At 38.8% G+C, this 142,382-nt stretch overlaps 5 protein-coding genes across 7 annotated transcripts; 3 read left to right on the forward strand and 2 right to left on the reverse strand.

Moving 5' to 3' along the window:
* The first annotated feature begins 2,711 nt into the window (after window positions 1-2,711).
* On the forward strand, window positions 2,712-54,321 carry LOC149302895 (ataxin-7-like protein 1). 2 transcript variants are annotated; one of them, XM_089482123.1, is made up of 12 exons: window positions 2,712-2,823; window positions 3,320-3,388; window positions 19,596-19,700; window positions 35,375-35,597; window positions 44,182-44,438; window positions 48,136-48,218; window positions 48,368-48,624; window positions 49,149-49,341; window positions 50,214-50,335; window positions 51,289-52,234; window positions 53,586-53,660; window positions 54,280-54,321. In XM_089482123.1, the coding sequence occupies exons 1-12, from the start codon at window positions 2,727-2,729 to the stop codon at window positions 54,319-54,321; spliced, it is 2,469 nt and encodes an 822-aa protein (XP_089338249.1). In that variant the 5' UTR covers window positions 2,712-2,726. The 2 variants fall into 2 exon arrangements, with proteins under 2 accessions (XP_089338249.1, XP_089338250.1); XM_089482124.1 differs by having other exon boundaries at window positions 54,283-54,321.
* Window positions 54,322-62,156: 7,835 nt separating this feature from the next.
* Window positions 62,157-65,107, forward strand: LOC149302896 (EF-hand calcium-binding domain-containing protein 10-like). The gene is made up of 3 exons (XM_089482095.1): window positions 62,157-62,259; window positions 63,003-63,167; window positions 65,022-65,107. Exons 1-3 carry the CDS (start codon window positions 62,157-62,159, stop codon window positions 65,105-65,107), a joined length of 354 nt encoding a protein of 117 aa, XP_089338221.1.
* Window positions 65,108-68,728: 3,621 nt separating this feature from the next.
* On the reverse strand, window positions 68,729-74,852 carry LOC149302897 (RAD50-interacting protein 1-like). Its single transcript, XM_089482096.1, has 13 exons — window positions 74,631-74,852; window positions 74,181-74,422; window positions 73,881-74,054; window positions 73,645-73,794; window positions 73,279-73,435; window positions 73,081-73,191; window positions 72,251-72,476; window positions 71,894-72,031; window positions 71,084-71,283; window positions 70,642-70,856; window positions 69,722-69,902; window positions 69,515-69,633; window positions 68,729-68,951 (listed from the first exon to the last, which is right to left on the reverse strand). The coding sequence occupies exons 1-13, from the start codon at window positions 74,850-74,852 to the stop codon at window positions 68,729-68,731; spliced, it is 2,358 nt and encodes a 785-aa protein (XP_089338222.1).
* Window positions 74,853-79,730: 4,878 nt separating this feature from the next.
* Window positions 79,731-92,124, reverse strand: LOC149302898 (pseudouridylate synthase 7 homolog). Its single transcript, XM_089482097.1, has 17 exons — window positions 92,055-92,124; window positions 90,718-91,129; window positions 90,160-90,244; window positions 89,975-90,076; window positions 89,369-89,513; window positions 86,559-86,576; window positions 85,965-86,076; window positions 85,492-85,569; window positions 85,172-85,300; window positions 83,532-83,657; window positions 83,389-83,450; window positions 82,812-82,972; window positions 81,907-82,033; window positions 81,521-81,622; window positions 80,972-81,101; window positions 80,256-80,347; window positions 79,731-79,867 (listed from the first exon to the last, which is right to left on the reverse strand). Exons 1-17 carry the CDS (start codon window positions 92,122-92,124, stop codon window positions 79,731-79,733), a joined length of 2,088 nt encoding a protein of 695 aa, XP_089338223.1.
* Window positions 92,125-105,927: 13,803 nt separating this feature from the next.
* On the forward strand, window positions 105,928-133,645 carry LOC149302899 (SRSF protein kinase 2-like). 2 transcript variants are annotated; one of them, XM_089482024.1, is made up of 16 exons: window positions 105,928-105,986; window positions 116,542-116,687; window positions 122,566-122,674; window positions 122,896-122,983; window positions 123,184-123,271; window positions 125,004-125,110; window positions 125,887-126,052; window positions 126,200-126,225; window positions 126,364-126,610; window positions 127,226-127,720; window positions 129,324-129,424; window positions 129,511-129,618; window positions 129,755-129,824; window positions 131,281-131,373; window positions 131,786-131,878; window positions 133,461-133,645. In XM_089482024.1, exons 1-16 carry the CDS (start codon window positions 105,949-105,951, stop codon window positions 133,643-133,645), a joined length of 2,160 nt encoding a protein of 719 aa, XP_089338150.1. In that variant the 5' UTR covers window positions 105,928-105,948. The 2 variants fall into 2 exon arrangements, with proteins under 2 accessions (XP_089338150.1, XP_089338151.1); XM_089482025.1 differs by lacking the exon at window positions 131,786-131,878.
* The last annotated feature ends 8,737 nt before the right edge of the window (window positions 133,646-142,382 follow it).

Consider the following 142,382-nt stretch of genomic DNA (forward strand, 5'->3'; position numbering starts at 1 on the left):
TAATCTAAACGGCCGCTGGGTGCTGATGCCGACGTCCGGCGCTACTATAATTCTTTTTTTTTTTATTATTATTAAAGTAGCGCCGGCCGCATCAGCACCCAGCAGCCATGTGATGGGAGCAGCGCCAGCGTGAGGGGTGAAAGCTCCGTGCGAGAGGGCAAGCCGATCCGGCATATTAAATAATATTAAAAAAAAAAGTGTTAAAGTAGCTCCGGCCGGCGTCATCAGCACACCGTGGCCGTTTAGATTAGATTTCCAGCAATCTTATGGCCGCATAGTGATGGGAGCAGCGTGAGGGGTGAAAGCTTCGCCCCCTCGGACTCAGACTGCTGGAGCGCCGGATGTCGTGTCACTGACATCCTGTTAGCATAGAAAACGGCAGTCTGCAGCTACCAGAGGACGGAGGTCAAGATTAAAAAGCCCCAAAGTGGAAGAAGTAGAAGGTCAGTAAACAGTAAGCATTTATTTTTCTAAAAACTGTATGATATGTTTTTGTATTTGTTAAAAACAAAAAAAAATTGGTGTGTGTGTATGTAAGTGTGTCTGTGGGGGACAAACAACATAATGCTTTTTTAAATTATTAAACAAAAACAAAATCTCTGTATCTGTATGTGTTCACAAGTTCAGCTCCCCAGTGTCACCTCTGTCCCCAATCAAACCCTCCCAGTGTCACCTCTGCCCCCTTTCAGCCCCCCATGTCATCTCTGTCCCCAATCAGACCCTCCCAGTGTCACCTCTATTCCCTTTCATCCCCCCATGTCATTGCTGCCCCCATTCAGCCCCTCCCAGTGTCACCTCTGTCCCCAATCAGCCCCTCCCAGTGTCACCTCTGTCCTCTTTCAGCCCCCCCCATGCCATTGCTGTCCCCATTCAGCTCCCCAGTGTCACCTCTTTCCCCAATCTTACCCCTCCCAGTGTCACCTCTATTCCCTATCATCCCCCCATGTCATTGCTGTCCCCATTCAGCCTGTCCCAGTGACACCTCTGTCCCCAATCAGCCCCTCCCACCGTCACCTCTGTCCCCAATCAGCCCCTCCAAGTGTCACCTCTATCCCCTTTCATCCCCCCATGTCATTGCTGTCCCCATTCAGCGCCCCAGTGTCACCTCTTTCCCCAATCAGCCCCCCCCCAGTGTCACCTTTGTCCTCTTTCAGCCCCCCATGTCATTGTTGTCCCCATTCAGCTCCCCAGTGTCACCTCTTTCCCCAATCAGCCCCTCCCAGTGTCACCTCTGTCCTCTTTCAGCCCCCCATGTCATTGCTGTCCTAATTCAGCTCTTCAGTGTGAGCTCTGTCCCCAATCAGCCCACTTTAGGGTATGCTCCTGTTAGGGTACTCATATTAGCCTTTACAATTTCCCTGCTGCTGTGTACTATACTTCCCATAATCCTCAGCCAGTATCATGGGGGGCATTTAACTTGGTGAGCATCAAGGAGTCATTAGGTCTTGCTTTTTTTACCATCCGTTGTTGCCAATACATTTAATTATGTTAAACCACATTTGAATCATATTTGTCTTGCTTTATTACATCAATATGCATTCGAAAATCAGGAAAAGATGGGCATGTATGGTGGGCTGATTCTGTGGCACAATGGGCCACTTGACTTGACTTGCCCCCAGGCCTTAGGCTGCCAGCCCTCCCCTGGTGCCTAAGCAGTTGACAGAGGAGCATAAGCACGAGTGCTTAGACGTTTGTTCCCGACACATGGTCTGTTAGGGTGATGATTTTCTGCAGAAGATGGTCACTGGTGATAAAAAAAACTGCATCGCAAAGGAAGGTGACTATGTAGAAAAGCCATTTTATGCCATTTGCTTTTATGTAATTTGTTTTGAAATAGAGTTAAAAAACGTTTTGAACGTCCCTTGTATTTGTCTGAACGTAAGCCAAGATTGGCTCTAGGTTTTCATAGGCCCATCATGTCTGCAATAGAAGCCTCTGATGTCTTGAAATTTTATTAACCATGGGGGCTGGCAAGGTGGGCAAAGGACCCTGGGCTGATATAATTTAAATATTGTAGACAATTACCTGAAGCCAGAGTGCTTTATGTATATTCTACATATAGCCATCAGGGTATAAGAAGACTGAAGATGCCATTTCCCTGCTGACTGGATCCTTCTGTATTTTTTTTAAAGGTTTTGCCTTTGCAGTAAATGTGTTTCGGCCAGGGGTATAGTATCTAGGGAGCATTTTCTCCACCAGATGTGTACTGGCTTTATTATTTCCAGGCCACTGGCAGGACTTATTACCACCTCTGTCATTAAACTTAACGTCACAGCTAAAATGTAGCATAAAGGTATGGTTCTTAGGAGCGAATAAACGGTGTACATTGAACGTAATGCAGTCCTTTGATCGAAAGGAGCATTTCAATTAAAGAGGGTAACAGTGACAACACTTCCTTGACGGCGAACCTCCGTAACCGCTTCATCCGCTTAAATGGTGGCGCCACCTACGATTATAGAGTTTGTTATGTCTCAGCGTAGTCAACCTTCATCAGATCGGCCCACTTTACTATGAATGAGAAGTCGCGCCCCCTCTGGTCGCCCGGCGTCATAGCCTCCCCACAGGCGGCCAAAGCATGAGCAAGGAGGATCACAGGCTGCCGCTCGGCTTCCCCCACCCCTTCGCTCAGCTCGATGTCGGAACGTTCCGAAGATGACGTCACCGAGCCTCGAATCCCGTGTCGCTCCGCTTCCGAAGGAAAGGAAAAGCAACAAGAAGGAAGAGCAATGGCGACACTGGATCGCAAAGTGCCCAGTCCGGAGGCGTTCCTGGGCAAGCCGTGGTCCTCCTGGATCGACGCCGCCAAAATACACTGCTCCGACAGTAAGAACACTGCCCTGCCCGCCTGCCCGTATGCCCTAAAAGCGAGCATTGAGCCCGCACACCCTGCTTTGCCCCAGCCATCTAGATTGATCTATGTAAAATAAAAGTGAGAGAGTGTCCCCTGTGCTACCCAATGTAGAAATAGACCTGAAGGCAGTCACCACATACAAGGGAAGACCTCCAGGAAGAGGGAGAGACAGCACATCCAGACTGAGAGAGAGTGTGTGGATTTAGTGTGTGTCTATGAGAGAGGCCCATCCTTTAGTGCTGTCTGTGCTGTTTTATCCACTGGGACTCCCTGATGCACGCCTGTGTATTTTCATAAATCCATTGTATATGAAATAAACTGTGTGTGAAGCCTGTCACCTATCCCTTTCTTATCGCGCCCGGGCACTTTGCCTTCCTTATACGACACTTGCGTCGGACATCGCATGTACTCTGCTGTTTACGTTCACTGAAATGCACATCCTGACTTTGGGTTTGCTTTCTTCCCCAGACGTAGATTTAGAAGAGACTGGAAAAGAGGGCGCAAAAAGCAGGGAGGTTATGAGGCTTAATCGAGAAGGTAAGTGACGGCGTGTCATTGTTTAAGTGTAATGTTCTTGTGACAAGGGCGTCTTGTGTAAGGGGAACTGATGCACAACATTCATGATGCTAATGGGTGGTTTTGATATCCATCAATTATTATCATTTTTGAAATATACTGATCCTAGATACAATGAAAACAAGGAAATGCTTATTTACAACACTTTATTGCCTTTGGCTAATTTACGCCAAATGGAAATAATATCATAAAAAATGTCCAGTATAGCACAACATCAGAATCCGGAGGTAATCTATATGTTACTGTTTTCTTTTTTAGTGATCGCCCGTAAAATTCATTGTACGTTCACAATAATAATCTCTGAACGGATTATGGATGTCTGTCCGACTAAACATAGGAAGGGTAGCGTTGTGTAAAAAAAAAAAAAAAATCAATAATATTCTTTATTGAACATTACATGCAAAATGCCATGTAACCAGCATAAATAAATCATGGTCAGTAACTGTGTCGATAAAAGTTAAAGGGACAGTCTGCTGCTCCAACAATAAATGCTTATTAAAATACTTAGAAAGTACTTTAATGTGCATTCTTTATCTGCGTAGAAAAAAACAATGAAGCTCGGGAGCTGCGTAAAGTACCCCCCCCCCCAGCGCTCCGTGCTTCGCGCCGTTTGTGGTTGCTAGTAGCACTGGCAAGAAAGCCCTCTCATTGAAATTGGTGAGAGCACTTTCTGAGTGTGCGTGGTGTTGGAGAGAACCCCTGGAAAGCTCACAGTGCTAGAGGTGAGTACTGAGCAAAGCATGCATTCAGCCAAACAAAGGAGCCAGGGTGCAGGAAAAAACGCTTGGATGAGTGCCTGAATGTGTGTTTGGAAACAAAATGTCTTAAATATAATGTAACATTCGGCTATCACATGCAAGGGCATATTGTGGCTGGGGTATACCTCTTACAGATGCAAGTTGAAGATTGTTTTTAAGCAGGCCCAGACTGCCCATTTAGCACACCTGGCAAATGCCCTGTGAGCCGCTTTGCATTGGAGCCCCATGCTCACCCGGTGACCTGCAACGCAACGGGTGCTGCAGCGTATGACCAGCAGCTGGATAAGCCCAGCCGTTTTAAAACGTTTTTGTGTGAGCATAAAACCATTGCATGCCGATGTGCATATCCAGCCGTCGGCAGCACTTACATCACCAGACGACCACTGGCCTCAAGGTACCAGGGCCACCTTGTGATCACCAGTCTGGCCCCAACATAGTATCGGGGTGCATAATCCGATCTGATACCTTGTCTATATATTGAAATGGTCACTCACCATCATGTCGTACCGAGACTCGCCAAATGCCATATTCACAATGATTGGTAACTGGCCATCACAACACTGTCAATAGCCAAGACCAGCTTTCCAAATGAGCACTAAAGCTAAGTAAGAGCTAACATTTATTCCCAGTCAGATGGCAGAAAATACACTGTGAGTCATGGATTCACTTTTATTTGTAAGCTATTTATTTGATGGCCTGATATATACTCCCTTTCGCTGGTTCCCATACTGACGAGCGAAAGCTATTTCTCTAAAATTATTTTTCATATGTAAAGGCAGTGGGAGCAGGGGTTTTACTGTCAATCCCGCTTACTGGGATCGCCTGGTGTAAACATGTCAGGAACACCTTAAACTCTAATAATTGGAAACGCGGCCTTTTAGAGTGACGCGCTAATGCAGTCGTATAATAGACCCCTAGTCGTACCCAGCTGCTATTGAGTCACCTACCTTGGATCTATAAATACCCATTAAATAAAATATTTGTGCCTTACATATTTATTTGAGAATTGATTGTTTTGGATCAACTGAAACTGATATAACGTGTAAGTATTTCAAAACTGTCTTAACCTTTACCGCCGAGCATTGGATGCAAATCTACTTTACAGACTTTGCAATCATTATTTTATATTTTACATATTTTTATGCTTTCCCCAAATCAATTGCTTAATTCAATGACCCGTCTAAAATAGACACACATAACTGGCCTATGCAAGCGGATCTTATAACTTCAGCCCAGTGTGTGTGTTAAACCACCGTACACCTAGTATCATCGAAAGAAAACTAATAATTGAAGGCTTTACCTCACCGAGAGGGTGGTAGATAAATAGAACAGCAGACGTAGTAAAGGGTAATACAGTGAGGGAATTTAATCATGTGTGAGATAGGCTTATAGCTATCCTGAATCTAAGACGAGACCAAGAACTGATTCAGGACTTAAATCAGGAAAAATAGACAGACTAGATGGGCCGAATGGTTTTTTTTATCTGCTGTCAAATTCTGTGTTTCTATGATGTTATTACATGCTGTTGCCACAGCTGAAGCTCATTACAGCCAGCTGTATGAGTACATTTTAAGTTTGCTAATGTTTATTTTCTTGTCTGTATTAATAGTTTTTTTTTCTTTTGTGGCTAATAATATTGTGCTTATTTTAGCTTTTTATTGTTATTTACATTTCCTAAGTCATGTATTTTTGTTTGTAGTATATTTTAAAATGTATGTGTGAAAATGTATCCATTGATGTTTTACATGTAGTCTGTAAACCCCATTGAATCAGTTGGTAGAAACTTTTTTTTTTGCTAGCAGTCGCAGGATAGAATCCATCATATCTATTTTGAATTTAGCTTGCATTTTAAATCACTGATAATACCAGTAAAGGTTTAGTCAGATCATCAAATTGAGACCAAGTTTGTACTTCGCACACTAGGGACTATAGGAAGTGATTTTGCTTCCTGGTTCCATATCTAGGATAGGAGAAGCAAGCTTCTTTTCTCCGCAGGGTATTTACCGGATGTGTTGTCGTTTCCTATCTGCAGATTTAGTAGGATCACATCTTCCTCAGAATTGGCTGTGGCTTCAACCACTAATACACATACAACCCCTGTTGCAAAAGTAGGAAAATTATCTTTATAGTTGAATGAAATTACCTTTTTTGGTTACTTGAATCTTTTTTTGTTGTTGTAGGAAACGTTAGAATTTTAATAGGCAAACTCATCTGGAATTCCTGCTTTAGTGTCAAGTGAAACTTCATGGGAATGTGTTGAGTAGGGCTTATCAATATAGTGCAAAAAAAGTAAAAGTTTATTGTAGGATTATAACCAGGGGTTTTACAATCTTGTCTGAGACTTTTGGGTCTATTCACTAAAAGGATGTTCAACTCCCTCATTTCACAATTCATTATGAGGCCCAACACTGGTAGGTTTATGCAGTAAGAAGGGCTGAGCCAGCCTTCATAATTAACCATGCATTGGACAGGGTCAGGGAAACTGTTCCTGCAGCAAAAGCTTATTGAAGATTGACCTTCATAATGTATGGTGAAGTCAAGGAGTTGGAACCACAACTCTCCTACCAACTTTTTCTTTATTGAATAAACCCCTTTGGACTAATGGCTGTTGTAGCAGTACTTCTACCACCTATTATGGTGTCATTAATACTGGAGTCTAAATTGTACTTTCAAGCCACTCTTTTTCTGAAAGTTACCATGTAAATGTAAATTTCATAGATTTAATAACATGTTTAATATCGTGGAGATGATTCTTCATTAAAACAAAGTAATGTGTTAAAATAACATCGTTAACATGCCAAAAAATGGCGTGATGTCCCTTTGAAGGTTATGTCACCTACATTACATTTGAAGAATTTTATTTAAGTTAAAAAAGTTACTTGTGCTTTTTGGGTTTATCTGTGCTAATGTAAAGGCTACATCAGGCTAATAGTATCTAACTTTCCACATGTGAATATATGTGGCTATGGCCTATAGCTTGGAACAAATTGCTTTTCAAACCATACTGTTGTTTTTGAAGATATTTATTATGAAAGTAACATATGCCGAGAAGCAGAGATCTATAGCAAAATGTGTTAAAACTAGGATATTTAATCAATTTTCTCTGCTGAAGTTATTTCCCTTATTTCCATTACCCTTACTGTCTTACCTAATCAGCAATTTAAAAGTGAAGGAATAACCTCACGGGGAGCACAATCATACAGAACCTAAACAATGTGTATTACGATGGCTCTACTACCCCATTGTATACATGTAAGGTGGGCTTCTAATACATGCAACCATTTTTTGCTTAGATTTTATTAGCACTTTTAACAAGTAGATTTTAATCCCATCTTAAACGTATGAGGGGCTGTAGTGGTTCATTTAGTTATTTTTTAATTTATATTTACATACCCCTAGCAGAGGTGAATTTGGTCAATCTGATTTCCGATCTTTGCCTCCTGCTCCTGATCAAACTAGCCCTCAGTGTACACAGGCTGCTGTAAATCCTGCCATCACAGCTCTCCGGTGTTGCATTTTCCACCCGGACTTTAGACTGATTACTGTGCACGGCTGACACCAAGTCCTCCTCTACGTGAAGCAGCATATTGCTGCTTCTCTTTGACAATGTGAGGCTTGCTTATGGACACTGGATGTCATTCACAGCATCCACATTACATGTAATGTTGCGTGTGACCGATCCAGTTTCTGATCCGATCTCCAGCAGTCTTCCAAGTTCTCATGGAAAAGCTTTGTAAATCCAAGAGTGTCATGACAATGTGAATCTTTTAGGTAAGTGAAAATGTATCACTGAAATATTTAATGTCTTTAGACATTGTTCTCGATCGCTGGAGTTCCCCATCGAAAATGTATAGATCAAGAGCTGGCATTCCCTTAGTAATCTCCCTCAGATTTGAGTGCTGTAGCCTCTAGGTTGTATGCTGTTTTTATTTGTGAAGTTTTTAAGCATGGCAACTTACTTGGAAAATGTCAGATGTGCAGGCATTGACCAAACTTCAGGCTAAAAGGAACATATACCAGTATTATAATTGTAGGCTTCATTGAGTAGCTGACAAAAATACTTCTTAATAACAAGTATATTGTAATGAGCTAGTCAGCAACCAAAAGCTGTTTGTTTTTTTATTGTTTTGGAAATGTTTTGTTGATTTTGTTTTAATGTTTCAAGCAGCCTTTACATTTTTCACCACAATATATAAGACTAGCTGCACCTCCATTTGGAGGGAGCAGCAGCCAAGCTTCTTCTCCTCGTCGACGTCTGCACGGCTTCAAAAGGTGCTGTGCGTCCTTTAAGATACAGATCGGCCGGATATGACAACATATCCCGGAACAACCTGCCTTTAATGGACTGGTTGGGACCAACCCATTGAGTACAGGGATGCCAGGAGACTGATCACCTAAGAGGGCGATGTGTCCACCGGTTTGGCAACAGTTAATAGCCGAAGCTCGTCTGTGGTTTGTCAAGCTTTGTTTTGTAGATGAATACTGATGCATGATTTATCTCTTAACTGCTAATTAGGAAAATTGGATTAATATTAAAGAAATGGGAAACATGTTTACAAATCTCACTAAAGTGACAATTCATTATTGACATCAACTTTAGAGCAAAAAAAAAAAAAGGCGATTCCTACAGCCAGTTTAAGTATTAGGCATAGTTTTCCACCCCCCCCCCCCCCCCCCCGTTACTCCAGCGCTCCAATGAAAAATGCCTGCTTCGGGATATATGTTTATCCATTGCGGGTTTGCTACTGAGAAAGGGATCAGTTGGTGTAGAAATAAGCCTTCTTGAGGGTACCCATGGCATCATTACAGCTTTTAGCATAACTTTATTCAATTATTAAAATAGGCTTTGGATGTTTGTTTGGGAGAAATTTGGTTTAAACATAAAGCATTATATATTTGTAGCAACTGAACAAAATAGGAGAATTAACTTAATGTGGATGAGTTACCATTACATTTGTGAGGACAGGAAGATATCTATTCCCACTGTATATACATAAAGTGTGTTTCTATAATTACATTTCCATTATTGCTTTCCTTATCAATAAATATCAGTTAAGGCAAAGTACCACTTGTGGCAAAAAGTAAATTATTTATGCTCCCTATAAATTTTTAACAGCATTTCAGCCCATTTTTATATTTTAAGTCTTTTCTCTTTCCCATCTGGCAAATGCCCATCCTTGCTTTGTTTAAAGTTTCCTGCACTTATCTACGTGAACGTTTGGTAAACTGGTATTATGTTAGCTGGCCCTCTCTAGTAGCCAGTAATGGTATATCGAAATCGGAAGACTTAAAGAATGTCCTCTTAGCTAAGTGTGGCGATTGATTAGAAAGGACCTTTAGTTTTGGATTATTTCGTACAAGAAAATGCCTTTGGTTAATTCGCTGCGGTGCTGGCTGAACGGTTTAAGACTAACAGACATCTAGGATGAATTAAAGCTAAAATGAATGCTTAAGACATGTCAGTAGCGCTAATGAGCATCATGGAAGTCATAGAAGTCCGGGTTGCTTACTCCAGGAACTGAGTGATCCTAATTAAATCAATGAAGCTGCAGCCACCATGTAGGAGTAGCGATGTATAGAAAGAGCAGACCGATTTGCAGTTTGACGATTTCTGTTGCGCACTCAGGTATTTAGCTAGTCTGGCCGTCAGTTTGGTAGACTTCTGCCTTTTGGTAAAAAGGAAATGAAAAATGTTAATGAAAAGTTAATTTTCACAGTCTAAACTCATGGGGAGTCCTAAACATGCCACATTACTGGAGGTTTAGATTTTTCTTTTTATCTAATTTTACAAGAAACTCCCTTTACCCATCAAGTATTAAAGCAAAATAGTCAATAAAAGCCGAGGGTACTATTGGTGGGGCTGTTGTCTCTTAGGTCTCATTTCACCAAGCGTTCTTCTTCTTATATGTGTATAGATGCGTGAAATTGATTTATTTCATTTTTAAATCAAATACCGTATTTGCTCGATTATAAGACGACCCTGATAATAAGACGACCCCCCAAAATCTAAATATTAATTTAGTAAAAAAACAAAAAGCCTGAACATAAGACTTCCCTATAGGAAAAAAAGTTTTACTAGTAAAAATTCATGTAAACAATTTTTTCATATTTAATAAAAGCTATGATTGAGAAAAATATATATTTTTTTATTTCCTTTTATTTGCCAACCTGCCCCCCCAGTTATGCACATCTGCCCCCAGAAATGCCTTATACCCCCTATTTGCCACTCTGCCCCATGATGTGCCTTTTAACCCTCTATATGCCACTCTGCCTCCAGAAATGTCTTATACCCTCCTATATGCCACTCTGCCCCATGATATGCCTTTTAACCCCCTATATGCCAGAGTGGTGGGTTAAAATGCATTTCTGGAGGTATATATATATATATATATATATATATATATATAACTGCTAACAGCAATCACACTCCTATCAAGCCAAGGCAGCCAGTACATGCTGGAACCTGGGGATGATAGGAGTGTGAGTACAGCCTCCCTATGCCATGCTACCACCACCACCCCCTTACACATCCATGCTATCATACACACACTCATTCACAAACATTTACTCATTCATTCCATTAATCACACATACTTCACACATTAATCACAAAAACCCTCCCCCACCCCCTTACCTGAACTGCAGATCTCTCACTCGAAGACTTCTGCAGGGGCTCGGCTGTGCGAGCAACTTCTCTGGCCCCACCCCCAGAGGAAGGAGGGGGGAGGCAGAATTATGTGACACTCTGCTAGCTTCCTGTTCTCCTGCTGCTAGAAGAAGAGACGCTGCTCGCGACCAAAGCACCGGTAAGCAGCCTGGCCCAACGGACATTTTTTTGAGGTCTGATTTAGAAGACGACCTCGATTATAAGACGAGGGGTATTTTTCAGAGCATTTGCTCTGAAAAAAACCTCGTCTTATAATCGAGCAAATACGGTACTTTATAATTATTGTACAAGAGATTTTAAGATCTAAAATTATTGCATTAGATAAATATGCCAAAATGAAAATGTGGAATCATTAGAAGTCTGCAGTGTTTGACGAGAGCAGCCACCTTACCCTAAGTCCCAGCTGAGTACCAAAATTTGCTGGTCCGTATTTATGTGATTCTGTAGATTTTAACATAGTTTACTTGTGAGTAAATATAACACCCAATGCTAGATAAATGGAATTGACAAAGCTTTATACATATAAAAAATCTAATTAATTAAAAAACACTTTAGTGTTTTGTTTTTATTTATTAAATTATTTTGGTAATTGTTTAATTGTTTTCTGGTCTTGTTGATACGGTAGCATGATCTGTTATTTGGATTCTAATTAAACATTACATTTTACAGGGTGAGCGCTAAAAGGTTTTTCAAGTTTAATGAAAGATTGAAGTGCGTGGTTAGAGAACATGGATCTGATAGAGTGCGGTATCCTTCATTGTTTAGAAAGTAATATAAGCTGATGGACATAGCTGTTTTATCAATAAAATAGATGTTTATAAAAGAGCATCGCTGCCGAATGTAAATGCTCTGTTTATTTAGAGTTTGAGGGGGAAATATCAAACGCACGGCTCTATAGTTCAGAATTATCATACTTCTTTATTACTTTAAGGGAAGCGACACTTTTCTGACCCTTGTATGTCAGCCGTCTGGGTATCAGGATGGATTGAAATCCATTATTTTTGTTTACCACTATGGAATGCAAAGTACCCAAGTGAAAATTAAAATTGAGTGATTATTCAAACATGCAAAACTGATTATTGAAGATTTTGTACAAGTTAATACTTAAAAGGGCTAGGCATGATATTTAACAACTTTGAATTTTCATACATCCGTGGCATCTTCAAGCACAAAAGTAGCATTATTGTGCTTTTAAATGTGTATATGCATGTGTTTTAATATATATTTAGAACATTAGAAAACTATGCTCATAATTTGACTTCAGTGGAATGTTTTTTTTTTTTAATCTACAAAAACAATGATCGCTTTTATAATTATAGTCTGAGACCAGTTGTCCAAAGAAGAAGATACATCTCCGGATTTACTTGCGCAAACACCCAAGTAGTTGTTCTGCAGGAACCTATTCGTCTGACCTAGCAACTAGTTGACTCTGCACGGCAGGTATCTTAGACCGGCAATCTGTATGTTCCTTCTTCCATCACGTTCCGAGATTATGCCAGTTCTTCAAAAACTATACTGTGCATTAAAGTTGCTGTTAATCATGGCTGGTTGTGACTGATGGGAGTTGGCTGATTAGTACTTGGGAATGATCAGTCTCTCAGGGTTATAGTAACATAGTAACATAGTTCATAAGGTTGAAAAAAGACCAAAGTCCATCAAGTTCAACCTATATACATATTGTGTCCCTACTGTGTTGATCCAGAGGAAGGCAAAAAACCCTTATGAAGCAGATGCCAATTGCCCCATACCAGGGGGAAAATTCCTTCCCGACTCCAAATATGGCAATCAGAATAAATCCCTGGATCAACGTTCTGTCCCTATTAATCTAATATCCATAACTTGTAATATTATTGCTTTCAAGAAACACGTCCAGGCTCCTTTTGAACTCTTTTATTGAGTTTGCCATAACCACTTCCTCTGGCAGAGAGTTCCATAATCTCACCGCTCTTACTGTAAAGAACCCCCGTCTGTGCTGGTGTAGAAACCTTCTTTCCTCCAACCGTAGAGGATGTCCCCTTGTTATAGATACAGTCCTGGGTATAAATAGGTCCTGGGAGTGATCTCTGTACTGTCCCCTTATATATTTATACATAGTTATTAAATCCCCCCTAAGCCGTCTTTTTTCCAAACTAAATAACCCTAATTCTGATAATCTTTCTGGGTACTGTAGTCCTCCCATTCCCCTTATTACTCTGGTTGCCCGTCTTTGAACCCTCTCCAGCTCCACTATATCTTTCTTGTACACTGGTGCCCAGTACTGTACACAGTATTCCATGTGTGGTCTGACTAGTGATTTGTACAGTGGTAGAATTATTTCCTTGTGGTGGGAATCTATGCCCCTTTTGATGCACCCCATGATTTTATTTGCCTTAGCAGCAGCTGCCTGACACTGGTCGCTACAGGTAAATTTACTGTTAACTAAAACTCCTAAGTCCTTTTCCATGTCAGTCGTCCCCAGTGTTTTCCCATTTAATACATATTCCCAGCCTGGATTTTTCTTCCCCATGTGCATAACCTTACATTTATCTGTGTTGAACCTCATCTGCCACATCCCAGCCCAAGCCTCCAACCTATGCAGATCCATTTGTAATCGTGCACTGTCCTCTATTGTGTTAACCACGTTACAGAGCTTAGTATCGTCTGCAAAGATTGATACTTTACTATACAATCCCTCTACAAGGTCATTAATAAATATATTAAAAAGAATAGGACCCAAAACTGACCCCTGTGGTACCCCACTAGCAACAGTAACCCACTCAGAGTATGTACCATTAATAACCACCCTCTGTTTCCTATCACTGAGCCAGTTACTTACCCACATACACACATTCTCCCCCAGCCCAAGCATTCTCATTTTATGTACCAGCCTTTTATGTGGCACCGTATCAAATGCTTTGGAAAAATCAAGATATACGACATCCAGCGATTCACCCCGATCCAGTCTTGAGCTCACCTCCTCATAAAAGCTGATCAGGTTAGTTTGACAGGACCGATCCCTTGTAAACCCATGCTGATATGGAGTCATACACTTATTTTCATTGAGATACTCCAAAATAGCATCTCTTAGGAAACCCTCAAACAGTTTACACACAACAGAAGTTAAACTAACAGGCCTATAATTCCCCGGGTCACTTTTTGTCCCCTTTTTGAATATTGGCACAACATTTGCTATGCGCCAGTCCTGGGGAACAGACCCTGTCACTATAGAGTCCTTGAATATTAGAAATAGGGGTCTGTCTATTACATTACTTAACTCCCTTAGAACGCGGGGGTGAATGCCATCTGGACCTGGTGATTTGTCTATTTTGATTTTTTTAGGCGGCACTGCACTTCTTCCTGGGTTAGACAGGCGACATGTACTGGGGCAGTTATCTCATCCTGCTGTATATTACCTGGCATTTCATTTTCCTCTGTGAATACAGCAGAGAAAAATATATTTAATAGATTAGCTTTTTCCTGATCCCCGTCTATAACTTCTCCCTCATTACTTTTTAAGGGGCCAACGCTTTCATTTTTAACCTTTTTACTATTTATATAGTTAAAGAACATTTTGGGGTTTGTCTTACTCTCTTTGGCAATGAGTCTTTCTGTCTCCACTTTTGCTGCTTTTATCTGATTTTTACATATTTTATTTTTTTCCCGATAGCTTTTTAGTGCTTCTTCACTGCCTTCCTGTTTTAGTAGCTTAAATGCCTTTTTTTTGCCATTTATTACCCCCTTTACATTTTTATTTATCCACATTGGTTTTCTCTTGTTCCTGACTCTTTTATTCCCATACGGTATGTACCTTTCACAGTGAGAATTTAAGATATCCTTAAAAATCTCCCATTGAGTGTCTGTACTCTTGTTTTTGAGGACATTTTCCCAATTTACAGTGTTAAGGGCTTCTCTTAGTTGTGCTACGGTACAATGCTGGAAGAGCCCCTGAACCATCTGCTGCCTTGGATATATTCACTAAATAATACATTGAAATATATCCCCATTTTTTGTTCTTCTATAGCACCACATGGGTGCAACGTATGACCATGTCTTTAGGGAAAACAAGCCTATTATTCCCTTGATGTTCTAAAAGATGTAAACGCAATATGATGCAAGGCCACGACTTGTCTGTGAAATCCAGAATTACGCTGAAGGAAAAACATGTTTTAATACAAAAAAATTATATACTTGCTTGTTTAAACTTATAGTTTTATCCAGTAATTATTAACGGAAGTTTTACTCACTAAAGGGAAGGTTTGCAGGAGAATTGCGGTTTTAACACCCTCAATCCTTTATAAAGGGAAAAACACTAGAAGGTTTCGCCAGCAAGTATGGCCAAGCTGGCCCTGTATAATGCGTAATTCGATTGGTGAAAATACTTTGCAAGAATCTCTCTCTGATTTAACTATACATTGTACGGGCCAACCAAGTTCTTACTACAGCAGAAGCTCATTGGGTTGAACCTTCATAATGTATAAAGCTGGAAGACAACTCGCCCTTTAGTGAATAAACACTAGAATCCTTTTAGTGAGTTAAAGTTGCAAAAAATAAAATATATACGCTGTGCTGTTATTACTGCCTGACTAAAGGATTGACTTGCTAAATAGTGATCTTTAGCTGCTATATATTATGTTTCTCTAGGTTAGCCTTTAAAGAGGAGATATTTAAGTCTGTAATTGGTGAGTATTTAAGGAGTTCATTATGCATACTCCCGTATCCCATAAGAGTGTTTGCAAACCAAGGTGCTTATAGATGGTTTAAATGTTTGATGTTACTAAAAGGCCAACCCCAGTGAGCTTCTCCTCCAGGAGCAGCTGATTCAGTCCTGCGTAATGCCGGTGATAATTAAGCATTTGAGACTCCCACCTCTTCCGCAAACTCCTAGCTTGGGGAAATATACCCCTCTACTTTCCATTGCTTCTGAGCCTTCCCACAAGGCTTATAAGGATTATTGGGTGCGTTAGCAATGCTATATAGTCTCCGTATTGCCTGTATCCATAATGCTTGTTGCATGTATTCATCAAATGATTTGCTTTAAGGCAACTGATATCTTTTTTTTAATGCGGCTTCCTAGTGCTATGGGTTGGAATGCCTTAATGTACTCCTTGTTAAATTTGGTTATTTACCAACAGATCCAGTTATTTCACGTCACAGGCTATGCATATTTTGTGTAGTCCAATCGTTGGAACTACTAGTTCTAAAATAAAAGTAAAAAAAAATCATCAATGACGATCACCCATCAGCAGCGCAAAGTGTTGGACCAAGGAGGAACTGCAGTTTTTTGGATTTATATATATATATATATATATATATGTATATATATATTGAAGAATACATATCAAACTACCCACAAAGTACTTTAATATGCATACTTCGTCAATGAGGCTGCATAAGATATTAGACTGTGCCTTTAACTTGCTGTCCTTATTGGCTGACGTAGAATGGAGTGCAAGCTTTCGAGACTATCTAGGTCTCTTCTTCGGGCATATTATGCTATAATATACATATTATATAATATGCCTGAAGAAGAGACCTAGATAGTTAAATAAAGGTATCATTGTCTTTACCAACTTTGCTTTCTATGGCTAACATGGTACAACTCTATACCTTAATTGATAAGTCAGCTTAATTTAAATAATCTTGCTATGTGACTGTGTCAGAATTGGAAATTACATATTTTCTCTCATTCTTGAAAGCTATTCTAAGTAATGTTTGCTGCTAAGGGTAGGGTGTGCACTTATGGCCTGCAGATGCCCAGTTGCATTTGTATACACCAGAAAATAAGAGATTTGGTTCTATAGAAAAAAGATATGTCTATAGTTTATACAACACACTTTTAGACCGTGCCATTAATTAGCATCTTCTTACCTCAGCCTTGCATGTCTATCTGTCAAGAAGAACCATACCTATGCAGATTTCCTTAATTTGAATTATAAGTAGGCTAAGTATATGTAAATGAAATGCAGGCATCTGCAGTTGGCCTGCTTGTGACTCTTCAGGCCTGAAGTGTGCATCCCTTGCCTACAGCATTAATAAGGCCTGTGCTATTGACTGGGACTAAGCTGATATAAAGAAGCTCCTTGTGTTTTTTAACCAAATGTGCCAGGCTTCTTTAGTACTTTGGGATTTGAACTGAGAGTAAATGCGCTAAATGTTGTTGCCTCTTTCTTGAACTTTAGTTTGCAATTGGAACAGTTATTGGCAATAAAGTAACTAAAAAGATAGCTTTGCCGTTCTAGACATATCAATTCCACCATATGTATAATGTTCGGTACATGCACGTCCAAGAATGCTGTGTGCCTCATTCGTTCCTTTCTAGAAACCAAAAACCTTGTCGCTACATCGTTGGATTGGAACCACACCAGGTCCACCTATACAATCCATACCGGTTTGCCCTCTTACCAAGATAGACCGTCTACTTTAAATGAAAAACATCGAGGAGAGAAAAAGAGAACTAAAGATGTGTAATCATTTTATAACCGATTTACGGTTAAACATGTTCATTATCTCTAGTGAGACTCTTTAAATGTGCAGATTAGTTTGCAGAGACCCTTCTGTGTATTTCAGTATTTAGTTTACCTTTTTGTTCTGCCCCCGAGTCATATTGTCGACAGAGCTCTAGAAAGCATGTCAAATTGAAGCCGTCGGCCTGAAGGGGCCTGGATAGAAGCAATGAAGTGAAAACCACATTTTATCACACGCTCAAGGGTGTATTATATATTGTATCTGGTTTTTAAGATTTTTATTCAGAACATCTGCAGAGTTTTGGACAAAGGTGAAAATACCAAATATTAAATGCCTCATTATTTATGGTATTTTGGTTAGGTAAACCAGTCGTCTTAAGGAGAAAAAACCTTTTATTAAGGGAGTTGACAGGGGAGTTTTGGTTTAAGCTCCTTGTCTACGCTACACATAATGAATATCCAACTTCAGTGAACTTCTGCTGCATGACGAACTTGTCTTGGTCTGGTATAATGCATAGGTAAAGAAACAAGATTTCTTCAAGATATTCTGACCTGTAGAATTATACATTATACAGGGCCAGCTCAGCCCTTTCTTGTTGTCAGAACTTGATGGTGTTTTTCCTTTATAATGAGTTGAGACGTGATGGAGCTAAAAGCTCAACTCTCCTGGAAACGCTCCCTTTAGTGAATAAACCCCAGTGTCCTTAAACCTGGCTTTAGCAGCACTTTAATTTGACATAACACATACTGACATTGCATGACGAGTCTCCTTAGAGTAATGCAAAAGATGTTGTTACATGAAGAAGAAAAAAACTTTAAAGGTGCTACTCCACTTTGTTAAGAGTGATTAAGCTCTGTTGCATGTGAAGCATTTCTGCCTTTTATTCTTTACTGTAAAGAAAGAAGAATAACCTATCACTGCCTGCTGTTGTGTCTTATGACCACATGTCAATTGTAAAAATGATCGATAACATTTTACATAATGCCTTACTTCGGGAAAGGCTTTGGGCATTTCACAGTAGTAGGAGTGGGTTTTTTTAATACTATATTAAGTAATGTTTAGTGTTAAATTCATGAATGTTGTATTAACATTTTTAAACCCCTTAATGACTGTGGATTTAGGGGATATGTCAAAAGGAACCGGTCCTTGAGGAGCAAAGACGTATCGCCTACATCATGGTCTTTCTGTAGCAGTGGAGATTTAGCCAAATGACGGCCTGGTCTTCCCTCATCATCTGTGCCCAAGAGCTGTCAGATGACCACAGTGCTATGAGTGCAGATGCGTTCAATAGGGATTTAAAAGCCAGATCGGAAGTCACTGGGAATCCCCTTCATGTGGCAGGGACTCGTGGGGTCTGTAGAGACCTCAGTCGGGTCTCCTGCTATAATATCTCCCAATGCGCAAACTGTCATTGTGCGTGCTGGTATGCTGCAGCTCTATCACAGGGCTATCAAGGGCTGCGAACGGCAATTAGAGGGCTTCCCATAGTATTCCCCTGTTGTGTACAGGGGAACCCGTAACATGTAATGGGGGGGGGATTATGTTTAGGAGAAGCTTCAGTACACCGTACCTAACTTGGTCCTGTTTTTGTGCCAAATTTGGCTGCTTGAAGCAGCCAATCAGTGACAGAAATGCAGATGTGTTTTGCTGAAAGAGGGAAATGCATAGAAGGGATTCTACTGAATCCCCCCCCATGCATTACTAAGAGGGAGAAAGCAATAATTTAAAGGGGGGCACTCCACTACAATATACAGTAAAGATCATATGAGGGCTGCTTTAAAGGAGAACTCCAACCATTATACTCATGTTAAAAGTATACGGAAGTCCTCCTCATCAGACTGCCTCTAGTGAAAAAAGGAAACATTTGTATGTATACTTCTTGCACTAGTGGGAGTAGCAGCAGCCAATCACATGTATGCTTTCTGAACACTGATGTTAGCATGGCCTGTGATTGGCTCCCTGCTACTCCCCACTGATTTCAGTGGCAGCTTCGCCTCTTTTTGACTTCGGATGGAGTGCTAATGAGAATGTGCATGTATTATGCTTGGGTGTGTATGTATCATTTCTAGTATGTTTTGAAAGAACATAATGTGGCAAAATCAGCTGTGGTCTAAATCTGTGTTGGTGGCTCCTGCATTCTGTGTAAATTTGTGAAACCTTGTTGCTTATTTTTAAATGTCCAATGGAGTCCAAAGCACTGTGGAAACCTTTTGACTTTTATCCCACCAAGTTTTGTATGACCAGCAACACTTTATATAAAATGTACTAATTGTTTTGTTTTTTTTCATTATTTCCACAGATATGCACTTATTTGGGCATTACCCTGCTCATGACGACTTCTACTTAGTGGTGTGTAACGTGTGCAATCAGGTAGTCAAGCCCCAGGTTTTCCAGTCCCATTGTGGTGAGTAATCAGGAGCATTTATACAGTACAGCCATCTTGGTACCTCCTTGTTGCTTTTTATAAATATATATAATGGGGTGTAATGTGAACCATGCTGAAATATTTATTCCTCCCAGTGGAAATATATGTACCCAAGCATCACTGTTTTCTATGGAACATTTGGACATGGTGAATCTTCATGAAGTTTGGAAACATTGTCTTCCTTTGTGAGCTCTGACAAGGGATGTAAATGTGTGTCATATGTCTGTGGTTAAACAAGGCAGTCCACAGGGTGAGCTAAGGATAACATTGCTCTTTAAAGTCAGAGACTGATGCATTTTTGGCAATAATTCTTCATAGTATTCACAATTTTAGCAAAAACTGTTTTCTCTTGTATTAAAAAAAAATACTCAGGGGCCAAAAAATATACTAATAATACTAATATGAACAATGAATGTAGGAGAATCTTAGGCGTGGCTGCTGGGATTCTGGAATTGTTCTACTCCTGACTTATTATTGCTCTATACAACATCTCAAAGCTTTTAAAAATGTATTATAATGGCTTTGTAATGTCTGTTTAAAATATAGTATAATAGACTAAAATAGACTATTTTTGTTCTGTCTGTTTTCTTGTCTCGTTTTGATTCACATTTTTTAATCCTATTTGTGTGTTCTACCTGGTAAACACATTCAAAACACTCAAACTTTTAAGGCAAAACAAAGCTGGTTTGTAAAATGAGCTTTTCCTGATCATGAGCACAATATTTGGTAAGCTGTTGCATTCAAATGGTATTGCAGCTCAGTAAATGCAATCAAATGCAGCCATTCCATTCTGACATTGGAGTCTCTTTACTAAATAAATAGTTGTGTTTTTATGCTGTTACTTCACTATTCATTATCAAGGTCCAACGCTGGCAAGTTTTTCTCCAGCTAGTTGGTCTGAGTTGGACCAAGGAAATGGGCCAAGGTTTGCGGGGAGGACAGTAAAGTACTAGTAGTAAGGGGTAGGAAAGCAAAGTGTCGGGCGCATCACACCTACACATTACTTTTCTTTTGTAGAATGCCAGCAGATTCCATGTAAATTCATACCAGCTGAGCGATGACACCATATATGCAACCATCTGATCTTATGCTGCCTTGATCAATTTTTCAGCTGCCTTTCTTCTTTAGAAAACCATTCTGTGTAACAGGGTACAGGTAATAGAGGAGAATCTTCAGTACATTAAGTAAAGGTTTGGTGAGACAGCTTGCAAGTAGACAGAGAGCCGACTGGATGATTGCTTATGGCTTTTAATATTCGGTGAAGTTGGCGAGTTTTAATGACCATTGACGAGTACTGAATAAACAGTGACCCCTAAATTTGAACTTTTCGAAGGATGCTGTGAAAGCTGCCTGCATGTGTTATGTGCGTTGGCCTTTTAAGCACTTAAAGGGATAATCAACAACCTTTAAAGGCTCACCTTACTCATTTTAAATAAGTGAAATAACGCACAGTTAAGGAAAATATTTGAGGAGCGCCCTGTTTTAACATTCTATGTTTCCTGCTGGACTCAGAAATAAGGTGTGGAGTCTCCAGTCCACAGGTTCTCTGCTGATGTCCAGGATAATGCTCTCTAGCACATGGCTGGCACATTGGCAGATCGATTGTGTTCAGTCTGCATCAGCTTGAAGGCCCTGTCTGGAATACGTGAGTGTATTTTGTCTGCCATAAGTCTTGCTTTTGTTTCTGTGCCAAGATGCCTCATTGTGGCATGTTCCTGTCCCTTTCTGAAGATATAAACAATCACTTCTGTGATAATTACATGGCCTTTTGTCTGAGCCACGCAGAAGTACTAATTAGGTTCTTCATTGCCAAACAATAATGAAAACAATTGTCTGTTATACCTTTTACAGTTTATTTTGTCCATCACTGGTTATGTTATTTTTTTTTTTTGTTGAAGCAAGGGGCGAAAGCATGGGCTATTAATCTTTCTGAGAGATGAAATAATCCTGCACTCCACTGAGTCGGGCCTCGGAAAAAGCCTTTAGGTTTTAATATGCATTTTACATGCAGCCACAAGTACATAGACTATTAGTCATTGTCAGCCTTGACATAAAGCAGAAATATGGAGGAATTATGGTAGTACACAAACCTGAAGTAGATTTCATGTACAGGTATTCTATTTTAAATTTTTCATAACAAAAGTTATGGTGGGGTAAAAGTGATGGGGAAACCCTTCCACAACGGAAAAGGTAGGTAGTCATGTAGTTTAGGTATGTGTGCCTAGCAAAGGTTTGTGTCCACGTTTTAGCTGTATCAAGAAATAGGAATTGTAAAGACTACAAGATTTGATGCCCAGCATGTCTAAATAACCTAATATGATGCTGTTTATGTCTGAGGCTAATGGGCAAAATTGTAGACTAGCGAGTTGAGGCAAAGGGGTGAAATCATAGGTTTAAAAAAAAAAAAAAAATAGATTTACCAAGTAATTTGTACTTTAAACCTGTATTTTATATACAAGTTGAGATATCATCTTCATTTTATTCTACTTTGCTTTTTTTTGTGACACCATTAATATTATACAAGAGTTTTCTTGTGAAATTACTTTTTTAGGCATATAGAAAATTTACTAAAAATAAGAAAGTACTAATTAAATACTATTAGATGTTAATAGAAGTCCCTATTTTGCCCAGCAGGTGGCTCCTTGTAAGCAGAATTTGATGTTTCACAAATAGGGATGTTGGTCAGATCTGTCCAATACGCACCTAACTGTGCACTTAAATAAAGCAAAAAATATATTTGCAATTTAACAACAAATTTATATGATTCATCTTCGGTGTGAATAAATGAATGAACAGTAACTTTAATATTTTGTATATGGGTATTTTAAATTTACATTGTTGTAATTGTTCCCTATTCAGCTGTAAGGGCCTCAGTGTTGCTAAACAATTGCCCAATCTGTATGCCTTTCATGTATTCCTTCGGGGATTCCTGCCTTAGTATAGCCAAGGCGGCATAGTACATGTACTGTATAGTTGTAGTAAAACACCAGCTGGAAATTCATTATTGTTCAGCCTGGGCAAGTCTGCTGATGTCAGGCACATGTTCAAAAACATTTAAAGAGACAACTAAAACTCTGCTACTAGATCGCTGAGTACTCCTATATCATAAGAAAGAAAAAGACCTCCTCTCGTGACGTGACCAGTGTTCAATGTGACATGAGGGAGCTCTCTTATGTCAAAAACAATCCTCACAGCAAGACAAGTATCCCATTTATTGATTCAAGTTTATTCACTTAACTAAGTTATATTTTTTAAGTTATTGTGAGCAATACGTACCGTTCTTGAAAATCTTTTTTTGGGCATTATTCTAATATTTACAGATAAGCAACATTTGTGTAGTTAGGAAAGGACCTGATAATAACTTCACTGTCTAAACACATTCCCAATACTTTTAAGAGATGCATCTTCTGATGGCAAGGGTGTGTATATAGGTTAACATGTAGATTGTCATAATTGAATTGGTTGCTAAGTAGTTCTGTTGATTGTAACTACACAGTGAAATCCCCTCCCTGGTTCACAGAGGAATACTATCCGTCTGATCAGGCAGCCAAAAATGATCTAGGAGCTTCTGTATACTCTCTGTGATTGCTTCTGAGCTCTGTGCTCTCCCTGCACACTCATGTATTCCTTTCAGCAACAGCTAATTATAGCATTTAACAATGTACCCAAAAATACTACCATGGTGTTTACCCATTCAAAGGGGAAGGTTTTTGAAAGTTTGGATCAGGATTCATTATGATCTTATTATCTCAGTCCAGATTAATGCCGCAGGGTTGGAGGATGAAGTGATTAAAATTTTATGTAAGTATCTTGTTTTTGAAAGTATTTTGTGTGTGTATATATACACTACCGTTCAAAAATCTAGCATCTCAACCAGGGGCGGGCTGGCCGCCCTGAATCAACGTTAAACGGCCGCGTGGCCGCCCATTTAAGTGGTCGATTCGCTTTAGTGCATGGCAAAAGCCCGCAGCATCCGCAGTGGGCCGGCCAGTTCGTGGGCTGCCACACCGAGAATCCATTGCAGCCCATGTGGCTGCGAGTCTTAAAGCGCCGGTAAGACACGCCAGCCACTTTAAAATCAGACAACCCCCGCTGCTAATGGCACCTCCTTCCGTCTGCAGCAGAAGTTGCCTACGCGAATCGCGTAGACGTCTACCCGCTGCTCCGACTAAATACCGGGGAGTCAGATGCACCGGTAAGTTTGGGGGGAGGTTTCCAGACAGGAGGATCCAGGTCCCCTGCAGCACTGCGGGGGATCTGGATCTTAGTCTCATATTCAGACCTCTATTGGAGATCTGATTATAAGACGAGGGGTTTTTTTCAGAGCATTTGCTCTGAAAAAAACATTGTCTTATAATCGAGCAAATACGGTAATTGTGAGTGCAATACTTGTCATTGGCTACACTATTGTTAACTTTCTTTTTCTCCCCTGAATAACACAAGCTCCCCTAAGTGGAAGAGGGTTACAAATCTCAAAGAAACTACATATCCATCAGTCCACAGTTAGGCAAATGAATTATAAATGGAGATGGCTTAGTACTTTGGCTACTCTCCCTAGAATTGAGCACTCAGCCAATTTAACTCCAGAAGCAAAATACAGTATACTCAATGAAGTAAAAAACGAACCCTAGAGTGACAGCTGGAGGCTTGAATGAATCATTGGGACTGATTTAACATCTCTATTCATGAGTCTACCATATGCAAAACATTGAACAGGCATAAGAGTCCATGTCAGGACACCACAGAGAAAGCTACTGCTCTCCATTTTAACATCCCTGTTCGCCTGAAGTTTCCCATATAGCACCATTACACTTCACAACGCCACTGTGAAAATGTTTTGTAGACTGATGAACCTAAGGCTTATTGTTAAGGAAGAACACGCAGCACTAAGTATAGTGTAAAAATGGCACTACATACCCACGTGAAAACATCATCCCAATAGTGAAGTATGAGGACAGCTTGCCATGATCAAGGGGTCAATGAATTCCCAAGTTTATCAAGGTATTATACAGGATAATGTCGGAGTGGCTGTCTTCCAGCTGAAGCTCAGTAGAAGTTGTGTAATACAGTAGGACAATGACCCTAAACAGAATGGTTGAGAGGGAAAAAAAAGAAATTCCGCCTTTTGAAGTGGCCTATCCAGAGCCCTAGACCTTAACTTATTAGAGATGCTCTGGAATGACCTCAAGAGAGCCGTTAACACCAGACATAGGAATATGGCTGAGATTAAACAGTTCTGTAACAAACAATGGTTGAAAATCCCTCCTGAATGTTGTACAGATCTGATCCACAGCTACAAGAAATGTTTGTTTGAGGTCATTGCAGCCAAGGGTTCACTTACTTGTTCCACCAGCACTGTGAATGTTTAATGGATCTATTCAATAAAGACATGAAAGATAATCATTATTAGCTTAAGCACATTAATATATAATTATATGGTCCTATGCAACAACTTTAAGCTGGTGTGAAAAAATGCTGTACAGTAAGAATACTTTCAAAAATAGACCTGTGAATAGTTTATTTTTATAATTAAAAAAAAAAACTCAAAGCAAGTGAACAGAAGAAAAGTATTAATTAGATCAATATGTGACATGACCACTCCTCGCCTTTGAAACAGCTTCGGAGTATTGTTCACACACCTATCTAAACAGATTCTAATGATCATCAATTTAACTTGTAGGCTGAAACACAATTGTTTTTTTTACTATTTTTTTTACTAATTACTATTAATTTTATTTTATTTTTAATTTATTTTTTCTAATCACACTGTGATTAGAAAGCTGAGCTCCATTGACTTGCATGGTTGAATGCAGTACCTATATTCAACCTGCAAGTGGAGCCAGAGTTCTCTAGAGGGTCTGGAGACCGTCTAGCGAACTTTTTAGACTTTATTGTTTCTTTATTGAATTTTCCCAGACCGCCGCCATCTTGCAGATGGCGAAGATCACCGGCAGCTGCGGCTGTGACCGCTCTCCGGAGCGGTCACAGTCCATCCCCAGGTAAGTGTTTGGTGTCGCTGGATGTCGTTGATCGCCTCCTAAACGCTTTTAAAACGGGCGTCCGCCGCCATACAAAGTAAAGCCCCTTTGTGCCGATAATGGCGTTGCTGAATGCCTCGAGGTCGATCGAGGCATTACAGCAACGCCGTTTCGGTGCAGAAAGCGAAAATAGATCGCTTTCTGCACCCGTTTAATGACGTGCCGGTCCTGGCACGTCATTTGTCGTTATCGACATGAATTTCCGTGACGTGCCCGGACCGGCAATTGTCATCAAGGGGTTAAAAACTGTGTGCAAGTGTACTGAGAAGAACTGATGCTGTTTTGAAGGCAAAGGGTGGTCACACCAAATATTGATTTGATGTAGATTTTTCTTTTATTCACTCACTTTTCATTTTGTTAATTGATAAAAATAAACTTTTAACATATATATATATATATATATATATATATATATATATATATATATATATATATATATATATATATATATATATTGTGGTAAAGTGTATGAGTGGTTGATGGGATATATATCTCACCTGGTTTCCTCAGCCAGGCACGGTAGCAAACCCAGGAGCCCTCAGGTGAGGCTTCCTAAGCTCATTACTGGGGAGGAAGCCTTAAAAGAGAGGGTTGTTAGGTTTGAAGGGGGAAGGAGAAACTGAGTGAAGGAGCAGCTACAGCCAGCGCTGCAGCCCACCAGGTATGAAGCTTTACCTATGGAAAACCTTTTACTTTGCTTTGTTCCAGACCTTAAGCTTGTAGAGAGGTATCTGGATGTTTAGTTAGAGCCGGACAGGCTTAGAGTTTGTTTTGCTTACAAGGTGCTCTGTGCCTACAGCATCCAAATAAACACACTTTACGTTTGAAACCTGTGTGAATACGGTCATTGCCGCCCCATGCGTGAGCTGTTCCCTACAATATATACCGTATTTGCTCGATTATAAGACGACCCCCCAAAATCTGAATATTAATTTAGGAAAAAAACAAAAAGCCTGAATATAAGACTACCCTATAGGAAAAAAAGTTTTACTTGTAAATATTAATTCATGTAAACAATATTTTCATATTTAATAAAAGCTATGATTGAGAAAAATCTATAAATTTTTTTATTTCCTTTTATTTGCCAACCTCCCCCCCCAGTTATGCACATCTGCCCCCAGGGTTGCCACTCTGCCCCCAGAAATGCCTTATACCCCCTATTTGCCACTCTGCCCCATGATGTGCCTTTTAACCCTCTATATGCCACTCTGCCTCCAGAAATGTCTTATACCCTCCTATATGCCACTCTGCCCCATGAGATGCCTTTTAATCCCCTATATGCCAGAGTGGCATATAGGGGGTTAAAAGGCATATCATGGGGCAGAGTGGCATATAGGGCGTTAAAAGGCATTTCTGGAGATATATAATATATATATATATATATATATATATATATATATATATATATATACTGCTAACAGCAATCACACTCCTATCAAGCCAAGGCAGCCAGTACATGCTGGAACCTGGGGATGACAGGAGTGTGAGTACAGCCTCCCTATGCCATGCTACCACCACCACCCCCCTTAAACATCCATACTAACACACACTCATTCAGAAAACATTTAAATAGTCATTCATTCCATTAATCACACATACTCAGAAACCCTCCCCCTCCCCCTTACCTGAACTGCAGATCTCTCACTCGCAGACTTCTGCAGGGGTCTGGCTGTGCGAGCAACTTCTCTGGCCCCACCCCCAGAGGAAGGAGGGGGGAGGCAGAGTTATGTGACACTCTACTAGCTTCCTGTTCTCCTGCTGCTCGCGACCAAAGCCCAGTAAGCAGCATGGCCCCAGCGGACATTTTGAGGTCTGATTATAAGACGACCTCGATTATAAGACGAGGGGTATTTTTCAGAGCATTTGCTCTGAAAAAAACCTCGTTTTATAATCGAGCAAATACGGTGTGTGTATAATATATATATATATATATATATATACATACATACATACATACATACACACACACACACACACACACACACACTACCTCTTCTCAGTGCCTTATGTTTGTCCTCACCCCATTCCCTCAAGATTGTAGGCTTGTGAGCAGGGCCCTCTCCACCTAATGTATCGCTTTGTCTTAGTCTGTCAATTCTCGTCTTGTCATACCCCTCAAATATATGTACAGTGTGTGTGTATGTATGTATGTATATAGCCATACATTTCATATTTTTACTTTCATTTAACAAGTAAAAGTTAAAATGTATGTATCGTTCTATGTTTACATGACAAACAGAACTGTTATTCCAAAATATAATGTGCAAAGCACAACTTGATGCTTAAAAGAATTAGGTCTACATATACCATTTTTGACCTAACCACCAATCAGACAGATGCTGGAACTAGATATTTATTATTTTCTTTGTATATTTGTTAAGGGCAGGACTGCATACATACTTAGATAGTATATTAATACTGGAAAAAGCCGTGAACAAGCAGTCGAAGTTTCCCCAATTTCTGGCTACTCCTGGTATATAGGTTTTATTTTATAAATGTATTTACTGATATGTCCAGTAGGGCCAAATGAAATTAATGAGAGTTCTGGCTTTTAAGAGTATAGAAAAGTCATAATTTTTATTGCTGCTTCTCAATGTTTAGTAATAAAGTGGTGAGACATTTTTATAGGTAAAACAAGATTTTGAAATTGTTTATAGTACACAAGACAAAAAAATTAGCAAGGGGGGATCATCCCAGACCAAATCACTCTTCAGGAAGAGTAGTATTGATGTCTGATATGTACAGCGATCGTGGCGTAATAGAACATTTTTTGTAATCTAGGGATTTTCATCCATTCTCTTGTCCCTTTCATATGCAGAATCCTTTCTTCACACATCAACCTTTCAATGTAGAAAGTCACTATTTGCAGTGTTTCATCACTCCCAGTTTTCTGGCCGATTTTCCGTTTCTGGCAGTAGATGTTAAAACTTGAGAAGAGTGGAGCTTGTGTTAGGACAGGATCTATAAATAGAGCAATGAAGTCTTAATCTTTAAGAGGAACATAGATTGTCTTGGGATGACATCCTCTCTGCTCTGGTGCCAGTTTTCTTTTTCTGTTTAAAACATATCTAAAAGAAATTATGTTAGATAATTTTATTAATCTAAATGGCAAAAAAGCGTTTCGCCATATTACGTAGTTCTCCTATTGTCCCTAAAGGAAAACAGTTTTTCCGTAAAAGGGGCCAAGTTGTCAACCAGTAATGAACCCTCTGAAAATCACCCTGGTGCCCACGTTGTCTTTGTGGGATATAAACACTTTGTAGGACTAAAAACATAATACATTCTTAAACACCAGGTGCTTTTTCTAAAGACTGTGTATTTCTACTGTTTGTATTGAATTTAACTGCTCATAGTACAAGTAACGTCCAATTTGTACTTTAAACTAACATGGTTTTTAAATAGCCGCTGTTGAAGAACCCTTCTATCGTCTACTGTTGCTAATCCACTCTTGCTTTTACATAGATTAATTATTTAATCTTTGCTTTTTTTTGTTTTGTTTTTGGAATTTGCATGTTTGATCAGAACAAGGTGGCCTAAATGAATAAACGTCCAACATCTGGCGTGTGTGCTGGGAAAGCCATGCAAATGTTAGTGTGTGTGTTGTGTTCTTTGCCCTGCTGAAAGGACTTAACTTTCACGCAGAGCTTTACAGTGTTCATTACTGCCTTGTTCCATCAATGGGCAATCCGTAGGTAAATGTAACACATTTCTGTTACACTGTAATTAAAAGCAGTGGTCCTAAAGAAAAAAAAAGGCAACTTTCTAAATACATTTTCATGTTTGTAAGCAGCTGTTTGATGGTTACATTGTTTTGTTTTGCTTGTATAGAAACAGATGTTGTAGCGGCATTTCTCCACAGTCGTGTTAATGTACCTGTTGCTGTATCATGTAATTATGTGCGTTTGTGGTAATTGGGAACGTTGTTCTTTGGTCACCTCCTTAACTGTCATGGATCTGTCATATCTTTAAAGTTGGCTGCCTGCCATTCTCTTGTTTGTAGAGTGGTTGCAGCTTGGCTTGTGCAAATACCCTACTGGGAAACACACTTCCTATGATGAGAAATCATTGTATTCCGTTGGAAGCCAAACTTAAACGTTCCATATAGTTATAGTGTCCTGTGTGCTGTATATATGATTTTGTAATGAACATGGAATATTGCACCCACTTTATTTAATGTCTTTACCGGGGAACTCTTGCTATTTCAGCTATGAACTACCATCCCCATTATGGATATGTATTTCCCCATACAGTCTATACCGGGCAGCCTTACCCACTCTAGTAGCTTTGAATTAGGACCCCTATGATGCTTCGCTAAAACTTGAGCTACTGCCAATTACAACTCCTATGGCATTCACCTGATATTATTTGTCCGTTAATTTTGTGTTTTTATGTAAGTAATGTAAACACCTACTATCCTACTGGAATTTTCATTCCAAATGCAATTAAGCAGGTAGCCTACTATAGCCTAGTTAAACAGTTCATATCCTTTACTTCTTGTTTTGAAGAAGATCACCATGTTTTATGACTTGCGGTGTTTTGATTATTCCTATGGATTTTCAAATATTTTTTATAAGTTTTTATTTTGCTTGGTGACAAATGAATTGTTAGCTTGCAAGGACAGGGACCCCCTTTTCTGTATCACTTATAGCATGCTGTAATGTTTTTGCCCATTTTATGTATTGTCAATTTTAAGGTGATTGTTTTCGCTTTTTGTAACAGCGTGACAGAATCTGCTGGCGCTCTATAAATAAAATGTAATCTAGAAACCAAGAGCTATAGCTGTATACCACAATTCTAGCATTGAGAAAAGTAAATATCCTGTGGTGCAAAACACAAAGGATGTCCTTTCCCTACCAGTGGTATTTGATAGAAAGCAAAAGGCCAGATGCACTTTCATAGCAAGTGTGTGTTGAATGGAAGATCCTGCTAAGGGTAAATTTAAAAAATCAGGGTGTCCTGATGAAAGTCAAATAAAGACTGAAACGTTGACCTGCAAAAGAGGAAGCTGTATTTATTGGAAAAAGACCTAGAGTGCTGGTAACTATCCATAGACTGTGTGTGTGTGTGTGTATATATATATAATATATATATATATATATATATATATATATATATATATATATATATATATATATATTGCCTTCTTTGTAGGCATATTATGTAGAAGTGAAAAATATATATTGTGTTTAATGAGTGTTCCGGAGTTTGATTTTTTTTAATTATATTAATTTATATGGCTCCCATTCCCCTTTGAAAGGGGATTTTGGACTTCCAGAAGCAACTTTGTGACTAACAGAGTTCACCACCTGCACGCTACTATAGCAGCAATAAAGCTCTGTGTGATAAGCCTTGTTTTTGTCTCTCTTTCTCTCACACAGTGTAAACACCAAATATTATCTTATCAATACTGTTCTAAATGGTACAGTACTGCCATGGGGTCTGTGAGCAACACTTTATTATCCAGCGATAACATGCTAGATTATGTCTAGCATTCCATGGAAATCTTCAAAAGTCCATACACTTTAAGGTCCATTCACTTGGCTTAAAAAACCCACAACAGCTCTCCTGTCACTACTCTACAAGCATGCAGGTTGTATGCATGTGAATCCAACTTGATTATACATGTGTGCTTGTATATGTGTATGTACAGTATAACATATATATATGTGTACTGATGAATAGGGGGTCGCTGCACATGATTTAAAATGTTTGATCTTTGATAAACTCAGTTTAGTTAGAGTTTGTCCTTTAGACCATGTCTGTTTAAAGAGGCACCCAAATCATGAAAGGAGAAGCACAATACCTGCTCTGGTGGAGGTACCCAATGACCAGTGCTGAGAAACTCCGCTATAAATGTATAGCGAGAAGTCACCGACCTGAATGTTTGTTTGATATAGATCTCGGCATTTCATGAATAGCTTTCTGTGACAAATGTCCCTTTATTAAATATTGTCCAGTTACATCCTATTAAGCAATTTGTGGGTGATTACCCAACAAACCTCTTATACAGCTGTGTTCTCCTATTCTGGGGTCCTGTGTTTATACGGCTGTTATCTTTCGGTCATATATTCTATATTCATAAATGCTCCTTCTGGTAGTATATGTAGGCTATATTCTATAATACATAATAATGGTACTAGTATGTATACTAAGCTACTGGTAAGTTTAATGTCTTCAAAAACTGACCCCACAATACATTTTCTATTATTATATTTACATTCATGCATTGAATCTATTGTACTATGTGCTATGGCTGTAAAAGTACAACATATTTAATGTAACGCTTTCGAACGATACATTGATTCAATATTCTTGAACAGATATTGGAAAGACCCAGCGGAGAAGTGCCAGGGCAATTGCTTGGGTTTATTTGGGAAAGGCTTTATGTGGAGGTCCGCAGCGCTGTACAGTGGGCACGTAGGATGTAACCTGAAGTACATCACAACAATCTGGATTTAGGAAAACAAAAGATGATAGGTTTTCTTAAGAATTGTGCTAAAGAAATGCTGCTGTTTTTCTGTAAGGCAAAACCCTTTTTAAGGGGTTAAAACGCTTACATATTTTTTCTGAGAAAGCAAATTTCCCTGTGTGTGTTTTTTTTTTTTTTATGAAGCCACCTGGCATTTAAAGGGTTTAACACCATCCAGTGAAAGATTTCTATCATCCACATGACACGGCCCTGTCTGTGAGCATTCATGTATTTCAACGTGTGAACCTGCAGTCCTTCTTTAATTCATCATACATTTGCAAACATAAAGAGCCAGTAATTTCGCTGCATTAACAAAACAGCCCTGTGGGTGGAGAAAGCTGCAGAACCCCCCCCCCCCCTTCTGCTTGTGTTGTTCTTGGCATCTGTCCAGTTCTCTGAACTTCTGGTACCCGACTGGTAGGACCTGAAACTTGCTGTTTAACAAGTGCCTGTCGCCAGCACACTCGGTACGGACAATCAACATTGCTACGTCTTCATCGGGAGCAGGTCAGTGTCTCGCACTGCAAAAGCAATCCGAATTCTTAATCTCACACACACACACACACACACACAACACTGAGCTTGTCTGACGGCAGCTGTGTCAATGCTCGACACTCTGGCTCCCAAAAGTACAGCGTGTTTACAACCGTTGTACAATCAGATTAAGTTGCCTGCGTCTTCCTTCCTCTCTCCCTGTAAGTGGCTTTCATTTTGCTTTGCGGATCTCCCCGGTCCTTGCCATGTTTCTTAGGGCTGAATGCACGCGGCCTTTATTTTTATTGTTGCTATCGCAGTTTGCTTCCAGCAGTGCGAGGCGAGCTGTGTAATAGTGCGTGCGGAGGGAAGCCTCTCTTGTCATTTGCTGATTTCCTCCCTAAGCTACTGCACACAATACCCAGCCCGGGGCTGGCCTGCGTTCGCTAATCTTTGTCTATGTACTGACTCGCAGCATTAACCAGTGAAGGTCAATTCTTTTTTTGGCCCGAAACTCTACTGTGTCAGTGTGCAGGAGAGCCGCGTGCGGAATTGGTTAACTCTTTCCATGTGGCCTTCTATGTTTAGCAAATAGCAGATGCATCTGTGTACTGCTGCCTGTAAGCAGTGCCAGATCTAGTAGGCCTTGAGTCTCGTACAGGCTGAAGGGGATCTGCAAGGCGTTCTTCGGTTTGTAGGTTAAATCCGTTTTCTCTCCGTTCCGAATGTATTCGCTTGTAATGTTATGTAAAGCTGTGCCCAGTCCATGACGAACAATTCGCTAAATGCAAGCCGAATGTGTGCTTTCTTGCTTAGATGTACCGTTGCTTTATACATGTTCTTTTTGTTAAAGAAAAAAGTTACTTTATATATAACGTTTACAAATATGCTTATTTTATAGAGTTTTTGTTTTTAACCACGTCTAGCAGAAACAATGTTGAAGAGATAACACAGGGACACAGCTGGCTTTGTTAACGTCCTATTGACAGGACTGATACAACCATTATGTTCAATCGGGACCACCATGGGATCTGCTGGTTTTGCAGACCTTACCAAAGTAACCAGATTCTTGCACATATTAAAGCAGAATAACTATTACCTACTTATAACCCCATAAAAGAGAATTTTTTGAAATATTTTCCGTGCCTTTAAAGCACTTGACATTCTGTATAACTGTAATCATTTCTCACACCGAATTTGCTGAAGAAGAAACCCAGATATTCTCAAAAGCTTAGAATCCGTTATACGCCAGTTAGCCAATAAAAGTATCATCTTTACCAACTTTGCTTTCCCGCACCAGGGAGGGAAGATATAAAACCGATGCATCTGTCTCAGATTTTCTGACGTCCAGAAAAAGAAATATGTATACATACAGATACGCATAGATTCTTTCTTTCTTTCTTAACGGAATTCTTTTCATAGACATAGTTAGTGGAATAAATATTTTACTGCTCCCATTTTTATGTTTGCTCTAGCTCCAAGAGGAGACATCATATGATTTTGGTTTCCTTTGTCTTATGTTAGGGAGGAATCGGACCTTACGTTTAATAAGAATAATGGACTTAAAGGTGCCGTTCCACTTAGACAAATTATTAATTGCAGGCTCTTGTATGCTAAGCTAATAAACCTTATCAGATTTGTCAATTTATTCTTTCCTCTGAAGGTTTCAACATCAGAAGCATTTTCAGTTTCTGTGGCAATGGCCTGCCGGTGCTTACTTTTGTACCACATGACAAGTGTTCCTGGCAAAAAATATGAATAAGGCAAATTTGTTCATGGCAAAAATGGATTTGGCAAGAACACTTGGAATGGGAATGATGTTCCTAATGCTGCATTTAGTAATGTTGTTTTTATTACTGCTTCTAAATTTGGCAGTTTATTAATAAACCAAAAACGCAAAAAAATACCATAACCAGGTTTGCCTGTAAAGCCTGATGATGAATCATCTATGAATGCTTTTTCAATCTGTTAATGATACGTTCATCAAAAATATAATGAGGGTCACTTTAAGCCTAATCTATAATCTAGATCAATATGTGTAAATTATGTAATGTTTTAACATTTAGACTTTAAAAATGTAGACTTTAAAATGTGACCATACATTGTTGAGTTATTGTTAGAAAATGAAACTTTTGTCTCATTCCCCCCCTGGCTGCCTTTACTAAAACTAAGATGCATTCTTTTTTTCATAATTCTTGCGCATGTAGCAGTAGCTCTCCCTTTGTAGTCACTGAAACCGCAGCCAATCACATGTACGCTATCCGGACACTGATTTTTGCTTGCAGACATGTGATTGGTTGCAGCTTCTGTTGATCAGATTTCCAGTTTTAGAGAGCATATGCTAGAAATGTACTGATGTATGCTCATGCTTTCAGTAGAGGCAGCTGGAGGAGGGATTAAATACATTATTTTTTTTTACCTTTTGGTTCTGGCAAATTTTGCGAACGTAGGACATGATAACATAAGGGAATACTTTTCTGCTCTGAGGTTAAGGGATAAAATAATATTTCCTTTTAAACCAAATATCTCCAAAACAATTACTTTGGTTGACAAAAAAAAAAAAAAAAAAAGGTTTACTCTGTGGTTAGTCTTAATAAATTTAGTTACGATAACAGTCTCATTTTTACTAATGAGAGATAATTTTATGTGTTCAATTGTTTTCTTTTCTTCAGAAAGAAGACACGGTTCAATGTGCAAACCTTCTCCATCCCCGGCTTCTCCTCCCTCCAACAGCAGAACATCCCTCACACAAATGAAGCAGAAAACGTGTATCAGCAGCCATAACCCTGTCAACAGCAATTCAAAGCCATTCAAAACGCCCAAAGACAATCTACTTACCTCCAGCAACAAGCAGCACACAGTGTTTACCCCTAAAGTGTCAAGAGATAAACCATGGTAAGTAGTCCGAGTGAAGGCTTTGTTGTATGTTGGTGCCTCTATACATTGGTGACATAGTATGGCATGTATAGCAGGACTGGAGCAGGATATCCATGGCTCCTAGATTTTTTGATTTGGTTCCATGTTTGTGCTATTTCATATATTTGTTTGTCTCTAACCTCTACACAAATGTATCCAGCACCATAGTAGACTGTTTCATATGACTTTGTTTAGGTCAACGCGTTCTGCTTTGCCTCTTATGTGGCTCAAGAGATATTTTCACGTTTGATTGTAGTTTTCTGAATTATGTTGCAACAATAAAGTCTTTAGTATAGCAGAGCTTCTCCTTGCATCACATCGCTACAGGCTATAATTATAATATATTAATGGATCACATGTTTTCCACAGGATTGCATATTCAAAAGTAATTATGCGTTATATATTTAGTCATAAAATGTTGTATGTTTGTTTTAGATTCTCTTTCTACTAAAATGAAAAGATGTTATATTACAATGGTTCTTTAGTGAAGGTATTTCAGCCCATTTCTCTCCTGGGCTTTGTGTATGGTTTATATGTACACACCAAACATGTGTAGACATGTGTAGACTACCACACTACATAAAGTCCTTTGAATGAAATATAAAATCTTGTACCTGCATAACAGTATTGTGCCATACTTTAGTAAATATTCATGAAGATTGATTTTACTATAAATTTTTATATTGTCAAATCTATTTACTTATTTTTAGTTTATTATTGTTTTTTCACATGCACATTTTTGTAATATTTGAAATCTGTCCCGAACTTACCAATTTTCAAACATGCTCCCAGCGCTTGGCATCCAGTGGCTGTATAATGGTGACAGGGAGAACTTTGCCAGATAAACAGGAACAACCCAGCCCCCACTCAGCCACCATAGGTACCTATAAGCTAAAAGGAGGTTGAGGGTGCAGAATGGTCCTGGGCCTGTTATTTTATCTATATTCTTTAATTTAAATATCTTGTTTAACTTCACAACCACACACAATGTAAGTAAAAAGGTGTGCTGTGCTTCTGGCATTGTTAAGTTAATTAACTGTGTGACACAGCAAAATGGGGAACAAATTAACAGGACCGAGCCAATCCATTACATGCTTAAAAACATAAGCGGGTCAATGTGGCATGATAGGATGTGATTTACTTTTGTGATTAAACATTGAAATTCTTGCATGTGCCAGAGAACAAAAAAGGATTACCGCACGCACTCTTGTTAAGAAAATAACAATATTTTTTTTTTATGCCAATGTTTCGGACAAAAAGTGGCCTTCTTTAGAATGCAGACCTAAACATTGGCATAATAAAGATTATTAACACTTAATTAGTTATGCAGATGGGTAGAACATCTCCTTAACCGCTACCACCTCCAATGTGCACCAACCAAATTATACTCATTTGCCAGAAAGAAAGAAAGAAAGAAAAAAAAGAGTCAAAAGTACTTGATCTCATTAATGAATTAAGGAATACAAATTGTCTGTAGACCGGATAATCTTACATACGTTATGTTATGTATGTTAGAGATTGTCCAAGACCAGAAATCTGGCATAGCTCTGAGTCTCATTTAAACTAAGGTATTGTTGAGTGTGAGGGTATTGCGTAGTTGCCTTAGAAGCCATTATAATGTGTATAGAAACAAGTGTACCTTAAAATATATTATTTTCCAAATCATTTACTCATAACTAGTATTTTATATATATGTGTATGTATGTATGTATATGTTTCGGGGGTGGAAAAGTCCTCTCAAATACTTGTTTTACCTATAGTTGACATATCATGTCATATTCTGGAGTCCTTCATTAACATTATCAGGAGCGCTACCGTGTGATGATATCACCCACCATATCTTGTTTTGTGGTTCTTGGACTTACTCAGTTGTCCCTCTGCTATCTGCATTTGACTCCAGTTTTGGCTACTTGAAGCAGACAGTGATTGGCAGAAAAGCACTCTAATTGAAATCAATGGTAACACTTTCTGGTGAATACCTCACTGCATTTGGGTTAAAAAAACTATAACAGATATAAGGTAATATTAGCTATCAAATGCTTAAAGATTACAAAAGAAAAACATTGTGGAATGTGTGGTGGATTTAGAAAGTGTGGTTTTGTGTGTGTTTTGTCTTTAAAGGCCAGCAAGGTTTATTTTCGGATTTCATTTGACTGTGACCATTAGGCGAAAAATCCAGAAAAGAAAGTTGTTCTGGTATTTATTTTCATAATAACAGGGGTAACACTAATACAGTAGTTTTTATTAAATCTTTTTTTATCAATTTATGAAATACAAATGCCTTTTTTTTAGTTTTGAAATGTTTAGCAAAATATCGCCAAATATGCAATATGTTCCATATCTTGGAGAGGTGTTCGTATTTGTGTCTTCTTATGATTAGTGTGTATGTTAAGAATTGGTTATGAAATCTCTGCCCTTACGGATCACTTCCAGTTATTAATAATAATCATCAGATTACATTGGTGTTTATTGCGAAATGGAATAAATAGAGCAAAAGTGTTTCCAAAAATGACTTGGAGATGTTGGAGAAGGTGATGGGTGCTAGACCCATAGATCTTGAGTTGCCGTACATTATTAAGGAGCAAACCCACTAAGTTTCCCTACATTGATGGCACAAATGTTTTGTCGAATGTTCCCCAGTGCAATATTTGATGGTTGACCCAGCCCTCCTGGTGATTCAGCTATACTCGCCACCTACAAACCCACGGTTTGCTTTAGAAAACCTTTTTATTTTCTGCTGTTTATAGGAGAGGTTGTTCAGCAGGGTAAATGTGTTAAATTGGCTCAACTTGGATATGGTGAGGCCACCGTTCATTGCATCATATGAACAGCATTCTGGCTTTTGCCATAGTGTGTCCATAAATCCATAATTGTTCTGTAAAACTCTGTCTTCGCCAGCTAATTTTATCCATTACTGAACTAAAAATGTTTTAGCTGATTTGTATAAAATATGAACGGTGTGATTTCTCCATCAACTGTTCTCTTGTGTTGTTACTTCTTAACACAGGACCGGCTAAATAGTATATTGGGGTTATGTCTAAAAAGTTACCAATTCCAGTGGTTGCTATGGTGATAAGAGCACTTTTTAAATGCTGCGCCATGATCACTTTTTATACATAACCGCCATTAAACAAAAAATTTGCTGAGGCACATCTTATATGATCATGAGAGATAAAGGGAAACATTAGCTGGAGATCTGCCATTTGACCTGGCCTAAATTACGTGTTGGGGGAAAAAAATAAAACTTGCATATTTTTCTTCCCTCATAGGGCTATAGTTATTAGTTGTTCATTTTGTATATCTCTTTGCTAGGCCCAGATTCTCTAAACAAAGTGAAGTAAGGGCAAATATTGGGACATCTGACAAAGCAAGGACTGGCATTGTTTGATGTGAGTTTAACCCCGTATTTATGAAGGTAGGTAGGCAAAAAAGTGATCTGTAATGGAGATCAGAAGACTTGTTAAAATTACTTTTTTCATCTGCTTTCATATAAGCTCATGTGTAGTTGTAGGCAGTCCAACTTGTGAAACCCACTCATGGCGGGGTGGAAGTGCTCCTAGACAGATCCTGTTCATATAGTTAGTGCCCATATATATATACATACATACATACATACATACATATGATCTAACTATCTTGTCGAACGCTTCTTTCACTAAAACGTTGGCACGTAGGACTACTATGCATAGGAGTAGCATTGGTATTGTGCGTTTCGTGCATTGCATGATGATACTGCTGCGTACAAATTGTATTTTTTTTTTCTTGCAGGTGTGTCACGCTATTATTAGAGGGACACTCCAGTGTCCCAGACAGCCCTTTCAACAAATATTGCATATTAAAGTACTTTTTACTTTAAAATGCATTATTTGAAAAACACTTCTGTGGGCTGTTTGAAGCAGCCAGCCAGTCAGTGGCAAGAAAGCTTACAGGGTAGTCACATTACATGACGGCTGCCCAGCCAGTGGTGGAACTGACTACTGGTAAGTATATCACATTGCAGGAGATGTATTTGACCAAACTCATCTCCTGCACGGTAATTAACCGGGACCGTGGAAAGGGACAAGTGCGTATACTCTTGAAAAAGAGACAAAGTGATTGCTTGAGTTTGCGTAAAATATACACAGTAACTATATGCTCACTATGTAGTGTGCACACCCTTACAAACCATAGTACGGGTTGAAGTATTCCTTATCCAAAATCCTTGGGGCCAGAAGTATTTTGGATGACAGATCTAGTGTGCTGTTGTCAGAGTACGGTGGTCGTTCTCCCACTCTCTGGAAAAGGCTCTACGTTCTACAGGAGAGATCAGACACCAACAACAGGAGCTTCCGGTCCTCCCTCTTCATCTGAACTGCCCTTTTTATTTTTATTTTTTATTTATTTTTTATATTCCTATCATTTCAGATAAGGGATTTTCAGATGAGGGATACTCAACTTCTAGCTGATACATTTTGCTTCTTTAGCGCTTACCTCAGTTTTATTAAATAGTTTATTTATCTTCTTTTTACGCTACAGACTTTTGACTGTTCTAAGAAAGCATGTGTGGATCTGCTGCTCTGCATGCTTTGTTAAATGCGCTGGAGTCCAGGCTCACAGACACAATTAAATGCATTATTATTTTAGGCTCTGGCATGGTCCTTTGACACCTTTCATGTTTATCACGTTGGATGTGAACATAGAATGCTGTCCATGTGGCCTGCGCACGCAGGGTATTAATGCATTTATTAAATCTGTTTTGATCTGCTCAGATAAACTGATGCTAGGAAGCGGTATTTTCTGGCAAAAGAAAGGTGTGTTCAGGGGTTTTCTTCTGGTGACGTACCTGTTTAAGCTAACGCCATTTTTTTTCTTGTATTTTTTTTTATACCTCCCTGAAGTTAAATCTTTTTTAAATTCTTTATTTTATTGTTTCTGGATTTGGTCCCCAGGACATCAGATTGAATTTAAAAAAAACCCCAAAAAACATATTATGCTTTTTTCTTCTTCTTCTAGTGTTTGTATAATATTTTTAGGCAGCCATATATGAACTCATTTGTATGTGTTATTGCTCTGTTATCTTGGCCCGATCTACTAGATACAACAGATTGTTGTAATTTTCTAAACGCATAGGTCTGTTAAGTGTATAGAACATTTACTTACATCATATATAAAGGTCAATGCCATTCTAGTCTCTTATTGTATATATCTACGTTTTAATGTTAAATGATCAATTGTGCAATGCTAGCACAAGCCAAGCTATGCAACTCTTCAGATCTCATTCTGGAGTTAATTGCTTGATTTGATTTAGCCTTCTGTGTGCATCTGGAAAGAATCACAAATGGTGCCGGCTGGGTGAAGAATACCTTTACTATGTTTGTATCTGTGTCAGGTACCTGTTGATACATAAAACTAGACACAAGTTCCACTGTGAAGATTATTAAAAAGTGGTTAGACAAGATAGGAGATTTCAATGTAGAGCATGACTCCAGCCAACCCTGGGTATATCAGATCTAGAAGGTAGTGTCACTATATATGCTCAATGTTGATATTAAGGGCTTCACATGTGTTATGGTTTACTTTGTATCTTAAAATCTGAGAGAATTTTGTATGAAATATTGTCTGCAAAGAACCCTGACTCTCTAACATTGATTCCCCTTATGTCCTTACTAAGCCTGATTGCAATCGTTAATGGCTCAAAGCACGATGCACACAATACAGTGTATAGGGGACACCCTTGCCAGTTCCTATTGAGAACAGAGTCTCACGGATTCATGGGCCATTAAAACTATGCTGGCTGTAGGGTTACTATAAAGAGTGTATTCCATGCAAAAAAGCCCTTCTGTTCCACATCTGCGCAAAATGCCCCACATATATTTCCAGTCAACCAGGTCAAAGGCCTTCTCTGCATCCAAGGCAAGTAATAAGGCCGAGTACCTCCACATTTGACAACTTCGACCAGGTCAACAGTCCTATATATGTTGTCCAGAGCCTCCTCCTGGACAAGCTTGGTCGCCATAAACAAGCTTGTTTTTTTACCAGGCCTAATCTCTATTTTCTCTTTGTATATTGCCATATCAAAAGAGCTCTACAAATATTACTAATAAGAAAAAAGGAAATAAATATAGCATATATCATTGTATTAATAACTTATTCATACATTTAGTAGTAGAGGAATAATATTTAAAATGGGGAGAATTCTCACACACTTCATATACTCTTTACATTCTGCTGGGATGGACCCTTAACAGTAGACAGATCTATTAATCCACTCAGAACAAATTTCCTCTTACTTATCTGAGGTGCATTATTATTATAATGGCATTTCTTCATCTTGCATTGCAAGTATATCTGATCCACAATTTTTGCCCAGTAAAGGAGAGCACCAGTTCTTAATTATAATCCACATGACCGCCACTCATATGCGAGTCTCCTGCCTTTTTTTTTTACCCATTTTTAGATCAGCAGTTTATAATAAAGATCAACTATATCTTCAATATGAGGGGCTATTTTAATCCCCAGTTATTTCATTTAAATTCATACTATGACCTTCTATATTTCCTAGAATTCTAATCTTCTGAGCAAGGGGTTCAAAAAAGAGAATGTGTAGCAGGGCAGGCAGGGGACACCCCTGGTGAGTCTCATTTGATATATTAAATCATGGGGATTTTATCCCTCATCCCCCAATTCTAGTCACTGGGAATTTTTATAGAGCCCAGATAGCCCCCCCAAAAAGGCCAAAAGATGCCAAACCCTGTCAAAGGCTTTTTCTGCATCCAAGGACAGCGTTGATGTCCCATTACCCTAGCTGTTGCTCAATAACTCCAAGGGTTTCCTAATGTTCCCCAAGGCGGATCTGGCACAGATGAAGCCTGACTGATCTATATGAACTAACTGCTTCATGACTTTTTTAAGCCTGTTTGCCAAAATAGAGGGATAGACCTAGGTGTCCACATTAATTAGTGAAAGGATTGCATTCTTTTGCAATTTTTTTTTTTTTATAAAACATATTTGAGTAGCCCAGGTGACTTTAGTGACTTGATTATTTTATTCTACAGAGATTGGCGTGTTTTAGGAGATATTATCTCTGTCCAAGTATTTTAACTTGATATACATCTGTATAGTTGTCCCTTTTTAAATTTTTATTTGGGTTTAGTGTATGGTAAAGGACTGTTTCTCCCTTTATTACAACTTTATGTATTTTTTGGGGGGGTTGTCTCTTAGATAGAAATGTATCTGCCCTATTTTTATTGTACCAACTTTGTTTTAGATGTATTATGTTTTTGTTTTATTTCCTCCTTTATAGCTTGTGTTTCTCTTTGGTTTATCTCCTGGGGATTTAGACCTTTCTATGATATTAGCAAGTTTCAGGTAAAGTTGTTGAAGAGGCAATCCTTTTTTTGTTGTTCAATGGAGCCATATTTAATTAGGATCCCTCTCATCACTCCCTTAAAGACACACCAAAGTCCAGAGCCACTATATTTTCTTTACCATTTTCTTTGGAATAATTTTTAATATCAATTGAAGTTTACTTTTTTAAATTTATTTTATTTATTAGAGCTTCATTCAGTCTCCAAGAGGATCTGCTACTTCCCATTTGTTTTTACAAGGCCAGACCACATGGCCTCTAAAATTTTGTAGTTTACTTTGTATTGAAAGAGATTTACTTTTGTTACAAAGAAATTGATCGAGAAATAAGATTTTCAATTTATATTTTTGCTATGTCCTTGGGTTTCAGCATGGTGAATTGTTTAATATCAAAAGGATGAACCTTGATGGTACTCATGATTGTTTTCCTCATAAAAACCTCATGCCTATAAATTTGTCTGATAATAATAATCCATGCTAATCTCCAGCAGGCAACATGAAGCCATCGCAAAAAAACATCCATGCCTGTTTTGTTCTATTCTTATTTAAAGCACCACAGATACGAATTGTAATATTCCGGGGTCAATTGAATGCGTAGCTGTTTCTTTTGAAAGTAAAAAAAAAAAGCTGAAAGACACTAAAAACAAGATTTGCTGTTGTATTGGCTACCATTTGGCATGTTTGGTTTACAACTGATATTCTAGTCAGATAACAATATTCACACATGACTAGCGGAATTCTTTAAAGTGAATATATGCGCAGGTGTTGAGAATTCTTGTTTCTGAACGTTTATCACAATGTGTGGTTTTGCCTCATAAATTATGCTACTTTTAGTAGTTAAAACTTTTTTTTTTTTAAGACCAAACGGATATATGTTCAATATTAACTAAGTGAATTAATTTTGTTTTCCATGTTATAATATACTCTTCAATATTTATTATGATGATCTTATTTATTGGAAAGAAGAAAATAACATAGGAATGCACCAGTTATGGTTTGCATACATATATAAAGATGGGAAGATACTATCTCCATGTTTTGTATCTAATTTAAAACATACAGTTGCCAGTTTAAAGTTGTCTTCTTCATTACTGATCCTGTATGTGTGTACTGCACATATCCTCGCACACATGTGGACGAGTCGTTGTTTAAATATCAGATTTTGGTACTATTACGCAGTTGAGTTATTTACAGCATATACTTTATTTGTGTTTTGTAGTGTCCCTGTTCCAGTAGTCAGCCTCGAGAAAATCCCAAACCTTGTCAAAGCAGATGGTGCCAACGTTAAAATGAATTCAGCCACCAACACCTCCTCCGCAGCGGCTTCTTCAGCTTCCTCTTTGACAAAGCCAACTGTGCCACCCAAGCTTGTGCAACAGTCTCCAGAGAAGATCCTAAACGGGAAGGGAATCTCTCTAGACAAAAAGCATCAAAATGGCACCAAAAACAGTAATAAGCCTTACAAAAGACTTTCTGGCAAGTACTCTTCCCCTGAATCATTTGTGAATTCAGTGCTTTGCATTTTAGCCGTCAGATTGAAAAGTCTATGCGCCCCTTTTTCAGAAGAAAGTTATTGTTTTTTTCACAGACACTTGCTTACTTTTTATATTTGCTACTATATAGTTACATAGGCTGAAAAAAGACATGCGTCCATCAAGTTCAGCCTTTCCTATATCTGTTAATTTGTTGCTGTTGATCCAAAAGAAGCCAAAAAAAACCCCGGTTTCGCTCTTTCCAATTTTGCACTAACCAGGGAAAAAAATTCCTTCTTGACCCCAAAATGGCAGTCAGATTTCTCCTTGGATCAATAAGCTGTTTCCCTATAATTAAAGATTATATGCCTGAATATTATGTTTTTCCAGGTATCCATCCAGTTGCAGTTTAAACTTCTGTACAGACTCCGATAAAACTACCTCTGCAGGCAGAGAATTCCACATCCTTATTGTCCTTACTGTAAAAAACCCTTTCCTCTGCTTTAGTCTAAATTTCCTTTCTACCAATCTGAACGCGTGACCACGTGCCCTATGCATAGTCCTGTTTATGAACAGATTTCCACACAATGGTTTGTATTGGCCCCGAATATATTTATATAATGTTATCATATCCCCTTTGAGGCGACGTTTCTCTAAACTAAACAGATTTAAATTAGTTAACCTTTCTTCATAACTATGGTGCTCAATCCCTTTTATTAATTTTGTAGCCTGCCTCTGCACCCTTTCTAGTGCTATGATATCCTTCTTTAGAATAGGTGCCCAAAATTGCACAGCATATTCAAGGTGCGGCCTTACCATTGATTTATACAGAGGCAAAAAAAAGTTAAGCTCAAAGGTCTATAATTTCCGGGCACAGAGTTTGAACCCTTTTTGAAAATAGGAACCACGTCTGCCTTCCTCCAATCCTCTGGTACAATTCCTGAAAGAAAAGAATCCCGAAAGATTAGAAACAGGGGTTCACTTATTTCCTGACTCAGCTCCTTAAGTACTCGTGGGTGAATACCGTCAGGCCCCGGAGCTTTGTTAACATTAATTTTCTTTGGTTGCTGCAGCACCTTGTCCTGAGCCATCCACTCAACAGTTTGACTGAAAATTTTTCTCAGTGGTCCTATGTATATCCATTGCCATAGGTTCCTCCTTAATATATACTGAGGAAAAATAGTCATTTAAAGTTTCTGCTTTTTCCTGGTCCTCCTTAACCAACACTCCCCTCTCTGTTTTTAATGAACCTACGTTTTCATTTTTTGTTTTTTTAGAATTGATGTACTTAAATAATTTTTTGGGGTTAGTTTTGCTCTCTTTGGCAATTACCCTCTCATTTTCTAGTTTAGCCCATCTAATCACCTTTTTTGCATGCTTTATTGGCTTCCTTATATCTTATATAGGATGTCTCTGATTCGTCTGATTTAAATGCTGTAAAAGCCATTTTCTTATTTTTATTTTCTGCTTAACGTCCCCACTAAGCCACATCGGTTTCAATTTGTTTCTTTTATATTTGTTTCCTAGTGGTACATACTGAGAAGTGTACCCTGCTAATATTTGTTTGAAAATACTCAGTATTTTTATCCCTGAAGAGTTTTTGCCGGTCAATAAGTTGTAAAGCTGCCCTTATCTTATTGAAATTGGCCTTCTTAAAATTATACGTTTTAGTATTCCCCATGGGCAATTTCTTTTTTGAGTTTATTTCAAAAGAGACCATATTGTGATCACTATTACCCAAGTGCTCCCCCACTTGAATGTTAGACACAAGATCAACATTGTTATCACCAGATCCAAACAAGTATCCTTTCTAGTTGGTGGTTGTACCATTTGAATGTGTCATTTAACAGGTTCAAAAACCTGAATCCCCTTGCAGAACTACTAGTCCCTCTATCCCAATTTATGTCCGGGTAATTAAAATCTCCAATAATTAACGTGTTACCCAGATGTGTAGCTTTCTCAATTTGCTCTAACAGCTGCTCTTCCTCATCATTATTAACATTATGTGGTTTATAACATATCCCAACCAGTAGTTCTTTTCCTTTTTTTTTTGCCCCAAGTTGATATCTACCCATAAAGCTTCCACAAATCCCTTGTCGCCTTCAAGATGCTTAATATTTGACTTAAGCTCGTTTTTAACAGTTAACTGCCCAGTCATGGGTCTCATCCCACCATGTTTCTGTTATGCCTATTATATCATATTGCTTAGTATATGCTATTGCCTCTAGTTCTCCCATTTTGTTATTTAGGCTCCTTGCATTAGCAAGCATACATTTAATATTATCCTGATTCTCTTGAATTGTATGAGAATTTTTATTAATACATACCTCCTCTGTTCTGATCTTGCCCCTCCCCCCATCTGCACCCCCTTGTTCTGATCTGAAGCCCCTCTCCTTCCTGCGCTATCTCCATTTTCAAGATCTCTGTGTCCCTCCCCCCCTACCACTAGTTTTAAAAACCCCTCCAGCCTTCTAGCCATCGTCTCCCCTAAGTTAACATTATTATTATTTTTTTAATTCCGTCTAATGCAGATTAATATCTTTCCTCAATACAGACCGTTTGGAAAGTGTGTAGGTCAGTGCAATGATCTTAATGAGTGTTGCACAGGGTCAATAAAATATAGGTTGCATTCTCATCTTACACATATGGAGACCTTGCATTTCTAAACACAACCCATATTAAGCATATATGGGTTTATTCACTAAAAGGAGAGGTGGCAGGAGCGTTTCCAGGAGAGTTGTGGTTTTAACTCTCTATGCCAGGCATCTCCAAACTTTTTTCAAAGAGTGCCAGACTTGATGAAGTGAACATGTGCGAGGGCCGACCATTTTGCCTGACATTCTTTGAACCATTAAAATTAAATGCAAATTAACTATTTTATGCAAAGTTTATTGAAAACGGCATACTTTTCATTTTGTGACTTGGATGACAAATCTAAACAGGTGTTAAATCACTCTGCCTTTAATATCAAAAAAACGGATCTATATTTGGGCAACTTATCTGTGGGTCCGGAACGTGGGCCGCAATTAGCCCTCGGGCCGGACTTTGGACATGCCTGCTCTAAGCTAATTGTGAAGGGCTGAGCTGCCCATTTACAAAGTATAATTCAAATGCAGGTAATGAAAATGCCATCCTTTTTAGTTTTAAGAAATATAAATCCATTTTATGTTTTATTATCAGTTATATTAAGATACTGTGTGTACTGTGAATATATTGGTATTTTTAGTATGTATTTTTCCTTCGGCTGCCACTTTAGTTAACTGGCCAGTCAAATATGACAAAGGAAGAGCCACGTTGAGAGATTTATTCCCCAGACCTTGTGTATAGGTAATTGAAACCAATGAGATTTAGTATTTACCAAAGTGACCTCCGCTCCCTTCCTTCTGGCCTGAGCAGCCTAAGAATTAGGTACCAAGTTTACTAGAATGGTTCTGCTTTGTTCAGCGTGAAAACATGACTTCATGATCGGATATTTATAAAACTGAATTGTATTTACCTGGTGTTTGTACTCATCTTTGAGTAGGGTAGCTTTTATTGCTGGCAATTTTATTGGTAGTTACACGCAAAGATCCCATCTATTTACTGTGCATGGTCTTTAATAGCTTTGCTTGCGGTTTATTTTTCTGTGTTTGTTCTTGACTTTCAAATTCCAGGGTAAAATTGCTTAAATCTTGCACTTAATGTCTTGTATCATCCAATAGAGAGAGAATTTGACCCAAATAAACACTGCGGCGTATTGGATCCAGAGACGAAGAAACCATGCACAAGATCCCTCACTTGCAAGGTTATTATCTGCATGTGTACAGACACTATTAATAAATCACCATAGCAGGACATTTTTCTTAAAAAAACAAAACAAAGAAATTATTTTTATATAAGAAATATGGAAACAAATATTTTTCGTTGAAAAAATATTTTAAAACTCTTTTCCAGACTCACTCTCTCAACCACCGGCGTGCAGTTCCGGGTCGGAAAAAACAGTTTGACATTCTTCTGGCTGAACATAAAGCTCGATCGAGGGAAAAAGAAGTAACAAAAGACAAAGAGCATCCACAGTCCTCACGAGAAACACACCCAAACCAACCCACACCAGCACAAGACCAGTCATCTGGGCAGCCGGCAAATTCTGTTCAGGAGCCCAAAGTGACATCTCCGGCAAAATCCAGACCTCCAAACTCTGTCCTACCAAGGTGAGCAGCTGTGTGACAGTTCCGCATGTTAACTTTAATAAAGTCTATTTCATGAAGAGACAAGTGTGATTCAAACTAATAGTACTAGGAGAACATACGCACTGGCCCAGTCCTCAATTGGTGCGGTGGGTACCAGTATCTAAGCATTAGTAGCCATAGCAGAGATTTACGACGTCTGCCTTTGTTTTTTGGGTTTTTTTTGTTACCATACTGAACAGTGCCTTGAATGCAATCACGAGAGCAAATGAAAATTGTATTTAATAATGTAAATAAATAATATATATTTACATACGGGGGTTGTTTTTAGCAGTGTCACCGCAGTCTGGTTATGTTTCCTTGCTACTTTCATGCATATGGAAAGTCTCACACGCATCTCGACATAATACAACAAACATCTTTTTAATCAGCTTTCTTAAGGGCCAGTTCTTTTTAACGAAATATGAATTGGCATTTCCCTTGCAATCTGTACCATAGTATGGGAGAGATTTGTTGATTAATTATTTCTATATTTTTTATTTTCTAAGACCATCTCCTGCAAACAGCATAAACAGCACAAATTCATCAAACCACAGTGCTTTTGTGTCCGAGCCCCCGTCTAATCCTGCAGTAGGGGATCTGGCATCTCGGCTCTCCAGCGATGAGGGGGAAATTGAAGGTGTAGAAGAAGCAGAGAAGCTAGACTGTTACTATTCTGGACATCATCCTAAACCACTTGCGGTATGTAAGTCCTGCTGCTTGTCAGGTAACAGGGAATTCTCTATGAAATTTAACAGGAAATGACCCTGGATAAGTAATTTTTCAATATTTTTGAAAATAGTATTAGGCTATTGTGACCAAAACAGCTCTGGTTGATTGTTTTATTAAACCAGTTGTTGACGTTGTGAAAACAAAATTGTCGCATAAACTCTGCTAGTTCTGTAAATTTGAAATTTACAGCATATGTTCATAATCTTTACTTCGCAGTAAGATGTTGTTTGTTGCTTCCATTTTCTACATCCCTGCTTGTCTAGACAACAGATATCGCCTATCAGAAAGCAGATGGGGAACTGAGTGGGGTAATGCAAATAGATTGTCTGCCTATGTCCTGCACTTGGGGATGTAGGGTTATTTTAGTCGTCTTCTTGCAGCAGTTGCTATAGTGACAAGGAAATTCTGCCAAATCAAATAAGAAATAGATATTTTGAGTTCTAAATACAGTTTCCTTCCAGTTTTGTTTATGTAATACGTGCAGTTAATTGTATAAAGGTGTCTTTCCAGTAAAAAAAATAAAATAATAATAATAATAAAAACCTTGATATAGCATGATTTTACTGCACTCTCACAATTAAATCTTACCAACTCTGCGAAGGTTGTATAAAACTGCACATTCTTAAATTTTGTGTGGTTTTCTCAATACAACGTACATTTAAAAAAAAACAAAACAAAAAAAAACCTGTTTACTCTCTTCTAAGTTATGCTGTGTATGCTTTACCCATTTCGCTTCTTTTTCTCGCGTATGAAACCTGCTGATATTGTTCTAGAAGCAGTGCATTAATGCCTAGAGTCATGTGTCCCCTTATTTGTAAGCATTTTCTCTGTTTTATTTACAGTTTTGCTCATTTGGCAGTCGACTGATGGGAAGAGGTTACTATGTTTTTGACAGACGATGGGACCGGTTTCGTTTTGCATTAAATTCTATGGTGGAGAAACACTTGAACTCACAGATGTGGAAGTAAGTACATGCTTAAGTGCTTTGACAGTGTATTTGTATTCTGGTTTAGTTAAAGTTATGTCGATATTTTTGTTTATACTCTGTTATGTGATGTATCAGGAATCAGACCGGATCAAGGACTGGTTCAGGCCTTAGTTACTTCAGGTTTCCATGGATCAAAACTTGCTGGTCCCTCCTTGTCCCCTTAAATGTGATCCCTGAAGAAACAACTGACTGGGGTTTTCCAATCCTAGGTTGAATTGTGATGGATGCTGTGTCTGTCTTTTATACGAACAAAAAAAAAAAGTCTCTAATTGTAGAAAAATATGGTTATCATACTGAACCATCAAGGGCTTACGAATCCTCTGTCACTATAGTGTGTTTATAAACTTATGGGGGCTCCTTATAATATGGATACAAGCTTCTTACATTTGGAGCTACCATGGGCAGACCTCAAATGATACATGTATTTTGTTCTACAAAGTAGATGGGATGTCATGCCACCTTGTTGTTAACAATGGTAAATACAGTAGAGGAAATTAAACATTCATGAGATAAGCATATGGCTATCCTGAATCCTGAATGGACTGGTTAAGACATGAGTCTTTACATCAGAAAACATGGGAAGACTAGATGGGCGGCTGAAAGGTTCCTATCTATTCTATGTTTCAATGCATTTTTCTTCCAGAGGTTTAACGAGTGTGTCGCTTTCCTGGATCCTATGTTTTTCAGCGTACCAGATATTAAAATATGCAATGTAAATATGCTTTGTGTGTATACCATGGAACCCACCCCTTTTTTCCAGTCCTCAGAATTTGCATTTGAGAATAGGTTCCTTCATACTGGTAGAAGCTGGTTGCTTTTTGTAACCTTTGTAAGGGTGGGGTGTGAAGGATAGGTTGTATAGGCTGTTTTTGTGATTGAACTATGCCAAGAGTTGTGAAGCTAATTGTTTCTCTCTCTCGCTCTCTAAGGAAAATTCCACCGGCCGCGGATAGTCCAATGCCATCGCCATCAGCACATACTGGCAGTCCTTTCCCTGCTTCTGTTTTGCAACCATTCAGCAACCCTAATTCAGTCTACATTTCCTCCGCTCCCACAAACTCAAGAAGCAACTCTTCTTACATGGTGACGCCTGGCATATTGTCAAGTACACCATATGTTACATCCTCTGACACGAACTCTGTGGCATCACACTCCACAGCTTTCCCCCATGCTGCTGCCACACTAAATATTATGGATTCTACCTTCAAAGCTCCTTCAGCTGTGTCCCCTGCACCGACCACGACCCCTTCGCCGTCCCATAAGCCATCAAAACCCAAGCCCAGCAAGTCTTCAAAGGCAAAAGACCTGTCTTCAAGAAGTGACGAACCCTCGAGTAACAAAAAGAAAAAGCCTCAGCCTCCACCTTCTTCTTTGTCCTCTTCGTTACCTTTGCAAACTTCCTCCTCGTCTTCGTTTTCAGGGTCCCACAAAAAAAACTGTGTTTTGAACTCTAGTACAACAGCGAACTCCTATCAGGCATCTTCTTCCTATAACAGTGTGTCTGTGCACAGTGCAAACAATGGAACAAGCCCAATTAGTGCCAAACTAGAATCCCCAGGAAGGACTTCTTTATCTGGTAGCTCAACAGACTCCATAAAACACATGAGCATGGTAGTTAGCAGTATTGATTCCAGCCTGTCTGTGTCTTCCCTTGTGCACCACCCAGGGGAGCACACGCTGGCAGCACACAATGCAGTGTCCTCGTTGCCCCTTCCGTTTGACAAATCGGAAGGCAAAAAACGAAAAAACTCTAGTGCGAGCAGCAAGGCCTGCAAAATCACTAAAATGCCTGGTATGAACAGTGTTCACAAAAAGAGCACCACCAACCTTATATCTTCTGTGCCAGAGCCCCCAAATAGCTCCATCCCCAGACCGGTGAGTTATTGAAGTGGTCCGTGACCACTTACCTAGCCCTGTCTCTGCTTTTGTATGGATCTCAAATGCTGTTACTTGTGTTAATTGTATGTGTATGTATGACCTGCAAGTTTTAAGCATATACAATTAGTGAAGCTGGATTATTCAATTTCTTTATGACAAATCAGCATGTCCTGTTGGTGGAACCTGAGGGTTGTGCACATCTTCACAGTAGCTAACTACCAGAAATTAAAATAATACCAAACATATTTATGCTGGGGAAAAAAACCCCTTTAAAATAAACTGAGGTTGTTTTCACGTTGCCTGGACACTGGGCTGCATAGTATTTTGATCATTAGGTTGCACGCGGTGGTGGGTTTTCATGCAAGAAAACCCAGTGTAAAGGACACTTGGCACTAGATGAGGTATGTCTGTCACATGTATCTTGATTTCACATTCCGACTACTGCATTCACAAAAAAGTTATTTTATTTCCAAAACCCAAAAATCTGTGTACATACGTGTACACTTGTCATTTTCATTGTTTTAGTTGCTTCTGTGTCAAATCATTGAGCCCAATCCATCCTGAGCACACGTACAACACGTACAATGTAGACTCAAAATGCTGAGAATAAGTCATGTGAATCTTGCTTTTCTATTGTATTAAAATATGTTCAGCTATATTTAATCCAGGGTGATCTGTCTAGCGCGGCTCCCTAACTAGGGTTCTAACATGAACCTCTATGTATTTTACCCACATCTGGGACTGAAGAAAATATGCCTACTGGCAAGATTACAGAGGGGAAGAAGGGCCTGATCTAAGATTTCAATTTGCAGCAGTAACATGGGCCTCATGGCTCCTTGTTTGACAGTCATTATAATTAATGTACTTAAAAGGTAGAAAAACCTATTGTACATTCTAGCTATAAATAAATTGCTGTTTCATTGGGAGTAACTGCATTATAAAAACACGTTTTCTATCTCCAAGCTCCTGACTGTTTTTATACTAGTAGCAGCTGCATTTCAGATTTGATATAAAACAATCACGCATAGCTGTGTGTTTAAAACTGGGAGGGTATTTTTCGGGGTGCCATAGGGGCAGCTGCCGTGTCTCAGCTTACCAGTTGTGATGTTTGTAGTTAAGAAAAGAAACACGCAAACTACTTAAATGTGTCCATTACACAAATGTTACTCCTGACACCCACTTTAACTTATTATGTCTAATATTTCCTATTTCGATGATCTGAGCAGGTGTGGGTGAGTATAATTATATGTAATGGTAATAATTATGACACAAGGCAACACATTGTCAAGAGAGAGCTCAGGAACGGGTGCTTTGTATAAATACATGTACTTTTATGTCTTTTCAACAGATGGGCAAAAGCAGCAGTGTAGCTTTGTCACAGACTACTGCTTCGAGTACATCCACTCCTGCACATAACAAACAGGTTAGTACCTATATGATAAAGTGGAATTGTGGTGTGGGTGTCACATAGGGTAGTTCTGAATATTTCCAAGGGTTCATAAAATAAAACCTTTGCTGATAAGTCTCCAGCCACATAATCCAATTGTTGGCGCTATAGCTGAACCACAGTTTGTGAGCCACCTGTTGGGAGAACCAGTTGGCTCCGCACTGAGCCATGCTACCAGTTCTTAAATACCGCATTACTGGTTCTCTCAGAGGTAGATGTCATACACATACACATTTTGTTCTTTAAGCAGTACTTTTTGCATATTTGTTACAGGCCTATGAAGTGTGTGTGTGTGTGTGTGTGTGTGTGTGTGTATATATATATGTATATATATATATATATATATATATATATATATATATTAGCTTTTTTATGTTTGTTTTTTTTGTTTGTTTGTTTTGGGTTTTGTAGTTTAGAAAGTTGCAAGGAAATAAGATACTTTATTGAGAGGCTTTAATATAATTTAAGCACTGCTTTTGCTACAAGCGATGCCCTAGCCATAGCCTGGGAAAGTACAATAGTATCCAGAAATGCCTGTGGCATGTGTATTGAGTTTCTTATGCGCATTTACATACCTATTTGTTTTTTCTTTAAGAAGACTACAAACCGCACTGGCAGGATAAGGACGCTTCCGTGACATTGGGAGAGAAAAGCCGATTCCCCATAAATCTCAGCAGTCCTGCCCTGCACAGGGACATTGTCGCCTTTTAGACATGTTAGTCTAAAGTTTACAGAACCAAACTGGGTGTTGTTGCTTTGCCACTTCCGGTTACCATTGGTTGGTGTATTCCTTTTCTTCTGTAGAATACTGTCTTCATAGCCTCAAAGGTGGTGGGAAAATGAAAATCAGAAATGTCAATATGCCTATAAGCCCTTGTTGCAAGTGGAATCTGCTGACTGCGCCAAGGTTGCATCTGCTGTTTTTGTATTTTGCTTTGTTTTATCACCGGTAGGTGCTGAAGCCTCATTTCAGTCACTGTGGATGTTGCTGCGGCAGAAAAATGTAATCACAAAACTTGAGTGACAAAAAACTGAAATAAATTGTGGTTGTTGACTGATGTAAACGTTGCTTACAACTTGTAATACAGTGTTTAAAGTGCAGAACCTAGGAGTGCTACATAGATGCCGTAACAAGGTTTTATGTACAGTTGACTCTTATAATGAATGCCAGTATTCTGCTATTTTCTTTGGAACTGGTGGGACAGAAGCGAACTCTACTAGAATTCCCTTGCTTCGTTGTTTTCTGTAAAACTAAAACGTGCCCCTGGTTTATCGGGCAAGTCCATGTGTTTTTTTCACATTTATGATGTCCGGTCATCTTTAAAAATATATATAGAACAAAGGAAACACAATTAAATACGAGGGCACATGTCCAGTAAGAAAAATGCATGTACCCCATTCTTAACACCATGTTCCACACACTCTAAACAAGCTGTGAACAAAAGTTTGGAAAAGCATTTTTTATTTTATTTTTTGAAGCATGGTTAAGATCACTTCTGCACCGCTCCTCCTAAGAGACTGACAGAATCTGAGCAGAAAAGTGGCATGACACATTTCCCATAAAATAATTGCTGAAAATGTTAGTGTTGATCAAAATTTCCCTAAGCCAACATGATTGCTTAATTTCTAAGGGCCCGAGATTGGCCAACCTGTAGTCCAAAGTCAGAGGAGAAAATGCACTTGTTTTATAAGTACTTCAACTCTGGGGAAACTTGCTATGATCCCATTTGGGGCTCAGATTAGGGAAGGTGAAGAGTGCAGGGAGACTAGTGAATTTTCCAAGTGCTCTCATCTGAGTTACAGGTGACCACCCACAAGATGCACCTGATTCAAACAAATTTTGATCCTGAAGTTCTGGTTTAGTCCGTATATACCTTACCCCCTGCCAAATTTGCTGCCTTTAGTAATGATGAATTAAAAGGTGAAGGAGATTTATTTTTGCCTATATATATCTGCAAATGAGAAGGAGTTTTGTTAGTGTGCAATTATATGCCCTTTATTTAACAAAAAAAACCCTGTTCAAATAATGTATTTCACTAGAAATTACATAGAATTTTTTGTTGATGAAATGGCCACATGGGGAAGAATTGCAATTCATGACACTCTGATTTACTACCCTGTTTCTACTCGAAACCCATTGCCCAAATTTATTTTAATGTTTGCCTGTTTCTAGTTAGATGCATTAGAATGCTCTGGAATTGAAGCTTTTCTCCTTAGGATTGAAGATTCATTCTGGTGCAAACCGGTAAATGCAGAGCAAACACTAGGAACATTCCATTCGTTTCCATGGAGATTGCCTCACATTTATAATTTTGTCCCAGAATTACTTCTTATAGAGGGGCTTATTCATTGAAGGGAGAGTTGTGATTTTAACTCCCTCGCCTCACTGCTCATTACGAAGGGCCAACACTGGCATGTTTCTCCAGCAAGAAGGGCTATGATTGCACTGCATAATGGATCATTTGGTGGTTTGCATTATACAGGGCCAGCCAAGTTCTTCCTGGGGTTGGTCCTTAATAATGGATGGTGACGTCAAAAACTCTCCTCCAAACTCTTCTGTTTTTAATGAATAGACCCCAATAATTGTGCCCCCATGATCCATTTTACCCCTATAAACTCATACAAAGGAAAACTTATCAAAAATATTAGCATAGACTTCTTTTTATGAAAGGCCTCCACTTTGTGGTAACCTCATGCATAAGACATTGATGGGGTGCAACCAGCTTATCTCTGAACTAAACTTACACAAAGCATACACCTTTTTTCAACAGCAAGAGTAAATGCATTGAGACTTAATCTTCCATTGGCTGACAGGCACCTCTAGGAATATTTGACAAATAGCGTGTATACCCTAGTTACTTTTGGGGGCCAAGGTGCATACCTTAGTTATGGTCTGTTGCCTTCTTCTGAAGAGGTTTAAGCTGTTTCTCTGTTTTGGGATTTTTTGTGCAGTGCAGACTAGTAGGAAAAGCAGATGTATTAAGCTCCTTCACGGCCAGTCATTGCTAAGTTAGTGATATAGTAACAAGGGGCAAGTTGTATTTTTCCTTTGTAGTTGTAAAACCTGTTTTGAGGGGTATGACTGCATAAGACCCACCAACCACATTTATTTTTCCATTTCTTTATCTACAGTGTTAAAAGTGCACTTAATATGCAGGCTTATTTTACATCGTGAGCAAAGTAGAACGCGCAGCTCAAACTAAGGCTAACGCTCCTTTTTTTTCTACGCCGCTTCATACAATGCCGAAAACATGCAAAAGCATTGCAAATCACAGCTATGATTGTTCAGGGGAAAATAGCAACACTTTGAGTGACAAATGGGTGAAAAATTGTGTTGTCTGGCACTCAAATGGTTAAAGGCCATTTTGTTTATTGTTAATTTTGTGCTAATTTATGTTTTACTCTTTATTGACCGGAATAGTGTCTGCTACATTAAAAAGGAAACCTAGGCAACTCAAAGCAATGTTTATTATATATATTTTTTTTTATAATTCTCAAATTATGTTGTATATTCAGGCGGAAAATAATCTGTACATATCTTGGTTATTTTTGCACAGTTTTATCTTTTTTTTTTTTATCGAGGATGTTAGAATTTTATGTACATTAATTTCCTTATTTATTTAAAATTGTGTTTTGTTTCTGGCATATTGAAAATGAGGAGTTGAATTGAAAACCCTGCCTCTTCACTTGCTGCTGTACATTCCTTTTTTTATTTTTTTTATTATAAATGCCCTATTCTTCCTAAAAGCTGGAGAGAAAAATGCTCAGAATTTCTATTTCAATATGAGCCTTTATTGCTTAAGAGAGCAAAGAACAGAGGGTTAAACCCCCACCCCCTTGCCCCTAGGCCAGACAGGGTAACTGGAAATATGGCTTGATACTTCCATATGGTACCAATGCCTCAAATACATTTACAGAACTAAGAAGGAATAGCCACTTTGACCTCTGTCGCTGAATACCTAATCTGGAAAACAATATGGTGCCTTGAAGCTGGGTATCGCAGTACACTTGACCTCACTGGGTGTAGGCAGAAAAAGATCAAGTCACAATATCTCATTAAGATATATTTATTTTGTTCTTGGATTCACAAGGTCCTCTTTTGAGGAATGGATCAACATGTCTTCTGACATTTTTGGATGGACCATCAGCCACTGGTATGAATCAAGTGTACAGCTACGCAGCATAATATTAAGCGTTTGATTTGTAAGAGCTGATGATGACTTTGGGGAAAAAAGTTGAGATATTTTACTGTTTGGATACTTGGTATGTAGAGATTGAGTGCTTACTAAGAACCTTTACCTGTATTATTACTGCCAGTGTGACCTGACCACCCAATCCAAAGATGTGTTAACGCTATTATATTATGATTACTAACCAGCCTATCGGTTCTTTTCAAGTATCAATGTATCAGGAGATACATGATATCTTGCGATGTGCAACACCAAACTTACATTTATCGAACAAATGAAACTCGAGCTACTTCCCTGGATTTCAGGAGTCGCAGGTCATTTTCTTGTAAAATTGGGTTTGGTTCTGAGAGCCTGGTTCTGACATAGAAATTCCAGCAATCATTTGTTTTTAAAGGTCTGTGGGTGTCCAGTACAAATCCAGGAGCTTCTTCCTCCGGGGCACTCCTTGTCAGTTCAGTCTGAGGGTTTTAGCATGTATACCCTATATCATCATTATACACAATAGGTCACTGAATTTTTGAACACGGCAAAGTCTTTCTGGCAGCTTATCTCCAAGAAAGTGCCACAGTTGTTTTGCTTAATACCCTTTTAAGCCATTTTGGCTCCTAATTACTTAAGATCCGAAACATAAAGTCTAAAGTCCAATCCCATAGACGTCTCCATGGCAACCTTCCATAAAGGTTTCTGCCATCTCTATTGTGTTAAGCAATTAATCTTCATTCTGCACTTTAATACACTTCTTGAAATAGAGCTAGAAAGCCGAAAATGAAGACTGGAAAATTAGATTGCATTTCACAGTGTTTCACACATTTCCTTTCGTAACAGTAGGCAGAAGGCACTGTAGAGTTAACTCATTCCTGGATGTGTTTTGGGCTCCACTGGCAGTAACTTGGCAAAGGAATAATCAATGTGGCTTCATTGGCCGACTTATCAGCTCTGTAGATCAAAATATAAGGCACAGCAAAATCTTTCCTCTATGCATGTCATCTACCCGATATTAAAATTAAATAGATGCAAAATTGTCTATCTTATAATTATGGTTTTCCCTTTGGCAGTGAAAGGGTTTACAGTATAGCCCTATGCGTTTGCCTTTATAACATGGGATTTTTCCCAGCAATAGAGGCTAACAAATCCTACACGTGGTCACAGGTCTGTTAGCCATAAAAAACGTGAAAAAGAGAATGTTTGCCTTCTTTTGTATGTGTAACCATGTACATAATGCTGATTGATCTTTGTAGGAAAAAGATGTTTATACAGCATATTATATCAGTGAACACTTTAAAAGGATTTTTTTTCTATTTACAACGTTTAGTATGCTGTGTTACCCACAACACTTGAAGATATCTGTGGGTTTAATTAGCTGATAATGCCTAGGTTCTGAAAGAGTTGCACACTTAAATATTTGCACCCGATTTCATGGGCTTTCCTATTACCTATTTAATACAAAACTTTTCCAGATGACTTTTGAAGAAATCATGCCCAAATCCATTTTTTTAGTATTTTGAATCAGTTTATATTTCATAACACTATTTCCATTTTTTTTTTATTTTTTTTTTGTCCTGCACTTTCATGTATTTGCAGTATCCAGTTTAATTCATTCCATAGTTGTAATACTTGTAAGCAGAATGTTAGCGAGGGAAACATGATCTCCCATAGTCGCTCTGATATCACGTCTGATGGAAAATGAGAGGCTGGCAATTTCTCAGGATCCCACAGTTCTGGTGGGGGCCTTAGTTTGGTTCTACACAGACTGCATTGTGAAAACTCACATGCCTTAACCAGCTCAGTGCTTGAGAGGTAACGCTCTCCAACATTGATAGGGTTAAATTTTGCTAAAACTGGATCAAGGAAAAAAGTTCCCCTGATGCACCCGTGTTTTTTAAAAAAAAAAACACCAGTCCCACTAAGCAATGTTTAAAAAAAAATAAAAAGAAAAGAAAACAATTTAGATTATGTCTTAATTAATTTAAAACACATATTCCAGTAAAACAAACGTTTACGTGTTTAGTATTTCATGCTAAACCAATGGAAGAATCAACCTGTTTTATCAGTAGGCGATGTTTTAAGAAAATCAGGGTGAAATCTGTAAGATAAAGAATGAACATATTTAGTTTTAATTTTATTCTACTTGAAGTGTCCTCAATAGTGGGCTGTTGATGTGGAGGCTTTCACACTGATGTATGTCTCAAATATAATAGGAGCAAATGTAATTTGAAATGGACTGTTAAGCTGGGCTGGAGCTGTAATTAAACTAAATTGATACAATGTGCTGGGGTATTTTTTCAGTGGAACAAAACTGTTAAAAATGTCACCCCTTCCAGTATGTTTAAACATGTAAATAGTCAAATTCTATGACATACAGTTTCAAAAAAGTTGTGAAAAAATAAAAGTATGAACAAATGTATCTGATTGATACTGCCATGGTCCTGTGCCTGGCCTGGAGATATTCTCCAGTGAGGGATGTATTGTTAATTGTCTTACATTTATTTTGTTTCTTGATTATTTTATTTTCTTTTTTGTAACATGGCTTTGTAAATAAAATAATTTATATGTTTGTAAGAAAACATTTGTGTTCTCGTATTATTTCTTTTAGATTATAATTATATACTCTGCACTGCTGAATAATCATGTCAGGCCAGGGTTTCAGTTACTTTAAGTAACAAGACAGAAGTACATTTCAACGTAACTTGAGAAAGTTTGACACGGTAGGAAAAATTGGCAGGCGATTGGCTATTTGTTTTCTTTCGATAAACATAATGTACAATACATTAAATTCCATATATACTTGTGTATTTGCACTGTTCCTATGTGTTTGACTACTTGGAATACCAAAACACAGGAGGTTCCTATCCAGCTTGAATTCCGCTTGAAGGAAAACAAAATTTTAATTGGTAAGTCTCACCCAGAGTCTCCTCTATATTTACATACATTAATGTAAATGTCATAGAAAAGAATTTTGTCTATACTACTTTACATAAAAAAAAGACTGACCTTTTTAAAATAGTTTCTATACCATAACCCTATCTTGTTTTCTTAAAATAACATTAACACACCAGGGCCGTGGCGGATTGTTTGTGTTGCTCAGCGCCCCCTCTCGCCTCCCTGCCGCCACCCACCTTGGCACGGCCCTGGTGAGTTTACAATCTATTTGGTGATTAACTGTTTAAATTACTTTAAGCATTGAGCCAGTTGAACTCTCCCACATATAATGCTTTAAGGTTTGGTTTCTCCTCCATTAACCCCTTAATGACAAAGCCCGTACATGTACGGGCTCAAAATGCATTGTTTTCAATGGGTTTAGGGACCGCCCATTGTCCTTAAGGGGTTAAGATTTGGTTTCTCCTCCATTAAGATTTGGTTTCCTGTTTGTAACAGATGCTGAAATTATTGGGACTGCAATTTTGCATTGATTTACTGGGGTTAAATTGCAATATTCTGTAAATTCAACAGTTTCAGATTGACTCAGTTTAATCTATGTATTCGCCAATGTTGTATGTGTGATGAGATTAGTTTGCTGCAGATGTTGTCTGCTTCTCTTGCTTGTATGTTATGTGTTAATTATGTTAATCCTTTCCTGTTTCCTAAATCAACTCCTTTCCCCTGCTAAAGTGGTTATATAAACCATGCCCAATCCCAATAAAGTGTGTTCTCTTCCAACCAGATGATTGTGCCGTGATGAGCGCCACTGTTCTTTGGAGAAACCTTTTTAGTCTGAGAACAGCAGCAGCTACCAACTTGAAGCTGACTTTTCCATGGGGAAGGATGCCCCGCTAGACCCCAAGAGTTATAGATGGGTATTCTTGTATCTGGATACATTGTCAAATACTGGTATAGAAGACCACCCTGTTGTTATGAGCTTACAATCTATTAAACCTTGAGCAGCTTATTTAAAAGTAGAAGTCACAATTTAGTCAGAAGTATGGAAACCTTTACAGCACGGTTACAATGAAGATATAGCTGACGGACACGTGCCATGTATGGGTCGATGCTTCATTTACATAATGTATACATTTAATTAGAAATTAGCATTTAATAGGCTCAACTGGATTGCATTATGTTTCCGTATTGCGAGTTCTCTGCAGGTGACACGACTCTAAACGGCGCAGGAAAACATCCAGGTGTTTCGCAAACATGACCTACACCAATAAAGTTGTAAATACAGTAAAGGAAGTGTCGTTTGAGTTGCCCAGCTAACCGATTGGCTTAGATTGTGAAGACGTCACACGATGGGTGGAGACGTGGCGGTATCTTAGCAACGGAACATACGCTGTTAGGAACCGCGATGGCGGCTGGCAGAGAGCTGGAAGCGAAAGAATATCTTCGTGAAAACAAGATTATGGAGTTAATGAACAACTTGACAAGCCTGCTGCTTTATCACCGGCCCGGTAAACCGTCGTCCGCGAGCATTTCTTTCAATGGGGTTACGTTAATGTGATAAGACATTTCGTGACGGCTGCACAAGAAACACTTCCTTCACCTGCAGTGGATAGTTCATTGATATAAGATACAGTAGCACGTATAATAACCCTAAAGGGTTAACTCAGTCAGATCTCCACTTGAGAAATTGTGATAAACTTGTAATGCAGAGGAGCAATCATGTTAATGCAGGTCATATATTTTCTGGACAGATTGAAGCGGAGCTGTCGTCTTACTCGAGGGATTCTAGTTTATATAGCCAGGGAATAGCCGCAGCCAATCAAATGCATGCTAGTTGAATTTAAGTGTTACGGATGCGTGTGATTGGCTGTTACTAATTGCTTTAATTGGGAGAGCTACAGTGCATCTGCAGGAAGTTTACTTAAGTATGCTTCTCTTACACTTGTTTTATATGATCTATTGCAGTCATGCAAATTACCTCTAATAGCTAGTTGCAATAAACCACAAGAAGTGATAGCCTCTTAGAGATTAGCCATGCAATATCAGTTGTATTTTAACCAGTTTATGTATGTATTTTTATTCAGTTTCATAATCTTCAAAATACCACCTCATATAACAACATACCTTTAATAGTGTGTATATATATATATATGGTACAAGCTGTACAGATACAGAATAATTCGAGATTAGATCTTTGTGTTTTTAGATGGTTTACTGTATGGTTAAACATGTTTTATTTTATTTTTTCTAGAAAGGCCACGAGAATTTCTAATAAATGAGTTGGAAAAGCTGAAACTTGCCAGAATAGCAGATGTGGAATATCCATGCCTTTTTGATGAGTCTAATCTGGATGCTGTGTTCAGGATTCTTGATCCTTCAGGTCAAGGATACATAACAGGGGCACAGTTCATGGAAGGTAAGTAATAATTAGAGGACAGTTCCACTTCAGATATAAAATGTATAGCTACTATTTGATAAAGCCTTTATGTTGTTTTGCTTGATAGTGTACACATATATTTGTTTCATTGCTTGGTATTATGTAAAGTTAGGAAACACTGGTGGCAGTGCCCCCTTATTTTCGAATATTTGGTGTTAGAATTACGTACCATGTGATAATGGTACGCAGTCTTTAAGTTACATGTTAAAGAAAAATTACAGCACCAATGTCAAGTAAATTGCACATTACATACCCCCTCAACATTTCAGGTGTCCATGCAGCGTATGCATTGGAGTCCATTTTGTATGGATAGCAAATTTGTTGGCATGAAAATTGATGTACAGTACTGTGCAAAAGTTTTAGACAGGTGTGAAAAAATGCTGTGAAGTAAGAATATTAAAAAAAAAGTTAATAGTTTCTTTTTATAATTTAAGAAAATGCAAAGTGAGCGAACAGAATAAAAATCAAAATATTTGGTGTGACCACCCATTACCTTCAAAACAGCATAAATTCTTCTAGGTAGACTTGCACACAGTTCTTTAAGAAACTTGGCAAGTAGGTTGTTCCAAACATATTGGAGAAACAACCACAGTTCTTCTGTGGATTTAGACGGCCTCAGTTGCTTCTCTCTCTAATGTTTGATGTTGAGATCAGGCTCTGCGAGGGCCATATTTCCAGGACTCCTTGTTCTTTAAGATGAATATAGTTAATTAATCCATATATTTGGTGCCTTTGCCATTCTGCAGAATTCAGGCCAATCAGATGACTCCCTGATGGTATTACATGATGGATAAGTATCTGCCTGTACTCAGCATTGAGGAGACTATTAATTTTGACTACATCCCCAACTCCATTTGCAATAATGCAGCCCCAAACTCGCAAGGAACCTCCATCATGTGTATGCATGATTAGTCGTTTGGCAGATTCAATCTATCAACAATAAAAGAAAAATGAAAAAATAGTTGCTTGGCCTTGTTTCCACATCTGCGGAATGGCTGCAAATCTTCTAGGAAGATCCCTTCTGACCAGACTACTCTGGGCAGTAGATGGGTGGAGCAGGGTCCCACCGTTTTCTCCCAATGCTAATCTGATGGCAGCGCTTGACTTCTTCCGATTTCGAAAGGAAGTAAGCATGATGTGTCTTTCATCAAATTTTCTTTGCCTGACTACTGTGTCTGCAGTCCTCAACATTGCCAGTTTCTTTGGGCATCTTCAAAAAATCTTGGACAGAACATCTGGAAACATCTGTCTGCTTGAAATTTCTGCCTAGGAGAAACCTTGCTTATGTAGTGTAACTACCCTGTGTCATGTTGCTGTGCTCAGTCTTGCCACGGTGTATGGTTTTTTGACATTAAACAGTCTTAAGCGACTTCCCTTGTTACGGAGTTTGGCCGTTCCTCCAGTTTTATTCCTACTACGCAGCTGTTTATGTTAGATAGTATTGCATATTCAATGATGGCACCTGTTTGGTATAATTGTTTAATCATACTCCTAACTATATACCTACAAAACCCTAGACGGTGCAAGTGTACCTAGAAGAATTGATGCTGTTTTGCAGGAAAAGATTGGTCACATCAAATATTGATTTTATTTAGATTTTTCTTCTGTTCACTCACTTTTATTAAGTAATAAAATAAACATGTCAATTTTTTACAGCATTTTTTCCAGACCTGCCTTAAACCTTTGCACAGTACTGTATATATATATTAATTTTTAAATGCATACTTCTATTAAAGCAGGTAATATAATTATGCTGTCTACATAATTTCTCCGCTTCCATGGAAATAATCAAATGAAAATGTATTAATATCCCTTTTTTGTTGTAACTTCCAGCATCAAAAACTCTTGGGGTAAACAGCAACAACTTTGTTAACCTTCCTGAGAGAATCACACTGGAAGTCTTTAAGTATGAAATGTGAGTACAGCTATCTCTTTAAATAATTTTTCCCCCCAATTATTGAATAATGTTAAATAAATAATGCAGGTATACAAAGTGGTTTTATTTTTCAAGATACCTTTTTCAGTACACATTTTGTCATTGGAACAGTACACATAAACCAAACTCAAACACACTTACCCTACACTGCCCCAATGACCTACCTGAGCCACACTGATGGAAATTCAAACATGCCTACCACTCACAGCAAAACTAAGAGCATATATACTTTTATATTGTAGCTCAAAACATTTTTCAAATACGTGATGCCATTGTTACTTTAAAAAAATTTTTTTAGATGTGAATGGCTCAGAAAGTGTATTGCTCAATATATGACCCAAAACATGGTGGGCTTGCATACACAGAGCAAATTTAGAAACAGATTGCTTACATTCACTTTATCTATTATAAGACTGCAGGTTGCTTGCCTCCATCCTGTAGCTTTGATATTCACCCTACTTCCTAGTCTCCTTGGTTTTGTGTAAGACATGGGATGATGAAAACATTAACTGGTACACATCATTCAGTGCCAACTGTAGAATTGTCATATACCATTTTCTTTATTTTGTATACCGTATTTGCTCGATTATAAGACGACCCTGATTATAAGACGACCCCCCAAAATCTGAATATTAACTTAGGAAAAAAGAAAAAGCCTGAATATAAGACGACCCTAAAGGAAAAAAGTTTTACCAGTAAATGTTAATTCATGTAAACTATTTTTTTTAATAAAAGCTATGATTGAGAAAAATATTTTTTTTGTTTTTATTTCTTGTATTTTCCAGCCTGTCCCCCAGTTACGCACATCTGCCCCCAGGCTTGCCACACCAATATGGCACTGTGGCCCATGATATGCCTTTTAACCCTCTATATGCCACTGTGCCCCATGGTATGCCTTTTGACCCCCTATATGCCACTCTGCCTCCAGAAATGCCTTATACCCCTATATCCCATTCTGGCATTTAGGGGGTTAAAATGCATATTATGGGGCAGAGTGGCATATAGGGAGGTATAAGGCATTTCAGGAGGCAGAGTGGCATTAAGGGAGTTAAAAGGCATTGTATAGAGCACTCTGCCTCCAGAAATGCCTTATACCCCTATATGCCACTCTGGCATTTAGGGGGTTAAAAGGCATATTATGGGGCAGAGTGGCATATAGGGAGGTATAAGGCATTTCAGGAGGCAGAGTGCTCTATTAAATGCCCCCTTAACGCCACTCCAGAAATGCCCTATGCCCCCATTTAACACACACACACACACACACACACACACACACACACACACACACACACACACACACACACACACACACACACACACACACACACACACACACACACACACACACACACACACACACACACACACACACACACACACACACACACACACACACACACACACACACACACCCTATACCCCCATTTAACTAACACACACACACACACACTCTCTCCCCCCCCTCCCCTCTCAGCCCTCTCTTACCGGTGCTTCCAGCCGGGGCAGCGGGTTGACGTCGCCTTCTGCTGCAGCCGGAAGGAGGTGGAGTTGGCAGCGGGGGTTTGTATGCGTCCGTCGCGTATACTTTCCCCGGCTGTCAGAGATCAGAGATCTCTGACAGTCGGGGAAGGTCTACGCGACGGACGCAGACAACCCCCGCTGCTAGCCACACCTCCTTCCGGCTGCAGCGGACGTTGTCTACGCGGATCGCGTAGACGTCAACCCGCTGCCCCGGCAATACAGCAGGAAGCACCGGTAAGTGTGTATGATATGGGGGGGGGGGGGGTGAGACAGGAGGATCCAGGTCCCCTGCAGCGGTGCGGGGGATCTGGATCTTAGTCTCCTAATCAGACTCTATTTGAGGTCTGATTAGAAGACGACCCCGATTAGAAGACGAGGGGTATTTTTCAGAGCATTTGCTCTGAAAAAAACCTCGTCTTATAATCGAGCAAATACGGTATATTCACATATATTTAAAGAAACTTTATGGCCTGTCAACTTTATACACAACCCAGTTTCCTTTAACATTTTTTTCTCCAACAGGAGGACTCAGCTGAAGAAAGCTTGTGGGACATTCAGAACCTAACAAACCATAAGCATACATTTATTTACCTCTGGACCTTTCCCTTTGTTTTGTGGATCATATAATAAACAATACACTTTATCATATAATGGTCTACTATACCTCTCTGCAATACCGTTATTTGCACAAATCTAGATTCTCTTATGTCGAGTGATAAGGTATAGGGGTGGTGTTTCTCATTCTCAAGTGCAATCTATGGTTCTCAAAGTGGATTCAGTTTCAGTGTAAATGATTTCTGTATGCATTCCCACATTCTGTTTACGGCTTCAAATGACCGGCAATGGCAAATTTTCAGTTACCACAGGAGCGTTGTTTTTCAGACTGATGGGTGATAACCAGGGGCATATGTGTCAGAGCTGTCCATGTTTTAGCCTCTGCTGTGTTCTTACAGTACCCACTGTGCCTGAAAACCGGTCCCTCTATTAACCCCCTCATTTAAGGGGGAGACAAGCACCCTAACCAAAGCCTTTAAGTCACAAACAAGTTAATAGTCAACAGAAAAACAGTCAATACTTATTGTTAGGAATACCCTATTCTGATGTCCACGTCTTAGACAGTTAGACGCAAGTACATCTATTTTACTTTCTCTGTTTCTCTCATACTTATGTTAAGAATAACTAGAAGACACGATGGTACTTTTACAACGTTAACAGAATGCGATTCCTCAAATTATGAAAAACGCACAGAAAAACACAGGAAATACAATTCGGCTAAAATGCAGATTAATCTCTCCGTTATAAAGATGGACTGGAAAAAATATGTAGTTTTCACTACCATTGCTTTTTATACACAATTACATATTTTTAATAAAGCATTAGGTATTTTAGTAATACATAGACAATGCTTTATCTTAGATCATTAATATTACTTACCTATTTAACACAAGTACTCCTACAAACCCCTAGTTTACTGGGCACACCAAGTACCCCATTACACACCTATACCACGGAAAGTGGGAGTTCACCTATAAATACATGGTTTACAAGATATTAGTATACCATTATCCTAGAAGTAGGCTTCCTGTTAGTTGTAAAAGTATGTGTATAACTGCTGTCAATGATCTACCTGTCTATGTAGACTTGCTTTTTGTTATGGAGAAGCATATGTACCTTCTTTATCAATAATTTGTTGGATATCAATATTCACAATTCTCTTATTGTTGAGATGTTCAACTAGATAGCTAGTGACATTTATCTAGCATTTAAAAGACCAAAGTATTATACAATGTGTTGGTAGTCGTGCAAAAGCTCAATGAACCACTTATAGGTCAAAGAGTTGTTGTAATGCAAGAAACTCCACCACATACAAATGTTGTTTAACACTCATGTGTATACAGACATAGGATAAAGAGTGCATATAACATATACACATTTTAGGATGAACTACTATAGGAAGAACCAAAATCTGGTACTCCTCGTCCTGTGCATCTGACGGAGTCTGAGATTCAGGGTATAATGGTGATATTCCTAAACTTACAAGCACACAGTCATATCAGTGTTGCGATACCATTAAAATAAAGTGTTACTTTCCCGTGTTGGGCCAGTTGGTCCGTAAATTGAAAAGGATTTCCACATCTTGTGGAGCCAGTTTATAGATGCCGAGTTCATTTAACGCTGCTGTGGCTGAAGGTAGCTTATTGCTTGAACTGGCTGAGTCCACACTCTCTGATGCAGACTGTAGCACATCCTTCAGCAGCAGGGCAGGACCCACATTCAGATTCAGGATAATGCAGGCTTCTTTCACACTGTAGAACAAAATCAGACACACTGAAATCTGCACCCATCTTGGGCTTTATTTGCCAAACACTGAGTGTGCAAGTGTGTTTGCACATTTTAACCAAAAACACTCCCTCACATCACATTTCTCATGCAAGATGAGCTGAACAATATATAATGTATAATGCATTGATGAATAAGCAGCTCTCTCTTAGACCTACTTGCAGGCAAAGTTCATTGGAATTGGGTTTAGTGAATACTCAGTCTGTGTTATGATTACATGTAAGGTCGAATTATTGTGTGAAACGGACTTGTTGCTCAATCTGACAACTGGCAATGCAAAACCAGAGAGAGTTCCCAGATACTTTCAGATTCAACATAATACATAGGAAAGAAGTTCTGTAGAAGATCAACTTAGCTATGAAGGAAAAAGCAAAGTTGAATGTTGAATATCTAAATATGCTGTATACACATATAATCACACAGCAAACAGACGCCTCTATGCTGCACTAAACTGGGTTTTTAAAGAGACCTCATCCCAAAGCAGAATGTGTCTTGGTTTAAGAATTAAAACCAAGTAAGAATGACTTACTGTTTAAAATAGTTTTCAGGTCTTTTGCAGTAGTGTGAGAATAAAGGGAAGAGATTGCGTGACATATCAAACTGCAGCTGAGCTGCTCCCCCTTCATTGAAATGATTCGCCAAGATGACCTGTGAAAAGTAAAAAACAAATCTTCATTAAGTGGCTTCAGCCACACAAACCGCAGGCACACTGTAATCTAATATCCATCCTACTTACATCCTGATAAATGAACATATCAAGCTTCTCTGCTAGCATCTGCCAGACAGTTTTAAAAAGCGTATGACAGAGCTGCTGCTCCAGCTGAAGCAGACGGTCCCTGAGAGCCAGAAGCATTGGGCAGGCTGTGCTGGACAAGGACATCACAGCTTGTTCTGACTGTGACGGCAGTGACAGCCACCTATTGTATATAAAACATTTTTTTTTTTTTTTAAACAGCAACAATTTCGAAAAGGGAAAAGCAATAAGGGAGATCATACTCATTACATAGTAAATACAACAAAATAACAGAAAAACAAAACCTAAATTAAAAAGACAACTTGTTATATGCCATATATAAAAATATTTAGATATGATCTGCAGAATGTTACAGTAAGAAGTCAAAGCAAATCTGTTAAATTATTTCCTTAAATAAATAACTAAAATATGAATCAAACGCTTAGTAAACTGGCGTTGCTATGACAAAAGAGATGCAAGCCACATTTCCTTGTAAATCCCCAATGTAACAAAGGGGGGTGCTTGACAAAAATAATTATCACAGGTTAAATCACATCTTAGATCATGTGTAACATTGACAACCCAACACAGACGACTACTCGTTGTACAGACTATGTTTCACATATGAAAGAAACTATATATGCTTAACTATGGACTGAAAGTTGGCACTTAATAGTCAGCAGTCCATTCGGTACAACCCAGTATTAAGCAATGTTCAAGTTCAATTGTCAGTTATGCCAAACTCCCTATATCTAACTGTACAGTACTCCAAATAAACATATATTTAGTATAAATTACAGACATACATTACAATAAGCATTATACACTGCATCAGTTTCTCAGTTTCCCACAAAAACCTTTCAGATCCATATAAAATTTGTAGCAGATTAGGAAGTGGAATGTCAGTATTTTAAGACATTTACCTTTCTTTTTTGTACATTCTTGCAGCCTCTTTGACTTCCTTAAAAACATTTTCTACCTGGCGAGACAGCATGTCATTTTTCAGCCGTTCCAGAAGATTAATCATGTCATCAAACACGGAGATTTCCATGGACGCCAGCTGACCGAGCTGTAGCTTGCTGCTGGAAGTAAGATCCGAGCAAATCTCCAGTGCAGCCTGCTGAAGCTGGAGGAAAAACTATACAAAGACAATATAAATCACATTAAAAAACATTGTGATTATTTTACACCACACTGATACTTTAACACATTAGCAAGCAATTAAAACTCTTTTGATGAACAATGAGCTAACCATCATCATGAAAACCCTGGACTTCAACACTCCTGATCTGCACCATAACTATACCCAAGATTGTTAATTCATTATATTATATACATTGAAGAAGAACCTATCAAGCTACTTACAACATTGTCCGCCCAGTCCCCCAACACAGAAGCAACATAGTTGACAGCATTGAGAATAGCGCAGTATCGAAACCCTAGGGGAGCTCTGCTCTCTTCCTTCATCACTTGTGTTAGCCGGATCCTGAAGTCATCAACTAGGTCTTTCTGCAACTCCAGGAACTTCAGCTTCCGTGATGCTGTGGGAAGGTTCTTGTACCTGTCTGGCATGTCAATCAGAAAACCAGTGCTGAAATAATTTTACAGACGTGACCAACATTCTGCATAGTCAACATATGTATTCATATAGAAGACATGATATGTTTGCAGTGCATTAATCCTTTGCAATCACTAATGTAGCGCAGCTGTGCTTAGACTAAGAAGAAACTTATCTCATGCTCCACATACTGATACTCATGTTCAGGTACTAGTTGTTACGATTTCCCAGAAATGCTGGATTTAAAGACGTTCTCACATCCCACATACAGATTTTGGATAGCATAGCTGGTGAATTTGTCACAAATGGAACCGCTCGTCAATCCACATGTGGTCACCAAGAACCTACTGCGGTACAGTTTTGGCGGACTATCTAAACCTATATTAATCTAAACATGCTCAGTTGACTAAGTGCTCCCTATTTATGAAAACACAAGAGGAAGAGCCAGAGAGAAAGTTCAAGTTATAAAAAACATTGTGGTAGAATGTTTGTAAACTACTACAATAACAGAGCTGTACTATAAATGCCACACATGCTCACCATCTCTTAATATTTAAAAAAGTTAGAAATATACAGAATCAACACCTACACTATAACATCTATGTATTGCTGGTTACCTGTGATAACAAGCAGAAGAGTCATAAATGTCTCTGCACAATCCGGAACCTTCATTTCATCCACATCAGAAATATCTTTGTACTGTGATGTCCAGGCAGCCTCTGAGGACAACATGAAGTCCATCTTTTCCAAAGCCACTGAGAATTCAAACCAATAAGACAGGACTTTCACCAGTAATCATGGTAAAAACATAATGCTTGGTAATGAACATGTGTTTAAAAGTATGCTTATTACACAATACATATATAATCAGTTGTAGTGTATGTAGCATATGAATATTAACAATTAAACAACATGCAGGGAGGTGACTTTGTAAAAACACAGGCCAGAGGGATAAAAAACCTTCACTCGCTTACATTTTCTTTCCACGGTTAACCACCGTTGGAAGGCAGTTTCCTCTGACAAAATGTGCATGCAGTTTGGGAGGGTGGCAGGGTACCCATGTGTGCTCTGGAGCTCTCTATGAAACAGAAGAACCTCATCCACAAGGTGGCAAAACATGATGTCATCATATAGCAGACAAGGGATGTCTACAGACAGCTTCTCCAGCACCAGCATGACCAGGCCCCGAGTGAACTCCAGCTGGAAGAAAGACATCAAGAAAAATGCATATTAAGATGGCATGCAAAGACCAATATTCTGGCAATTTAATGGGCTTACTTTAACAATTACTCTTGGTGACACTTGTATGGGTTTTGGGCATACTGCAATATTCTGTCAAAATGTGGAGTGCTAAGCGTTTGCTGAAGGGCTAAACTCTGATGGGTGCCATAGTAGGGGCTCCACTCTTTCTCCAGTACAATATACTTTCCAAAGTATTTGGGCATACTGCAGTGAATAGTAACTGACTAGCAATATGTTGACCTTCTGAACCAACCAATCATATTAAAGAAGGTCTGGCACCTGGACACTGTAAAACGTTATCATGTGAACCTATAGGCTAATCTAGTTAAAAAGTACAAACAGCCTATAAAAGCTAAATGTGAAAGGTAGTGCTTTGGATGCATGTTCCTCATAGTGTTGTATTCAAATACTATGAAGATGACCTGTTATAGTATGTAAACAAATAATTCTACCTATGATAAATACTTCCTTGGTTAGGTAACAATGGCCATTTGGGATACGTGACAAACAAAACCTCTTGAGTTGTACTTTGTTGCAACAGTGGCTGAGAAACACTGCTTACCTTTGCATTAACAGAGGAACCGGTCTTGTTTAGTATGGGCTGAATCCTCTCATGAATGAACTTTGTGTGGTTCCCAATCCACATCAGCACTTGCGTAAGGTACCATTCCGGCTAAGGCAAAAAAAGAAGGAAACACTCTAAGCTTTAGTTACACAAAGGGATAAAGGAAAGCTGCTAGAGAAGCTGTTAGGTCCTCACCTTGCTTAATGCATTTGTTTGTCGGTTGCCTGAGAAATGGTACCGAAACCTCTTCTGAAGGGGAAAAAGCATGATCTGTATGGGAAGTATGATTGGTGGGGACATTGGGAGGGAATATTTCTCTGGCATCTGCTTAGGTTTAGAGATTAATTCATCGCTAGTTGTGAATTTTAAGGAAGACATGCAAAATTTGAACAGTAGACATTATTTAGTTTAATGTAAAATCTAATACATCTTATGCATACATTTTCACTTAGATGTTTTATGTCATGCTTATTATTATTTAATTACTCAAACTAAGAAAAAGTCATTTTCCAATAGGCAAGCATTTTGATAGCAAACCTCCAAAATGATTTGGAAGGATACGAAGTTTGAAGTTTTAGCAGCTGAGAGAATAGTGTCTCCAGGTTACCAAAGACTTCTCCTAAACTGGCCGAGGAAGACGATGCAGTGGAAGGAGACTGGAGAGGACCAACAAAAGGCCAGTGTAGAAGGTTTAATACTTCTTCAAAATCACTGTGAAAGGGATAATCCAAGAGTGTATTCAATAAAGTGCTCGATGACGTTACTGCACCATGTAAGGCCTTATATTATTTCCTTACCTTGTTAATTTATCCTTAAGAATTTTATGCCAAAACTGAACCGTGGACCTTAAAAAATTCAGTAAATTGGTACAAGATGATTCCTGAAGCTTAATAGCCAATTCTGCCATAGAAACCAAGGTGCTGGCAGCTTCTGCTACATCGTTAGTCATGAGATGCTGTTGGATGTTATCACTGGGAAAAAATACATTTGTAAATTCAAATGTGCCATATGTGAATGACCTTGTAAAATAAAGCATAAACTCAGTTTAGCATTGCAGCATCTGCACAGCAATGACCAATACTGGAAGGGATTTTTACCTAAGATCTTCAATCTGCGAGATCCATTTAAGGTATGATAGATGTCTCTCCACTTCTTCTATCTGGTCTGTCAGCATGCCAAGATCCTCCATCCATGGGGCAGCTTCCACAAGATGCTTGCTAATCGATTCAGACACTGAGGCCTCTTTTTCTAGAAGATGTCCAAGGGCTTCTTTGGTATCTTCTGCATTTTTTAGAGCAGCCTGGATTCGTTTAGGTGCTTCTGATGAAACAGTTAGAACCTACAGAAAAAAAGCTTGTAAACATGTATCCAGTTATTTGAGTGATGTTTCGCATGCACACTATGACTTCCGGGCAAAATAATAACAGACTTACGTGGAAATGGGAATCCAACACAAAAAGCATTTGCAACATAACTGGTTTACAAAGCTGATGGAAGATGACACATTACAAATCAGCATAATTTTTACATCTCTCATCCTGACCAACCTGTTCTTCTAGTTGTCTCTTTTCATGTGCAATGGTCTCAATAAGACTGGATAATTTTTTCAAAGACTTCAAATCACTTCCAATCTCTTTTTCAATAAGCTCGGTGACATAAAATGGAATATCGCAGGTATCTGGATCGGATTCCTCAAAGGTCTCACTTGACTTCGTCTGGGCAGGGCTGTTTGAATTGTCTAGCTCTTTTCCATTGTCCTTTGAAGCCATATTTCACCTGTAAAGCAGAGGAAAACAATGCCATGTATTTAGAACTCTTTAGGAACATAGTAATGCCTCAATACATATCTATTATTGCTATAAAAATTGGTGTGTGTGTATATGTTATATGTAGATATGCTTGTCCTGAGGAAAGTCCATGAGGTGTACTGAAACGTTGACATCTTGGCATCTTGCAAATAAAAATGAAGCATTATTGAAGACCGTGAGTGCTGGCTTCACTACTTTTAGATTATTGTTACTGTGCTATCAGCCAAGCACCGGGCACCATGTTTTTTTGAACTAGGAATCTAGTATTTGTCACCTTATTTATGTTTAGGTAGGAGCGCAGGGGTATTTGTTTATATATATATATATATATATATATATATAATTTTTCATTAACCAAAAGGTTAACATTTTTAACATATTTCAGAAAAACTGTAGCACCTTGAATCATTAAGCAGTGTTACAAAGAGGCAGCTTTACAAAAAGTCTCTAGAATAAAAAAGGTAGCCTGGTTTGGGTTATTTACTGCCTGCTGCACACTAGCTATATGTAATATTCGTTAATATTTAGAAAAAAAATATTTTCCCATTCCTTTTAGCATTTACAGCACTAATTCTGCTTATAGCCCAACATGTTTTGACAATGCCGGGTGATAGGAGCACTCTAGCCTTGGGTGTTGCAAGTTTTTGGAGATATATGTTTTTTATATATATAAAACTTCATATAATATATGTACTTCTAGCTCATTTTCTAACTCCAACAGCCAAGCAATACACGCACAGATTTCTATGCAGAGATAAAGGCACATCAGACTCCATTAAAAAGGTTGACTGGAATAATCAGTGTTTATTAAAAGGCTGCCTTTACCGTGACGTTTGCCATCGGAACTAACGTGTACCTTTCCCGTCTGCCGGAAATCAGAGATAATCCCCTTGCTCCAATTTTCAGCAGATCCCTCTCGTTTAGTGTGATTGGTTTCTAGATTATCAACAGAGGCAAGATCAGAGTCACGAAACCTCCGCTCTGAGGGTAAATAACCTGACAGCGTGGCAGACAGAGTTTATTTGCCGTTCAGTACCGCTTCATATAACCTCATACGTAGACTAACATCCCAAGTCACTGACAGGCTGCACGCCGAACTGGGTGACCAACACAGCACCTACATCACTTCCTGGTCCCAGGAGTTGCTTTTTTTTAACAAGCTTTATTGATAATGCATTTTACAGAACGAGCAGTGCGCGCCTGCGTCCTTACAACGACCACGTCACAGCAGAACTGGTGCTTGTACTTTAAATTCTGAAAATAAAATACATTGTTTCCCTCCTAAAAGACTTAATAGCCAAAATATCTAGCAATATGTCACAACCCCCCTGGCCTCACCTCTATCTGAACGCCTTAAAACAAGTGTCCCACTCCTATGCAGTTTACACAATTCTGTATGAGAAACGATAGAGAGGAGAAGGAGAAAGAGATGCCATGGGATCTGGCAGGCATGCGATGATGCTTAGGCTACTCATTGGGCTATAAGCAAAGGCTTGCCTTTAATGCATATCGGAGTCAATTGTACATTAGATTCACCGTATTTTACTGCATGCAAACTGGTGGATATATTATGACTAATTGTACTTGCACAGTGGTGGTCTATTGAATTCAATAGCAATAATGTCAGAGTTCAAATAACCTATATATGAATGGCTACTGCTACTCCGCCCATGCAAAACCATCTGCATATTACACAGAACTGAAGAACAAAGCATACTGTATAGGTATCCTAACAGGGCCTAAGAGGACGGCCAGTCCGGGCCTGGTAGATACACTCAAAACATTAAACTTAATGAAATACTTGTTTTTGTTTAAAAAGTGAGACATATCATCGAGAACCTGAAATTTCCATGTTCAGACAGTAAAATGGTTAATATATTCAAAAATAAACGATGAATGGCATAGAGATGATCTAATTTTTTTTAAACTTTTTTTTCAACCCGTGCCACCTTTACTATAAGCAGTGGCGACTGTCCCCTCCATGGTCCTGTTTTTTGCGCCACCGGGAAATTGCTTCAGCAAACACTGGAGCCATCTTGCGGAGAGTGCAACGTACTAGCATTTTGAGAAGCAGATGTTCTGCCAAACATGTTTCTGAGCCGAGGGATGGAGAAAGAGGCAAATGCATGTAGGGGGATCCTGCAGAATCATCCACACACTCGCAAAAGGAGCCAAACAAAATTTAAAGAGATCACTCAGCTATCGTGTGCATGAAAGTGCTATTTTATGTATTAGTGCTGCCTGACTATATATCAATTTAGAACCTTTCATGCTTTTTATATATAAACTGATGGAGACTCTTGATTAAAGGTGCTGTTCAGACATTTTTTTCTAAACTTTCCTTGATTTTTATATTATGTACTACACTATGGTATCCATCTGAAATAAACATGTCTTTTTAAAAGACATTATCTCTAAAGGTCTTCTAGTTTCCTCACCCTTATCACACAAAACACGTCATTGCCTCACACCTATCACACATCGTAACTCACTGCCCATCACAGAGTATTAGGGTCTGTAGACCTTTGCTGTTTCACATGCACAAGTATGAAATAGTAGTGGCTGTACGCAGTCAGACTGCTGTGATGTAATACGTAGGAGAAATCTTTAGAGGAATGACAGTACTTTCTTTCTGGGGAACTGTAGGATTTTAATAATGTTTTAAACACAGTTTTTAAGAGACATGCAGCATTAAGGAGAAAACCAAAATGACAGGTTTCTTTTACTTTTCTCTACCTGATGCAGCACTTATCTGGGGATATTTTAAGAGGCCTCTGAAGTGGAACAGCACCTTTAAATAACCTTTGTTTAGAGTTATGTTTTTGTTGTCCTATTAATGTGGAGGTTACTATGCTAGATAATTATCTATACGCAAATGAAAGGGCATGCAGAAAAGTATTACCACTATGGAAGTTATCAGCATAACAACCAACAGAATGGCCTTTTTAGTAGGAACACTGCACAAGAATAAGCACTTACAAATAAAGTAAACAAAGTTTGGCAAAAGATGTATTCACACAATTTTATTAACAAAAAAAAAGCTTTAACAGATCTAAAAATTTATATACAGAAAAAAAAAAAAACATTCGAATCAAAAGTTCTTGTTACAATAGCTTTGAAATAAAACACAGGCTGTTAGCAGAAGGGACCATGATTATACTTCATTCAGCACAGGTTTGGTACTTAAAAAAAAAAAAAATAAAAAAAAATCTTGAAGATAAAATGATGTTTCAACATTTTGTCACACACAATGGCAGAAAAAGTCAGGTAAAAATTAGGTAGAAACCCAATAAATTGATAAACATAAGTCCTATACATAATACCAGCCTAAAGAATCCCTTAGCGCTCTAATGTGAACCCCATCTTGCAGTCCTCACTTGGAGGTACTCAAGCCGGTTCAAACATCCAGTTCATGTTAATAGGTTGTTACAGCATGATGACATCATTCATCGTTACCTGAATGTGTTGCATATTAAATGCCTCCCACTTTACAACCACTCATAGCAAAAGATTCCATCATACCGTCAATTATTAAGAATTCAATAATTTATGAATCAGCAGGATGACGGACGCACTTTTTATTTCTGTATTCCAGGTCACAATATAGGTTTACATTAAAACATTATTGCAATTATATTGTTTAACTTACAAAGGCATGGTCACAACACATCTATAATCGCAGCACACAAGGACTTTCTGTTAGCGGTGATGACGGCTTTTCAAAATTCTCTCTCTAGTATCTATATGCCAAGAGACTTTTATATGAAGCTTAGAAAAAGCTCTTATATTGCATTGTTTTAACTACTGACTCAAGTGATAATTGAAAAGAAAAGGGAGAAAACTGGCTTAAAGGGAACATGCAGTCTTTTCGAATATTCGGTTTACATTTACATTATAAACATATGGCTATATGTATATAGCAACCCCTTTTAAGCCCGGTGGCGGGAATAGCGGGGCACACTATGTAGAGTGTACAAACATACTTGCGAAGCTCCTCACACAAAAAACTGCCTGTGACAACAAAGGCGAGGACTGGTGCTTGTTAACTTTCCCGATTCAAGGGTGATTTGCAGCACACACAGAAAAGGAAGCAGAAGATTTGTATTGGTTTTAAACGTAATGTGCTTTCAATTAACAATGTCACTAAACATAGAAATTACCATTAATTCCAAAATAACTGCATCAATAGTAAGGGGGTTAATGACCCCTCTATAGCTCCATGCTTTATAATGGCAAGTGGTGTATTTACTGGGGTAATGGTCTAGGTCTGGCCCGGAGCAGGAAGCTAAGCTTCCCTTGATCCACCTTTTTGGAGCTGCATAAACTCAGAAGGCTGCACATTGTGAGGGATATTACAGAGGTCTCTCTAGGCTCCAAAATTTAAATGGGCCAGATTCAAACCTACCAATTGAGCTAAGGCCCACTGGGGAGCCTAATCACACAATCAGGACCCCCAACCCTAGTCCTAGAATACACTACTGATAAGACTCTCTACCTATTAGCAACCACCTCTGTCAGGCTATGTGATATTCCGTGTCAAACTCATTTAGTGCTAGAGTTTAAATTAAGATATTACCCAAAACATTTACTATTTTTGAAAGCCAACTTTACAGCACCTAAAAAGTGCAGGAGCACTTATTAGAAGCAAAGAGATTTTGGTTTGGTTTTTTAATCTCTGCAAATGTATACCAGTTGTGTAAAATCTATTCAATACCATACAGTTATGCCATGTATCTTTGCAAAACAAAATGTTGAAGTGTTTTTGCTTCAAAATAAAAAAATGGTTGGATACACAAAAAAATCAATGTTAAAAACCATGGCAGAGGTTAAAGAACAACATCAGCGTAGCCACACAGTGTTCAACTGGGTCTGGTTCTTGATACTGGTGTCCATTTTAAGTACTTCTCTGATGGCCATCGTGGCATATGTAGAGGGAGGTAAGGAGAATTCCATCTTCACTGCCCTGTACTTCCCTTCTGCAAATGAACAACACGGAAATGTAGGCATGTTTTAAGGTCCTACATAATATCATTACCTTAAAAAATCAAAGGGCATTTAAAAAAAAAAAATTATATCTTGTCAATCCTGGAAAACACAATTGTCTTGTGCTGTGTTTATATACTAAAAATTGAAAAAAAAAAAAGTACTAATAAAATAAAAAGTTATAGTTTTAGAAATATTGTGAAACCCTGGGAAAATATTAAAATAGTGCACAAGTAATCTGCAAACATGGACAAGGCTTGTCTTTCACAGAAATAAGACATGTTATTGCCTGGGCCTAAAATCCAACAGCTCCATTGTGCGAGGCTGTGCATTATTTTTTTCTTGAAGACAGACTAACATCTAAGTCGTCATATCCCTTACCTTTGTTGAAAGATGGTGGTGGGTTTCCATCCAGAGTATCCAGATCTGTTTTGACTAGAGAGATTTTAGGATCATCATATGCAACCACCTCCCTGTACGGAGCAAAGCAACAGACATGGTAGAACATTAAACTCCTTAAGTCTTTGAAGATTTATTGACAAGTAATCAAATACAAAAATATCCCTCTTGCAATCCCTATTACTTCTTCCTTTTGATTTATCATGTGAAAACAGTTGCCCAAAACAAAAAAACACCAAAGACTCATTAATAAGCAACAAAAAGTTTCATTCTACAAGACTGCTTCAAGTTTCATCCATTGATCGTGCGCAGGGAGCACTTTCCTGCCATTTGTTGGCTGCTTCAATCAGTGGCAATAATTGTTGGACCACAGAGGACAGAGGACAAATGCAGGACTGCAGCTTCTTTTTTAGGTAAGGGATTATTTTTTTTTCAAAAGGAAACTTTCATATGCATTCTTCTTTATTGGAGCTTCCAGGGACCAACCAAATCAAATCTGCCTACATAGATAGATCAAGCAGAGCAAGAAAGGTGATCTATGCAGTCTGAGGTGCCTTGAATTTGCCATTGTTCCAGTTTGAGACCTTTCTAAGATTATTTTGCTTAATATGAAACAGATCAGAATTATATATTTCCTTGGAATCACGTGTGCTGTAATACGAAACATAATAAAAAAAACATAATAAAAGATTACATACCAACTAACGTCTTGTGGCCGGATGACTATTTTTCTGTAGGCCCCTGCTAAGGAATAATCCTTTATTCTGTGTCTCATATTTTTGATATCCAGATTGTCAGCCGCAAGCATTTCCTCGTATGCAGCAGCAACTAAAAAGCCAGAAAGAAAATAAGCATGTTTCCTACTAGTGTGGCAGCTACAGGAAGCTTATATAAATTTACTGACAATGAAAGAAATTCTATTGTCTGCTTCTCCACAATTAAAAAAACCCAACATAATTTATATATATATATAAATAGTGTTCATTTACTTTACAAGCAGCTGCTATTACATTGTGGACACAGCGCATGCCATGATTTCAAGATAAATGGTTTTGCATTGACACAGGGACAATAATGCGGATGACTGGCCCTTTAAGCATAAGCCATATGCTTCAGGCCAGAATGCGAGTGTAAGCAAACGTGGTTTTACTTGCACCACATAATAAAGAGGAGAGACAAAAGGAGGTGAGTTTGGAACTGTAGCAAAAGCATGATTTAAAGTTTAGCGCATTGAAGATAAAACTCACGCTTGTGCTTTGGGTAGATAACATCGAAACCTGGCAGTGGCATCACAACATCATTAATGGAATAGCTGTCAATATCGCCTTCTTCAACTGGTATAGCGGTGGCTAAAAAAATGGAAACATTTACATGGAACAAATTCAAATAAGCCAAACAGTTTCCAAATTCTATCATATGAAAACAAGCGTACTCAAGGAGAATGTTATATTTGTATTATCTTATAGAACGACACGAAGAAATAATAGAATCCCAAAAGGTATTTCCAAGGCTGGATAATTAACTTGTGTGTATTTTAGACACACACACACTTAGGGGGATGATGCATTTCTAATATTATTAGAAAGATAAGCCTGTGGAGTGGAAAAAAAAAAAGCTGAATAAAGTACATTACCTCCTTTCAATACAAGATCGCCCGGAACTACTTTGAGTCCATACTCATCAATTCTCTTGCTCACCATATTATTCCACACATAACTCTGGTAACTGTGGATGTACATTAAGCGGTTGTTCCTTGGGATCTAAAACGAAGATGACTTTCTTAAACCAAAGAGGCAACATGCATATATCTTATTTCAGACGGTATGCATAAAACAATTAATTCAATTATGATCCAGGTTCCTTACCCTGGGTCTGACTACTCCTCCACGCAAATAATGATATCAAATTCTGGATGTTGGCTGCTTGCAGGTAGTCCGAGGTAAGAAAGACAGACAATCCTCATTTAAAAAACAGACCTAACAGTTTATTTAATCTATAAACAGGACAACAGAGGGAGAGGCAGAGGCAAGAAAATACAAAATGCCTCATGCGTATTAAGCTGCTAAACAGCTTTTAATCATAGGTAACCCGTGATTGCAATCTAAGGTTTCCTATGATTAAGAGCTGTTTGGCATTTTGAAACGCATAGGGTATTTTGTACTATCTTGCCTCGCCTCCTAATTTTGTCCTGTTTATGGATTTAATAAACTCCTTTTAGTCTGCACTTCATATGTGGATTATGTGTCTCTCTTACCTGGGACTACCTGCAAGCAGCCAACATCAAGAATTTGAAATAATAAAGGTACAAAAAATACACTCTATAACTACCTATAGTAGTCGTTAATAATGTTCTCCATTTTCTGGCTAGTAAGGTAATGACCTAACTGCTAGATCTATGCCAATGGATTGACCAAAGAGAATCTGAATTATTGGCCTGTTGAAAAGATAAGAGGACGTCCTTGAATACAGGATGAGTATTTTGTTTTTGCAACACCTTGATCGCAAAAGAAAGAGTTTCCGCAGTAACATTGCACTTACTATGCCAAACGCTGATACAATATTTTTCAGGCCATACATTGAAAGCCCTCGTAACAGCTGTCCTTCAACACATCTTTTAACAGGTAGTTTTTTGAGAGCTGCGTCTGGATCCTTTGTTTTTGCCCACTCTTCTCTGCATTGAACCAAATAGCTCTTTTCAGCTGCAGAAAAAAAAAAGTTTATTCGTGTGGCCTGGAAACATCTGGACATGCTCAGAAAAAGGAAATAGCAGAAATATTTAAATCATCAGTATGAACAAAATCAGCAGGAGCCGGGTGGCCATTTGGCTTCACTTGCCCTTGTAGACCTGTTTCTTTTTCAATCCACCACAGCACACATTTTATCAGCATTGCTGTGTTGCCAAGTGCAAAGATCTCAACAACAAAAAATGAAAATGAATGGCTGTCCTTCCAAATGAGATATCATACAGTGGATAATGTGTCTTTCCACTGGTAAAACTGGTGTCCACAAGCATTTGTTTATGATCTGGATCAATTCAATTGCTGCAATACTTAACTACAGAACACTGCTATATTTGTAGGGGTACAAAAGGGAAAAAAATGTAAGCTGCTCATACCTCCTGGTCTTGGTTTCAATATTAGATCTATCATTTCATTCCAGTTGTTCTGAAGAATAGCTCTAAAATTGAACATGGTAGAGTGTCAGTATTGCTTATCATCCTCGTGCTGCTTTTAAGAAAAAAATGATGCGACATCTCACCTTCCCACTTGGTACGTAGGAACAGCTGTGGTTCCAAATCTCTGCATCCCGTAATAATTTATAAATCCAATATCCCTGAGGGAAGTCATGGCTTGCTTCACTTGTTCATCAGTCCCAGTGATATTTCTGACAAAATAAACATAATGCTAAAATAAAGAAAGCCCTAAAATGAAAACTCTTGCAAAAGCAAACCTATGAACAATTACCTAGACTATAATCCAGGTTTGAGATACCTTCCCATTGTTTATGTTCCTTTCTGAAAATATCTATTTGTTTCTGAGATTTTTTTTTAACAAAAGAAGAAAAAAAAAAACAACAAAAAAGACACAAAACATAAAAGCCATTACAGTTATGTGGATGCAATACTGACTAAAGAACAACCTGGGAAAGATAAGAGTGCACTTCGGTCTAATGATATTGCTTGATTTCTGAATTCTGCTGTCCCATTGATCACACATATCAATTACTTCTGAATAGGGTGGTGGTGATTTGATTTCTATGTGTAAGTCATTTATTTTATACAAGCATCAGGAAAAGAAATTGCTTCAACAGAATGCGGGTGGGGGTGGGGGTGCCGAGAGGGTTGCTTGTACATTGCCTAAACATTGCTGATGACATTCTAATGGTTATTTTTATACAGATCCTTAAACATAAATAGAATGCTTTTTTATTACTAAGCATTGCTTCTTAAAGGTTAACATTCCCTTCATAGGGTCAACACATGAGGCCGAATACTACAAGTAATACACATATATGTTACTACAGTCATATAAATATAGAACGGGAGAGGCATGTCGACGTGGGAACCGTCACAATTTCCAGTGGATCGCTGCATTATGATTGGTCCGCACCCTGCATTAAGATCTCACAATGACATGTTATAAATATGTATACAGATAAGCCATTTGTGTCGCTGAGTACTGCAACAGAGGTCGTGGTAAAATGGTGCAATGTTTGTCGGATCTGTGACAGATATATATATATATATATATATATATATATATATATATATATATATATATATATATATATATATATATATATATATATATATATATATATATATATAATAAACATCTTCCTACTCTTATCATATACAGTTGGCAGAAGTTTAGGAAACGTGGTCAGGGTATTCAGTGTTGTAAGCAATGTGGTAGCACTTGGCTCACAGGGAGAGGTGGGTGGAATATGTTAGCAGTAGGAGATGGAGGAGAGTGAGGAGGTGTAAAGAGAGAGAAAGCTTTTGAAAATGTACCATTTTTAATGACATGCATGAATGTGTAATCCACAAACTATATATATATATATATATATATATATATATATATATATATATATATATATATATATACACACTATATAAACACACGCAATTATATTATAATGTAATAAATTGAAATTGTTTTAAAATCTCGGCTCTATAACACAGCTTCTCAAAACAACAACAGGGAACAATAATTCATTAAAAAACACCTACTTTTTCCACCATGCCTCAGACTAAGTTCTATATACTTCTAAATATAAAATTCTTAGATGACAGAGAATGAATATAATGCATAATTACACTACAAACTGTGCGATGATGCATTAAGTCGCAAGGATAACAGCCTATAAAACTCATATATAATATTACATCTTACCTTAACACGACTGTAAAATGATTTCCTTGGAGTTCACCTAATTTCAGGGGGGCTTTCTGGTAAGAGAAATTTCCCAATTTGAAATTCATCAAACACTTGTTCAGATGAGCCAGCCTCTGGGCAGTAATCCTAGATTGAACAAAAATATGAATTCCAAAAAAATAATTTTTCTTTCTGTTCATCCATAAATAGTTATTTTCTGGTCATTGTGGCACAAGTTATTCAGCGCATGTTGTCATTTTTGCTGTGTTGAGTCATAATAGTAAATAATAATAATTTACATATTTAAAAAAACATTAAACCAAACAATCTTTACTTACCTGAGAACAGCAATTTCTTGGACGGTAATGGCTCTTTTATCTTTGGTCCCCATGTAGGAAAATATATTAGGTTTAACTCTGTTTTATAAAAGAAGGAAACCGTTAGAGGTAAAATAAAACTTTTTTTAACTTCATTTCCAACTATACATATACTCCTTATTCATTTGTTTAGATCAATAGAAAGCCAATTTAGTCGTTTAGGGTAATTTTCTTTAAACCCCCGCCATACTTGACATTTTGTATGGGACACCTATTTGAACATACGTTGCTTTCAGGAGTTACATAAAACTGCCCAATATCAGGACTGTAGGAGGTTTTATTTTTTTCTCTCTAATAAATGCGAAGTCGGACAATCTCCAAAAAGTGCTATAATTAGCATGTTTGCTCTGTATTGTATGTGAATAGGTTACAGTGCCAGCTCCCTCATATTGTTGTAACTGGGTGTGCATTGCAGCTTTAAGAACGACACAAACCTTAAATACTTAGAGAGAACATTAATGGCCTCCATTGTGTCTTTGTTTTCCTTGTAGAGTACAAAATGGCAGAAGCTCCCTCTGGATTTGGGCCAGGAGTGTTTTCGTGGATCTTAAAAAGAACATAAAAAGGGGACCAAAAAGTTGCAGTGTTACATTATTTTTCCCAGCGTAACTTTTTGGAAAATTAAGTAAAAAAAATTGTGAGCATGGTAGATACAAACAGAAAATAATGGGAAAACAATATATTTTTCCAGAAGAAAACTGAAACCACAGTGGTTTAGCACCATATAGTCAAATCAAAGGTGCCAAACAGTTTCACTTTACTATAAAACAGGGGTGTCCAACCAGCGGCCCTCCAGCCGCTGCAGGACTACATCTCCCATACTCCTCAGCCAGCCCTTAGCTGAAAGAGCATTATGGGAGATGTAGTCCTGCAGCAGCTGGAGGGCCTCAGGTTGGACACCCCTGCTATAAAACAAGTCTTTTATAAAAACTTAAGACCTTACAGTTTTGGGCATGGCCAGCTATAAAAGGCATGGTTGGCGGTTCCTTTTTTTTTTTTTAGCAGTAAGGAATGCCAACTTCGCTTACCTGCTGGTGTTCTGACCTCTGTCCAAGCGTATAGCATAAAAGGCACAAGAAAGTAATGTATGAATTGTACAGGTTTTCTTTGTATTCTAGGTGTTGGAGGTGAACATGCAATAGTATAACTATGGTTGTATGATTGCTTCATTCGTTGGGGTTTTATGGCATCCAGCAAAATGCATGGCAAGTCACGATGGTCTTAGGAGCAGCAGGAGACAGTGAGCAAATGAAATTTTTCATAGGTGCCAGCTACCGCTAACCTTAAATTCTGATTAGCATAAAGGATATAATGTTAAAAGCTTTTATGAAATAAGAGAGGTCTGTGCAACACAGGCATACCCAGGACCTAAAATCCTACTGTGACCCCTCATGCCATATATGCAATAAAAATCGTAACACAATGGGAGATACTCCACTAACTTGCAACGTTGAATGTTCCATTTTGGTGAAAGCTACTATGTTTTCATATTGATCCACACAGTTAAATGGGAGCTTTGTCCAAAGTAAACTGGACAAAGCTCCCATTTAATAAAAAAACAATGTGTAATATTTAATTCTGTAAAAATGGCCTTTTGATAAGGTTGGGTTTGATATTAATAAAATGTCTAATTTATAATAACAAAACCATTTAAACAGAAAAGGGGTATTGCAAATTATATAAAATAGATTCCAAATTATTATTGAAGGATGATACAGGAAGTACAATGTACGTCTCTTCATGTCCATAAGTTTTGATTTATTGGTTAGAAATTGGTGAAAAGTTCCCCAATGACCAAAAAATGGCATTCCTGTTGCATCATGACATTTATGCTGCAATATGCAGGGCTTTAGGAAATATGTGAAGTGTACCATGAGTCATGACTGCTGAAACTGCCTGCTGTTTTGCCACAATTTTCAGGAGTCTTTGTTCCCATAGAAAACGGCAAAAATAGAAGGATTCTGCACTAAATGACGAGAAAACACATTTCCAGTTTTTTGCTCAGCTCTCATCTTACTATTCCATTCATTTAAAAAGTGATATGCTCTTAACAACCTTTTCTATCTGGAGACAAATACTAGTTATAAGAATGGAGATGGAGCATCTATTTTTGTATTGTTGCGCTGGCCTGAGCATTAACCCCTTCAATCCCCTATTTACATACCGGTAAATCCGGCCCTTCTTGCAGTGGCAGGGGACTCCCCCCTGGTATAAAAATTCTACAAAAATTGTACACCTTATAGTATGTTCCCTGGTGCTGGGGAAGTATGGAAAATCTATAAAAATTAGGTATTTCTGAAATCAAGACACCTGAATTAATAAACTTGGAGGGGATTTTCCATCACTTTACCTAATTTTGCGAGGATTCAGAGGGAAAATTAAAAAAAAAAATTAGGTGTTTTTTCTAATTTTCGCTAGTTTTTACTAAATTTCTCATTCTAAATGTTCAGCTAATCATCCAACTATGGTATCAAAAGAAAGCTCTATCTCTCCTTGAAAAAACAATATATAGTTTACATGGTTACACTAGTCACAGGGAAGGAGAATAATCGCTGAACCGACATGGCACAAAAATGGCAAAATTGCTCTGGGACTTGAGGTACCAAAAACCCCTGGGTCTGAAGGGGTTAAAGAGGGGTTCACAAGCAACCCAAAACATTTAAGAAGCGGATCATATTGTCCAGTACAATAAATGTGTAACATACACAATGATAAATATTTGAGATCCCATATAACAACCAGCAATGAAGCAAACTGGGTATTTCCAATGGCACATTAGTATGCCATTTCAAAATATTCTGATGAGAGCAGTCGGGGGTGGGGTTATTCAATAGTTAAATAGTAGTCTAACTTCCACAACGCCCCTTAAAAACACACAAAAAAACCCAAAAACTGTAAAATGCTATCATCTAAACAAACTACATTTATCGTAGAGAAAAACCCATTTGTGCCACCTAGCAAGACTACAATGAATCTCTTGTTTCATTTTATATAGAAATGTTTCTATTTTCTGTTGCCAATTCAGAGCCCCACAAAGGTACACCAAAGTAAACATAAAAAATGATCTGTGTATGTTTCGCAGCATGTCACATGGGCTGACCAGAATCCAGAAATTGATTGAAAGGATAAACCAGAAATAACTCATTTACAGTAATCCTATCTATTATAAAAAATAATGTTATTGTGAGTAACACGTAAGCTTCAGAATGATCATAATAAGAATCAAGAAGCACATGGAGCGCATAAAAAAGCATTTAAACTAGATATCTTAGCACTGGAAAGAGATGATATTCATTTCTTGTGTGACATAATAATGGCAATAGGGAAAAATGCATTACTAGCATGCATGCAAAATATGACATGCTCAAGGCATGCAGAAAGCTATTCATTCTTACGACCATGCTGGCTGTAGCTGGGCCTGCAAGCATCTCTGTTGCCAGATGCAAGAATGTTACAATACAGGCTTCTAAGGGGTGTGAGAATGTATTTATTTTTTTTATCTAGTTCACGTTATACACACTTTTAATTGTATAATAAACAAGGGTCTGAGTGTGAATATAATGCAAGGAGAGTTAAAACCATGATTCCTATCTATGAAACCTCACATCCAAACAGATAATCCCATCCCATCTCTTATTAAATCGACAGATGGCAATGCCAGGAAGAAGGGTCTATACTAAGAAAGGCTTCATAGGGAATGCTATACCTTGCATGTCAAAATCCCCACGCCATTACCGAATAAGGTGCATTCTATATTGCATGCCTTGGAGTTTCACATACCTGCATTACTACCACTATAGTATTTCTGGGCTTGATCTCAGGACAGTAAATGACTTACTTGAAAGTGCTTTTTTCCCAGCAGCGTGGTATGCAATTATATATTTTTTTCCTTCCCGATCCTCAGTTTTTGTCTCCAGGCCAGGAAACAGACCCTTAACAGCCTGGTGGATGATTGTTCTCTTTTCTTTGGTATCGTCAATGACCTAGGGATAAAATGAGCCACACACTGTAATATGCCCCATCTAATAATACAACCACCTAAACCTGTCCACTGATCCATACTGAGGCACGGCCTTTAGATGAAGCAATCTGAGGGATGACTATCCACACAAAAGTATAACATTTCATCTAACCTGCTCATTTTGTTTCAATAGTAAATCCCATATTTTGTCCTTTGATTTTCCTTTTATTCAGGATGGTGTTATACCCATCTAACGTGTGTTTAAATTCCCACACAGCATTAACATTTCCCACTTCAGCTGAAAGATGGTTCCTCCTATCTACTATCTGAGTGTTTAGCATTACACTTTCCGAACATTTTGTATGACATAGCAAGCCATGGATCAAGACGTTTGACACATAATTACCCCTTCTCCTAAAACCACAAATGCAGCGGATACTCCAGTGATCATTGATCTTTCTATAAAGCCAAATAAACAATTACCTCAATCTCCACATTCGTTTCTTTGTTTTTTAACAGCTGAAGTTCTTCCAAGCGTTTCTTATCATCAGCAGAGAGGACAGAATAAATTTCTTCCGAAGGGTCCTGTGGGAAAAAAGTCAACTTTGAATCATAAGGTTACCGTGAAAATACAAACTAATAATTAAACAGATAAATGACAGACTTACCTCATTGTCTGCTGGAACCGATAAATCAGTCAAATAACTTATCTTTCCATCTTTTCCTATTTCATGGACTACAAAATCTGAGTATCTATAGAAATGAAATTTTAAAATACAAAGACATATTAGGGAAAAAAAACAGAGTTCTGAAATACATTCTGTACCAGTAATTTCATAACATGCACGACATATGCATTATAGAATTGACACTTTGACCACCAGCCAGTTCCACCACTGGCTTCTACAAATGTTCTACAGTGGATAATGTGATGCCCCACGAGCATGTGCAGAAAGTGCTCACTTATTTCTTTTAAGTAAAAAGAAATAAGCTTTCAGTACCTTAATATCCATTTGTTGGTGGGGTCTGCATCCAGACAGCTAATGCTCAAACCTCTATGCTGATCGAGAACACTTTTGTTAGATCTCAAGCTGTTTATGACCATGGAAACTTTGACTATGGTTATATGTAACAATTTGATACATCTGCTCTTATGAATAGCCCATTAAAACTGACGGTGACTCCAAGAACAGAAACTGTCATCACTACATCATCAGCCAATTTACCTCTCCTTCAAAATTCCAGAGAAGCCTTCATGAGTGCTCACAAACTTAGTGATGCCCACATCTATTTCAGATAGGCCATGTTTCATCATGTCAGCAAAACTTTCCGGTTCACCATCTTCAGACTCTAACTCCAGGATGTCTTCTTGATTGTCTTCGTCCTCAACTATTGCCACAGGCACTTCATCTGCAACATCTGTATCTATGGCCTTTTTATACTGAATGTCCAACATCTGGTCTGGTTCCTGGACATTCTTCAAAGGCTCTTCCAGAGGGGAATTCTCTGACAGCTTCTGTCTTTTAATGCCATCATCACCAACAAGGTCTTCGCTAGATATGGCACGCTTTAGAGACATAGTGGTCATTTCAATGGATTCCATTGTTCTTAAGGCACTTGGAAAGTATTCTGAGAAACCTGATAAAGGATAATGATATAGGATATCAATAGGGGAGAAAAAAATGATCGCTATAACAAGCAAGGATATATTTTCACACGATCGCTATTAATGACGATGTGTTTTCATTTCTTACACAGATCCATGTTGGCAGTGGAAAACGTTTAACCTGGCCAACAGTGTGTAAAGTCACTTAGAAAATATGAATGCATAACCAAGTCAGCTGTAATCCGGTTCTTAGTGCTGAACAGGCAGCTGACAATTCAGCGACAAGAGCAACACTTTGGTAAGGGGCTATGTAGAAGCATTACGTTGGCGTACAGTATATATGGATAAGCAGGGTAACCCTGTATATTATGGACAACCTCTACAATAACGTCTGACTAACAAACACTGTTCATTTACGTCACCGTCAACTTCCTAGAAGGCTGTGCCACCATGTCTGCTAAGCAGGCCCCCAACACATTCTCCATTAAAAGCAGGGTTTGGGACTGGACCCTGTTGGGACACATCTTTCTAATGACTCGTCTACTTTGCCATCAGTGAGAAAGGGGTAGAGCCAAGAGCAAAAAACAATTTAACTTAAAAGGAACCATTAAAAAACAAAAACTACAGCAACACAGAGAAAAAAGGGGAGCCCATCTACCCTAAACTAGGCTTACCCCTGGGGATAGCAGGGGTAGGAATTAACAAACTGTGTGCCATATATATATATATATATATATATATATATATATATATATATATATTCGTTGCAGGCCGCTCTGAGCAACATATGAACAGTAGCCCACTGCAGTGCTGTACCTGAAATGTACTGAAGCAGTCAGCAGGCTACTCGGTATCAGGCCGGGCGACTGGCGAGTATCGTGGAATGCAGACGCCAGAGCCGTCTAAGGATCCTAGGCATCTGAATGCACAACACGTGGGATAGCGACTGCAACTCACAATCCGATGTCAAGTCCTCCAAGCCACCAGCGAGACGCTCGGCTAGAGCGCCCTCTCCGTTCCACAGCATCTCTATGCTCCGCGGTCTGCGGTTGCCTAGGAGAGGAGTCAAAGGAGGTGGGAGCGAGTGACGCAGTGTGTAGAAATCAGCGCGCTGTGCGGCGCGAGCTCACTTGGCCTATGGAAGCTGACGGCTGCGCCTGCGTGCAAACAGTCCCGGCCGGCACCGGCAATACCACAAGGAGCAAAGTGGAGATGAGCTCCGGCAAGGGTAGGTGAAGAGAAAGGCTTCACTAGACCGACCGCTCGCTTATACGGTTGTTTACTCGTCTCGCTCAGGTTTAGCAATATAATTAACGCTTCTCCTATGGCTGTCTCTCTTTCTCTACTCCCAGTGCTGGCCATCCAGGCCCGGAAGAGGAGGCCAAAGGGAAAGAAGGAGAAGGCTCGCAAAAAGTGAGTAACTGTCACCTGGACGGTACCTAGACCGGCACCATTACTGCCTATCTCTATCTGTTAACAAGCAGAGCCGTCGTCAGGAAGGGTTGACGGCTCGGAAATTGAACTTTATCACATGTGTAGAGACACAACGAGATCTCCATGTGCTTAGTAACTGAATTTTCTAACGATTAGATTTATTTTCTCTGGATGAATTCAATACACTAAGATGCTGAGGTATCCAAACCCACGCGTGGATTATATCGCTCCTTTCCTTTTTTCGCATTTAGTATGTATTTATTGTTCTGGGGCGGGGGGGACACACAATACATACATTGAAATATAGGATGAACAATACAGGATGAAATATTAGGGTGTGAAATAAAAAAAAGAATAGTGATTCCCTCTAATATGATTCTGTCTTATCCTTCCCATATGCTCTTAGGGGCCCCTTAGAGTAATGAGGGCCCCTGTGATGTTCTTAATCTATTTGTGATCGTGTCACCTCTGATACCCGCACAAGGGATCCTACAGGGCAATAGGGAAAGATGAGTGAGTGATCCTGTACGGATGGAAAAATAGAATTAACAGTGAAGGTTAGGATTGTTTGCATGTATAGCTGTGTTGTTGCTCTGCAAGGTGAAATAATATTGATAACAATGTCATTTGGGGTCATTAAAACCATCCTTAAATGAGTTGTGCTCATCAGGCAGTATTATGGTTTATGTACAGTGATGAGCAATGAGTAGAATATCTGCATATGTATTTCCATTTTCCCCAGAAACGCATATGGACATTCTGGGTTTTATCATAAAAACAATTGCGAATGAGTAAATTATTGAAGAGATGTCTTTTGTGTTGAGTAAGTGTTTGCAGCCTGATGTGTCAGTGCTGTATTTACGAAACAGGGAGTGTTGGTAAGAAAGGTGTTTTTATAATGGTGCATAGTGATGTATTCACACTCAACGTATACTTAGGGCAAGGACAATAAAGTACCTTTCTTTTCATTTTGAAAGAGCAGAGCATACATCCATTATTTTGTAGCTGTCATGACTTTTTAAAAGTAAATGGTCCACAAATTGCCATTTCTCTTCATATTTCTACATATATATTTTTTGCAAATGTCAATATATTTCCCAGTATGATTTTTGGCAATCTCTTTTCTGATTCGCTGCTTTTTTTTTTTTTTTTTAATTTTAATTTTTTTTTTTATATAATTGGCCCACACCAAAGGATGTTTAGTTTAGATATGTCCATGAAGCCCAAGACGTTTCACAATGTGTTTGTAATATATTATTAAATGATTTAATGTGGAATGTAATGGCTCTTGAATGATTTACAGCTGCTTTTGAGACAAAAATCAGTTCCCTAACACTTGGGATACCAGGATCTAGAGGCTACTACATTTCTATAAGTTCCGCTAGACTGAGCAACCTTTTTTTTTTCCTCTCTATTTCTCGCTCCTGCAAAATGTAAATCTGAAGATATCCATGACATTGCTCTTGAAAATTATATATAATATCTGCGTGTTTTTGTTACTTATAATCTAACCAAATAGTCAAGAGGAGTGTCAGTAACCCTGAATACGCGCCTACATTTTATTTTCATTATTTTCAGATTATAAATAAACTGAAAAGTAAATACCTCTCAATGTTGTGTTAAAATGGAAATTTCTAGATTTTTTTTGTCTTTCTTTCTTTACAATATTCTAGAGTCTACATTTCTTGATTTTCCACATCGCTGACAGCTGGTAACCCCCATATCCAATTTATATAAGTGTATAATGTGAAGTTTTACAGTCACGCGTTCACCTTATTCTTAAATCCTCTCGAGTGGTGTATGGGATGCAGCTGGGAGCCCCTACCAATGTATGTAAAATAACTATAAGGTCGCGTTCTCTTCTGCTTTAAAGTTACTTGGTAGCTAGATCTCTGCCCAACTTCCTATTGAGCATTGTAGGGGCCATGTTTGGATGCATAGGTCTTTTCTCTTTAGGTTCGCTATGAATGTGGTATCCACACACTCACGCTATTGTATTGTGCCACACTGTGACCATTTATAATCTATCTCAAGGATTCACGACTGTATTTAGTAGCATTCTACTAACAGCCTGTGTATTACAGGATTTTTAGCTCGCTTTGTCCTTCACGACACTGCAGAATGAAGCCAATTGTTTTTTTGTTTTGTTTTTTGAGACTATGCACTAGGATGCTGTGTATCCCATTTATTTATCCTATGCAATTTTGCTCCCTTGTTTCCTGATTTTAATGTAATTGTGGTTAGGAAGTTGATGTTCTCTTAAAGCATTTTCTTCATCGGCCCAATCAAATGCTGAACGCTGTTATTGGATTTTGTAAGCCTGTCTGGGGTCTCTCTATTGCGTGACATTTGGCATGCATCTTCAGAAATCAGCTTTCATTGGAAACAAGTTTCTATGTTTGTCAAGATTTAAAAGTGTCTGCTGCAACCTTTAAGTGAACTTTTCTGGGTGATCTGTTTAAATGGAGCTCCACAGGCTCTGAGTATATACGTGCCAGAGTAAGCTAGATGCCATGTGTTTATGTATAATGCTCCCGTGTGCTTACTAGGTTCTTACACGAAGTTCTGTGAGGTTCAAGATTTATTGGCCTACCAAATGGTTCAATACAGCAGTCTTACTTTACGTTGGCACACCTTTTGTAGACACCATTACTAGATTTCAAAGGCACTAGCCAGGTAAATCCTCTTGGAGTTAGTTTACTCGCTTCTTATTCAGTGTGCATATTAAAGAAGATGCGTGTTTGTGTTTATAAGCTATAAAGGGGTTGATGCCGCAGATACGTTATAAAGAGCTGGCATATCTTGAAGAGCTGGTAGTTCGTTCTCTGTGGTTCAATTGGCCTTCATATTATGCTCACTTTTGTCCATAACTAGTAGAACAGGTGCAGGCAGGCATGACTTATTGGGAACAATCCTTTATTTGGTTTTTACGCACTTGTTTTTTCCCTTCATGATCAGACGTGTAAAATAACCAGTGTAGGATTTCACTTGGAGTTACAGTGCTGGATATCGGATACGCTGTTAAACAATGTGCGGACCGCAAACGTTTTTGGTTATTCCGCTGTCTCTGAAAAATTTGTTTTTTGCATTTTAAAGCATGTGGCCACTGTTTTGTTTCTCTTACATTTCTAGCTGACTCTTTGATATCTAGCTGTCGTTGAAATCAGGGCTACAATTAGCCTTTGAAGTCACTGCACTGGAGAGGCCCCTCCGCTCTTATCGCTTGTAAACAGAATGGCGGTTTTCGGTGTTCTTGCTTGAATACAAGTTGTCATTTCAACCATTTTCATTAAACTGCCTGGGTTTAAACCCGCCTGGTCATGTCGCAAGGATCCATGCTAGTTGGTCTCAATGCAGCTAGCCTTATGATGTATCCTGAACAAAAAAAAGTGTGGAGAATAAAGTGGAGACCAATTCTCATTTTTTTGTAACTGGCTTGAGTGTGTTAATTCCAAAGAGTAATGTGAGAAATATATATTGTCTACTGCAATTAATGTTTTGATGTGAACACTTGCCATAACAGTCAAGCGCTAAGATGGCTTTTTTTCTTATAGGTGACTATAGAACATTGTAAGGAATATCAAGCAATCGCCATTCTTCAATAATAATTTACATGTATGTGCTATACATTAATCACTCACTATAGTTTTGAGGGGTACACCCGTACAGGCCACATAAAAAAACTGAGTGAGCCAGTAATTTAATTTCAGCAGTAATTTACCCAGTAGAAGCATACAGTGTCATCGGTTTGTTATATTATCCTTCACAATTAAGTACAGTAATCATTTATTTAACATGCTTATGGAGTCATTCACAATTGGACGTGGTTTTTCCTTGCATAACGCAGGAGATGGACATATTAAATGTTTTGTTCAGTTTGATTAGAACAGGGGTCGACAAATTTGGTTTGAATTTAGGAGCCAACTCTGGCAACAATTCATTTTACCCCCTGTTCTGCAGTTAAAGCATGTTTATTGTGGCAATACAACATAAAACACGCCTTTCATCACTGCTGTAGCACTTTGTACAGGACCACAATTAACCCCTTTATGACAAGGGGTATTTTATACCATAAAGATGCAAGCTTGTATGTTTAACCATTATTCACACACTAACACCATACACTAATACACCCACTATATGCTGACATACACACTCAAGCTAATGCCATACTGTAACATACACAACACCATACACACACTATCAAACAACATACACACACACTGGCTAACGAAATACATATATAAGAAGACTCACTCGAACACCATACATGCATACACGCTGAACCTGGCACTACAGTATAGTAGTATATTTACACACACACTGACTCTGACACTATTGTATACACACCTGCTCATTGTCCAGTCCTATACATATACATGTTGACCACCCCCACCACCTGGTGGAGACCTGCCACGTCGCTGCCTATTTTCTGCCATCATGAATCTGGCACGTGTGCGTGAGAAGTGTGCATTACCTGATTCACTGCACCCCCACAGGAAAGCGTAGGGTGCCGGATTCACAATGGCAGCCCTTGTCCTGCAAAACCCATCCATCTACACATCTATATGGAAGTGAAAAATTATGTCTACGATGTTTGAGGGGTTAATAAGACAGCAAACTAAGGTAGTCAAGGGCAGACAACATTGTTCCTTTAAAGATTGCTGCTTCTTCTAAGCCAGGGCTCAACAAACCACAGGAACCAGGTGGCCATGGCTTAGAAGAAGCTGTAATGTTTGAAAGGACAACGTTGTCTGCCCCTGACTACCTAAGTTTGCTGCCTTATTAACCCCTCACCAACACCATAGGCAATTTCTAGCTTCCATACAGATTGTGTGGCTGAGCAGAATGTATATCGTCTGATACAAAATGTATATGTAGACATTTTGATGTTGCAACGAAGCTCACACCACACTGATTTTAATTATCCCTCTTGTGTGATGTACTACTTTTCAGACTGTAAGCTGTTTAATAATGCATTGCACAGTGGCACTGTCTTCATTGGTTAAAGTCCATTAAACCATGCAAAGGATGACCAAAAGGATGTTTCTTAAGACAGTATCAAATTATTAGGTGTAAAAAAACAAACAAACAAAAAACCCCCCACAAAACCTCAGTTGGCAGTTGTTAAATTACACACCGGTACAAGAGGCAACGAGGGACCTGGTCACAAGGTTATACTCTTGAGGATTATAAATATTAGGCGCTATGTTTTTGTTTTATAATGACAAGCCAGCTTTTACGCTGCAGGAAGAATGCCAGATGAACCAGAAGACGAATGAATGACCAAAATTTTATTCCACCACCTAGTGACGCCCCGGAAATACTGTTCAGTTAGTATATACAGGTATTCTATTGAAGGCAGGCTCTTATCAATAATTCAAGTTGGCACTCTACATAACATGTACAGGAAGTGTACCCAAGTATGTTTCCTGTTTTCAGTAGAACGAGGAATTTTCTTTTGTTAAAATATGTTGGCGTCAAAGCATTTTTTTAAATGTATATTTATCCGAGTAGCATTCGGGTATGTTCCTTTATAACGCATTGCTCCCCTGAGTTAAAGCTTTGCTGTTGTAGGTTTATAAAATGCTTTCAAATGAGATGCTATTCCTTGTGGGTGCCAAGAGGAGAGAATATACCTGTGTGTTTATATAAACTTTTTTTTGTGTGCGTGGGATATAAAAGTACACAGGTTTGTGAGAAATTCTGGGTATAATGGAGATGCATCATCTCTTTTCAAGCTACATCTCCTTCCAGGCCTCTTGAACAAAGCCTCATTGAGTCCATCTGAAGGTAATATATTGAGGAGCTCTTCATCGCATTGTCTGAAGTCTCTTGAAACAGAATACATTTGGTTGGCCTCTGTGCTTACATAGATTTTTTTTTTTTTGATTTTTTTTTTCCCTTTCTATTTCTGTTATACAGCAGTGAACAAGAAAGTAAACTAACAATCCCACTCTTCAAGGAAGTGCCCTGCTCTGTTTCTAGAGACTTTGAGACTTCAGTGCAATGGGTGCACACCATCTTACAGTCCTTTGGCATAGAAATGATTCTTAGAAGGCGGCCTTTTTATATAATATATATTATATAAATATTTTGTATTTTATAATTTGTAAATATCCCACTGATAAATGCATCTGAATCTGTGCAGCCTAGCCTTAAAATCTGGAAAATTGCCTTTGTATCTTTATTCCTGCAGTCTAATTATATACAGACCTTTATCTCTCCTAGCAAATATGTACCACCGTTCATGTGCAGTACAGTGACTGTTATATTTATACATGCACATTTTAAGGACACTCCAGCCTTCATATGCATGTTGCTCTGCTTCTCCAGAATCTCTCCCCCAAATGCATTTGCCTCGTTCCTCACCCCTTAGCTAAATGCCATGCAGAAGATATGAAATACTGTCTTTCCGTTAGCTCTGTTTAGACCCCACATGTGTGGGAAATCCTCCCATTAATTTTAAGGAGCAGTTTCCTTTCACTGATTGACTGTTTCAAGCAGCCAATCAGTGGCAAGAATAGTGCTACCATGGGGGGGGGTTGATCCTTGTTTTTCAGATATATTAATAAGGGGTGTCGTGGACATTAGACTGTCACTTTAATTTGGCAAATGCCTGTATCTGCAAGTATTTAAAGATATATGGAAAATCTTAGTACTAGATCCATTAGTGTGTTATTTACATACATTGTAATGTTTTATCCAGTAGAGGGAGCTGACATTACTGTTCATGCGTCTCTCCATACCATTACTAATGAATATGTAAATCTCAGTACGTTTACGACCATGTACATGCTTCGGATTTTCCACAGTATTAAGCAGCATCTCTTATGGGAAAATGGCACTTGGGGAGAAATGCAATTCTCATGTTCCTTAGTTTGCAGTGTTTGTAAAATAAAAAACTACACTAAACGGTATGAAGCGGTGCAGTGTTTTGAGCCGCATCTTGGCCATTCTGCTGCTTTGTCCTAATGCGTTTAGTTCTTTGGCCTTTTTATGCTATGTCAGTAATGGAGCTTTTTATTTACAGATTGAACCAATGTTACTTTACATCATAGTTAAGTGTTAAACTTGCACGCCTCAGTAACCTCATTTGGTGAAAATCAGGCTTATTTTGGGATAGGACTTTGATGGATGAGAACCTCATAATATAGCACATTTATGGGAGGTCTGGTAGATGGAAAATTGTTCTAGTTTTGCTGTAAAATTCTATCATTGCTCTCAAAGCAATCCGCATAGCTGCAGGTAAAAAAACCCCATGTTGGTACCAATGATATTGTGTATATAGTCACTGAGTACTCTGATTGTGTAGGTCATTGAATTATTCGCATGCTGCTATACCATCTGGTTGTGGGATGTTTGTAAGGAATCCCTCACACCGGTTTGAATTGTAATCTGTGGAATCTTCCATGAAAAAGTGTTATAAATTAATGTTGTGTTCTGTGATTGTGTTTACCCTTAGGTTATATATGTAATTTGGTTTTGTACTAGGTCTCCACCCAAGAAAGAAGGCAAGATAAATCCTGCACAGACACCTCTTGGGTGAAGCAGGGTGAATCATTTTTTTTAGATTTTAGATGCTGCTGTATTTTCTTTTTCTTTTTTATATTTATCTTTGTGGGTGTATCTGTTTTAGGCTCCTTTAAAAAAAAAAATTATACATTTGTAAAAAGCTCTTTCTCGCTCCTACTCTCTGCACAAAATTGTCTAGCCATAATTTCAAGGAACTACAGTATTGCCACCATAACATCTAATTGGTCCCTCAAGCAGGTGATCCATGAGGAATAGAAATACCCCAAAGGTATGAAGAACTGTGGAAAAACTGGTTATAAAATAGGTTTAAAAAAAATATAAGAAGTTTCCAAAAGCTACTCTTGCTACCAGCACCCATGTGGAATATGCACCGCTCTTAGTTGAAATATATAAGCACTAAGCAAAATTGCTGGCTGAAAATGAAATGTATTGGGACTAAAATAGGGTACACTCACAACACGATAACACAATAATCTGCTTTGGGGTTGTTTTGTGTTTGGGTGGGTTCTGGATGGAAAGGAAATATATTTTACAAGTTGTGGACTGATTGCATGTTTGTTTACCTTTTATAGATGAATGTATAAAGACTATAATTTAGATTTTGCACAAAAAAGAGGCAGAGTGGTGTATGGGAGGGGGGAGGAGTCAGAGGGTGTATGGGAACCACCCTCCCATACACCACTCTGGCTCCTCTCCCTCCCATACACCACTCTGCCTCTCTACCCGGCTCCCTTGGTGTCTTGTGAACCTCTGTTGCTGACAGGAGGCAGAGTGGTGTATGGGTGATATAATGAATTTCGGAGTGGCATATCTCGGGGAGGCAGAGTGGTGAATCAGGGAGTATAATGAATTTCAGGGTGGTGCAGGGCATTTATGGGGGGCGGAGTGGCATATCAGGGTGCACAGTGGCAAATAGGGAAGTATAAGGCATAAATGGGGGCGAGTGGCATATTGGATTTTATAAGGCATATCAGGGGGCACAGTGGCATATAGGGGGTATAAGGCATATTGATATTATGCATATCAGGGGGGCATAAGACATATCTGGGGGTAAAAGGTATATCTGGGGGCTCAGTTGCATATCACTGGCGTATAAGGCATATCAGGGGGCACAGTGGAATCTCTGACATATAGGAGGTATAAGGCATATATAATAAGCGCAGAGTGGCAAGCTGGGGGTCAGATGGGCATAACTGGGGGCAGTTTGGTAAATAAAAAAATATAAACAAGGCTTTTTTCTCATAGTTTTTATTAAATATGAAAAATAGTTGAATTGATATTTACTAATAACTTTATTATTATTATTATCTTTTATTTATATAGCACCAACAGTTTACGCAGCGCTTAATACAATACATAAATTCAAGGGATATGACAAGAATTGACAAGCTTACAATCTAAAACCTAGTTTGAGAAAACAAGAAGGTTAATAGAGAGAGGCCATCGCGATAGAGATGACAGTGTAAATTGTACGTTTTTTATTAAATTATTTTAAATGTAAAAAAAATTTTTATTTGATCGAAAAAATAATCGGCCAACTAATCGATTAAAATAATAGGTGCAGCCCTAAATTAGAAAGTGTGTTGAAACTTTGATACCTGTATGTGAAGATTCATGCCGTCATAAAGCACCATGCTAAAGTATTACAACTAGAAAATGTGGTCATAATGTGACACCCCATCGGCCATATGGTCTCATTTATATATTTGTTTGGTCCTCCTTGGAAATGCATGGAGGCATTTTACGTTAACCTTTTCCCTCGGCTACTTGGCTTGAAAGACAACACCTCGTTTGCTACAGGAACCCAAGTGATGTGCGGTACTCACTGCCAGTCAGCTGGCTCTGATTTCCTGTCTGCTGCTGGTCTAATGTGACCCCTTCCTGTGCATTTGAATTTTAAAGTACATTTTAAAATGTATTCTTTGGTGAGGCTGCACCAAAAAGTTTTGGGTGCTGCTCTTCCCAAGCTGTATACAGTGATTAAGTACTACATCCTGTAGTAGTGAGAAGGAAAATGAGCTGGAATGTAATTTCCCTTGTCCCATAGAAACCGCATTAGAAGGTAAATGAACTTATCAGTGTTGCTTAGCAATCAAGTCCTGTATTGTATAATTACTTAAAGGTTCTCTGCTGAAACCAATAACCGACACATGCACACTTATGTCAGAAATGGGTGGGCTAAATTGGTGGGCTAAATGTTTGGTTTCATTGGAGATTTAAGGCTCCCCGTAGGAAATAATTAGGAAAGCAATTTATGACATGAAACATACTAGGCATACTGGATAGACTGTAAGCTCCTTTGAGCAGGGCCCTGCTCACCTGTTTCTGTACGTCATATTGTTGTGTTACATACTACTTATTTCCTGTCTAGCCATTGTACAGCGCTATGGAATTTGGCGCTATATAAATAATAATAACAATAAAACCAGTACTTGAGGACCAATGACCTATCTCCTACATTATGGGGCTTTGGCCCAGGCAGGGTTAAGTCCTAGGCCTAGTCTCCCGCTGACAGGTAGGGCCAAGATTTGTGGGCCTGAGCTGTCAGATTAAATGTGACCGTGCTCTAATTGAACCATTTCCTTCTGGCTATGTGGTCATGGACTTGTGGGCTCTGTGGAGACTCTAATCGGGTTTCCTGCTGCTGTAACTCACTAACTGATCGCACAATGTAGGATCAGTCACTGTGTATGCGGGTACGCTGCAGCCCTATGACAAAGCTGTGATAGGGCTACACACAGCATTTAGGTGGCTCCCCATATGCTTCCCCTGACTGCTGTAGAGGGGAACACCACAAGGCACCCCTTACTATGTGGGGAACCCTCTGATTGCTAGGTTGGGGGGACCCTAACAGGTGATGTCACCAATGACATCAAAGGGGTTTGGCAGTACTAATAGTTATACTTTGGTGTCTTTTGACCCTAGGTATCTCTATACATTGAGGGGGGGGGGTTAAATAAAATCCTTAAACTTTTTTTTTTAAATCCAATCATATCTGGTCTTATCAGTAATGTATATGGGGGTAGTTTTGATATATGTGACTTATGTTGAAGTTAGAGTCCCACCATTCCAAGTTTGAAAAAAGGGATGTGCAATTTGTAGTGTTTGCCCCACAATGGACAGAATAGATGAAAATCCTGGCCATATAGGGTTTTTTCTCCTTCAAACAAAATGTCTTACATTTATGAATATGGATTCAAAATAGTCATAATAAATAAAATTTAATTTGTGTGGGTACATTGTGTAAGATGGACATTGCAGGTAAACATAGACCCTAAAAACATGGAAATTGCTCCGATCCTGTAGTGTAAAAAAAAAAAAACCCAAAAAAAAACAAACGTGCTTTTTGTATTTGATTTGAAGATATATTGGTTTAAAAACAAAGGAAGCTTTACCTCAAGGGATTTTGAATGTCTTGCAAAACTAGTATAAATCGGCATCCATTAGAATTGAGCAGTAAATTAAGGGGAAAGGGTAACCATGCAGATCTAACACTTGCGTTTAAGATTGCCGTTTCCGTGTCTTACAAATGAGTAATAAACCTATGCTTTTCATTTTAATCAATAATGTACAAATGGAAGATTGAATATAAATTATTCTTTGTATTAGAAAAACTAATATTAAAAAGAACTAGATAAAACTTTTGTATACATGTGTTTATTTTAGTAGCCTTGCCCAATTTCCAATACAGCACGCTCAGAGTTTACTGCTTGTAGAAGAAACAGTGCAGTTTACTTTGTCTCCTAGAGAACCATCCAAGGGTTTCACCTCTTCTTAGACCCAAAGTAAACATTGAGGGAAACAAGCTCCATACACAAACTGAACCAGGTATTGGTGAGATGGACAGCATACGCCCTGCCAGACTGGGCCTTATAACAGAACTCCTATAAACCATTCTGGTGTCCAAGTATGTGGGGATTGCAGGCTTCACGCGCTCACATAGTCCAAGATCACTCCATGAAAGTACACAAAGCAGCAATTTCCCTGCCTGCTTTTAATGCAGCATGTGGCAAAACTGCATTTTGTGTACTTTGGTTATAGGTTCTGAAGGTTGCGTTTCTTATCGACCGGTTATGATCCCCAGAGGAAAAAACTAATATTTAGTAGTCTGACAGTCATTGCCTTTGCCAGTTTCCTGGAAAGTGTGCATGTGACTGGGTCTATGATCCGTAAGATGTGCAGAAGTAGTAGGGACTGGTTGTTGCTGGCCTGTCCAGTTGTTCAGGCAGCCAGCAACATTGATCTCCGCCATGACCTTTCTCTCTTTCTGAATGGTGAGTTTATGTATCAGCGGGCATTGTGATCCTGGCTTGTGTAGCTAGCAAACACATTCATAGCTAAGGGGTTAAATGTACCTGATGGGAATCTTTGAAAAAGACACCCCCTCCCCCCATTGTGTGGGCTGTATAACATTATATGATAAGCATTTTATATATGAATGATATTTCGCATTCCATCTACCTTTTGTATCATTGTAAAGGGTTATTTTTGTTCTGGCTCTTCTCGAAGGGCATATTCTTACCCCATTGGCAAAAGGGGTGATACATCTGCCGCTGAAGTGGAGCACGAGCGTGTAGGTGTGTAGGTAGGCAGAGTGTTTGAGTCACTGCAAAGTCATCTGTTAGGCTTGGAGTGGAATAGAGTCATTACTGATACTATTTGATTCCAGATTGTATAGGTTGAATTCATCTCTCAATTGGCATACATCTATATGTTTCGCTTGCTTAATCCCTGCCTTTCTATAGGATTACCTAATTCTATCATAACACTTGAAGCTATTAGTATAATTTATTACGAGTAAATGCCATTAGAACCTTCTATTTAAACCTATAACTCATTTTGTGATGGGATTTTTGTGGTTTTATTGTTTGCTAACCTTTTCGTGTGGTATGTTTTAAATAGATGTATTCTAGAACACCATTTTCCAAAATGGATGGCTGGGTAGCTCATATTGTGATTTATTGGAAAATAATCCTTAGTCCAGACCACCATTATACACCCCCTTTACAACCCTGGCTTGTTTTAGGACAGAATTGAAATCACAGATGGTGATTTGCTACTCCCCCTTTTGCAGATCTCATAAAGGCAGCCATCTCCTGCCTGTTAAGGACTGAGCAAATTTTGTTAGCACACATATAATAATGTGTAAGCTCTGCCGATGGGTGTTACTGCTCCCTGGCTCTGTGCACTGCATGTACAAAAGTAGGGGGGGAGGAAATAGTGCAGCGTATGTTAGAGAAAGGAACATCTAAAATATATATATATTTTTTAAGAGCTGGAGATTGCCCCAGTTTCCCAGACTCTGATTCAGATTGGAATTTTCAGTCTTCGAGCTGACACGCATCATGGAGATTTGTTTTGACTGGTAATAACTGGCAGGGGGTGGCACGTCTCCTGATAGCCATTAACATTTAGAAGTGAATACGAAGTCAAACAAGTTGAGACGGTTTGTGTGCTTGTATGTAGAATTTCAGCTTCGTTTGTTTAACTGTACTATGCTGGTTAAGATACGTAGCTCATTCTTTGCCTAGAAACACCCCCCTGTGTTTCAAAGAAGTGGTACTTTCTGCTTTCATAAACAGTCATGTGTATAGTTCATCGAGGCCCAAAGCCTCTGGAGCTTTCTTTTTCTGAGCAGCAGCACTGAATCGCTCCTTTTTTTTATTTTTTTCTTTTAGAAAATTATTTTTGATTATTTTTTCCCCCCTCACCCTTTTATAGCTTCAAGAAACTGAAAGGCATTATTTACCCTCAATGGATTAAGGCCGCTTCTTATTTATTACACACATTTTAATTTTTTGGGGGAGTCCTAGGCTTAGGCAATTGCGGTGGTGAACATTTTCAGATTTTTCCAGAAATCAAGCAGAAGATTGAGCTGCTGATGTCAGTTAATTCTGAGAAGTCGTCCTCTTCAGAAAGGTACAGCTACATTGCTTGCATGAACAATGAATGGTTGTGGCGGTCCTGGTGACTGTCATCGGATCTTCCCCCCCCCCCCCCCCCCGTAAGTTTGGTTGGGAGGTAGCTCTTCTGCATGGTACTGCATACATGTCAGCTATGCTTAACCCTTTACAATGCTTGATGATATGTGCACTGCTTAAAAAAACATGTAAATAATTGTTCAAAGCTGTAGCGATTTTTGCGTAGGTTTTATTTTTCACATATGTATTCTGAATTACATGCCAGCCTTACCCTATTAGATTAGTCAAGGGTAAATCCTATTGTATAGTAACCATGAAACCATGAAAGCATGTCGGTAACGAATGGCATTGGAAATGCTAACCTATATTAACCGTTTTATAGAATAGATGTAAATCCCCCAATCCAGGGGGAATCTGTGAAAGACATTGCTTGTTATAGCGGCATGTTATTGTAAAACTGCTCACTGCTCAGACATTGTTCTTTGGCCTGTCAGGCAAATAGGCTCTGTAGTTACAAAGCAGTTCTATCTGTGCTGTCCAGTCTGTACCATAAAACAGTCCTCTCCACTTATTCCACAACATCACTAGTGTAGTTACCTGTCATATTTTTAAAATGTGAAAATACTAAAGGAGAAGGGTCAGCGATTTGGCTCCTTGTCGCCTGAGACGTGAGCGTCGCACAGTTCATACTTCAGGGGAATGTTGTGCCTGAGTACTAAGTGGAATGATTGACATTGCGGGCTACGTGACGTGTCTGAAAAACACGCTGTGCATTCCAATTTACCTGTTTTGAAGGTGCCGATAAAATGGCCAGTAGAAATTTGTTTGTCCTTGGATCTGCTGCTAAAATGGAATTTTTGGTGTGGGTGGATTTGGGGTTGTGTGGGTTAAAATATGCCTGACAGGTAAATTATAACGTCTGTTTCCATGCAGAGGTTGCTCAATTGTAAGGATTAGTAATTTCACATTTATGTGTGACATGATTATGCCTGCAGTACTTTGTCCACTTCCCCTGAATATGTTCCTGTCTCCCATAGCACAATCCTACCTGTGTGATGTCCAGCTGATGTGCACAGGGTTAATGAGTTCCTGGTTGCAGTGTACAATGCCATCGTTTGCTGCCATGTCTGACCTTGTTTGTTTTTCACTTCCATGTATGTATCTGAAAACCTAAATCTAGACGTGTAGCCTCCAGAAAAATGAACAGATAGTACCTTTTCAGATTATAATCGAAGAAATGTTTGCTGCCAGCAGAAATATGTGTGAGGCCCGGTACAGAAGGTGACACACCAGATGGTGCTTATCTACATGGCTGTCCTGAACACCTCCATGTCTAGAAAAATAAGACAGACTGAAAAGGATGTTGAGAAACAGGCTTTCAGAATATGTCTGATGCTGAGCTTTACAGCTGCTGCTCAAGAACACAGACTTCTGTACAATGTCATTTACTTTCACGGATTATTGAAGGGGAAAAAAACATTTATAAGATGTTAGGATACAGATTAGTTAATCAGAAGAAAAAATACCTGACATGATTGCTTTTCAGCATCTCTACCCTAGCATGGCCAGATATGTTCTTAGGTATCCTAGTAATCTTTCTTAAAGATGCTGTTCCACTTGGTCAAAACATTAAATCCTTCTCTAGTTTTACAAAAAAAACTAAGCTTTAACAGATCTTTCATCTGAAGGCTTATTCACATGAACACAAACCATAATTTAGCTTTTTCAGTTTCTATGGCAACCACCATCAGTACTTGCTTTTTGGGTCACATCATGATTAAGTGATCCTTGCAAAATTATGAATGAGGCCTAAGTTTGCATGTTTAGGAAGTAGAATACTAGAAATCTTATTTATAATGCTATATTTAGTTATGTGTTAGATTCAGCATTATAAGAGGAGCAGCACTGTAAAACCTTTGTGCTTAAGTCTTTCAGAAATAAAATGAGCAACCATGAATGATAAACTGTATCCAAATGTATTGGGGCTACTGTAAAATGTGATTTTTGGTGCAAAGTTTGAAAGGGGCTTATGCCACTATAGCAGTAATAGAATGCTCCAGTCAGTCGATTAAGTTGCTATGGTGATGGATTTACATTATGCAGGGCCAATTTGTTTCTTGCAGTCTGAATGTTTCATTACTCATGCACACTACTGGTTTACCCCATTATTCTGTGGAAGCTCCATCCTATCAAATGAGAATGAAAACTAATTGAACCCGGTCCCTCTCAATTGCTACAAATTTTTAAGTAGTGAACGGAGTAAATGTGCAGCAAAGTAACTTGCATTTAGTTCATGATACGGTAATTCTTGAACTTGTTCATAATAAATCCGGATCATATTTTCACACAGTATACTTGGCGGCAACATGTTGGAACATAAAAAAAATGCTTCTGGGCATTCCCTTCCAACTAATCATTGAAAATATATGAATTTAGTGGCTTCATGTACAGCAGCTGCATGTAGCCTAAATTTCATGTTTTGAATGTTTGTATGGGACACATTAAAGCACTGTTTTCCTACAGTTCTCTATCTCTAAATCTCACAATCAGAGTTTACAAGCGTTTCTTCTGTCATCTGACATGTATGAGAAATTGCCTATAGACCAAAAAAAAGCGATGGCGCCAGGAGCAATTTTAAGAGGACATACCAAGTGGGGACTTCCCAAATGTGGCCTTGAAACATAGAAAGTGACGGCAGATAAGAACCAGTAGGCCCATCCAGTCTGCCCAACCTCTGAGTACTTTCCTTAGTACCTGCCCTTATCCTATATCTAGCTTGGCCTTATGCCTATCCCATGCTTGCTTAAATGACTTTATTGTATTAACATCTACCACTTCTGCTGGGAGGCTATTCCATGCGTCCACTACCCTTTCCGTAACGTAATATTTTCTGATGTTACCATTAAAACTTTGCCCCTCTAGTTTATGCTTGTGTCCTCTTGTTGTGGTAGTATTTCTCCTTTTAAATAAACTCTCTTCCTTTACCTTGTTGATTCCCTTTAAGTATTTAAATGTTTCTGTCATATCCCCCCTGTCCCGTATTTTTTCCAGGCTATATAGGTTAAGATCCTCTAACCTGTCCTGGTAAGGTTTATCTTGTAATCCATAAACCATTTTAGTAGCCCTTGTCTGCTCTTTTTTCCAACATTTCTATATCCTTCTGGAGATACGGTCTCCAGTACTGTACACAATACTCCAAGTGAGGTCTCACCAGTGATCTGTACAACGGCATGAGCACTTACCTGTTTCTACTGCTAATACCTCTTGCTATACAACCAAGCATTCTGCTAGCATTACCTGCTGCTCTACTGCATTGTCTGCCTACCTTTAAATCCTCAGAAATAATTACCCCTAAATCCCTTTCCTCACACGTTGAGGTTAGGACAGTACCAAATATTCTATACTCTGCCCTTGGGTTTTTATGCCCCAGGTGCATTACTTTGCATTTATCTACATTAGATGCCAATTGCCACAGCTCTGACCATTTTTCCAGTTTTCCTAGATCGTTTGCCATTTTGCTTCTTCCTCCAGGAACATCAACCCTGTTGCAAATTTTTGTGTCATCAGCAAATAAACATACCTTTCCATCAAGTCCATCTGCAATATCACTAATAAAAATATTAAAGAGAATGGGTCCAAGTACAGATCCCTGAGGTATCCCATTGGTAACAAGACCTTGTTCTGAATATACGCCATTCACTACAACCCTCTGTTGTCTGTCACTCAGCCACTCCTTAATCCATTCAACAACATTGGGATCTAAACCCAGAGATTGCAGTTTATTTATAAGTCTTCTATGTGGGACGGTGTCAAAGGCCTTACTGAAATCCAGATACGCAATGTCTGCTGCACCACCGCGATCAATTACTTTAGTCACCCAATCAAAAAAATCAATAAGATTTGTTTGGCAAGATCGTCCTGAGGAAAACCCATGTTGTTTTTGATCTTGAAACCCATGTGACTTCAGATGTTCAACAATCCTTTCCTTTAACATTGTTTCCATTAATTTCCCCACTACAGATGTAAGACTAACTGGCCTGTAGTTGCCCGACTCCTCCCTACTGCCTTTTTTGTGAATGGGCACGGCAACCCGGCAGCTATGCATGGGTGGTATCCCTGTTCTCCAGAGATGTTGCTGAGTGCATATTGGTATGGTGTCTGAAAGTGATGTATAACTGAAGTGACAATGTGTGTGTGGAATGGGGTTTTATGGGGTAAATTGAATTTGCTGGCTTCAAAGATGTCCCAAATAGGAGGTGGATGCAGGATGGCCAGATGTTAAAATTCCACGTTAAAAACTGGATTGCACATGTCCCACATTTAGTCTTTTAGCCCTTAAACTGCCTGACAAATCTTTGGATGGATGGTATATCCGTATTAAGTAGATGCTGATGAACACATATTGGGGTCTTCCTTAGTAATAATTTACACTCCTAGTAGATGTATATCTGCATTGCAATCTGGATGAAAAAAATCACCAAAAATGTGATATCTGGCAAAGATTGGTCGTAAAGTGGCTTCATGAAAATTGTCAAAATACCCCAAGTTAAATACTTTGGGTTGTCTACTCTTGAAAAACATGTGCCATGTGGGGGTGATTCAGGGATTTAGAACGGATATCTATGTTACAATGTCAACCTAATTTTGAGGGTAAAAAATAGCACTATACTTATAATGGCAATACGCTACTTGTACTTACTGCCCTGCGATGTGCGCAGACAACCTCTGCTGCTGCTGCCGGCACTTCCTCTGGGGCTTCTATGATAGAGTGCCAGCATCACATAACCTTCCGGTGCTCATTCATAAAAGTCCTGGCGGAAGTGCCGGCAGCAGCGGAAATTGTCTGTGCATCCCGCAGCTGGTGAACGTTTGCAGGATGCACACAGACAACCTCCGCTGCTGCCGGGGCATATAAACGCCAACAGAGCACCGGCGTGACATGACCTTCGGGTGCTCAGTCATAGAAGCCCCGGCAGAAGTACCGGCCAGCAGCAGCGGAGGTATATCTCGGGGTAGAGTGGCAAATAGGGGGTTAAAAGGCATATCTGGGGGCAGAGTGGCCTATTAGGGAGACAGAATGCCATATAGGGGGATATAAGCCATTTTTGGGGCAGAGTGGCATATAAGGGGGTATAAGTCATATTTGGGGGGTAGATGTGCGTAACTGGGGATGATTGGCAAATAGAAATCAAAACGAATAATTTTTCTCAATCGGTTTTTATTAAATATGAAAAAATAGTTTACATGTGACTTAATATTTACTAGTAAAACTTTTATAGGGTATTCAAATTTTGGGGGGTTGTCGTATAATTGAGCAAATACGGTAATCTTCTAAACAAGGTCTGAGTTATTTTCGTACTGTCCCTGGTAAACGATACAATCGCTCAGCCTTAATCACCCAGACACTGAGAGACGTTCACTATGGAGACGTTCACTTCATCATCATTGCTGTAAAGAATTCACTTAGTGTGGTGGTGGTTTACCAGGGAATGGCACCAAAAATATCACATGACTGACAACAATGGCAGCCTCCAGGTCTGCTGTTAAAGGAAGTTTATTGGAGACTAGTAAACTGCAAAAAAGGAGGCAAATTGTTAAAAGGAAATATTGAATAAATATGAGTGAGAGAAGAGTGAGTAAGCGCCAGTGGTAATTTGCTAACATAAACATTCAGGCCTTAGCATGCCTATGCTGATAAATGTTTGATGCCGTAATATGTTTTTTGAAAGCAGATCAGATGTTTCTAATTTATGCCATATGCAGGAACTGTACCTAAACTGGAACTTAGTTTTTCATAAGTTTTTCATATTGCTTATGTTATATTTCCTGTTTACTTATAATATTGTTGTGTTATACCATACCTCGCAATGCTTGTAGTGGCCGAAGTGAACCAGTTTTATGGTGGTAGTTTGGTAGATGTCAGGGATTTAACCCCTTAAGGACAATGGGCGGTCCCTAAACCCATAGAAAACAATGCATTCTGAGCCCGTACATGTACAGGCTTTGTCATTAAGGAGTTAAAAGTTGAATTATTTACACAATGTCAACTTAGAAGCCTATTCTGCTATTTTAAGCGCCTTTTAGGTCTGCAGAGGAATCTTCCCACATACTGAGGGATACTTGGAAGGTATGCAACATATACATGCAGGTCATAAGGCTCGTAATCACAAGATGTCATGAATACAAATAATGGATTGTTTCTGTACGTACACGTACCCTGCCAAACATTGCACTATTTTTTTTTAACTGACTGGCACTAAAATTGTTAAAAATAACCTAGGTAATTGGCATGCCATTTTTCTTCTTATAATATATATATATATATATATATATATATATATATATATATATATATATACTTTTGTTTGGCCTTTTCTAGCTGCTATTGGGCTAGCAGTATATCACATTTTTTTATTTAAAAAAAATAAAATCTAGTTTGGGAACTATGATGTGCATCATTTATATTTGGTCAAAATTGATGAAAATACCTGGCAAATGAGGCATTTTTAAAATCATGACAAATACTTAAACTTCTCCTGACAAACTGCAGTGTTAGGAGCTTTTTATAGAAGACCAATTAATAGGTGGATTTGGTGACACTTGTTTTTTAGTTTTGTTATTGAAGCCCCGAGGTTGTTGAGACACTTTTTACATGCAAATGTATTGAGGGATTCATTGGGATCTCCTTTATGCATTTGCTGTTTTCCCACCCCTAGCTGTTTGTCTTGTTAGATATTGTGTGCATACATAGATACAGACCACCAGTCGGCTCTGGTCCTGGTTAGTATGAGAGGTCTAACAAGACAGGGGACATGCATGCCCAAAAAATCTCCCCCAATTTTCATTGGGAGCACTTTTATGCCAATGAACTACAGAAAGTTGTAGGTTTGTACACTCTGCTATGTTTACATTTTAATGTAATTGCATATATATTACTGTAATTGATTTAAGTATAATACTGGCATACTTTGAGTCTGAGAGCTGGGCAGATCCGAGGAAGCAGTTGATTACAATTCTTATTTTTATTGCTGTGCCTATCTTTTGTGTTGTAGATGTATCCCTCCCTAGCTCCTAAATTCTCAGTCTTCCAAGTTTGCTGCAAATGTATTTACCGTATTTGCTCGATTATAAGACGAGCAAATGCTCTGGAAAAATAACCATAGTCTTATATTCAAGGTCGTCTTCTAATCAGACCTCAAATAGTGGTCTGACTAAAAGACTAAGATCCGGCAGCCGGAGGAGGTCTGTGCGATGCGCACGGACAACTGTGCTGCTGCCGGCACTTTCTCTGGGGCCTTCTGTGACAGAGCACCGGCATCACATGACCTTTCAGTGCTCCACCATAGAAGCCGCAGCGGAGGTTGTCTGTGCACATACCGCAGCCGGTGAACGCTTGTGGGGTGCGCACAGACAACCTCTGGTGCAGTCTGCACTTCTGCCGGGGCTTCTATGGTGGAGCACCGGAAGATCATGTGATGCCGGCACTCGGTCATAGTAATTTTTTTTTTTTTTTTTTCTTTTTAGGTGTGTTTTATATAGGGCTGGCAGTAAACTGTAGTTGAGGCCCCTTGAAAAGGTTTAAAAGGCTATGCTTATGGATTTGTTACAAGGAACATGAAAAATGTGCAGTATATTACTTACACACTGAATAACACAGAGGTTTTTTTGTTTTTTTTTTATCCCACTGTAATGTAATATGGGTATCATGGAACAGGAAGCTCCATGTTTTTTACAAATGCAAATCCACTTTCTGGCGCCCAGGGTTTTCGTGGAACAAGAAGGTAAAAAATGGCCACGGCTGCCACAGTGATTCCGGTACCCACCAATGTCACATAATTGCACAACACCAGCTCCCCATGGTAAAGTGTAGGGTGTCAGATTCACGATGGCAGCAGAAAGGCAGTGGCATGGCAGGTCTCCCCAAGGTAAGTGAGGGAGTATTGTATGTATGTGAGTGAGTGTACGTACTATAGTGCCTATGTAATGTGTCTCTAAATGTATAGTGCCAGAGCCAGTATGTCTTCTGTACTGTAGTACCAGATTCAGTGTGTATTTTAATAGTGTTAGCCAGTTCCTATGTGAGTGTGTTGTTGGATAGTGTGTGCATATGTATAAGAATGTGCTGTTGTGTATGTTGCAGTATAACATTAGCATGTGTGTGTATTGGTGTATGGTGTTAGCATGTGTAAACATGAGTGTTAAATGTTAGTGTGTGTTACGGTAAGGTGTTTGAGCATAAGACACTAGCATGTCTGTTAACTAATGATGAACATACAAGCTTGATGCTTTATTGTGTAAAATACTCCTTGTCATAAAGGGGGTTAACCATGGTACTGTACAAAGTGCTGCAGGACCAAAGAAATGTTTATTGGGGCAATATGACAAAAAAACACATCTGTTAACTTCAGACTAGCCTTTAATACATGAAAATAAAAATATAACTAGGGAAGAAGAAAAAGCTGGCTCCTAGATCCAAACCTGCTCGAAAAGGAATTCCAGTTCCTGCTACAGTGAGGATATGCATCTTTTTATAAAAGGCACCTGTGATGTGAAATACTGCCTATATGTCCCCATGCTGCTTGTCTGTTTGTATTCAGGCAATCGATATGGGACTCTAACGTGTCTTTGTTGTATCAGTTAAGCCTATCGGGGATGTCGTTATATAGAGCCCCAATCCATTGGTGACACTTGAGCCAAATGCTGGACTATGCAAGAACCCTAACCCAGCAGGGGTGGATATATTACTGAACTAAAGTGTTCTAGTGAGTCCATACAGATGCCCATGTATCGCCTCAGAATATTCGTGTTGTATGTCGATGCCAACGCATTTTATGTGATTGTGACCTTTTATTTTGGAAGTTTTGATCTTTCAACTTTAATATAATGCTGCATTTAAGTGTTACATTCATCAGAGCAGGTGGAACGGTCTTTAATTGTATAATTGCAATGTGGTGTCATGTCTGTGTATTTTTATATTTGCTAGGTGGCTACTGCTGTTAAATAAGCCGTAAGTGAAGCGTACTTGTTAGTACATATGCTGTGCATATTGGTTGGACGAATAGTCCCTGCTGTAGTTTGTATCATGATAGGAAAACACACCCTTTCAGTAATTTTACATGAATTCTCTGCAGGATGCAGTATTTCATAGCTGGAAAAATCAATCTCTGGTTCCTTTGTTCTGCTGACCACAGCTAGAGAGCACAAATACTGTAGGAAATACTGTTCTTCCCACCTCCTCCTTCACACGAATGCATTTACAACATCTGACTGTAGCAGTTGAAGAGACCATCCGTTGCCATGCCAACACACATAAGACCGTACATCAAACCATGTAATGTATTGTGTTTTAATGCAGCATGTGGGGTTCGGTGCTCCAATAAAAAAAATATATATAATTGTTCTATAACTATATTTCAAACACTCATTCCAATGTTACAAAGCCAGAAACCCTTATTGTCCCGTCTATGATTTTTATTTAATGTGGCAGGGCCCTACAGAGCAAGAATTGTATTTTTCAAATGCCTAAAGTGAATCCATTGCATTGTGATAAATTAGGACTGAATGCGACGTATGTGTACTTTGCCTGCCTCGCTGATCCCTGAAAAGGATGGGCTGTAGGTTAGGTGATAGTGTTGCCATATTGTCCAGAAAGACCGATGGTTAGTGTCATGCAGAATGCCTTTGTGTAAGGGTTAACAAGGCATCTTGCAGGAATAACTGGAGATTGTAACCTTTTCCTAAGGCCAGAGCCTACCATAAATGTTGTTTGGAAATCTGTCCAGACCCTATTATAAAATCAGGTAAATTTGAACTTATTGCTTTCCGTTGTCACTAATTTGTGAGTTTTACTTTTTGGACCAAACTGGGTTTTTACAGGTTCTGAGTTTAGGACAGTTCAGGGGGTTACCCAAGCCTCCTTAATTATTTTTAAAGACCTTAAAATAGAACTTGGTGGCAGCGCATAAAGTTTTAGTTCATGGGGTGTCGTTGATCTGGGCCCAGCGCGGAGGGCAGTGAGTGAACCTGTGAAAGGCGGCAGGCAGGTGGTGGTTCCTCCTGTTGCTGTGATTATGGCTTCTGTGACGGATAGACACGAGATTATTCATTCATACACTATGCTGTTCTCAGTCAGCCGCTACATATAGCATAAACATTCAAGTACACTGTTTCCAAAGGTAGATTATGTTGTAATTCCTTGTAATGTTTGCAGTATTGCTTTCATCTTTTTGTGTTTGTAATGTAGAAGGTCTGTAGCCTTTGCCCAGTTTTGAGCCACAGGAGTTTTTTTTTTAATGTATTTTATTGAATCGTTTCACCCACAGGAAGCGCAATGAGATGTGTTATCCGATATATGCGTTCTATACATGTTTTGTTTCAACTTCTTATCTGGGTCACAGGTTTCCTTTTGCACAAAGCATTTTGTTGAAGCCTTAGAATAAAATGATGTTGGTTAGTAAGAACTTAAACCTGCATTATAGAGACTTGCAGTAAACATAGCTTCCTATTGTAAGTGAAACGAAGGTGGAAAAAATATTTCTTGTTCTCTGTTCTAGGCCAGAGGCTCAACAAAAAGCCCCGTCTGCTGCTCCTCCTCCCCCTCCTCCACCTCCACTTCCAGAACCAGCACCACCCGAGGCAGAGGAGGAAATTCTAGGATCTGATGATGAGGAACAGGAAGACCCTGCCGATTACTGTAAAGGTTTGTTTAATAAGACTACAAAAAAGTTTACAAAATGTGACAGTTATTGCTCACTGTGCTACACCAGGTAAGTCAAAGTAGAATATTTTGGGTACTTTCATTGAGGCTGCTGGAGAGCTTAATTCCGCTTATGAACTTCACTGAACATGTCATACATAAATCCAGGAGTAGGGATTACCAATCAATAATAAATATTGGTCAAGGTACATTACATTATCTGTACAGACTGCTGGAGCATTTTTCTTAGCATGGGCCAGGTGCAGTAGGCACTGGTTATTGAAATTACATCCTAGACTTATCTGGGGACAGTGGTGATTCTTCAAACTAGGTCTGTAACAAGGCAAAGATATATCTATAGATAGATAGATATATATATATATATATCTTTTATTTAAGGCATTGGAATCGGCACTTATTGTGACTGTTATGTAAACATGGTTTTTATTTTAAGGTAATCTATCCAGACACCTAATGTGCGATTGTCTGCTCCTAGTGTCATTGCTAATGGTCAGCTGTGAAGGCCAAAGGCTCAGATGTATTTAATGTACCTAAACCATCTATGGCTTCAAATGTGTGTATTATACAGTATAAAATATTAATGGTAAAAACAAAAATACTTGAGTATACCCATTAAGTGAAAAAGATTGGAGGATTTTTTTTTTTTTCTTTTCATTTAGCTGTTCAGTTGGCATAGTGTAAAATTATAGCCTGTCACTTTTGTACAGGTTAGCCATCTAAGCTACCAACTAGGGCTGCAACTAACGATTATTTTAATAATCTATTAGTTGGCCGATTATTTTTTCGATTAATCGATTAATCGGATAAAAAAAAACAATATGCAAATTTTTAGTTTATTTAAAATAATTTAATGAACTGGATGTTAAAAAACTTAAAATTTACATTAACATTCTTATTTTGTTATGATGTAATAAAAAAACAATATTTTCAAAGTACAAAAACCCAAACACAATATTTATGAAACAAAATAACCCCAAACATTCTGAAAAGAGGTGGACTATTACTGTTCAAGAAACTTTGCCCCAGCCCTGGTACTTTGCACCCAGCACTTTGCACCCAGCCCTGGCACTTTGCACCCAGCACTCAGCACTTTGCCCCACCCCTGGCACTTTGCACCCGGCACTTTGCACCCAGCACTCAGCACTTTGCCCCAGCCCTGGCACTTTGCACCCAGAACTTTGCACCCAGCCCTGGCACTTTGCACCCAGCCCTTTGCACTGTGCCCCTGCACCCAGTCTCCAACTCTGCCCTGCACCCAGCCCTGCCCCCACATTCTGCCCTGCCCCCACACTCACACCCTGCACCCACTCTGCCCTGCACTCACACTCACACCCTGCACCCACTCTGCCCTGCACTCACACTCACGCCCTGCATCCACACCCCCACTCTGCCCTGCACCCAGTCTCCTGCCCTGCCCCCACACTCACACCCTGCCATGCACCCCCACTCTGCCCTGCACTCAGTCTCCTACCCTGGCCTGCCCCCCCACCCCCACTCTGCCCTGCATCCCCTGAAACCCCACCCCCGCGAACCGCTCTGTGCGAACGGAGCCACTCGCACAGAGCGATTCGCACAGACATGAAGAATACTTACCTCCGGAACGCGTCACATCCGTCACGCAGTGCAGAGCGTGTAGCGGAAGCAGGGAACGCTCGCGGAGGTAAGTAAAAGGAGCCAACAACGAATCGATCACTCGATTAATCGATAACGGAAATCGTCGACAACGATTTCCGTTATCGATTATCGATTTTTTTCGATTCGTTGTTTCAGCCCTACTACCAACCCGTATATATGTGCAGTAGTACAGTTGCCCTGTTTTTTTGGGGAATATCTTCGTGGAAAGACCTATTTTCAATCCCTATCTCCGTTCAAAATATAGCAGGCCTCCCCTTGTATGTGCCTGCTCCTTTATACATAGCTTTGAGCATAGCACAGGGTGGGATTAAATATAGTTCCACCTACATATAGCTGTTATGTTTGTTTGAGCTCATCAGTGCAGGATAGAAACAAGAATACATGTAAACGGCGGTAAGCCTAGCATTTTGGGTGCAGTATTTCGTGACTAGAACACATAAACATACTAACCCGCATACTCGCTCTAACACCATACACTTGCTATCTGCCTATTCCTTGCACCACTAATCCTAGGCTCGATCCTGAAAAACCCTGGTGGCACACACTATACACAAACACATTCTTTACTGTTTATACATCCTTGATGTGCACTAGAAACTTTGTACATGTTGAGTTCAGGACAGATTTGTTTTGAAGTATAAAACTGGCCAAATTTAATGTGTAAGAAGCAACGTATTATAGACTAAACTGCAAAAATAGAACTTTAACCCTTTAACGACCTTTGCCGGTTCAGGACCGTCAAAAAATTAAATAAGCTTAGAAAGTGATCAACGATCACTTTCTTTGCTTAAACGGCGTTTATGTAATGCCTCGATGTCGAGGCATTCAGCAAGGCCGAGATCGGCATCGGGGGCCATGTCTGGCCCCTCCCCGGGGCGTCAACAGCCGCCATACATTGTATGGCGGCGGACGCCCGTTTTAAAAGCGTTTAGGAGGCGATCAACGATCGCCTCCTAAACTTAAATGGTGTCGCTGGAATGCCTCGATCAGGAGGCATCCAGCGACACCAAACACTTACCTCTGGATGGGCTGTGACCGCTCCGGAGAGCGGTCACAGCCGCAGCTGCCGGTGATCTTCGCCATCAGCAAGATGGCGGCGGCCCGGGAAAAAAAACAATAAAGATGAAAGAGTTCGCTAGACGGTCTCCAGACCCTCTAGAGAACTCTGGCTCCACTTGCAGGTTGAATACAAGTCAATGGAGCCCAGCTTTCTAATCACAATGTGATTAGTAAAATATTTAAAAAAAATGGGAAAAAAAATGTGCTAACATTTAAAAATAATTATGCAGTGATGTCACTAGATGAACCATCCAGTACCAGCAAAATGTGTAAAAAAATATAAAAAAGTATTAAAAAAATAAAATAAAATAAAAAAAATAAAGATTTCTCAAAAATATCAACAAAGAGTTAAAATAAAAGCACTTCAAATACCCAAGGGGTGTCTAATATAAAAAAAAAAATGGCTGATGGGGTAAATTGGAGTGGCCGAGCTCAAAGATAGGGCATAGGTACAGACTGACCAAAATGGAGAAAAAAGCGCACTTCCCAAATGTGGCATTTTAAATCTCAAACACGACAAACCCATGCATGTCGGGTATCACTGCACTCAGGAGATGTTCCTGAACACACATTGGGGTGTTGTTTGACAGTGACATATACCAGAACCTGTATATCTATAACTAAAGTACAATTTGTGTGAAAAAAATAAATAAAACAAATTACTATTACAAAGTTTGACAAAGTGTAGTTGTATAATTGGTGCATGGAAAGAGTTAAAATAACAGCAATTTGAATACCCTGGGGTGTCTAGTTTTCAAAAATATATGGTTTGACGGGGTTAAATTGAGTTAACCGGCTTCAAAGATATTCCAAAGAGGAGATGGAGGCAGAATGACCAAATGACTACCTGAATTACGCATGCCCCAAAAGTAGCCCTTTACCAGCCAAACAATCTTGACAAACCCATGCATGTGGGGTATCGCTGTACTCAGGAGATGTTCCTGAACACACATTGGGGTGTTGTTTGACAGTGGCATATACCAGGACCTGTATATCTATAACTAAAGTACAATTTGTGTGAAAAAAAAAAATAAAAAAATTACTATTACAAAGTTTGACAAAGTGTAGTTGTATAATTGGTGCATGGAAAGGGTTAAAATAACAGCATTTGTAATACCCTGTGGTGTCTAGTTTTCAAAAATATATGGTTTGAATGGGTTAAATTGAGTTAACCGGCTTCAAAGATGTTCCAAAGAGGAGATGGAGGCAGACTGACCAGATTTGTTAAAAAAGATTTGGAAATCATAAAACGCTGCTTGTACTTATTGCCCTATAACTTACAAAAAACAGCGAAAAAACATTGGGTATTTCTAAACTCTGGACAAGTAGTAGAATCTATTTAGCTAGTTTTTTTACTTGCTTTTTTAGGTGAATAAAAGTCATAAAATGTGGGTTTTTTTCAATTTTTCACCATGTTTTTTTTTTTAATTTTTTTTATAGTAAATAAGATGATACGATCAAAATAATGGTATCTGAAGAAAGCCCATCTTGTCCTGAAAAAAAAAATATATAACTTATGTGGGTACACTAAATGGGTGAGGAGAAAATTACAGCTGAACACAAGCACCACAAAAGTATTAAAACAGCCTCGGTCCCACAGGGTACAAAAAGAAAAAACGAGCCCGGTCCTTAAGGGGTTAAAAGCAATGACTTATAATATGGACTATAAACAATGGTAAAACTTTAAAATGTTTTAATCTTGTGTCTTGAAATAAAAAAGACCTTATTGCAGCAATTAAAGACCATCAATAGTGTGTGTGATCGATACAAAATATTTTTACACTTTTTTGTCTTTGTTTTACTGTGATTATATAGTTACAGCTTTAAAACCAGATTCTGTGCATGGTTAGCTTGCAAAAGTGCAAACTTTCATTGTGTGATAAAAGCTATTCTTGTTTCATGCTGTGAATTGGCTGAACATTTGTCTACTGCAAAGTATATTAAGTGTCAGGTAGTTATTTTTATATGCTTGTGTAGGTGTTAACATTTATAAAACGCCTTAAACTGATATCATTTTTGCCTGATTTGTGCTGCGAAAGTATTAAATACTTTAATATTTAATAAGATCAGTGGTGTATTCGGTTTGTGGTTTATTTTTTATTTTTTTTTGTAAACCGTTCTAGTGTGTGCATAATAATGCATTATTGCTCTGTTGTCTTAGCCCGATCTGCTAGAAAATTCTCCTTATTATACTAACTTGTAATCACCCTGCCTGACCCTCTAATGATAGAGGAAAGGTCTATAGAGTAGAGCCCTGCGCTGGACTGCTTTTTTAATCCCGCTGATTTTTTGCCCGCTCCCGCAATGTGGGTGTTCCGCTCCCGCCACATTTGTGGCCAATCCCGCCCGCTCCCACCACATTTGTGGCCAATCAAGCCCACCTCCTTACCTTAACTGCAGATTTCCCGTGCAGTCCTGCAAGGCTGCCCTCGAGTTGCTCCCTCACGGCGTCTCTTCTCTAGCTCCGCCCAGGAACAAGGCGGAGTCAGTGTGATATCTGAGCAGGAAAAGTCACCTAAAATATCATATCTGGCTGCAGTGGCACCCTCCGGGTCTGCAGATGAAAGAAGTTTAAATATAATAAAACCAAGTTTTGTTAGTGCTAACCTAGTACAGAACACTGGATATTTTATCCTCAATGAGAATTTTTGTCCCATGGATCTAACAGAATTAGGAACTGCGGATGGTAGAATATATAACCCTCTCGCTTCCAGACAACGACTATGCCGATCTCTATGGAGATGAGCTGCATTTTTGGAAGCCTCTATGTATTGTAATAACTGGTTTGGTTTTTTTTGTTTTCTTTTTTCTAATTCATGGGACATTTTGTTAAAACTCTACCCTGAACATCTTCAGATTTAAGAGGGCAAGCAATGAAGGAGAGTTGCATGAAACGATGAACTCCAATATGCATTCAAAATATTATATATACATACATACTTTTTAGCATATATACATTTGTTCAAGAGGAGTGTTTTTTTTTGTTTGTTTTTTTTTAAAGAAAAATTAGTTTATAGGATAGAAACTGAAGTCCTGAATGAAGAGCATCCTTCACGACATTCCCTCCAGTAGCTTATGGGTTTAGATATGTATGCATTATGGCCATCTGTAACTACAATTACAAATGCAGATGTTTGTACAATTAATGGATTTGTCTTATTTTAAGGTGGCTATCATCCTGTGAAGATTGGAGATCTGTTTAATGGTCGCTATCACGTTATTAGAAAGCTGGGATGGGGTCATTTCTCCACAGTGTGGCTTTGCTGGGACATGCAGTAAGTATTAGTTAATAAGTAAGTAGTTGTTAATCACTTTTACCATGTTTGCAGATATAACTGTGTTCTCCGTAAACATGTTCAGCAGCGTGTCCTACAAGTGACCATAAAGCCTGCATGTTCCTAGTCTCACTGCAACAACACTTGTGATGTTGTAAAGCTTAAGTCAAAACGTACTAATTTTATGCACTGTTATAGGATACAACGTATTTATTTTCTAGGGGCAAAAGGTTTGTTGCGATGAAGGTGGTGAAGAGTGCTCAGCACTACACAGAAACGGCTTTGGATGAAATTAAGCTTCTCAGATGTGTAAGATGCTCCGTTTTGTTTTTTTTGTTTTATTTTTATATATAAACTACTAAATAAATTCACAATTTTTTTATTTATTTTTTTTTTTACACGTTTTCTTTTTTCAGTTGAATCCTGCAGTCTAGCACATACTGAAAGGTATGTAGAAAGCTGTGTATTGATCTGAGAGTTATATATTTTTTCCCCTCTCTCCTTTTTAGGTACGGGAAAGTGACCCCGGTGACCCAAATAAAGACATGGTGGTGCAGCTTATTGATGACTTCAAAATCTCTGGCATGAACGGCATACGTATCCTTCCCATTTATGTTGTAATCTGGGCATTGAGGCTAAAATTAAAATGTGTACTGTACATTTTATTTTTTTGATTTGTATTTTGGGAACATGATATGCTGTAGCCTTAATAGCGTTAACCTTAATATGTGCTTCCCACACACAATGCCTTCCTTCCGCGTAACGGAATGGCATCAGAGCTGGGGGAAGGGACATTAGAGACCCCAGCAGTCTGTACAGCTCTGTACCCAGCAGGGCCTCTCTTACAAGGGTCGATGCTTCCTGCGGTGTCAGTGTTGACGCTGCAGTAGGCAAATGCCCAAACAAATGCTGTAAGCGCAATGGTTCCCATACCAAGCACACTTCCAGTATCTTTGTCAGTGATGCTGGCTTCTGCTGAATGAGAAAGATTAAGCTGTCATGCCATGTCTGACCAAAGTAGTGACATAATAATACATTCATTGTCCTCTGGGGATGGATTTCAAGAACATACATCATGTCCCTCCTTACAAAGGGGTTTAAGCCATATGAAATTAAAGCTCAGGGGCTGAGAATATGCCAAAGAGTTGGCTTTTTATGCATTATGAAAGGCCAACTAGAGTGAAGAGTTCTGGAAAGTGTCAGGTTTAACTATGCATTATACACAACCAACCAGAAAAATGTCAGTGGAGTTGTGAACGCAGGGATTTGAAGCAGCTGGTGCTCATGCCAATGTTCATTTTGATGACCATCCTGGTTTCTGAGCATGTGGTGGATTTAAGAGACCAGCCCCCCCCCCACACACACACCTGACAAGCAAACACTGTTAGTGTCAGAGAGCAATAATAAAGTTGCTGTAATCATAACACACTATCTGTTGTATGGAAAGCTTTGTTTACCATGGAACAGCAACTAAAAAAGACTGCTGCCCTCTCGACCGGTTTCAGCGACCATACACAGAGTTACAGCTAAGACTTTGTAATGATACATTATGGTCAGTTCCTTTCCAGGCATTGATCTCCGTCTAAAACATTACAAGAAACAGAGCCATGAAACGATTTACATATACACTGCTTTACTAAAAAGAAAGCAGATATAAACTACCGTATTTCTCCATGTATAAGACGCATCTTTTTTAGAAAAATGGAGTCTAAAAATTGGGTGCATCTTATACAGTGGTGGCAGATTTTTTTTACTGGAAAGGGGACCTGCTGCTTACCTGTTTTGCGCAGCAGCGTCTCTTGATCCGTCTTGGTGACACAGGAACCCAGTGGAGTCACGTGAATGCACATCGCATCACATGACTCTGCTCCGTTCCTGCTCGAGCAAGGCAGAGGGAAACGGCGCCCCCCCATGGAAGTCTGCGAGCGGCAGCAGAAGATCTGCAGTTCAGGTAAGGTTGGGGGAGTAAATGGATCTGTGTGGAGGGGGCACAGGGAGGCTGAAAGTGATGTGCATGTACTGGCTGCCTAAGCATAAGAGTGCGATTGCTAACAATTGCTAGCAGCTAACATCAATCACGCTCATATCATGCCCAGCCAGTACAATAACTTTCGGCCCCCAAAATTAAGGTGCGTCTTATACAAGGGAGCAGAAATACGGTAGTTAACTTAAAAGTAGAATTAACAAACATGTAGGTAAAACAAAGCTTTCTTATACAAGCTTTAATGTTTATTGTGAAGTGACTAACACATTACCGTAACTAAACCATAATCTCAGTTTAGGCTTGATCCTGTGTTCCCTTCTGTGTATGGCCTTAATTGTGTTCCAGATGTCTGTATGGTATTTGAAGTTCTTGGCCATCACTTGTTAAAATGGATTATTAAATCAAATTATCAGGGGCTTCCCATTCGATGTGTAAAAAGCATAATCCATCAGGTAAAATTTGCAATGTTTTCTATAAAAAAAAATAAAAAATGTTAAACATATTTTTCTTTTATCTTTCTTAATTGTTAATAGTTTGTCACTACCTATTTTAAATGGGTGCTTTAGCCATTATATGCATTTTAATGCATATGAACAAAATAGATCATTATAAATAAATAAATAAATTAAAAAAAAAATAATGTAAGCTCTAGTGTTTAATTTCTGGAAACCCACAAACCGCATTTCAAGTGTAGTGAGCTTCTGGTCCAGCCAGAAATAAGTATTTTAAGGCAAACCTGTTAAAAATGCTATTATAACGCAGAGGACAAATATCTACCTTCCCTTTCTAATGTCTTTGTGATAAAATAGTAATTATATAAATAAATTGTTCCCGTGAATGTTTTTTCTGGCTACATTTAGAGCCTTGTTCACTAGATTTCAGTGGATAAATGTGGTCTTGTTTAGATAAGGCTACTTGCAAACTGAATACAATGTCGAGTCCTCCGCTCTGACTACTATGGTAATATCATTTATATGGTAATTTTTCCTTTCATGTCAATATTTTTACAGCACTTGATCATGTAAATTTTGACAGTAAAGTTATTTTGATGTGATATTAATGGTAGAGCAGTATTTTTTGTTTCATTGACTAAATACCCTCTGCTTAAAATAGTAATTACTACTAAAATACTCATTAGAATGCTACTGAATATGGATTTGTGCAATTTTACTGCATGTACAGTTATTTCAGATGTGTCGAGGGTTTTTCTTTTCTCTCTATTATATAGGTCCTTCAAGGCTTGGACTACCTGCATAGCAAATGTAAAATAATCCATACAGATATAAAGCCAGAAAACATCCTGTTGTCTGTTGATGAGGCCTATGTCCGTAGAATGGCCGCTGAAGCAACAGAATGGCAGAAGGCTGGTGCACCACCCCCTTCTGGTTCAGCAGGTAATGTGCAGATAAAGGAAAACGTTGTTTGGAACCCAATATAACTTAATGAGCAAGTGCGTTTCCTTGCATTATTGTATTACTAAAATAGTTCCTTGTGATTTTTTTTTTTTTTCCATTTTTCTTTTTTTTTTTTCTTTTCTGTAGTGAGTACCGCTCCTCAACAGAAGCCAGTAAGTATATTGGTAAATAAACTCATTTCTATCATTTTTTTTTTTTTCAACATTATTTTTATTTATTTGTTGTTAGTATTTTTATAATTATTATTTTTTTTTTTTTTTTTTTTTTTTTTACGCCTTACATTGATATAGGTTGGGAAGATATCTAAAAACAAAAAGAAAAAACTAAAAAAAAAGCAGAAACGGCAAGCGGAACTTCTTGAAAAACGACTTCAAGAAATTGAAGAATTGGAGCGAGAAGCAGAGAGAAAAAAGACGGAAGAAAATGTATCTTCGGATATTCTTTCAAATGAGCAGGACTTGGAAGGCCAGCCCGAGGCCAAGATGAAAACAGTATGTCTAGATGATGTGGCTGACGAGGAGCCTGCCAATGAATATGGTTGGTATAATTACAGTGAACAGAATAGTCTTGAAAGACACAGGTTATTTAAGTTCCTCTATGTAGACCCAAAGAGAAACACTGCTGAGTTATGAACTGAATACTTAGTTTAACACTCCCGCTACCTGGGTAGTTTCTATTCATGCATATGGAAGAAATATATTGTTGCCGTTTGTGGGACATCTTTATTCTTGTAGAAAAGACGTGTATTGTTATACCATGCACTGTACTGTTCTTGGTTGGGTTTTGATATGATTACAATGTCACTGCATAAGTTTAGACTATTGCTTGATAGAAAAGATTTCAAAGAAAGTAATTATATGTCTATGTGCTGGGCTCTGGCATTGGAATATATTAGTGGGGGGGTGTATTCACACATTAACCTGTAGTTTGACAGTCTAATTTCTATGTTAAGAATCTAACGGAGGTTTCAACATTTCAGAGGTTTCCTGTCTGTTCATTTCTCCCTCAACAAAATATGTGGCAGGCAATCCGAACGCCTCTTTACTCGGTATTAAATCGTCAGTCCAGGTTGAGGGTATAACATCACTAAAAAACTCTTCTCCTTTTCAATAATTCAGTTATCAGTTAGAACTGTTCTTGTAATTACAGCAGGTATTTCCTCAGACGGAGAAGACCACGACGAGAAAGAAGACACTGAGAAGGAAAATGTTGAGAAAGATGATGAGGATGCCGAGCAGGAATTGACAAACACAGATCCAACATGGATTGAATCTCCAAAAACTAATGGCCATCTTGAAAACGGTCCTTTCTCTCTAGAACAACAAGTGGATGAAGAGGAGGAGGAGGAGGATGATGACTGCCCCAACCCAGATGAGTTTAATTTGGATGAATCAAATGCAGAAAGTGATTACACATACAGTAGCTCCTATGAACAATTTAATGGTGAATTGCCAAACGGACAGCATAAGAATAAAGAATTACAGTTTTCTGAGTTTTCAGCTTCCATGTTTTCTGGGCCTTTAGAACCAGATGCAACCGAGTTAGGCGCATCTGAGGATTGTGCTGCGACGGAAAGAGATGTGGGTAGCTCCTGTCGTGATAGAAGCAGGACCGTCTCAGCATCGAGTACTGGAGATTTGCCAAAAAGTAGGTATTCTTTCACGTAAGGTCTTACAAACAAAGCAAATGATAAACTACTGGTTACAACTACTTTGATGTTTGGTGCCACAGAAATAAATGTTTTAATGCTGTTTTAGTTTGATACTAAAAACTCTGGTAAGAAAATTGGCTAGAGAAAATGTAGTTTTTAGTTTATAGCATTTATGAACACGCATACACGGCCTTAACACACACCTGCCCATTAACACGCCGTATACACATATACTGCCTGCACACACACCTGCCCATAAAAACGCATATACACATACCAGCTTACAAATACCTACACAGCTCTTACACATACATAAACTGCCTTTACACACACCTGCCCATAAACAAACAAACACACACACACATACATTGCCCATACACAGACCTGCCCATAAAGACACACATGCACATACAATGCCCATAAACGCAAACATATTCGCTAGTGTGTGTGTAAAACGCATATACATACACATGCCCATACACACACCAGCTTACAAACACAACTACCTACACTGCTCTTACACACACATATGCACATACACTGGCGATACACACCTGCCCATAAAGACACACATCTGCCCATTACACATGCAGGTGTCACTAACTTTCCTTCTCCGACGAGAGTGACCAGCTGCTGACTTCCAGGATAGCCTTATAATTTCCCAAATAGCCCTCTGCTCTGCACTGTGCAGGAAAAATTGTTATAAAGGTGAAAAAAAATAGTATATATAGTCTGAACATAAGGAAAATGAACAATTGAAGCATTTTCCTGTTAATGTATTTTTATGCTGCTAGTCAAACTTCTGTAATGCAGTCAGCTTCACCTCTAATTGTTTTGACTATTTGCTTGCATTAGCCAGCCACTTGGGCCTGATCACTCGTACCTGTTCTTGGCTTTTTGTTTAACATAAGGTGCATCAAACTGGTGGATGTGCATTATTCGTATGGAGTTGAAAGATGTACTTTGTAACATTTTAAAATATGAAGATTGTTTTCGTTTTGGAGCCTCAATCTCTGAGATCAGTCATGACTGGGAGAGATTCTACTTACTATTTATTTTGTACAAGATTTATCGAACAAAGTGTCCCTAGGTAACCGCTATAACCGATAATTCTACTGCAAAACGACTTGGAAAGCAGTCATTGAGTGCTAATAATCCATACATTATAAAGAGGCAGCCTCTCGCACCTTGGGGTATCTGTATTAAACCCCTTCACATTGTGCATTGTGCTTAAGGAGTTAATCCTGGAATATAAGACCGGTGTGGAAAGAAAGCAGCTATGTCAATTGTGAAGCACTGAATTTGGAGGATGTGCAACTAAATGCATTGAATAATGTTCTCTGTACCTCCTCTGACACACGCCATTTAATTCCTATGATTTTTTTGGGCAGTATGTTGTGTGGACTACACACATACACACATACACACATTCTCCTTACTAGTTGTATGATTGACATTTTAGCCTCAGGATCCATAGGTCATTAAAGTTATGTAGGAGTTACTCATTCAGTGATTGACTGAAATAATGGTATTTTTCTGAAGCTATTGCTTTAATACGTGTGTCCATATTTAATGATGATTCTTATCTACTTTGTACAGCTAAAGCTTGTGCTGCAGACCTGCTGGTGAACCCCTTGGATCCAAGAAATGCTGATAAGATAAGGGTTAAGATTGCTGATCTTGGAAATGCCTGCTGGGTGGTATGTATCTATTGGACACCTGAATAAAGATGATGCTGGTGTCCCACATGAGGTCACTTACTCTTTAACGGCTCCTCTCTCCTCAGCATAAACATTTTACCGAGGACATACAGACCAGGCAGTACCGGTCCATAGAGGTGTTGATAGGAGCTGGTTACAGCACCCCTGCGGATATCTGGAGCACCGCCTGTATGGTAAGAGAAGATTAAATGCTTAGAGCACCAGGTGTTATATAATGCAGAGGAAAGTACTCTAAGAATTATCTTACAGTTGTTTTAAAAAAGCATTATTATAACATCAGTTTTAATGCAATTTTTTTTGTGCGTCCAGGCTTTTGAACTAGCAACTGGTGACTACCTGTTTGAACCACATTCCGGTGAGGACTACTCCAGAGATGAAGGTGCGTATTGTGATTTCATTGGGAGGGAAATAAATTAAAGATTCCCTCCCATATCACTCACGCTCACACACATACACTTGCGCACACACACACACACTGTTTACTGGTGGTGGGGTTTTTCCACTATAAGAAAATAAAGCATCCACTAACTTCTCCTGGTATAAATCTTCCTTTTCTACATTAACAGCAACCATATACTGTAGGCCTTTGAGAAGGACCAGCAAAGGCATGTAAGGTGTGCGCCTTATGTGAGAACATAAGTTTCCAAACCTTTTTGAAACACCAGAGTAGTTACATCAGTTGCTGGTTGAAGTATTTTAGTAATCCACTGTTGATGGATCATAAGACTTGCCTCATATACGACATGTAAAAAATACAGATAGAGTAAGTGTTTCTTTGCTATTGATGGCCAGATCATTAATGTGACGGCCCCTCTGGCTATGAACCATCTCCTTTCTTTGAAAGCCATTACCTGCTTTCAACCGGAAGCAAACCAGATAAACTCTAGAAATAGGTTCGGTAGGTAGGGGGTAATTTCCCTGCTTTTTGTCTTTCATGCTCACAAAAGAGGGCAGTTAGTGCTGACCCTCATATCACGGGTGCACTTAGCGACAGTTACGTGTAAAGTCCAGCTTGGTACAAAGTGTCGGAATATTCCATGTTCCTACGGTGATTGCACCACTTTTTTAGACGCTGCCCGGTGTTTCGGACCAGATCAGGGTACTGCTGATTTGCAGTAAAGTAACTTTCCTATTGCTTCCAGAAACCTGACTTGCGGCTGCAACTGGCGGTTCAGCCTATTTTTGCTGTCAATGTTTTATTCTGTTTAAATGATATTCTATGTTATTAAATATTAGACCCCCCTCACACAAATGGTCTGTACATAATTGTCTCCAGCAGTGTGCTGCAAATGTAACCATATTTTTTTCTTTCATATCCCAATCAAACAAATGAAGTGTCTGGAAATCCTTCCTCCAGTTCTGTTTACTTTCTAATACCCCACAGACTACACTATGCACCTGTAAGACATGCATATGTTTGACAAAGGCACTGTCTGGGCTGCACAAACTCCCATAAATAGCTTGTGTGTTTAAACCACTGTGTCCTTACGTGATGAGTTTAAGAGATAGAAATGGAAAGACTAATTCTCCCTAACATGCATACCAAGGCTTATATATGTACCCTGATATGTACTCTATATTCATTCCCATGCTTTATTGCTTGGTTGATTTATTCTGCAACATAAGCATTGGTCATAAATTTTACTAATAAGAGTGCTTTTCTGCTGACCTTAAAATCTCTCCTGCATGTGTTTGCCACGTGAATAGTTTTGGATTTTTATTTTCTGGTTCCTTTTTATTTAATTTTTTTTTAAATGAATTCTTATTTTTCCTCCCTTTTCCTATCTCATTCTTTCTCCTTTCTCACTCCTTCACTCCTCTCTTTCTCTTCATAGACCACATAGCACACATCATAGAGCTTCTAGGCAATATCCCAAGACACTTTGCTCTGTCTGGAAAATATTCTCGGGAATTCTTCAATCGCAGAGGTAGTACCTCTTCTTTTTGAAAGGCCTTGTGATGCAGACAGAATGGAAATCATTCAATGCGTGCAGTGCCTCTGAATTGGTGTCTTCATTGTAGTGGGTATTGCCAAACTCAATATGCGTTTATACACTGCCCAGACTTCTCTTTCCTGTGCACTGAATGTGAGTAAAAAAGCACAGTGGGGCTACTTTCATTTAGAGCAGAGGTTAAGAACACCTAGAACTAACGTATTTCGTGTCTTGGTGCAGGAAATTTGGCACTGCACTGCTGCGAATGTCCGCAGCGTTGAGAGAGCAGACACTTGCCCCTTCAACAGCATTATGATCAATTCTGTCTGCGCCGGGCCGACTTGACACAAAAAATGTACTGATTGTGCTGTATGTTTTTGTTTTGCTGGCAATATTTCAAACACAGATCACATAGCATTGATCACTGAACTGCTGGGAAAAATCCCTCGAAAATTTGCTATATTGGGGAAATATTCCAAGGATTTTTTCAACAAAAAAGGTAACTGTATTTCTGCACCACAGAACTGCACTGATTGCGATTCGGCTGGTTGTTTTTTGTTTTTGTTTTTTTTTTAATCTTTTTGTGTTAGCTGAACTTGCATGATGTTTTGCTGTTATACACTATGTTGTAAAGTGCTCTGGTTGCCCATCACCTGGTATGGCAGATACAGTTCTGTAATGCCTGTCTGTAGTGGTGTGGCCAGGCCCCTGTCCGCATGCACTCCTTACTACCCATGGGTCCTGTGTCAGTCGTTGTGATGCCTTTGGACTCATTTACTCATTCAGATCCCCAATTTCTGATGGTGACCTCGTTTTAACTTTCAATTTAAGACAAGTAAAAAAATATTTGTATGGGCTGCTATAACGTTAAACAGTTTGTATTTAGTGGTATATAATGAACAGGTAGTCCCTGTACATGAACATAACTATTTTGTCCACACTACCTTTGTGTCTCAAGTGGATCTGTCGCCATTATAATGTATTTTGGTCAGTAGGTAGGTACTGATGGTGTCATTTATCTTATATATTTTTTTCACTTTAAATGGCATTTCCATTGAGGATTCCATGTTTAATATTACTTTTTCGGTGACCTGTGCACACATGTATTATATCTCTTAGGAGAACAAAACTTAAAAAGAATTCACAACAATGTTAAAGTGGATAGACCAAAGAGCTTTAGTGAGCAGTTGCTTAAAAACTGTTCGGTATAAAGATTTTAACTAGCGGAAGCATTTGTATAGCACAGCTGGATATCCTTGGAGAGAAAAAAAGGTTAGTCGGTGTCTGATTTAAGAACCAATGCACTAAAATCCAAACTGTAAATCTAATTGTGGTGGTAATTCACTTGTGCATGTGTTACAATAAAGGGACATGCCGGCCATGGTGATGTACATGATGGGTAAGTGGTCCTGCTTGCCGATGTATGAGGCCCTTTGCCTCTTTCCCGTCTCCTCAGCTTGCAGTCGCTGTATCAGAGAGTCTGTAGTATAATCTCTGCCATTTAGCTCCAGCGTTAGAAGTGTTGTAGGTGACAAATCCACTTAAAAGGAGAAATGTGTCACAAAAAATACATGCATTACAGCAGAACTGTAGTTCCAAATCTACTTGATATTCTATTGAAGGCATTTGTAAGTGGTAAGTTAACTGCAGGTAAGTAAATGGGAAATTATTACTAAAATGAAGGTTTCCTGCACTAAAGAAACTAACTGTTGCAGAGGTAAAATCGGCATATAATATAGAATATATACACACATCACTTATAAAATTTTGATGGTATACAACAGGTTAAAAGTAATCAAAATGACTGCCTTTCTGTCCCAGAGCCCTTGCAATGCTAATAACTAAACCATATGTTGCTTGATGACATTTACATATTAGAAACATTGTAGGATGCATGTTAGGACAGCCCGTGTAACTTGTTGACGTGTACAAAGAAAAAAAAGATATCAAACGTGCTGTGAATCAAATCTCTTCATGATTGCTATGCAAGGAAGGTTGAGCTTCGAGGTGCTTGGTTGAATAATACAAACGCATAGAACCCTACAAGTCCAGGCTACTAATTAAGTGCTTGTTTTCCACAGGGGAACTTCGGCATATTACTAAACTAAAGCCCTGGAGTCTCTTTGATGTTCTGGTGGAGAAGTATGGGTGGCCTCAAGAAGATGCCGCCCAGTTTACTGATTTTCTGACGCCGATGCTAGAAATGGTTCCAGAGAAGCGCGCATCTGCTAGCGAGTGCCTCAGACACCCGTGGTTAAATTCATAGCAGCAGATATTCCAAGCTTGAAATCTTGCTCCGTTGCTTTGGACCTAAATGCTGACTGTCACAAAATCTTTAGTAGGAATATCTGTGATTTGGCTTCTGCCTCTGACCGTTTCTTTTCAGTTTGAAGTCCTCCTTCTCTGTTTTTGTTTTTATTTTGCTTGGTGTGCGCTGTGCTCAATGGAAAAGTTAGCCTCTGTCTTCAGCTATATAAAGCTTTACTGACCCACTCTTTTTTTTCTGGGGAGGGGAGAAAACACACAAAAAAAAAAAAAATCTGGTCTTGTTTTTCATGTTACGTGGCATTCAGCTGTCCAGTTTCTGAAAAGGAGTACATTTTTTCCATGTGTCTGCCAGATTTTGTAACTATTTATGAAGATAAGTTTTAGCAGATGGTGGGTAAATCCATGGTTTTGAAATGAATACCAGGCCTGATTATATGGGTACTGTACACTTTTTACCCTGATTGAGGATTACCATTCTTGTACTATAGTGTATGTACATTCACTTTGTAAATGTTTCTTTTCATTGAGAGCCTCACAGTGCCAAGAGGTGATATATTCTTCAGCCCTCTTGCACCAAAAGGTTAGTTACAGAAAAAGGGGATTTGAATTCCAAAGCAGCTCTATCTTTTCTGATTTGTTTTAGGATGCAATGCATGTAATGAATTTCCACTCTTATCCAGAGGCGTGTAAGCATTTTGAATAAAAAGCTGCTGTTTATTTTTCCTTTTCATACCCTTGGTGGCACTTTAGGGGCGATAACTTTGTAGTATTTACCAAACGCTTCACAGTACAACAGCGGGCAGTTTCTGTTAGATGGTCTCTTCGACTGGATAGATACGTATGTAACTTGCCCTCGCTAAAAGGCGAGTTGCAGCGATATAGATGTCCTTGCATTAGAAGTGCATTATGCAGGGCAAGCAGGTCCCTTCTTGCCTTTTGGTGCTTTCTAATGCACTGTTAAAGGGAACGGTCAGGGTTTGTTTTTTTTATTATTCCCGTTTATACTAAATAGTATTTCCCCCTAGCCTCCCGTACTCTGCATTGTGTGTGTGTACATAACACTCTGTGTAGCCTTAGTTTAGCTTTGTGGTGTGATAGTCTGTATAGCAGTGCTTGTGAATGCACATGCATGCACGGTTCACATTGCAGCACCAGCCAGGGAAATAAATGAGCAGCTTTTGTGGGGAAATACTGTTTAGCTGTCGTGATCTTGGATAAACCATTTTTGAGTAGCTGACCCTTTTACTCCAAGGAACTTTAGTTTCCTTTGACTGCAACATTTTTCTTTATGGAAGGAGCCCCATTGCCAGTTTGTTACAGCTTTTCTGTAATTGTAAGGAAAGCAGAAGCTTGTAGAACAGAGGGAGGCTTGAAACATTACTGATTTCTGTTTTACTTTTGGGTCATTATCTAAGTTATGATGGAAACCATGTTTTATTTTGGAAACAAATTGCTGTAGACAATATTTACTTGGTTTCAAGAGTAAAAAAAATCAGGTTAACGTTAATTGCTGCATTTCTCCTTTACCGTGGCATCTTCTAAGCGCAGGAGAAATACTTCTCAGTGTCTGTCGCACTGTAACATGTTTGAAAATGAATTGCTGAAGCCTTTGAGAATTTCCCATGTGATGATCTCATCCATAGGTTATTGCCTCGTAAAAGGTATATTTATGTTGTATACAACCTTTAAAATCACTATGGGGATATGTTCATGTGTGTTATGTCTAATGTACCATTAACTATATTTTTGCAAGTATGGGGGGGGGGGGGAAGATTAGAGCGTAAGCATTTAAAACCAAGGTTCTGCTCTATAGTGTGTAGTGAAATGGGCTAATCTAGCTCTTGGTGTAACATTCTGAACATCAAATAGCCCATCTCACAACTGCTTTAGTTGTACATATAATTCAACATTATTTTTTTAACTAATTGCACTGGTTACATGTATTTTGGATACACTAACTCCTTAGCCACTTATTTTCCCTTTTGAACGTTGACTTTTGTTTAAGTGCTCCCTGTTCAGAGTAATAGAATTACACTGTTCTAGACAATTCAGATTTTAGAATGTAAGCAGAGGTGGGTTTAGCCTCTTTTAGAAGTCAGTGGATTGAATGTAAATTTATTTCTGGTTTTAAAAATTATGGTGCCACTTTTTTTTTTTTTTTCCCTCTCGATTTATCCATTGCAATTTAATCACAAGCCTTTGCAATAATTCAATGTGAAAATGCCCCGTGTTGTAACAGTAACCAGTTGTGGTTTACGGTGCTTGCAGTTGTCCAATAAAATGTATGGTTTTTTTCCCCAGATAATCTAGTCTTGACCTCGTGTTTAATAAATTGTCTTTACCCTCATCTTTTCTTGACAGTTTGGCATAATTGAAAATTGGTAAACTTAGTTCATATATATAATATATACACACATATAAAGGCCCTTGTTGCTTCTGACCGATCTGCTGAATAAGCTCACAAATGACACTTCACCAGCAGCCACTGGCCCTTTCCCAGCAGACAGCACTACTGCATGTACTGTGCACAGGATTAGACTGGAATATGATATACTGGAAGCACTTGTCTTAAGATTTATAAAATTTTAAGATAAATCTATATCCACTTTGCGACCATAGGACAATTAAATCTTATAAAACATGGCCAGATCAGGGACCCACAAGTGCAAGGTCACCAAGGTGACTATAAATCACTTCCTGGCACCCAGGACACAAGAAAGCTTCCTCCCTGCTTGGCTTCAGGGGGTGCTGGGGCTGGTGCCAGAGGTGAAGGGAATAACACTGATCATCTTTTTATCATGGTACTTGTCAGTGGGTGGGATATATTGGGCGACAAGTAAACACAGTTAATGTGTTAGAAGCAGGAAAAATGGGCAAGCGTAATGATCTGAGCGACTTTGTCAAAGGTGAAATTGTGATGGCTAGATGACCGGCTCAGATCATCTCCAAAACTGCAGTTCTTGTGGGGTGTTCCCAGTCTGCAGTGATCTGCCATTTCCCACCCTGGTGCTAAGCTGGTTTTCTGCATTTTGGTGCATCTCACGTTTAAACGCATTTAGAAGTAAATTTCTTGGGAATAAACTATACAAACCATATTCTGTTTGTTTTGTTTTTTTTAGCACATCCAGCAGATTCCAAATATACCATTTTTATATGTGTATGTCTCATTAGGTTTGCAAAATAAAGCCAAAAATGGGGAAAAAAGTGTAATTTTTCACTTCCGACTCAATAAAAACTAGTTTGTCATTTTATTTTTCTAAACTCTAATATCAAAAGCTGTGCTGCTAAATATTTGTAGTAGATAACCAGTCTAAAATAAACAGAAATTGAGAACAGTAGACTGTTTTTCTAATATTTTATTGCTAAAAGTTAAATTTATTAGACTATCACAAAAGACATCTTTAAATTTAATGCATGGCTGCCATCAATTAAACAGGTCTAGCTGCCCGGGATGTTAAAATATGCCAACAAAACTATATATTTTTAGAAACTACACCCCCAGCCTCAGCAAATTATGTCTTATTTGTATCACAAATCTGACGTGCACAACAAATAAGTTAATATCACACTTATAAAAAAAAAAAAAAAAAAAAAAATTAAATTAAAAGCGACAAGTTCATTTGTCTTGCGCACTGCAGTCTTGTGCTACTAATACATGCAGCCCCTCATTTGATGCGCCAAGGGGTGTAGTTTATGAAAATGTATACTTTATGTACCATAATTTAACTTCCCAGCTGTCTAATTGCAGGTATCACCCCTAAATTTTTAACAAGATTTTCAAATCTGCCATATCTGAAGTTAAAGTGGTCTAGACATCTGGGAAGTTAAATTACATTTCAAGAAACTAAACCCCTTGGTGCTTCAAATGAGGGGCAACATGTATTTCTAGGACAAAAGTTGAGTGCACAAATGACAATGTCGCTTTGGCTAGAAAATGTTTTTTCTAACCATAGCGACATGTTCATTTTTGTCTTGCGCACTCCAGGTTTGTACTAGAAACACATGCAGCTCCTCATTTGATGCGCCAAGGGGTGTAGTTTTTGCAAATGTGTACTTTTTGTGCCATAATTTAACTTCCTACGTGAGCAGTAATGCCACGTCAAGGGTTCAACCCTCGCAGAAGCACACACCATACTTTCCATACATTCACTCACAGAAGCACACACCATTCTTTCCACTTACAATCCCAAAGAAATTATGGTAAAGGGAGAAAAAAAAAATCAGTTTTACAGTCAAAATGCAAGGGGCTCCAGGGATGAGATGGTTACTCACGTACCGCACAGCCTAAATGGCTGATTTTAATAATATTAATAATTTATAGTTCATCAGGATTTCAAAAGTTGCCTTCCTCTACCATTAGCTAAAGATCATGGGGCTAAAATTTTGTATCGCCCATTTTTAAAAAGGAATGTGACTTTTCATAGCTATATGATCACCGTGGTAACATTGGCTACCACCGTGATCATTTAGCTAGAATACTTTTTTTTTAAAAAGTTACACTAGTTTATGCTTAGGTAATTTAATGAATCATTTTTTTTCTTTTTTTTTTTTTAACATTTTTATTTTTTAACTTATTCCAAGCCTTATTGGAAAGGTGAGGTGATTACCTTTCCAACGGTATATGTTGGGGGTCTGTAGCTGTTTAGATGCCTGAGATACAGGTATCTAAGCAGCATGGCCCCATACCTCTTTAACTGACAATTGTCAGTTTTCAATAAAGTTGCGCGGTGACGTCATTGCATCATTACGCGTGACGTCACCGGCCGGATCGGGTGGCCCTGGTGATGCCCTTCAATGTGAGCGGCAGATCGCCGGGGTAGGTGGTGATGGGGGTCCACAGACCTCCATCAAGGTAGGAGAGTGCTAGCGACGGCATGGTGCCGTCGTTAGCACCTGACTGGGACTGCTAGCGACGGCACCATGCCGTCGTTAGCAGTTAAGCAAGGAAATGCCTTGAACAGGGTCACAGATGGCCAAGGCTCATTGATGCACATTGGGGCCGAAGGCTGACCTGTGAGTTCAGTTCCAACAGACGAGCTACTGTACATCAGCAACAATACTCGGGTATGCTTTCGCATTTAAAGGATACTCAATTGGTACTAAGGGGCCCAAAATGTCCCCCACACCATTACACTACCACCAGCCTGAACTGCTGATACAAGGCAGGATGGATCCATGCTTTCATGTTGTTTACACCAAAGTCTGACCCTGCAATCTGAATATAGCAGCTGGATTTGAGACTCATCAGACCAGGCAACGTTCTAGTCTTCCGTTATCCAATTTTGGTGAGCCTGCGCGAATTGTAGCCGCAGTTTCCTGTTCTTAGCTGACAGGAGTGGCACCCGGTGTGGTCCTCTGCTTCGATGTGTTGTGCGTTCAGAGATGGTATTCTGCATTCCTTGGTTGTAACGCGTTTGAGTTACTGTTAACAAGCAATTGAACCGGTGTATCTAATAAAGTGACACGTGTGTTTGTTATATATATAAACACACACACACACACACACACTGCTGGCCCTATAAGCTGTGGGCTGTTTCTCTAAAATGTTTAACTAAAATGCCCTCAATTCTTGAATATACAGGTAGAAGATGGGGACGTTACCTTCATGGGAGATAATATATTTTTTTTATTTTGTACCCTTCGTGACAATGGCTGTTAGCACAAGCACCACAGAAATGTTATTTTCTTCATTCTCATTAAGTGAATTTACAGCACCTGTCAAAAACTTCAATATGTGTTCAGCAACACCTTTTGAGGACAGTGAATACCACCCATGCATAGGTTTGTTTGGGGGCTAAAAGGTCACATTTGGGAAGTGTGCTTTTTTTTTTTCCCCCCCCGTCCGGTTTGCACCTATGCCCTATTTGTGCCATCTTTGAAACTAGTCAATGCAATTTACCCCACCAACCCATATTTTTGAAAACTCGACACCCCAGGGTACTTCAAATGCTGGTGTTAACTATTTCCATGCCAGAAGTTTTTGGAAGATACAGTGCTAATTTTAGCATTTGCACATTACAATGTTTTTTATTTTTTTTGGTAATTTTCTTTAAAATGCATGATAACTCTTACGATGTCATGGTGATATCAGTTGGGTCTTTTTATTTCAGTGAGTAGTGAGCTGGGCTCCATTGACCTGCATGGTTGGCTACAGTACCTCTAGTCAACCTGCAGGGGATGCTCAAAGTTCTCAGGAGTGTCTGGATAGACCCTCTGGGAACTCTTATTTTTGAGTGGGCATCACCATTATTTTAGTGGCAGTATGTCTCCCACTGGTGGCAGTTTAAAAGTTTTTTTTTTTTTTGCTCAACGCCTCACTATAGAGGCACTTTAGCAACACTGGCTGAGTTTAGAAGGCTTACTTTTTATTTAGTTTTTTGTGCCAGGTGCTGCAGTAATTAAGAGGCATGTAGCCTCAATATGGTGACTACAAGGAGTGGTTATACGGGACCCCTACATCTTATTTATTTTTTGCTTTTGCTGGATTCCTCGATTCCGAGGTGTTGCAACACCACCAGCTGAGTGAAGAAAGCAATCTGTTTGCTTTCTATGCTTCAACCCCATGAGGTGCCTGGTATGTCAATTGTCGCCAAGGGGATAGACAAACGTTCTGCCTTTACTTTTCTTATGGACGTAGCTGAGGGATGCTTCAAACAATCAACTTTGATGAAAGTGGAGTATAATCATACTAATCCATTCACAGAATTCTGAAGGCTACTGTGACAGGTACATAAGTCTTCCTGAAATAAACCATATCAAAATAAGCAGTGTATGTAAATCATATATGAAAGTATACATGTTATTGTCAATATTCAGATACATCTGTAAGGTAGTGGAGTATGTTTTTTTTTTTTGTTTTTTTTTTTACGGTCACAGACCATCATCAAACGGAATAGTCATCTCTTAGCAAAAACTCATCTATTTGATTTCCGCAGTTTAGAGAGCATAGCCAACTTTCTGTAGTAGAAATAGCTTCTAGCTGACCATCATAAACGACACCTCTCCAACAGCACAGTGATGAACACCCATCCTTATTTCCCACTTCAGTGTCCCAATGCTCAGTTGGTGCAGCTTCAATAGGCGTCCTGGTGTAGAGCTTGCTGACAATTGGATGCATACCCAGCATTATCAACATTCGTTTTTGCAAGTTGCTTGTGGGCCAGGAGCAAACTGATTTTTTTTTTGATGACATACAATGCTATATACAAGGCTCACACATTTCCAAGCGAAGAATTCCAATCTCAATGTAAACCAAGGCTTCACTTGCCGAGTAAACTTAAGTCTTCACCATCCTCATCAATCTTAAAGTCTCCAAGAGTCTCCATGATATAAAAAAGGTAAGTTTGTTATGCTTAGCCTCTGACCCACCTACATAGTTTCTATTCCACCTCAAAACTATAAGCCTAGGTTTCCACTTGGGTTTTTGTCCTGCGTTTTTTTCTTGATGAAAAACGCCAAGAAAACCGCCACTGCATTTTCCTGTGTTTTGGCCTTTCTGTGGAAATTGCTTTTTTGACCTTAGGCAGTTTTTCCAGCCTTTCCACATTAGAATTGTCACCCAGCTAAAAGGGATTAGGATAAATGGCAAGTATCTGCCCCCTCCTGATGTCATTTCCTTGGTAGAGTTCTACTTAAACACGCCCCGGCGGACCCTTTTGTCTCTTTTCTGTGGTTTGTAAGGCTTGCTTTATTCCGAATGTCTGCTCCTCTAGGAAGATTGCCCCCAAATGATGGTGCAAATTGTTTGCTGTTGCTTTTGGCACGCAGGATCCAGTTGGGTATGTTTGTTTGTAATTGCATGTTTGTTCCAAATGGTGTAAAATTCAATATGAACTTTGTTTTGTGTGAAACTGTTTGTTTCCAGCCTATTTCTCGTAGGACACACAGATACTGGGTCCATCCTCTGCATTGTAACTGTGGAAAAAAAACGCCATAAAAAACGCCAAGGCAAAACCCACATGGCTTTTTCATGGCGTTTTTTCTCTCCCATAGACTTCTATTGGAGAAAAACGCCAAGATTTCCTTGCAAAAAACGCCAGTGTGAACATGCTGCGATTTTGAAAAACTGCCACAGAGCCCAAAAAGCAGAAAAACGCCAAAGAGGACTGAAAAAACGCCAAGCAGAAAAACGCCAAGTGGATATGGCATTCTGCGATTTCCTATTGAAGAACAGCTAACATCTAGCTGCAGCGTTTTTTCACTAAAAAAACGCCGTGTGGCTGAATTGGCGTTTTTATAAAAAAAAATACAAGTGGAAACCTAGCCTAAGGGTGGTGTTCAGTAATGGGCATGGTCTGTTGTACAAGTGAGAAATGATGAGGGGTACATGGTATGTAAGTTTAGGCTGTCCCTTTTTGTAAAGCATGATATAGAAGACACGTAAAACCATTAGTGGCATCAGCTCATCACACAAATGTAGGAAAATACTTTGTGGGGGAACTCCTATTGCTTACAAATGGCAAATACTGGTTTCTCTTAGTTAGTGCTCAGATGACTGCATTAATTATAATTCAATAAGTACATGGCCAATCAAGTGCTTCCCTGAAGGAATCTGTTAAATCTCAATCCCACGCTTCAGAAAACCATACATAACATATGTACATACAATACTAAACCGCTAAATCTGATACACACATGCTGAGATGTTACACTAGGTGCCATCTTAGTATTTTAGCAAAAGACAAGCAATGCTGTAACCCAAAAATATTCATAGACAGTTTTCATCTACTAAAAAA

This window comes from Sceloporus occidentalis, unplaced genomic scaffold, assembly GCF_023333645.1.
Source record: "Sceloporus occidentalis isolate IW3139 unplaced genomic scaffold, rSceOcc1.0.p SCAF_17, whole genome shotgun sequence".
Lineage (NCBI taxonomy): Eukaryota > Metazoa > Chordata > Lepidosauria > Squamata > Phrynosomatidae > Sceloporus > Sceloporus occidentalis.

What these genes read in the sequence shown, in the direction of transcription:
- LOC149302895 (XM_089482123.1), top strand. Translation starts at nt 2,727, where the DNA reads ATGGCGACACTGGATCGCAAAGTGCCCAGTCCGGAGGCGTTCCTGGGC. An exon ending in GCCTTACAAAAGACTTTCTG is followed by an intron (nt 44,439 to 48,135) that starts GCAAGTACTCTT and finishes ATCATCCAATAG; the next exon opens with AGAGAGAATTTGACCCAAAT. An exon ending in TTGAACTCACAGATGTGGAA is followed by an intron (nt 50,336 to 51,288) that starts GTAAGTACATGC and finishes TCGCTCTCTAAG; the next exon opens with GAAAATTCCACCGGCCGCGG.
- LOC149302896 (XM_089482095.1), top strand. Translation starts at nt 62,157, where the DNA reads ATGGCGGCTGGCAGAGAGCTGGAAGCGAAAGAATATCTTCGTGAAAAC. An exon ending in GCTGCTTTATCACCGGCCCG is followed by an intron (nt 62,260 to 63,002) that starts GTAAACCGTCGT and finishes TATTTTTTCTAG; the next exon opens with AAAGGCCACGAGAATTTCTA. An exon ending in AGGGGCACAGTTCATGGAAG is followed by an intron (nt 63,168 to 65,021) that starts GTAAGTAATAAT and finishes TGTAACTTCCAG; the next exon opens with CATCAAAAACTCTTGGGGTA.
- LOC149302897 (XM_089482096.1), bottom strand. Translation starts at nt 74,852, where the DNA reads ATGGCTTCAAAGGACAATGGAAAAGAGCTAGACAATTCAAACAGCCCT. An exon ending in GGGACTGGGCGGACAATGTT is followed by an intron (nt 70,857 to 71,083) that starts GTAAGTAGCTTG and finishes GTCTTTGTATAG; the next exon opens with TTTTTCCTCCAGCTTCAGCA. An exon ending in AGAATGTACAAAAAAGAAAG is followed by an intron (nt 69,903 to 70,641) that starts GTAAATGTCTTA and finishes TATATACAATAG; the next exon opens with GTGGCTGTCACTGCCGTCAC.
- LOC149302898 (XM_089482097.1), bottom strand. Translation starts at nt 92,124, where the DNA reads ATGCTGTGGAACGGAGAGGGCGCTCTAGCCGAGCGTCTCGCTGGTGGC. An exon ending in GTTCTCTCTAAGTATTTAAG is followed by an intron (nt 85,570 to 85,964) that starts GTTTGTGTCGTT and finishes TTTATAAAACAG; the next exon opens with AGTTAAACCTAATATATTTT. An exon ending in CCTACGTACCAAGTGGGAAG is followed by an intron (nt 83,451 to 83,531) that starts GTGAGATGTCGC and finishes GTTCAATTTTAG; the next exon opens with AGCTATTCTTCAGAACAACT.
- LOC149302899 (XM_089482024.1), top strand. Translation starts at nt 105,949, where the DNA reads ATGTCAGTTAATTCTGAGAAGTCGTCCTCTTCAGAAAG. An exon ending in GGAGCCTGCCAATGAATATG is followed by an intron (nt 126,611 to 127,225) that starts GTTGGTATAATT and finishes TAATTACAGCAG; the next exon opens with GTATTTCCTCAGACGGAGAA. An exon ending in TCTGGAGCACCGCCTGTATG is followed by an intron (nt 129,619 to 129,754) that starts GTAAGAGAAGAT and finishes TTGTGCGTCCAG; the next exon opens with GCTTTTGAACTAGCAACTGG.